General features: G+C 34.1%; 2 protein-coding genes across 2 annotated transcripts in view; both read left to right on the top strand.

The window, feature by feature from the left end:
* Positions 1 to 15,283, top strand: part of LOC129948590 (progestin and adipoQ receptor family member 4) — a gene marked incomplete at its 5' end in the record, with an annotated part of 85,769 nt that extends 70,486 nt beyond the window's left edge. The window contains 3 exons of the mRNA XM_056059747.1: positions 327 to 464; positions 12,596 to 12,736; positions 12,812 to 15,283. Coding sequence (XP_055915722.1) covers positions 327 to 464; positions 12,596 to 12,736; positions 12,812 to 12,925 — 393 coding nt within the window. The remainder of the gene's footprint in view (positions 1 to 326; positions 465 to 12,595; positions 12,737 to 12,811) is intronic.
* Positions 15,284 to 24,816: 9,533 nt separating this feature from the next.
* Positions 24,817 to 119,954, top strand: LOC129940241 (prolyl 4-hydroxylase subunit alpha-1-like). The gene is made up of 9 exons (XM_056048504.1): positions 24,817 to 25,218; positions 83,825 to 84,113; positions 95,320 to 95,471; positions 95,620 to 95,776; positions 95,904 to 96,091; positions 117,864 to 118,042; positions 118,102 to 118,653; positions 118,757 to 118,922; positions 119,068 to 119,954. The coding sequence occupies exons 2-9, from the start codon at positions 83,881 to 83,883 to the stop codon at positions 119,151 to 119,153; spliced, it is 1,713 nt and encodes a 570-aa protein (XP_055904479.1). The 5' UTR covers positions 24,817 to 25,218; positions 83,825 to 83,880; the 3' UTR covers positions 119,154 to 119,954.
* The last annotated feature ends 1,942 nt before the right edge of the window (positions 119,955 to 121,896 follow it).

Here is a 121,896-nt window from a genome sequence, read left to right on the forward strand (position 1 = left end):
AGGATATAAATCGAAAATAAAATTTCGTGTTCTATGTTTGGCAAGAAAATCTAACGTGTCCAGCTTTTTTGCCTCGTATGCACATAATGGCCATGACCAACACGTCTATACACATCCATTTACTGATGGTCCGAATTGATTGTTGTTATTTTGTTATTTCATGTGTCCTAAAACATTTGGGTTCTTATTATTGTTTCTTTTTGTTACTTTTTTTTGGAAAGGAGAATTCAGTCCTTTTAGATTTATTGATTTTTCTACTTCCAGTTTTATTCCAATCTATTTATATATGTATAAAATAATTGTAATCTTGTGTGTCCCCTTTGTAGGCACTAACAGCAAGTTCACCATGGCAGAGACGTCTTTGTTTTGCTTTGCCATTTACAATGAGATCAATTCTAACATTTTTACGAACAATCGGAATAGTGGGCAGCAATCGAATCGCAATGTCTCACGTATATCTACAGGTAGTAATTAATACAATTTTTAAAAATAAAAATTAATTAAAATGTTTATTTATATTTTCTTTTATGAATTTAGATACAATTTGTTTTTTGTCTTTTTAAATATAATAATATTTATATTTATACATTTTTTCGGTGTTGTTTCTAATTAAATAATTTTTTTACTATTTTTTTTAAATTCAAAAACGTTTTTTGTTAAAATATTGGTGATGTCTTAAGTGAGCACAATAGTTTCTTTTTGTGAAAATAAAATTGTAAGATAATTTTAAAACTTTTCCTGCTCAATTTAATTATACCTTTACATACAATTTCTTTTTTGCAAACATTTTATAAAATGAAAATACACTGATTTTTTAAATATCTCTTTAACACAAACAAACTTAAAGTATATTTATTAAATAATTAAAAAAATTATTCGTTATCATTTTATTTGAAAAAAAAGTTCTGAAGGAAAACAGAATAACAAAATAAACTAATGTTGTACATTAAAGTAATTTAAAAATCAAAAATGTCTACGATTTTCAAGACAACTGGCTTGTTTGTTAGAGCTTAGTAAAATGATACACCTGTCTGTGTCCATATTTTAGCTTTCAAGATTTTTATTAAGAGGCAGTTTATCGTTGTTTTCTATTTTCCATACAAATTGTATGGAAGCTTTAGGTTTTTCTTGCATTTTCATAGTTCATGGTACATACACAACCGAAAATATAAAAATTTTCTACCACAACTCGGAGTCGATAACCACAACTTTAAGAGCCTTAACTTCAATTGTCGGTTGTTATTCGAGGCGTAATAGACAGACCGACAAATTAAGTGTAAATATGTAGACTCAACTACATATTCGTAGTGTGTCGAAGTTTCGAAAATATTGCTGCCAAGTCCATCAATTCCACGGAGGCGTTGTCAAGAATTGGTGATCGCTTATACCACATTAGGGCGTGTTTTGTGTAACTATCTTTGTTTACTCCTATACAAGATCAAGCTGACTCAAGAATTGAACCCGTTGGACCAATTGAAGCAAACGTTCGTTCTCCAAATGGGATATAAAGAAGAAACGCCGAGGGGATGAATTTCATTGCAAAATTATTTCCAGCGACGAAGCTCATTTTTGGCTCAATAGAATTCTTTAATATAAGAAAAATATGAAAATTTAACATTTTCTTCTTGAACCCCCATACTAAGTTACTTAAGGTGGCGCCTAAGTCCAGGGGGACCTGGGCCTTAACCAACATGCGTCTCCAGCCAGTCAGTCCCTAGCTAGCTGTCTCCAGTTTCACACGCAAAGTTGGTTGAAGTCTTCACCCCACCTGCGTGCGACATCTGAGTCGCGGTGTTCCTCTACTGCGCCATCCCTCAGGATTGTATTCGAAGACCTTCCGGGCCGGAGCGTTGATGTCCATTCGCTCTACATAACCTAACCATCTAAGCCGTTGGACTTTAATTCTGTTAACTAGGTCAGGGTCACTGTACAGCCCCTACAGTTCGTCGTTATTTATCTTTTCCTTTATTCTCCATCTATGCATTAGGGACCAAAAATTACAAGAAGAATTTTTCTCTCGAAGCATCTTAAGACGCTCTTATCTTTCTTTGACAGGCTCCAGGATTCTGCGCCATAAATGAGAACCGGGACGAGGAGTGTCTTATAGATGGTGATTAAAGATGCTCGAGAGAGGACTTAACTTCTCAATTGCCTTACAAGTCTAAAGAAGCAGCGATTTTCAAGAGTTATTCTTCGTTTGATTTCAGCACTGGTGTCGTTGTCTGTTTTTATAGCTGTGCCTAGGTAGACAAAGTCCATAACTACCTCAAAGTTACATTTGTCCATGGTGACGTTTTGTCCAAGACGTCGTTGTTCAATGTCCTTTTTTGATGACAGCGTAAGCTTTGTCTTGTCCTCATTGACCTTTGATCTTCCAATTATACCAATATCATCTGCGTATCCAAGTTCTAATTGGATGGACCTTTGGTATATTGTGCCTCTAGTGTTGACGGTTGAGTTTTGCACAATTCATTCCAGAACGATGTTTAAGAAGTAGCATGTCAGTGCATCGCCCTTTCTAAAACCTTATTTGCCATCAAATGCATCGGTGAGAACTTTTCTGACCTTGATAGAACAGCGTGCATTCTCCATCGTCATTCTGCACAAACGGATAAGTTTAACAGGGATGGCAAAACTAGACATTGCTCTGTAGAGCTCTTACCTATAGATGCTGTCATACGCGGCTTTAAAATCTATAAAGAGATGGTAGGTATGGATTTGAAGTTCTTGGGTTTTTTCCAAGATCTGCCGTAGTGTGAGTATTTGGTCGATAGTGGACTTTCCTGGTCTGAAGCCACACTGATAAAGACCTATCAGCTTGTTAACGAACGGCTTGAAACGTTCACAAAATAGGGCAGAGAGGATCTTAAACGCAATGTAAGGAGACTGATGCGTCTGTAGTTGGCGCAGTTTAGAGGGTCTCCTTTCTATGTATCGGGCAAACTATGTGGTGTTTCTCTCTCCTCTTCTGCTCGTAGAGCTCGCTAGCAAGCTGGTCTTTCTATGCATCACCGTTTTGTATGTCTGTTTTGTTTAGCTGCGTGCGCTTTCAGGCATTCGTCGTCAAACTAGAAGTTTAGCTGTGGTGGCCGTGTGAAACCTAGTACTTCAGAGGCGGAAGATGACTTCTTTTCCTAGCTTGGCGTTAAAATCTCCTAAGACAGTTTTAATGTCATAGCCAGGGCACTGCTCAAATGTCTTGTCCAAATGTCCAATCTTCATCTTTCACCTTTCTTGGGGCATGCGCGCATATCAGGCTAAGACAGTTTTAATGTCATAGCCAGGGCACTGCTCAAATGTCTTGTCCAAATGTCCAATCTTCATCTTTCACCTTTCTTGGGGCATGCGCGCATATCAGGCTTATGTATCGGCGAATTTAGCCTTGAAGCGGGTTGTCGTGATGCGCTGGCTCACACTGTTGAAACTCAAGACTTTTTGCCTGATTCTAGTTCCAACAAAAAAAAAAAAAACAAAATAGACGATGTATTTGTTCCCGGTAGCTGTCGCCGTAGTATACATCGCAGCCTTTTAGTTTGCGTTGCTTTCCTATCGCACTTCTTGGATGTCGGTAATATCTGCCTTGTAGAAGTTAAGGGCTTGCGCTATTTGTTCGGCTACACGGGGTCTGTTAAGGGACCTAACATTCCGCATATAGATAGAAAGTTCGTTGTCCTTATGAACCATGAACAACAATTCCACAAAAAATAACTGATTGGAGCGGATTGCATCGTTGTTGAGATATATTTTGTCAAGTAAACCGCTTGTCGCGTTACTGTGAAAGACTATCGTTTTTTGAGCTATTACTAATTATTTTCGCCCTAAATTTCAAAATATGGACTTGGGTGAAATTTGATTACAACAAACTGGCACCACAAGTCACAGAGCACCTGTTACAATCGATTTACTAAAAAGTAGGCGTGTTATCTGATATGATGCGAACTAACCCCTTAAGACAGTTTTTTTTTGTGGCTACGTTATGTCATTGGCTTATGCCAAAAAGCTGACTGACGTCATCTTGCCGATCGTGCCAACAGTGGCCATATGCCCGAAGCCAAGTCAAATTCATAAACATTGCAATTGTACTTAAGGCCGATAGTAAAGTTTTTCAAATATCTCAACGGTTTGCGTTTTGATTTAAAAAAAAATGGGTTGTGTTCTTATTAGAGAATCCATCAAATAATATCAGGCTGTGCAATAATCTGCCAACTGCAATTGTGTATTTAATACTATATCCGAATTAACTACTCAAGTTTTTGCACTTTTTACTTCCCATTTTTCGACTTAAAATCTCAGAAATAGAAACAAATTTAAAACCCAAAATTATTAATCATATGCAAAATATAGTTGCTGACTTTTACATAATTTTTAAGAAAAAATCAATTGATCAATTTTATGATCTTCGGTCTTTTCCAGGATTTGTCGTAAAATAAAAATTTGGTCGATGGTAGATTTTCCAGGCCTAAAGCCACACTGGTTAGGGGCCAATTAGTTCGCCAGTAAATGACTTGATGCGTTCACATAATACGCTTGACAAAATCTTGTGCGCGATGTTTAAAAGGCTAATGCTCCTTAAGTTAGAGCAGAGAAGGCGGTCATATTTTTTTATGGAACGGGTAGATGGTGCTTAAGTTCCACTCGTCGGGGATACTTTCTTCCAACCAAATTTTCGTAACTAGCTGGTGCATGCTCCTTACCAAATCTGCTCCAGCATACTTAAAAAACTCCGCCTGCAGACCGTCATCGTCGGCCGCTTTTTTCGATTTCAACCTGGTGAGTTTGATCTCACTCTGGCCGGGTGAAACTCTAGATCGTCAACCAAATAGATTTAACGTGGCGGAATCATTGACTTCATCACCATTAAGCAGCTGGTTGAAATGATCTCTCTAGATTCTTAGCGTTGACTGAGTCTCGGGTACGGTATTTCACTCCTTATCTTTGCAGGCTCCAACGTGGCTAGTAAATCCCAATGTTTTCTTTTTTCTTCTATAAAAGCTGCGCACTTGTTTCCTGTTAAGACATCCCTGGACATCCTAGACTTTACGCTGCTCATGGGCTTTTTTCTTTTTTCCAAGCAAGTATTTCTCATCTCTTCTCTTATTGACGTAGAGCTGGCGGGAAGATCGTGTCCTCCTTTGCTGCCACAATCTGTAAGCCTGAGTTTTAGCTTTGTTTGCCTGAACACATTTGGAGTCAAACCAAGGGATCCTTATTGGCGGCTGTGATAAACTTAGCACCTCTTCTGCAGCATTTCTGATGGATTGTTTGCAAAGCTGTCAGTGTGTCTCTGGGCACTTCTCGTCCGTTGTAGGGTTTCTCGTAAGCTCTAGGTATACTCGTTACCGAAAATACATACACTCAAGCGATTTTCAATTTTCTATAAAATTTTGAGACTACGTACAAGAGTGATAAGAAGAAAAAAGGCGTAAATTCAGTCTATTTTTATCAAAATTGAAATAGGTAGAAACAAAGACCTTAAAAAAGTATATTTCAATATTTTGATGATCGTGCTAAGCAAAGAGTAGATTTCAAATTTATTTGAAAAAAATGAAGTAGATATACTTCGATTGAAGTAAACTGGTAACGCTGCTAGGTACTTTTGTGGATATCTAGGGACGTGAATCTGGTGCTACTCAACACCATGTTTTTCTCGGCTAGGAATTCGATACGCCTGAGTCCGTTTCCAGATATGATGTCGTGTAGGCTATGTCTTCCGATTGAATTGAGAATTAAAAACTCTTTAATTCTTTAACTTCAGAAGCTATTATTGTTTGCCATCTGGGAAAAACTTTTTATGTAATTAAAATGCTTTTGGCTTTATACGAAGATGTTTTATTTTTATTTGATAACTATCAATTTAATATTTTTGGTTTTCTATTTATTTGAAAAACGTTTAAAAATAATATTAAAGAAGCAGATGAGAAACATGGTTTAGTTTTTGAACACTGACCACAAAAATAATAATTTTTGTTTGTTATGGAGAAAGAAAAAAAAGTTTCAGATGATGTTGAGGTTAAATAAATACATAGAAAGGCTCTCCTGTTATTCTTCCCAATATAATGTAATAACTCATATTATATAATATATAAATACATTTTATTTTTCTTTATAATCATTCGAAAAACTCATATTTCATTTATATCCAAAAATAAAAAGAAAATTTGTATTGATCTAAATTGTTACAAAATTTGTTTATTCTAATTTGCTGCTGCATTACTCGTAAACCTTTACCACTCAACCGGATGGAATGCTATTTATATAATAAAAAAACCTTAGCTCGTAGTTGTGAGTATGAGTTTTTATATGTATAAATAATGCATTAAAAAAAAAAAACAAAGCATCCCCTAGAAGTTCATATATAAAGTCAACATTGCATGTATTTATATTGAACCTTGATTGATAAAGCAATGTTGACAAAAAAATCACTGCTATATTGTTAATTTAATACAAAAATTAGTACCTATTAAATTGTTATTTGGCTTGCAAGAAAAATTATATTATTAATTGATTTGAATTTTTTTTTCGTTTTGTTTTTATTTTGTTTTTTTTTTTAATAATTGATACTAACATGTAAACACTACATAAAAACACATCTGTGAATATGGAACATATTTGTATTAAATTGTTATATGTTGATATTAAAGTCTTGGCTAAAAGCTAGATTGGGCAAACTGATATTTGATATGATTATTTTTAAAATTAACTAACTGGACACGTCCTCTATCTATTTTAAACAAATTAAGAGGGGACAATTATGGCTAAACTCAAGTTTTTATAGAGAAGATATATTAAGATCGATTTGAGAGTCATATTGTTTTATTATAGAATATTTTTTAACCCTAAAGGCTTGAACAAGTCTCCTACTGTTACTTTTCCAAATGTAAATATAAACAAATTATAAGCATCCATCATCATTAACACATCTTTGTCTTAATAAATCTCTTTAGTTACATACAATTCACGCATTGTTATCCTTGAAGGTTCGAATAAGTTAAGATTTAATATGAAAACCAACTTCATTATATATCAAAATCAATTCAATTTTCAACACATAAAATTCTTCATGTCATGACATAAAAAACAAAAAGAATTTTCGTGTAAAAAAAAAAAACAAATAAAAATGTATTTATATGAAAATTTTAAGTTAGCAAACCTGACAGGAGAGTTAGGAACCTGTAATGGTAGAAAACAAAAAACTGACCTATTCCATTCGGTGTTAATATTTTATTTTAAGAAACAAACTTACCTAAAAGTAAGAAAACATAAAGTAGTGCTCTTTGGAAAAAAAAACTGTATGATACAAATACTATCAATCTATATTACTTAACCCTTTCAAAACGCGAGTGGTGTAAGAAGCAAACAATATTTTTATGTAAACCTTAACTCACGACTTGTTAGGGTTAAGTTTAAACAATGTATTTATATTTCTTATCTTAAAAATGCAATATTTATTTTGTTTTATTCAATATTATGTGTTTCTATGTTACAAAAGCTTATATTAAGTGTTATTTAAGTATTTCATAAATCACAAATAAACACAAACACTTTTATTGCAAAGTTTGTGCTGTGCACTGAGTTAAATTTTGTTGACAGTATTAATGTTGGATGTTAAAAAATAAAGTTTTAATAAACGATCGATCGTAACTGTATTTGTATTACTTTATTTCTGACAAATTATTAAAAAAAAAAGGGTTCGTACACCAACTCTTTTGTTTTGCTGTTATCACATTCAGTTTGCATTTGTTTATTTCTTTTATTTTTAATTCATAAATTAATGCTCAAGAGAACTATTTTCTAAAAAGTATTGAAAGTGGTTTTGTGTGGTGTCTTGTAACATAAATGGCACTATTTTGGTGATATTAACCTTATTTTCAATTTATTCATGAAAGAGTTGACACAGAGAAATGTTTATTTTTGTCATTCGAACAATATCAACAAATTTTACACCGCTTTTCCATCATTTTTAGAAAAGGTTAACCACTTCAATTGTGCAACGTTTTTAACATCGTTTAAACTCATTTTGAACCATATTAATTCAGTGCTATGAGTCTTTAATTATTTCAATTTATTTGTGATGCTTGTATTTTCATGATGAACGATTCTCAATTCTTTCGTTTTTAGGCTAGAGCAGGGCATGTACAGAGAAGGTGAAGAACTTTTTCTTCCTCTTCATCGTCCATACAGCTTTAGCAAAAGTCATTTGAGAATACGCCTACCCCTGTGGCGTGCTTTCCTATGGATAGTGTCCGGTTATGAAACCTATTATCGAGCTTTTATGCGATCTGCTTAGAGATAGCAAGCACCTTGAACGTTTTAAATTCAGTGTTGGCCAGATGTTTTTTGTGACTTGACACGTGGTGATGTTGTTCCACTTGGTGCCTGCCCTCCTCACAGCGTCTTGTATTAGCAAAAGTTTACAAGTAGCGATTGGAATGCCAGTACTTGCCAAACGTGGTACGAGTATGATGGGCTTTACTGTACCGTTCCTAGCGAGTTCATCTGCCTTACAGTTACCTGGAATGTCTCTATGGCCCGGCACCCAGCAAATATGAATGTCAAACTGTTGTGCCATCTCCATTAGAGTTGATCGACAATTATGGACTGTTATAGATTTTGTAGAGGCAGAGTCAAGAGATTTGATAACGGCATGGCTATCTGAGAAAATACGGATATCAGATGTTGATATCAACTTTTATTTAAGCCAGGACAAGACTTCCTTTATCGCTAAAAGATTCGTCTGGAACACGCTACAATGACTGGAAAGGTGGAATGTTAAACTTTTAATTTTAGTCGTTACAGAGTACACTCGTCCACCAAATCCTTCTTTTTTTTGCACCATCTGTCCTATCCTTCCAGAAAGATCTAGAAGGTATAGAAATCTGGAAATTTCTATCTAATTGCATCGCTTATGATAGGAAGGAAGTGGTCCTGGTAGCTCTCTCAAAATGACCTCAACTACGATGTTAAAGAAATCGCATGATAGCGCATCAACCTGTCTAAAGCCTTTTTTGAAATTAATAGGTTCGGTTCGGTTCCTTACTTTTTGAAATTCTTTATGGTCATACTGCACAAACGGATTACTAGTTTGGCAGGGATGTCAAAACTCCCTCTTTAAAGTCTTTGGTTCGAGCATTATACACTTATGAATTTCATTTCACTTGCTCATAAGACCTAAACATTTCAACATCTTTGAACGCACGCTTCTGATGCTTTCCGTTTTTCGTTCTAAAAAGTGGGTGTTTTGTTTTTCTCTTCTGCTCATAGAGGTCTTGAGCAGCTCTCGTCGTTTAATAAAGCACCGATGTGACGCTTTGCGTGCTTGTTGTTTGTTTGCCGACATTTCTCATCAAACCAGGAGTTCATTGTTAGTGCTTGTTTGAACGCAAAACATCACACGTAGCTTCTGTGATTGCAGCGTTGCAATGTTGCCACTGTTTGTCGATACATAGTGTTAGCGGCAGAGAACTACAAAAAAAGTTTCTAGTGACTTAGTCAGAGAAGGATTTGATGATATTTTGCAATTGCATTGCATCTCATTGTCTTTACTTAGGTCAGGAAACCCGAGCTGCTACCTTGCCTACAATATCGATGTTAGCTTTGATTCAATGTAAGCTCATCGGATGATGATACTTCATAATGCTGGAAACGGTAGAATAATCTGGAGAAATCTAAGTTATATCGTAGATGTATAAAACTCGTATTGGATAGTATGACGTTTTTTCCAGTAGATCAATAGCCTCAATCAATTTTCATTTGTTTTATTTTAACCAAAGATGTCTTAACTTCCTAGCTTAGCCTTAAAATATCCCAAGCAACTTAAAATCGTAGCTCATATAATTTTTCCACTTAATAATTGTATACTTACTTACGTAGGTCCTCAGACCTGTCCGTTGAGAGCCCCTTAAGGGATATAGGGCCTCTACTACGCCTAATTGCCATCGTGTACGGTTTCCGGAGATGTGTTTTAGCTCCCTCGAACTCTTCCCTAGTGACGCTGATTCCACCTTGACTGTCCTGCGCCATGTGCTTCTCGGTCGTCCAGCTCTTCTTCCTTCTTGTGTTAGCGGATTTTACTGCATTGCTTGGCCTGCAATGCAGTCGTTACGTTTTCGAAGCGTATGTCCAATCCAAACGGTTTGGTCACTGCACTCATAAAGAAGCACAGATTCGACATTTGTGCCTTCCATGGAAACAATGCTTCCAAGGTATTGAAAGCTCTCCACTTTTTACACCGGTTGCGAGAAAATATTTATTTGGGAGGATGTTCGGTTTCCGAGGCTGATCATTTTTGTTTTACTGAAATAAATTTTCAGCCCCACAACTTCTGCTTGTCTCTCCACACTTGTTTTCATTTGATGGAGATTGATTATCCTATGAGAGAGCAAGCAAACATCGTCAAAGTCCATTGGATCCCTCCGGTATCTCACAGACCTAAGCGCAGTACATCGCTTATCACCAACAAAAACAATATTGGCGACAGAATACAGCCCTGTCTTACTCCGCTTCGGATTTCAAAATCATCTGACAACCTATCATGGTGAGGAACGTGACACTTGAATCCATCATATTTTGCTTTAATAATAGCATGCCTCTTTAATCTGGGATGCCTCTCCTCCATAAAGCTAACCAGATATATTCCCTGCTAACGCTGTCAAAGGCTTTCTCGAAGTCGATGAACAGCAGGTGTAGTGGTGATCGTTATTCAACGCACTGTTCAATAGGGTGTTGATATGATCAATACAGGAAGATCCGGCGTGGAATCCTGCTTGTTCGGCATCAAGTGTGGCGTTAATGTTTTCTCTGATGTGTTTTAGTATAGTTGCCAAAATAGTAGCAAAAGCTATTTTGGCAACGGAAGGTACAACGCAAATTCCTTTCCAGTTTTCGCACTTTGTAAGATCTCCTTTTTTGGGAGCTTGACGATAATTCCCTTCTTCCACTCATCGGGAAAGCTTTCAGTGGTCCAGGATTTTATTATGAGCAGATGAAGCAGTTTGCTTAATGACTTTGGCGCTGCTTGTAAAAGCTTTGCGGGCATTCCATTAAGTCCTACCGCTTTATTGTTATTATGTGTTTTAATTGCGGCAACGATCTCATCTTTACTAGGAGGTGCGGTGTGGATTCGGGGATTAGTTTCTTCAGGCGATTCAGAAGGAAATACTCTATTTAAAACCGAGAAAAAGTTTTCTTTCCACCTTCTGACTTGCTCATCCACCGAACTTATCACAGTATCGTCTACTTCTTTCGCCAGGTATTGCTTTGAGACGTGTGAGCTCTTTGGTTATTCTGTAAACATGCTGTCGCACCGGTTTGCAGCATCTTCTACTTCTTGCGCCAATGCGTTGATGCAGTTACGTTTGTCGCGGCGCACACCGCCGTGAACCTATCTCTTTTTCATGCGATACGAGGACTCCAACTCGTTTCTTTCTTCCTCTTTTGTAGCAGTTATTGAAGTCCTTAACTGTTTGCGTCCGTTGATCCTTGCCCAAGATTCTTCTGAAAGCCAAGTGTTGTTTGTTTTCTTTTTTCCGACCGACTATTCTGTCAGCAACTGAAATAAAAACATTTTTCACAGCATACCAATGGTGTTCGATGTCGTCATGTACTGTGCTGCTGATTGTTCTCATTTCGTGAGACTGGTGGTCTCTTAATTGTTGACGGTTCGTGGGCAAGTCCCATAACGGCGACTCTTCTGTTACGTATATCCAAGAGACTGCTTCTAAAGTGTCGACTAATCGCTAAGTGGTCAATTTGGTTGGCAGACGATTGCCTGTTCGTCGACAACCAGCTAATTTTATTACAAAGTTTGTGCTTAAAAATAGTGCCAACAATCACAAGGCTATTGGCATCGCAGAAGTCAATGATACTTTCAACATAATCACAGCAATTGCCGACTCCGTGAGGACCCATCACATGCCTTAGCCCGTTGTTGTTACTGCCAACCTTACCATTTAAGTCTCCCACATGAAAGATAAGATCTATGCTAATATTTCACAGTCTTTTGAAAATCCGATGATTTTGGGACAGCAGGGAAATGCAGCTACGAAAGAAATAATTGTCTATGAAACATTTCATGAAAACTATGATTTGCTGCAACCGTATTCATTTGAAAAATATCGTTTTCTAACTTTAAAAGAATACTCTTTTCTTTACAATTAAACATTTTTCCTAAAAGTACACGTTTATTGACCAATTCAAAATGAAACGTTTAATTGGAAAGCCTATATATTGATCAATTTTATAGAGTTGCAATTTTTTAAACTAATTGGGAAGCCTTTAAATCTATTTTTAGTAATAAGAAATAAGTAAAAATCTTAATCAATTTGTAATTTTTGTTGGCTAAAATGTTAATGTAAAGGTTAATTTTCAATTTTCATTTTATCGGTTTATTTCATTATTGTTTTTTTTTTCATAAATAATAATAATATTGCGATACAGTTGGTTGTGCGAATCCAGCTTGAAAGTATAAACCCCTATTGCAAGTAATTTATGTAAATTAATTGTGTTGTTGTTCCCTTTATTAATTTAAAAATATTAACAAAAACGAAAAAGGAAACACAAAATATATTATTAACTTAATTATATTTAATTTTTACAGGATGGAGTATCCATATTAGGTGGTGCAATTGGTGCTATGAGAATTCCTGAAAAATGGTTCCCTGGTCTGGTTGACTATTATTTAAACTCACACAATATAATGCATGTCCTAGTTGTTGTTGCTGTCTATTCTATGCATCAGGTAAACTTGTTGTTTCACTAAAACATTTTTTATTGAAAGTAATAAAATATTTTATTGTTTAATTCAAAAATTTAGGCCACGGTAAGAGAACTTGCATGGATGTCAACAGCACAATGTGGTGGTTCAATAAATGCAACAAACGAAATAATAGATTCAACATCTTCACTAGATGCAAATGCAGAACTTTGACCTTTTAAATTAATAACTCACTCGAATTATTATCAAAAACTTTTGTATTTTATTAGTTTTTAAAATAAACACAAATAAAAATAAAACTTAAAAGAAATTATAAAGCTAAAAAATTAAAAAAATATAAAACACAACTTCCAATTCTAACTTGAATCTTTAATGAATTATTTTAATTTAGGCCAATACACACTGCATACTAAAAAAATCAAGTATTAAATTTATATGAAAATTAAAACAATAGCTAAATTCACCAAAATAAATATTATTTTCTTGAATTATTGCAAGAATCAATTATTTTAACATAAATACAAAAAAAAATATGTCTACTATTTTATGCTATTCAAAAGAAAAATACAGCATTATTAAGAAAAATAAAACAATTCTCTTCGACTGTGGTATTATATATTAAGAAATAATAATTAAAAAAAAAACGTATAATTTACAAAAATAAATAAATTATTGAGAAAAATATGCGTTCAAAAATATATCGGACAAACCAAAAACAAAAAAATGAAGTAACACTCGTTAACCACATAAAACAATAAACAATATTACTTTTCGAAAATAGACGTTTTAAGATTTAAACAAAAAATAGCAAACATAAAAGTTGAAAAGAAAATTTACAGTTCTGCGCAATGAATAATGTAAATAAAATAAAAATTCTGAAAATTTAAAGAAATAAAATAAATATAACAATTCTTTAGACTCTAAGCTTTTGAAATCTTTTTCTCAAAAAGGGGGAACGAACCCAAGATTGATTGTTATTATTTTTTGGTTTAGCTTAAGTTTTAAAATTTGTGCAATATTTAATGAAATTTGTTTTTTTTAATTTATTTCAATTCAATAGAAAACCTTTAGGTTTGAAAATTAAAGTCAATTAAAATGAATACATGATTGATTTGTCTTTAGAAAAGTTACTTACTTTCATACTTAACATTAATAATTAATTTCTGTTTGTATGTTTTTGTTCTCAATTATTGGCGAACTGACTTAAACTCTATTTATGTTTAATTTAAATCTTATTTTCTATAATACCTAATCCATTTTGAAACTTTAAATATACTAAAGCACATTACTTTTATCAATTAATCATTATAAATAAAATATAGATCGCAATAATTTCAATAAACATTTTGCGTACGCAAAACTATACTTAGCATCTCTCTTTGCTATAAGAATGACCACTTCAGTGATATTGTTAAATAAATATTAAAACATAAATAAAAGAATAAGCATTCTAGCTTACTACTTTAATAAACCTATAATTGTAATAATTATTATCTTAGTCTAAGAATATTGTTAAAGGAAACAAAATTCATTTTGAATTTTCATGGTTGGAAGTTTAGTCAATTTTAAAAGTAATGTACAAACAAAATGCTTATCGTTCGTTCTTCCTTATTCTTAAAATAAAACAAAAACATTTACTGAAAATAGTAAGATAAATGCTAAATTAATAAACTTCAACTTAAATAAATAAATACAAAATCTCTAAGCTCTATTACTTACTCTAGGCAAATTTATTTAAAATTATAAATTTATTTCACTATCGAAATTTCTTGTACCTTTTAATGAATAAAAACCAAAAAAAAACATCTCTGTACCTTTTGTGAATTTTTTTAAATTCAAATTTATCACATAATATTTTAACTTAGTAAATCTATTTTTCTTTTTTAATTTAAAATATTATTTATGTTTAGAAAAAAAGAAACAAATACCTATCTGTATTAATTTTTATGATTAAAAAAGCAAATAGAAAATTTTCACTCAGGTAATGATTGCTTTTTATAATATTGTATAACAACAAAAAGAAAATATTGTTTGTAAAATTATAAGTAAACCCTACTTACTTATAATATAAAAATAATAAATAAAGAATATCGCTTTGGATTGTTATATAATTCACATTACCGATAGAAATACATAAAATATAGGTACATAATGTTTACCTTATGTAGAGAGGAAAACCAAAAAAAAATGAATTATTTAAAAATTATAACAATTATTAGATTTAAAAGAAGAAAACAAAAATACAATTAAAATATGTGGCAATTTGGCTGTTTTAAAGAAAATTATGTAGATATTAGCGTTCTTAAGAAATCGTATTAAAAATAAAATTCGAGCGAAAAAATCTAAAAAAAAATCTGTATTTAATTTTTGATTTAGTTTTAAAATTTTATTTTCTGTTTATTTTTTTTTAAGTTTTTGTAACTGCTAAAATTTTAAGTTTCTTTAAATAATATAAAACAGAAAATAAAAGCCTAAATAAAGATGAGATGATTAGTTTGCTTAACTACTACTAATTTTATTTGAAATATTTAAATAAATGAAATAAATAAATCGATAATAAAATAAATAATATGCATTGCGTTTGATTTATATCAAAATAAATGTGACAACTTTTTTTTTTTATAAGTTTATGGTTTATAAAATGGGACTTAAAATATGTATTTATATGTCTATTACTTTAAAATTTGAGGCCAAAAACCATGCCTACAAAAATGGGCTTTGCACGAAGGTTGGTAATTTGTTGAGCTTTCTATATTTGAAAAGCGGTCACAATTTCAAAAGAAGTATCAGCTCAAGCCATTTTGTTTTAGGAATGACCAAATTAATACAAATGTATCATGCTTTGACTTGTTCATTTTTCTAACTTAACGATGGTAGACAGTTATTACAGTTTTGGTTACACATTTTCGAAAATTCATTTTAATTTTTTTCGAAATACACAGTTTTGTTGTGCCATCAGTTTTTTTTTTTACATAAAAGATATTGACCTAGAAAAACTTAATACAAGCTATATTAATATTATTAAGTCTCTAAGAGAACGTAACCTAGCATACAGAAGCTGGAAGACTTTTAGGCTTGATGAATTGTATAATATATACAAAGTTCTGAGAAATAAGGTAATTAGCAAAATACGTGCATCCAAAAAACGATTTTATGCTCCTGAATTAGACCGTTCTCTTGCCAAAGAGAAGCTCTGGAAAAATCTCAAAGAAATTGGTGTTGGTAAGCAAATGACCAAAAAAGCTACATCAATTGATTGTAATGAGCTTAACCACAAATTCACTGCATTAAATGCCTCATACTCTGAGAACCAAACGGATGAGTCACAACTATTTGAAACACCGTTAAACGGACTTTCTTGGTCTGGTTTTAGTTTATCTTCCGTTGATGAAACTGACGTTTTAGAAAGCATCTTAGCCATAAAGTCTACCTCCGTCGGTGTTGATGGCCTGCATCCAGTTTTTTTAAAAACCATACTGCCCTATGTACTGAAATACATAACTCATATATTCAACTCTTTTCTTATGACCAGTACATTTCCCGCGGCTTAGAAACAAGGTTATACCTATTCCTAAAAATCGTGAATGTGATGATTTCCAACCAATATCTATTTAACCGTTCCTTTTCAAGGCTTTGAAAAGAGGAGAAAAAGTATTGATGGCCCACAAAATATTTTTTCTGGTTATAATGGAATTGACTTGCTCCACATGAGCTACGTTTAGCTCTGTGGTTTTAAGCGATTCGGGGTTATCACTCTCGCAACACGGAATGTGCGTCTTCATCAGAAGCTCAAGAGATTCGGCTGTAGAGGCTGTTCAGATTCCATCAGGCTTTTTTAGAAATGAAGGATTTCAAATCGGAGTAAATGACTCTGTCAATTGAAGATTACAGTTTTTGTAAATTTTCATTCCGCTGGTAGAGGATGACAGCCTGTTATAACCCGTAGAGTTGTTCTTTTAGTTATATTAAAATAGTATGTTGGAAATTTAGCTCAATTCCACAGTTTGTTGCCCATTTTCTCCATTCTCCTATGCTCCCCACTTTGTTATCTATGATGTACTTGCTATTGACAATTGAATTCTATTTTGTCTATATGCCAGTACTTTCAAGATGTAGTCAAAGTGGAGTTTTAGAGTATGAATAAATAGAGCAGGAAGGCCGGATTCGAGTAGTAGAACATAGTTTGGAATATTGGATGGTAAGTAGAAAAGCCGTTTTGCAAAGTAATGTTGAAGTTTTTGTACTTCTTCGTGTGACCGATGTCCCCATATTTGACAGCCGTATCATATTTCAGCATCAAATACCTTGTACTTAGCTGAGGTTGGTACATCTTAGCTGTTCATAACATCTTTCCATGACGCGTTAATCATATTTTTTGAGGCTAAGTTTTTGGTATTTGTATTATGTCACAATTTCAATAGCTTTACCATTAATTGTGCATTTCTTACTATCAACACTCTAGATTTTTCTAGATTAACCGTTAATTTCCAGACTCTATAAAAATTAACTAGCTTATTTATTATAAGTTGTTAACTTTGGGGTGGTTGCTAAAAGCACAATGTCATCTGCGTACATGAGTACCTTAACGTTTAGACCTGCAAAACGTATTCCAGCGGGTAGATATATTGATATACCATCAATGAATATAGCAAAGAGAACTGCACTTAAAAGACAACCTTGTTTGATTCCAGATGTAGTCTAAAACCATTCAGACTTATATATCCCATCCCAAACCGCTGAGCGAGTGTTTTTGTACATATTTTTCAGGACCAAAAGAAGTTTCGTCCACAGTCCCTTTTGTGACAGTTTGCAAAACAATGCTTGTCGGTCTATCGAATCGAAAGCAGCTTTAAAGTCCACGAAGAATATGTACAAAATTCTTTTTTGCCGAGAGAAATACTGTGAAATCGAGTTTGAGGTGAAAATGTTATCAATCACGCATGAAAATCACGGGGGATTTCAGACATGGTGTCAAAGAGAAAGATGCTCAGTATGCTTTGACGTTTCATCATGAATAGACTTACTAACGAGCAACGCTTGCAAATCATTGAATTTTATTACCAAAATCAGTGTTCGGTTCGAAATGTGTTTCGCGCTTTACGTCCGATTTATGGTCTACAGCGATGAGGCTCATTTCTGGTTGAATGGCTACGTAAATAAGCAAAATTGCCGCATTTGGAGTGAAGAGCAACCAGAAGCCGTTCAAGAACTGCCCATGCATCCCGAAAAATGCACTGTTTGGTGTGGTTTGTACGCTGGTGGAATCATTGCACCGTATTTTTTCAAAGATGCTGTTGGACGCAACGTTACGGTGAATGGCGATCGCTATCGTTCAATGCTAACAAACTTATTGTGGCCAAAAATGGAAGAACTGAACTTGGTTGACATGTGGTTTCAACAAGATGGCGCTACATGCCATACAGCTCGCGATTCTATGGCCATTTTGAGGGAAAACTTCGGAGAACAATTCATCTCAAGGAATGGACCGGTAAGTTGGCCACCAAGGTCATGCGATTTGACGCCTTTAGACTATTTTTTGTGGGGCTACGTCAAGTCTAAAGTCTACACAAATAAGCCAGCAACTATTCCAGCTTTGGAAGACAACATTTCCGAAGAAATTCGGGCTATTCCGGCCGAAATGCTCGAAAAAGTTACCCAAAATTGGACTTTCCGAATGGACCACCTAAGACGCAGCCGCGGTCAACATTTAAATGAAATTATCATCAAAAAGTAAATGTCATGGACCAATCTAACGTTTCAAATAAAGAATCGATGAGATTTTGCAAATTTTATGCGTTTTTTTTTTTTAAAAAAAGTTCTCAAGCTCTTAAAAAATCATCGTTTATATCAGTAACGTCGTTACATCGAAAATTACTGCAGCTTTATAAGGGAGTAGTAATCACTAAAAGATGGCACAATACATATCAATATTTGGAAAAATGTAAAAAGTTAAAGCAGGGTGCAGTTATCATAAGTTTTGATCATTGAAAACAATCATTGAATTTGTTTGTACAGGTTTTTTAAAGGGGTCTTTAAAAATGTTTATATCATGCATAAATTTGTCATGACAAATCCTCCAAAAGGAATTACTTGCTTACTCAAGGTGGCGCTGCAGTCCTGTGTGAACTAGGGCCTCACCCAGCAAAGCTTCTCCATCTAGCTCGGTTCCTAGGTAGCTGTCTCCAGTTCGCACGCCAAGTTGGTCGAGGTCTTCACCCCACCTGCGTGCGACACAGCCCGAACAGCTCGTCTTTCCATCTTCTTCTCCACTCCCCTTCGATGCATACTGGACCGTAGATCACACGATCTCATCCACATCCACGTTTGTCATAGTCCATGCTTATGCACCGGATAGCAAGACGGGGATAATGTGGGCCGTATATAGCGACACTTTGGTCCTTCGAGAAAGGACTTTTCCACTCAATTGCTTTCTTAGCCCAAAGAAACAGCGGTTAGCAAGAGTTATTCTGCGTTTGATCTCAGCGATGGTGTTGTTTTCTGCGTTTACAGCGGAGCCTAGGTAGACGAAGTCCTTGACTACCTCAAAGTTACGTTTGTCGATGGTGACGCTTTGACCAAGACGTCGGTGCTGGTAAGTCTCTTCTTGACGACATTATGTACTTTGTTTTGCCCTCATTAACCGTTAAACTCATTTTTGCCGCCTCTGACTCAATACTCACATTGACATCACACTGAGTTCTTCTGATTATGTCAATGTCATCAGCATATGCTAGTAATTGGACAGACTTTTGAAAGATAGTGCCTCCAGTGTTGACGTGTAAGCTCTGCGCTATTCTTTCTAGTACGATGTTAAAAAAATCGCATGACAGCGCATCCTTGGCTTGTATGAAACTTTTTTGGACATCGAAAGGTTCTGTTAAGTTGTTTCCAACCTTTATGGAGCAGCTTAAATTCTATATGCCAAAACTAGACGTGGCTCTATACAGCTTTTCCCTGTAGATGCTGTCATATGCGGCCTTTAAATATATGAAAAGGGTTTTTCCAGGATCCGCCGTAATGGAATTGTTGTCATGAAAAGTACCTTCTCAAATAGCTGATTGGAATTCACATAAAACTAGTCCCTAGTTCTTAACGGACTGTTGCTAATTAAAAGAAAGACTTACATAATAGTTGATTTTTGATAGTAAAACTGACAATAATTTAAAGGTAAATTGGAAAACGGGCGCCATCCCAAAAATTCTACAATATCAAAAAACATGAATACTGAAAATCTAACTGAAGTAAAATTTCTTATGTTTGAAAATACTAGGTCCAATATAGGCTTAGTAATTTATTGAAAGACACAAAATGCCATTTTATGATTGATAGTGGTCGAACCAATTACGCAAGACACATTGGATGTCCTTATAGTGTTCAAAGTTCGATAAATTAGGATACTTTTTCAAATTCTGAATATCTCAGTGAGCGGTAAACATGCAGCAGGGTACAAAATTCCTCATTCGTGTAGTAAGAAATAAGAAATAAGCTAAAAGTTAAACTGAATGGTATTTGTAAAAGTAAAAAGAGGCTGGGATGCGACCCACACTGATAACTTCCCATCCCGTCTGTCGATTTGTCTTGCTTAAAAGTTTGTCTATATGTACTCGTATCAATTTTTACCAAATTTAGTACTATTTTTTATAGATTTTATTTTTTATGAAAAAACGGACTGTTGCATTTTTATATAAAAATTACTGAATATCGAAAACAATATTTTCTGTGAAAAAAAATAAGTTTCAAGCCAATATTTTTAAGTTTTGAAAAGCTATTTCAGTCAATTCGATTTTTTAAAAATTTTACCAAATGTTGAAAACAATATTTCTAATGAGATAAAATTACTTTGAAGCCATTATTTAAAATTTTTGAAAAGATATTTGAATCGAAAATCAATTTTTACCAACTTTTATACATTTTTTTAGGTTTTTATTATTTGTAAAAAAACTGTCAATTCGATTTTTTTCCAACTTTAACTGAATGTTGACAACAAGAATTTTTGAAAGATAAAAGTAGATTAAAGCCAATATCTCAAAGTTTTGAAAAGATATTTGAGTCGAAAATCAATTTTTACCAACTTTTATAAATTTTTTTTTAGGTTTTTATTTTTTGTAAAAAAAACTGTCAATTCGATTTTTCTCAACATTTTTTAAGATGTTGAAAACAATATTTCTTATAAGATTAAATAAGCTTGAAGCCTAAATTTCAAGTTCTTGAAAAGATATTTGAATCGATATTCAATTTTTACGAACTTTGAGTAATGTTTTTTTTTAGATTTTTATTTTTTATAAAAAAAACTGTCAATTAGATTTTTCTCAAAATTTTATCAGATGTCAAAAACATTATTCTTTGCTGCACAAAATTGTTTTAGAGATGAAATCATATTTCAGTCGTAAAATTGTGGAGGTGACAAATTTTTTTTTTCAGTTTTATTGATTTTTAAAAAAAACCGTTATATTGATTTTTTTCAAAAAATATACCTGATTGGTATCACGTAACAATATATTATACAAAATTTAATTCAAGTCTCTAGCGTTTTTGGTTCGTAAGATATTTAGGGTTAACCAAAATTTTCACCTTTTTTTCAAACTGCTATGGTTAAAAAACCACCCACGCAATTTTCTTGAGAGCCCTTTCTGCATCTTTCTGCCTTTTTATCTGTATAACAAAATTTATTTTAAGTCGATATCTCTTCTGGTTCTTGAGCTATGGACGACGAAAAAAACGTCGCGAACGTACGGACGTACGGACGTACGGACATACGGACGTACGGACGTACGGACGTACGGACGTACAAACGTACGTACACACGCACGCACAGACATCTTTCTAAAAATCTTTTATTTAGACTCTAGGGACCTTGAAACGTCGAGAAATGTCAAAATTTTCAATTTGACAAATCGGACCCATTACAATAACTTCCTATGGGAAGTTAAAAATAATACGGTTGAATTGCAACTGGCTAGTATCATAGACTAACTAATAATAAAGACGGGACACTTCATAGAAAGAAAAAGAAACCAATTTTAGATTGCCTCCACCGAGATTGCCTCCACAGCATACATGTTTTGTTCGAAGAGCGATAATTTGTTTGTTGTTATGATTAAAAGTTGCAAGTTGCAATGAATGATCGAACCACACACAGGTCAAAATAAAAAGAACACAGCGCAGACGCAGATACGTACATATTCACTTTCACAGTTCGATCCGTCAACTTCACAACAACAAAAACACACGCAACGAGCGTGTAATAAGTATATATAAATATAGCTTGGGAAATGGGAATCTATTGAATTAAATGATGGTGATGATGTTTGAGTTTGAGGATCGTGTTTTTGTGATCGTGTATTCCATCTCATTCTCTTTGAATTTCAGGCTTTAATTTTCATCATATTCTTCATTGTTCATTATCATTTGAATTTTGATTGTTGTTTGTTGAGAAGGTTGGTTGACGACGCGCTTTATGTATTTATGTGAGACATTTGAGTTTATGATTTCAGGAAAAGATATTTGAATTTTTCATATTATCCTTAATTTGATTGAGGGTAGTTCATTTCGTATTTGTGTAAGCTATTTAGGTTTTTTTGTTTGTTTTTATTTATATATATATAGCATTACTTCATTTTAAAATGTCACTAAGAAAAAAAATTTGGGGTGTGCGATGTGTTGTCATTTCTTGCCAAAAATTAAGGCGTGACAATCCCCATCTACAGTTTTTTAGGTTTCCGAATGAGGACTCGGATGTTTTTGAAGTTTGGATGAATGCATGTTCTTTAGAACATAATCCAAGAGCAAAAAATGCTTACATTTGTTCAAACCATTTCACCCCAAATGATATCGGCAAAAAAAAACTTAAAAAAAAGGCTATACCTTCAATATTCAAAGATTCATTAGTCGACAGTGAAGATTTTGACCATATACCTGTTCGCTTTGAAGGTAAATCTTACCAAGACAAAAAGGAAGTTCCAAATGAATTACTACTTGAAGAAATAGATGACATGGAACCTTCTTCATCCTCGAAGTTTCGAGCTGATATAGAAGATCCGAAATGCAAAAATTGTTTAAAAGCAAAAAAAAACTGTTCTTTTTATAGATCGAAATATATTAAAATAATAAAGAAATATAACGATTTAAAGAAAAAACCAAGAACTTTTTCTTATAAAACTAAAAAATCCTACATACAAATTAAGAAGACCAATTGTAGAAACAAGGATTTAAAAAAAAAATTCGTGTTCCGTTAACTTCTTTAATAGAATCCTTACCAAATATAAGTCCTAACGCCAAAACATTCGGGAAAATGATTTTGTGCAAAAAATCTAAGTTTTCCCATTGGAAAAAAAATTAAAAAGATTTAGCTTCTGAATTACATTATAAATCTCCTTCTGTATACAGATATATAAGAAATATGCTTAAAATAAACTTACCTTCAGAACACTCTATTCGTAGATGGCAAATAATAAAAAAAACAAGGCCAGGCTTTAACGATGATATCACTAAAAATATAAAAGACTTAATTTCGAAATGGACACACGATACTAAAGAAACTTCATTAATGTTTGATGAAATATCAATTAAACGAAATTTGTATTTTGATGGCTACTATGATGAAATAGTTGGGTACATTGACGATGGCAATGAAAAGAAAAATCTAATTGGAAAATATGTGTTATTATTTATGATAAGAGGTTTGTTCTCCAATTGGAAATACATCATAAGCTACTTTGTAACGGATAAACCAATAAGTGGTAAGAAATTACAAACAAATCTGATAAACAATCTTAATTATTGTCAAGACATTAGGCTACGGGTCAGAAGTTTAACATGCGATCAAGGTTCGAATAATAGAAGGTGCTTCAATTTTCTAGATATAAGACCAGAAAAGCCGTTCTTTTATCACAACTGTCAAAGAATTTTCGCGTTGTATGACCCTTGTCATCTCATTAAAAGTGCACGCAATACATTATTAAAAAAAATATAACATGTGTCGAGGGCATCGCAACTTGGCAAGTTGTAGAAAATCTTTACGAAGCAGAGCTATACAAAACAACGAAAATGGCACATAAGATATCTTATAAGCATATCAGGCCAAACAGTTGGCAAAAAATGAAAGTAAAGTACGCTACACAGATTTTCAGCCACACTGTAAGTGCTTCCATAAAGACGGCCTTTGAAATGAAAGTATTTAGCTCAGAAGTAGCTCCTTATGCCTTATCTTCATTAACATTCTTTGAGTTTATGAACAATTTGTTTGACTGCCTAAATTCTAAAAGCCCTTTTAACAAAAATATTTATAGGAGTGGTTTAAAAGAAAACAACATCGTTCGAAATTGATGCCTACATCATGTCATGTCTGTATCTGCGTCTGCGCTGTGATAGCACAAGGAAATAGACACAGAAAACAGAGCTCGTTGCGTGTGTTTTTGTTGTTGTGAAGTTGACGGATCGAACTGTGAAAGTGAATATGTACGTATCTGCGTCTGCGCTGTGTTCTTTTTATTTTGACCTGTGTGTGGTTCGATCATTCATTGCAACTTGCAACTTTTAATCATAACAACAAACAAATTATCGCTCTTCGAACAAAACATGTATGCTGTGGAGGCAATCTCGGTGGAGGCAATCTAAAATTGGTTTCTTTTTCTTTCTATGAAGTGTCCCGTCTTTATTATTAGTTAGTCTATGATACTAGCATAGACTAACTAATAATACTAGTATGTAAATGTATACGTCTTAAGTCAGAATATTGCCATTGTGATTTAACCTTGTTTGCTCTACCCCTAGGATTATACTATGCAACTTTTGTATTTTTGTCACCCCATTTTGCGCAAACAGTTATAATTGGTATACTTGGTTAGTCTTGACCACAACCTTTATTGGTGCGTCAACACCCTGTAGTTTTCTAATTTCACAACCACGCCACTGACAGTTAATTTTCCCGTTAGAAATTTCGAAGTCAAACGTCAAACATATTCGAAAATGTCAATCTTCTTCGAAAATGTAAATTATATACAGAAAATAGGAAAAAAAAACAATCTTTTTGTTTTTGTACAATGTTCCGCGTTCCATTCGTATCTTTCTTTATCTACATGTTCTCATTTCAAAACAGCGCCAGTCTTTAAATGGTGTTCTCAGCGCGCGGACGCAGTTTGTATCTTATTACAATTCATTGAAGTTTTTATTATAAATTTTTCGGAATCAGTTTCGGTATCGATAAATTTATGATTTCGGATAACGAAAGAGAAACAAAATAATACCTTCACAACAATAAGAAAGAAACACTAAATCTATGATCAAATAACTTGCTCTGTTAATGAAAATACTAAAGTTTATGACCATCGAATTTGTTTACAGTTTTGTTTTACTTAAAATATAAGTTTATCTTCGAAAGAAATATAGAATTTTCAATAAGAAAGTGCTGTATACTACTTAAGTGTGACAGTGGGTGTGACAGATAAAAGTGCATCAGTTTCTGACGTTTCGCAAAAATAGAACAAATCTTTGTGCTTCTCCAGAAAGTAAGTATCTTAATATAGCTCTGGGTCTGTTTGTGTCCAGTTTCTACTTCGAGTGTGAATGCATTTTGTATCTTATAGTTGTTGTTGTTTTGTTTTATTCATCATCACTATGCGGAGATTCTTAATTGAAACTCATATAAAATTTACAATGAAATGCTTATCATTCATTTGGCGGCGAATATGATCTCGCATTGCAAAGGCTTGCTAGCTTGCTTGCTTATGGTGCTAACTGCTAGTGTCATTAAGCCGGTATTCGAATTATGCAAAATTATGATATTTTCCAATTTATTGCCTTTCTGTGTCGGCAAAGATAAACTGCTCCGAGTGAGTTCTTGAATAAATCAGCACAACGCAACGTCTAGAGAATTGAATGAATAAAAATTACATAGAAAAACTACTCGTACTCGAATATTGTGTGTTTGACTAAAGGAAAAGGAAATGAATAGTGATGGGTGTTGGTGAACTCCCTGACATTTTGTATATTTGAGATAACGATAGCGACAAATGAAATCTACTTCAGTTCTGGACCACTAGTTGAAGCTGATAAATGCGATCATATATAGGCGTTCCGAAATTTGAATTGAATCAAAAAAGGAGATTCAAATTGTTGTCACCAAATTCACGCCGCAAATAAATCTGGAAATTTCTATTCGTTCTGTTTTTTAGTTTCAATTTAAACATTCTGGAAAGAACAGCCAGGTCGAGGCTCAAGGGGAACAATGTAAACATAAACACATGATGATGATGATGATTATAGTGGCAGGCAGAGGCAGCGGCAGGCAGGCAGGCAAATTAATAAAAGATCTGACGGCTGCGTAATGGTGCTAAGGCTGACTGCTCTGCTGATGCTGAGTTGGTGCGATGAAGTAGTTTGATTGTGATTGCATTTAGTTTGGGATGAATGGAACAGTACTGAAAAAATCTCCCAGATTAACAACACGACAGGCGGTCACGTACGCATTTGAAGCTGCAGCAATAGGTTCCTGGCTACGTATGTTGCTAGTTGCAAGGATTTCAAGCAATGGTGTAGAAAAAATGACTGTAGACGAAAAATTGTAAGGAGTTAAAAGTGTTCTTAAACAACCCTGATAAGAAATACATATGTACGTACACATATTGATACGGGTCAAGTATAGAGGGGGAAAAATAAGTGGAGAGATTTTGTGTTAAATGGTTTAAGTGTAAGGTGTTGCTATAAATCAATAACACCTAGGTACCTGCATTCTTTGATATCACTTTAAAAGGTAAACCATAAGAAAAGAGGTGCTAAGTGCTACAATTAAAAAGAAGGCTCGAGAGATAGGTGCTAATATTATTTGATGTGGTTGGTGAGAAAATAGGAAGAACCACAGAAATTTCAGGGAGTTAACGAAGAAAACGCAACTATTAGATTTTTTGCAATAGTGCAAATATAGTGCAAGAGAGAAGGAACTTGTTCCAGAACTATCTTTTTAAAAAAAAATGGAAAAATTCAATACCTCGAAAATTAAAAAAAAAATACAGAATTGATTTTAACTGAAATAACGAACTAGATCATGTATCCCTTAAGCCTGTTTAGATATATAAACTACGTATTTAAAGACTTAATAATAAACCAGGATATTTTAGGCTTCAATGGTGAGAACAGACATAATTTTACCACTTTTTTCTCGACTTCTCTAGCACCGTAAAGTCAAGTTTGATAAAAATCGAGTTAAAAATATTTTACGAATGCAGTATAGTCTCCATCGTCCTTTCTCACATAAGGAACATTGTTTGCTCTTATGTGAGGAATAAGGGTTCCGGAAATGCTACAATTCATTGTATTACATTTTATGCTTGGCGACAACTTGGCAGATTATGCTGGAGAAAATACGTTGAATAAGACGCTAAAAGCCTAACTGCGTGCGTACACCTAATCCGTCATTGGTCGAACTTTGCTCGGGTGTTTAAGGCCGAACTACTTACTTGAGGTGAATGTCTTATAGATGGTGATTTTACATGCTCGAGAGAGGACTTTACTTCTCAATTGCCTTCTAAGTCCAAAGAAGCAGCGATTTGCAAGAGTTATTCTTTGTTTGACTTCAGCACTGGTGTCGTTGTCTGAGTTTATAAGTTGAAGCTGTCCATGGTGACGTTTTTCCAAGACGTCGTTGTTCAATGTCCTTTTTTGATGACAGCATATACTTGGTCTTGCCTCACTGACCACTAAACCCATCTTATACGCTTCCATAGCAATGCTCAAAAACGCTCCACTGACATCACGCTTTGATCTTCCAATTATGTTAATATCATCTTCGTATCCGAGTAAATGCATGGACCTTTGGAAGATTTTACTTCTACAGTTGACGGTTGAGTTTTGCACAATTCTTTCCAGAACGATGTTGAAGAAGTCGCATGACAGTGCATCTCCTTGTCTAAAACCTTTTTTGACATCAAATGCATCGGTAAGATCTTTTCCGACCTTGATAGAGCAGCGTGCATTCTCCATCGTCATTCTGCACAAACGGATAAGTTTGACAGGGATGCAAAAACTAGACATTGCTCGGTAGAGCTCTTCCCTATAGATGCTGTCATACGCGGCTTCAAAATCGATAAAGAGATGGTGGGTATCGATTTGAAGCTCCTGGGTTTTTTCCAAGATCTGCCGTAGTGTGAATATTTGGTCGATAGTGGACTTTCCTGGTCTGAAGCCACACTGATAAGGACCAATCAGGTTGTTGACGAATGGCTTCAGACGTTCACATAATACGGCAGAGAGGTTCTTATACGCAATGTTAAGGAGACTGATGCCTCTGTAGTTGGCGCAGTTTAGAGGGTCTCCTTTCTTATGTATCGGGCACACTATGCTGAGATTCCACTCATCGGGCATGCTTTCTTCCGACCACATTTTGCAGATGAGTTGGTGCATGCTCCCTACCAAGTCATCGCCTGCTGCTTTGAATAGTTCGGCGGTGATGCCGTCAGTTCCAGCAGCTTTGTTTGACTTAAGTTTAGATATAGCTATCTTCACTTCGTCAAGGTCGGGTAGGCGGAATTGTTGATCTGCGTCGCTGAGGTTGAGTGGTTCTATCTCCCTTACAGCGGAATTCGGTTCGTCATCGCCGTTATATAATTTGGAGAAGTGATCTTTCCATATTCTCAGCATCGACTTTGGTTCTACTACGATGTTCCCTTGATCGTCTTTACAGGCTTCGGTTCGTGGCTGGTATCCTTGGGAGGTTTTTTTACCTTTTGGTAAAATTTACGAACCTCATTCCTGTTCTGACTTCCCTCTATCTCCTCCATCGCGCGCTTCTCATGCTCTCTTTTTTTACATCTAAGAAGCCGGTGCTCCTCTCTCCTCTTCTGCTCGTAGAGCTCGCGAGCTGCTCTGGTCCTTTTGTGCAGCGCCGTTTTGTATGCTTCTTATTTCGCTGCGTGCGCTTGCCGGCATTCGTCGTCAAACCAGGGGTTTCGCTGTGGTGGCCGTGTGAAACCTAGCACTTCAGAGGCGGCAACTCTGATGGCTGCAAGGCAATGTTGCCACTGGTTTCCAATGCTTATCGCAGGAGGCATAGGACTCCTTAAGAGGTTATTAGAGACTCGATCTTAAAAGGACATGGCAGTCTCTTGCGATTGTAGCCGTCTAACGTTGTATCTTCTCACAGTACTTCCTTGTTTTGGCTTGGATCGGGATATCCGTAGCATTACCTTGGCTACAACTAGGTAGTCGTCCGAGTCAATGTTGGTCCCTCGAAATGTTCGGATATCCTGTATATTGGGGAAGTGTCGTGTGTAGATAGCAATGTGGTCAATCTGGTTGACGGTTGATTGATCAGGAGATTTCCATGTCCCCTTGTTGATATTAAGATGTGTAAACTGCGTACTAGCTATCAGAACGTCTCGCAAAGCAGCGAATTAGATCAGCTTCAATCCGTTGTTGGAGGTGGTGTCATGCAGGCTGTATCTCCCGATTATGCCACCAAAGATGTCTTCTCTTCCTAGCTTGGCGTTAAAATCTCCTAAGACAATTTTAATGCCATAGCCAGGGCACTGCTCATATGCCTTGTCCAAGAGCTCGAAGAATATGTCTTTGGTGTCTTCAACTTTCAACTCTTTCTCGCCTTGATGCGGATTGTCGTGATGCGCTAGCTCACACTGTTAAAACTCAACTTTTTGGCTGAGTGTAGTTCCAACAACAAATCCACACCCAAAAAGACGCTGTCTTTGTTCTCGGTAACAGTCGCCGTAGTATACATCGCAGTCTTTTAGTTTTCGTTTGCCCAGCCCATCCCATCGCACTTCTTGGGTGGCGGTAATATCTGCTTTGCAGCAGTTTAGGGCTTCCGCTAATTGTTCGGCTGCACGTGGTCTGTCAAGGGACCTAACATTCCACGTACAGATCCGAAGTTGGTTGTCCTTATTTCGTTTGCGTGGGTTGTCTACAGTGAATCCGTCCGTATCCGAGGCTTCGCCACTAAAGGTATTTTTTACGTGGACGGGAAGTCACCCCGACGGCACAACCCCCAACCTGGAGGGCCAGATCCTCAGTATAACTACAAGGAAGGGGAGCCGGATAAAAGCCCTATTAGGTGTTCAATAAGTAGTTCAACCTTACTGGAATTGTAGACGCCACCGACGATTCCATCTTGGGAATTCCTCCACTGCCGTCTGGATAACGAGAGGTGCCTTAGTGGAAACGCCTCTCCCTCCCTGAATCAGTTCAAAATATCAAGTTGTAAATCAATAATTGTCACCTTACAACTATCCTGCAATGTATGCATACATGTAGTCATTAAGTTTTCGAATCGTGTGTCCAATCCTCTGCCACTTTTGCCTGCGTATAATAGTGCAAATTGATTTCTGTCCCGTCCCGTTGTACTCCATAGTTCTTCATTGGATATACGATTGGGCCAGAAAATCCGTAAAATTCTTCCTACACTATATTTATAAAGGTCTGCAATTTCCTGGTAATCGTTGCTGTTATTTCCGAGTTGCTGCAACCGTATAACTGTACAGCCGTAGCTTTGTCTTCGAGCTCAGGGAGTTGTTCCTTCAACAATTTTACAACATTCCAAACGCAACCATGGATTTTCCGAAGCGGCTAGCGATATCTTATTCGTTTCCGACTTTTTTCGACCATTTTGCCAAGGTACTGAAAACGCTCTTCTTTTTCTACTATTTACTGGGCTTTGTTTACCAGAGTTGGAGGTTCCTAGGCTGAAAATCTTAGTGCTTCACGTATACCCGTGTTGATTTTCAGCACCACGATTTCGGCTTTTCACCATTTACTTTTACTCTTGTTGCCATTTCATTACTTACTTACTTAGGTACTCAGACTTAATAAGTCCGTTGGGAACCCCTTAACGGCTTTGGCCAGAAAACCCTTAGGATGTTACGAAGACATCTATTCACGAAGCTTTGCAGCTTTTTGGTAATGGCTGAAGTAACCCACGTGAAGCTTTCTTTTAATGGCTGAAGTAAATTTCCAAGTGCTGCACCCATTAAGAAGCACAGATTTGACATTTGTGCGAAACAGTCGTAGCTTCGTTCTTAAGCTGATAGAGTTATTCCTCCAAATTTTTGACAACATACCGAACGCAGCTTTTGCTTTGCCTATGCAGCAGATGATGTCTTGTTCGGTTCCGCCTTAGATGGAGACGATACTTCCAAGGTATTGAAAGCTCTCCACTATTTCCACAGGTTGCGAGGAAATATTTATTTGAGAAGATAGTCGGGTTGTGACCGGTCGGGATTGCTGGAATTAATTTTCAGCCCCACAACTTCTGCTTCTCTCTCCATACTTGTTGTCATTTGATGGAGATCCATGATCCTATGATAGAATAAGCAAATATCGTCCGAGTAATCCAAGTGCCTTAAACAGGAGTCAAAGTCCATTGGATCGCTCCGCTACTTGACAAACTCACGAGCAGTACATCGCTTATCACCAACAAAAACAATCCGCTACGGATTTGAAAATCATCTGACAACCTACCATCGTACAGAACGTGACAATTGGATCCATCATATGTTGCTTTAATAATAGAAATTATTTTTTCTAGTCTGCTTCTCCTCCGTAAAGCTTACCAGGTATACTCCCTGTTAACGCTATCAAAGGCCTTCGCGAAGTCGATGAACCGCAGGTGAAGTGGTGATCGATATTGAACGCACTGTTCAATAATGATCCGCAGGGTATTGATATGATCAATACAGGAGGATCCAGCACGGAATCCTGCTGACGTTGTCAAAAGCCTTTTTAAAGTTGTCTCCTATCTAAATGAAAAAATATAATAGCTTTAAGTGTCAAATTAAAATCATGCGTTCTGCGAGAGCATGTCAATTGCACAGTTAGGTCATCTAAGTTGGAATAAATGCAAGATGACTAATCGTTAGAATTTTTCTAAGTCGCTAATTCAGCTTGATTTAGACCCTAACCGATTACGTATTAGCTAAACTTCTTGAGTAAATTTTATTTATGAAAAAACGAACTGTTCTAGTCGTTCTCACTACACCTAGGATAATATCCAATCATTTCATCTAGACAATTCCATTCCCCTGTCTTCTTAAGCCACAAGTCATGGCCCATAGTTTTTGAGTTATGTATAAGTACCTTATTGAGAATTTGTTTATTAGACCAACCAACGAACGTTCAGCGTAATAATCGTTAAGAATTTTCTATTGCAAACTATTTTCGCTTTGCATGGTTTGTTTTAAAACAAAACAAAATACAAAATACTATGATATATTTACTTATAGCTATTAATTAATTCGCTTTCAACATTATTGTCATCATAATCATATTTTTGCAAAATTTCAAACGTATTATTAATTTATCAAAAATAATAGACTCTATATAATAATAATTAATTATGTCAACAATGAAGCTAAGCTTCACTGCTCATGATTGTGATACCTTTATACTCGAACTCTTATGTTAACATTTCCGTTTCTGCAGTGAGAAACATAATAATGACGACACCCGATATTATTCACTTCTATATGGATATTGATCGAAAGAAAACTTAAAAACCGTGTCAAAAATACGGCAATCAATTCTTCTAACCCACTATCGTCGTAGTTGCCAACACCGACCGCCACCGCCGCCGCTGTACTATAGTCATTATCCCATCCGTACGTAACTTACTCATGAGAGATACGATAACTTAACTTGAATTGTTCGCGCAGTGATGCTGATCAATTTTTGCATAGATACGAGTACATACTTATGTGTGGATCTCACCGGAACGAGCCAATTAATCAATCCAGCTTGAGATCTAGCTGCAACTCCCTGTGCCTCTACCGCACCATCCTTATACCCACGGCTTAGGCACAACTTCCACTGAAATTATGTTTTCTCAGCTTTATGTTCGTCTATCCGTCACCGTTCACGTCGGTCGTTGTCTTCGACGCTCGATTGGAACATATCTGGCGTAACACTTTCTTATGTTCATAGCTTCTCGAATAGGTAGGTCTAAGTCTGAGCTGAGAGTATAACTTAGCTTGCTTAACAATGCGTCTCATAGTAATATGATAGGGTTTAGAAGAGGCGTGTAATAAGATGCAAAACAGTTTTCCATTCAGTGTGATATGGGAATAAGGTAATAAAAGGCACAAAACGTAGGAAGGTACTCCAATTGCGTTCGTTATACGCGCTGCGCTGAGCTGCGGATGCAATAGACCTTGAATATGGATTCCAATAAGAAAATTGCATTCAATTGAAAGCTTTGATACAAAATGAAAGGAAATTATATCGATTATTATTATTATCATCGTATCGTTGAGTAAGACGAAGCGTGCCTTCGATTTAAACCTGAACTCAACCTTAATATAGATATGCTCTTGTCATGTCATCTCAATTACTTGAATTGGAAATAGAGGGCATGATGATGGATAATCAACAATAATATGGACTTGAAGGCAGTAGCATTGACCTAACAAGAGTATACCTATAGTTAAGTTGGTGAGCAGCTTTTTAATGACGATATGAAAAGATGAGATGCATGTGCGAAGTGCGTCATCATTTAATGAGCTAGGCGGTTTATTTAAAGTGGAAGAACTGTTTAATTATGATGAAGGCATAGAGTGGCCCTCTCTCTTCATTTAATATCTTATATAATCGCAATAAATCACTTTTGTTTACTTCCTGGTAAATGATATCATTCTTAGACGCATGATTAATGCTGTTGAGAATTTATATAGTTCTCCTCCTAACAAAGAACTAATGTTTGTTTTGTTGGGCGCCATTTTAAAGATGTTTCTTTCAGTTTATAAATAAACGTCATTAACTTTGTGGTAGTAAATTCATATTGGTATTTATTGGTTGAACAATTTTAAGCGATTAAATTTAGTAAGTAAAAATAAACGGTATCTAGAAGGTGTTTAATTGCTCACCGTTGACTTGACTGGAATGACTTATCCCACCGTGTTTTGTTCTAAAAGTAGTTTGGACCACGTTCCTTTGAGCCAAAATCCGAAACCCAACGAGTCAAAAATCTTCCCCTCGGACCGATATCGTTTTGCATGTTGTAACCATTGTAATGGGTTCGATTTGTCGAATTGAAAATGTTGACATTTCTCGACGTTTCAAGGTCCCTAGGGTCGAAATAAAAGATTGTTAGAAGGATGTCTGTGCGTGCGTGTGTATGAACGTTCGCAACGTTTTTTTCGTCGTTCATAGGTCAAAAACGAGAAGAGATATTGACTTCAAATAAATTTTGTTATACAGATAAAAACGCAGAAAGATGGAGAAAGGGCTCTCAAGAAAATTGCGTAAGTGGTTTTTATACAATAGTAGTTAAAAGAAAAGGTGAACATTTTGGTAAACTCTAAATATCTCACGAACCAAAAACGCTAGAGACTTGAATTAAATTTTATGTTATATATTGTAACGTGATACCGCGAACAAGTATATTTTTTGAAGAAACTCAAATTAACGTTTTTTTTATAAATCAAAAAAACTGAAAAAAAATTTTTTTCACCTCTAAAATTTTACGACTTAAATATGATTTCATCTCCAAAACAATTTTGAATTTGAGAAAAATCGAATTCACAGTTTTTTTTATAAAAAATAAAAATCTAAAAAAAACATTACTCAAAGTTGGTAAAAATTAAATATCGATTCAAATATCTTTTCAAAAACTTGAAATTAGGCTTCAAACTTATTTTATCTTATGTGAAATATTGTTTTCAACATTCTGAAAAATGTTGAGATAAATCTAATTGACAGTTTTCTTACAAAAAATAAAAACCTAAAAAAAAACAATACTAAAACTTGGTAATAATTTACTTCCGATTCAAATAGCTTTTCAAAAATTTGTCTATATGAACTCGTATCAATTTTTACAAAATTTGCGTACTATTTTTTGTAGATTTTATTTTTTATGAAAATACGGACTGTTGGATTTTTATATAAAAATTACTGAATATCGAAAACAATATTTTCTGTAAAATAAAATAAATTTGAAGCCAATATTTTTAATTTTTGAAAAGCTATTTGAGCCGAAAGTAAATTTTTACGAAGTTTTATACATTTTTTTTGTAGGTTTTTATTTTTTGTAAAAAAACTGTCAATTCGTTTTTTTTCAAACTTTAACTGAATATTGACAACAAAATTTTTTGAAAGATAAAAGTAAATTAAAGCCAATATCTCAAAGTTTTGAAAAGATATTTGAGTCGAAAATCAATTTTTACCAACTTTTATACATTTTTTTGTAGGTTTTTATTTTTTGTAAAAAAACTGTCAATTCGATTTTTTTCAAACTTTAATTGAATGTTGACAACAAGATTTTTTGAAAGATAAAAGTAAATTAAAGCCAATATCTCAAAGTTTTGAAAAGATATTTGAGTCGAAAATCTATTTTTACCAACTTTTATACATTTTTTTTAGGTTTTTATTTTTTGTAAAAAAACTGTCAATTCAATTTTTTTCAAACTTTAACTGAATGTTGACAACAAGATTTTTTGAAAGTTAAAAGTAAATTAAAGCCAATATCTCAAAGTTTTGAAAAGATATTTGAGTCGAAAATCAATTTTTACCAACTTTTATACATTTTTTTTTAGGTTTTTATGTATATACCTATGTATCATTCAATTTTCCATCCGTTTAAATGGTAACTTCTTCTATTATAAATGGAATAAAACATTGCTTTAATTTCGACATTGACTTTTTCGGGATTCATCTCGAATTCGAAAATGATTTTTAATGAAAATTAAGGTCAGTTTCCATCTTTTTTAGAGCCCATTTAGAAGTTAAATTATGAAATCAAATTTGAATTATTTTGCTTATTCATTGGAAGTCCTTATAATTAAAAATTTAGGTAAGGTCATAACATTAATTTCATAATAAAACACGTTGAGCTTTTTCATAAGTGACAAATTGTGAACAATTTGTCAAATATTTCATTTGTAAAAAATTAGAACTCAATATATTAATGAATTTGATATTAAAACGATAATAGAAAAGTTGAAAAAAGTGCGTCTTGCGATTCCGGGTGCGTTTCTAAAGAACGAATGTCTGCACTTGACAGTTCGACTGAAGTAAGACTCGAGAGTATACTTATGACGTGAGCATTCCTATATGCGAGAGTATCACGGTTCAGTTACTCGAGAGAAGAAATGCTTATATCTATTTTTATAGCAAAACCCGTTTAAATAACAATAAGAAAGATGAGAGAAAAAACCTTACGGAAGTGTTCAAGCAATGTAAATGATCTAATCAATTATAACGATGAATGATCAATTTAAATGTTCTGCTTGTAATATTTTCCAAGAAACTTTCGTTACTTGCAGGAGCTTTAGCCAATAGATGGGAATTATACTGAAGCCTTTTTTTATTTTTATAAAACAAAAAAAGCATTTATTTATCCAAAATTATGTTATCCCCTTTAAAACAATCCCTTTCTGATTCAATGCACTTGTGCCAGCGCTTTTTCCAGTCGTCAAAAAACTTCTGAAATGAACTTTCGGCTATTGCCTTGAGCTCTTTCAGCGATGCCTTAATCTCTTCAATCGTGGCATTCTTGTCCTTTCATATGCCTTTTCAATTTCGGGAAGAGGAAAAAGCCGCAGAAGGCTAAGTCTGGTGAATACGATGGCTGAGGCATGATGGAAGTACTGTTTTCGGCCAAAAAACTACTCACTTATACTCCATGAATTTTCTTTCCAAAGTTCCAGCCGTTTTTTCTTATTGATTGACGCAAACGTCGCATAACTTCAAGGTTATACTACTTGTTTGCCGTACACCCTTGAAGTAGGAATTCTTGATGCACAACGCTATGGTAATCATGGTGAGCAAAACCTTCACATTTACCCATGATTCAGTTGTAAACCTTTTGAGCAGATCAGGATAATCATTGATATCGTTGCAACACGTGCAATTTTGGAACAAATTTATTTTCAAAAAGAAAAAAAATTACCGAGTACGAAAACACAAGTCTTACCATTGTAGTCAAAACTTTGAACATATGATTGTAACATGTGTGCCAATACAAAATAAAAAAAAAACTAAAAAGAGGATGGGATGCGACCCATACTGACCCCATCTGATTTCGTGTTGGGTTAAAAAAGTTGTCAGTTGAATTATTCTTAAAAAATTTGAAATTACCAACAATATTTTACATATAAAGAAATAGTTAAGTTTGAAAATCTAGATTTTTAGTCGAAAACAAATGATTGCCAATTTTGGTAGCATTTCTTAAATTTTACAAATTCAATAAATGAAATTACTTTGAGAGATATGAAGAACCGAACATCAATTCTTAAAAAATTTACATACTATTTTTTGTAGATCTTATTTTTTATGAAATATTTATAAAAAACTACTGAATATTGAAAACAATATTTTCTGGGAAATAAAAAAGTTTGAAGACAATATTTTTAATTTTTGAAAAGCTATTTGAGTCGAAAATAAATTTTCACCAGGTCTTAGTATTGTTTTTTTGTTAGGTTTTTATATTTTGTAAAAAAAATGTCAATATGATTTTTCTCAAAATTTTACTGAATGTTGACAACAATATATTTAAAAAGATAAAAGGAGTTTAAAGCAAAATCTTAAAGTTTTGTAAATATATTGGAGTCGAAATCAGTTGGTAACTTTTATTATTTGTTTTTTAGGTTTTCATTTTTTATAAAAAAACCGTCTGTTCGATTTTTCTCAAATTGTTACCAGATGTCAAAAACGTTATTTTTCGTTGCACAAAATTGTTTCGGAGATAAAATCATTTTGTATTCGTAACATTTTCTGGGTAAACTCTTTTTTTCAGTTTTTGTTTATTCATAAAATAAACCGTTCATTGGATTTTTTTACAAAAAATATACTTGTTTGATATCACGTTACAATATATTATATTAAACTTAATTTAAGTCTCTCTCTCATTTTTGGTTCGTAAGAAATTTACGGTAACCTAAAGTGTTCACCTTTTTTTAAACTGCTATGGTAAAAAAAACCACCCACGCAATTTTGTTGAGAGCCCTTTCTGCATCTTTATTTTAGTTCGATATCTCTTCTGGTTCTTGAGGTATGGACGACGAAAAAAACGTTGCGAACGTACGGACATACGGACGTACGGATCTCTTACATCGACTCTAGGGACCTTGAAACATCGAGAAATGTCAACATTTTCTATTTGACAAATCGGACCCATTACAATATTTTTCTTAAGGAAGCTAATAAGAAAAGAAGCGTAATGTCGTGAGCGAAGTAGCTAAGTGGTTTAGTAGTTTCAGACAGGAGACTAATAAAACAAATGAGAAAGAGTGTTGCCGACACATCCGAGCCCTGGGGCACACCAGCTTCATTTTTGTGTTTCTTTGACTTGATACAATACTGCTTGTATCTATTGATTTGTCCGAAAGGTAATTTATAATCTCCAAAACCGATGGAAGGATTTGTTCCACTGTGCGGTGAGATAAACTATCAGATCACCAGTAGAGCTATTGCTATGAAAACTAAACTGCAGGTCATTAAGAAGCTTTTGATCTTCATTAAAGTTGTAGAACATACCTTTATGTTGCTAGTAATTTTTAAAATCAAGCTCGTTTCGTGCATTTCATTTTATTAGTGAATATCTGACAGAAGACACGTCATCTGTTAACCTTTAAATAGAATTCAAAAATGAACGCCATGTTTTTATTTTGTGTTGGCAACCCCACTAGGTTTGACAGTTTGGAATATCCTTTTTAAGCCATATGAAGCTTCAATCAGTACTTTTCAATTATCTTACCGCTTCCCTTAGTTACACAATCGATACCAATTATTTCAATCTTCTAAGCTTAATGTTGACTTTTTATTTGCAATTTGCATAAAGTAATTGCAAAATATAACTCCATATAGATATGTTTTGTATATAATCAAGGTGAAAGAATAAATATTCAGATAGATATAAAAATTCCCTTATAAAACTGTTGCATACCTCTATCTCTAAAAGATATATAGTAATAAAGAAAAGGTCAGTGTTGAGTTTTTCATTCTCAATATGTACACTCTGGGGATGTTCCGTTCATGTTGTTGGGTCTCTGTATCTCGTTTTCTATAACCTTGCAGAATAATCAGAAAAATATAATGTATCTTCTATCTCTTGACAAGTTGTCGCGATAAATCAAAAAAATGACGTCGTATCGCGCTTGAATTCATCTCCTCATATAAGGAAGCTTTATTATGCAAACGACACTTATTTAAAAACATACATGCATCAGATATTTATACGATAAATTGTTTGTCATTTAAATTTGTATCTTCGCAACAATTGTATCTTCGTATCTTCTAAAGGTAAATATCCATTAACATTTGATCTGATCTGAGATTTGTGCCATTTACCAAAAATAAACATTTTTTTTCTTGAGAAATGCCAAATATTTTCCTAAAAGCCATTTCCTTCCATTTGACCGCTTATGCATGTGATTGTGATGGTATCGCATCGCGCGCTACAGTTGAGGTTTTGGCATCGCAAAGTGCTGTGTGCAGCGAGGCCTGATGGAAACGGAAAAGAGTTATTGCATCTTCTAGATGCATTTCGCACAGTTTTTCTTCTTCATCCATTTAATGGAGGTTTATATAAAACAAAAGATAATCATCGGCAGTATGTCAGCTCGGGTCTGTCTTGTCTATATAGTGCCACTAGTGTTATAGTTGCCAGTAGTGTGGCAGTATGGCAGTAGTTGGAATTGGTTGTTGGTTTGGTATTAAACGCTAAGCGGTGCGAGCTGTGCATTTAAATATCTATAAGGTGCACATAGCCATACCTTACCTAACCTATACTACAGTGCTCTGCTCAGTGCCTTGAGCTCTATGCATGCGAAGTACGTTACCTACAAACCTATCTATTCCACTATATATATGTAGGTTCTAGCTTTGAACTCTTCGTGTCATTTGAAACTGCTGCCGACTTTTTCCTGCAAACTAAGGGATTTTTTTTTTAATTTTATCTAAGCTTTTATATTGCTGCGATGGCTGGGTTCTCGTGTAGATACAACTTACATGTTGCATTTTATATAGTGCACTGGGACTGGTGAGCCCCAAGTATACATAGGATGTAGTTAACTGGGTTTATGGGTAGGCAAGGTATCATACCTACTGGAGTTTTATATGGAGAGGATGTGCAACTCCATGTGATATGGAGCTGTTGCATCATTTCCTTCTGCACATGTTTATTAAAGTTCTGAGAAGAAGATCCGGATATGGTGTAGTAAAAGTTTTATAGCGGGTTGGGGATATCTACATAAAAGCTAAATCCTGAAGGTTGTTATTTTTTTTTTCTTTGGCATAAGTTCTTTATACTTTTGCCAATTTAAATAGAGAAGAGTTTCAATATGGCTGGCTTCCAGTCTTGTAACAACAATATTTTTCCTTAAGGTCATAATTGAGTGGAATAAATTCATATAAAATTCTCGTGTTTGCAATGACTCTTTGTGCTACAGGTGAATATAGTGGTACATATATATAAAACTTTGTTGCTCTACACTGCAAAAAGTTGTTTTTATATACGTTGGAAGCTTTTAACCATTGTACCTAGGACTAGACTATACATTTTAAGGTTAACTTAAGTATTAGATTTAAAAAAATCAAAGCTTAAGTTATTCAGCTTAACTATTAAAAAAAGTTATGGATTCGGATGTCTGATGGTTAATTGGTAGTTTGTCATTATAAAGGGTATTTCATCGTGAGGTTAAAGTACTTCGTGCCATTTGCTTTTTTTTAAATTGATATGATAGCAATTGAGATAGTTCGTTCTTACTTACTTGCTTAAGGTGGCTCTACAGTGTGGGCGGACCTGAGCCTCAACCAATATGCGACTCCAGCTGGATCCCTATCTAGCTGTCTCCAGTTCCACACGCTAAGTTAGTTGAGGTCTTTACCTACCTGCGGCATGTGCACCGTAAGACGTGAGTCACAGACTTCCTCTACTGCGCCGTCCCTGAGGATTGGTTTCGAAGACCTTCCGGGCTGGAGCATTTATGTATATTCCCTCTACATGACCTAGCCATCTAAGTCATTGGACTTTAATTCTGTTAACTAGGTCAGTGTCGCTGAACAGCCCGTATAGTTCGTCGTTATATCTTCTCTTCCATTCTCCATCTATGCATACAGGACCAAAAATCACCCGAAGAATTTTTCTCTCGAAACATCCTAAGACGGTCTCATCTTTCTTTGACAGGGTCCAGGCCTCAGCGCCATAAATGAGAACCGGGATGATGAGTGTCTTATAGATTGTGATTTTACATGCTCGAGAGAGGACTTTACTTCTCAATTGCCTTCTAAGTCCAAAGAAGCAGCGATTTGCAAGAGTTATTCTTCGTTTGATTTCAGCGCTGGTGTCGTTGTCTGCATTAATAGCGGTGCCTAGGTATACAAAGTCCTTAACTATCTCAAAGTTATAGCTGTCCATGGTGACGTTTTGTCCAAGACGTCGTCGTTCAGTGTCCTTTTTTGATGACAGCATATACTTGGTCTTGCCCTCATTGACCACTAAACCCATCTTCTTCGCTTCCGTCGGAATGCTCAAAAACGCTCCACTGACATCACGCTTTGATCTTCCAATTATGTCAATATCATCTGCGTATCCGAGTAATTGGATGGATCTTTGGAAGATTGTGCCTCTAGTGTTGACGGTTGAGTTTTGCACAATTCTTTCCAGAACGATGTTAAAGAAGTCGCATGACAGTGCATCGCCTTGTCTAAAACCTTTTTTGTAATTAAATGAATCGGTACGATCTTTTCCGACCTTGATAGAGCAGCGTGTATTCTCCATCGTCATTCTGCACAAACGGATAAGTTTGACAGGGATGCCAAAACTAGACATTTGCTCTGTAGAGCTCTTCCCTATAGATGCTGTCATACTCGGCTTTAAAATCGATAAAGAGATGGTGGGTATCGATTTGAAGCTCCTGGGTTTTTTTTTTAAGATCTGCCGTAGTGTGAACGGATTCTCCTTTTTTATGTATCGGGCACACTATGCTGAGATTGAACTCATCGGACATGCTTTCTTGCGACCATATTTTTCAGATGAGTTGATGCATGATCCTTAAGAAGTCATCGCCTGCTGCTTTGAATAGTTCGGCAGCGATGCCGTCAGCTTCAGCAGCTTTGTTTGGCTTTAGTTTAGATATAATATAGCTATCTTCACTTCGTCAAGGTCGGATAGGCGAAAATTTTGATCTGCGTCGCCTAAGTTGAGTGGTTCTATCTCCCTTACAGCGGAATTCGGTTCGTCATCGCCGTAAAATTAAGAGAAGTGGTCTTTTCATATTCTCAACATAGATTGCGGTTATACTATGATGCTCCCCTGATCGTCCTTAAAGGCTTCTTTGGAGTTTTTGCGTACCTTTTGGTAAAATTAACGAACCTCATTCCTGTTGTGACATCCTTCTAAGAAGTGGTGTTCCTCTCTCCTCTTCTGGTCGTTGAGTTCGCTACCAGCTCTGGTCCTTCTGTGCAGAGCCGTTTTGTATGCCTGTTATTTCGTTGCGTGTGCTTTCCTGCATTCCTCTTCAAACCAGGGGTTTCGCTGTGGTGGCCGTGTGAAACCTAGCAATTCAGAGGCGGCATCTCTAATGGCTGCAAGACAATGTTGCCCCTGGTTTTCAATGCTTAATGCAGGCAGCATAGAAGTTATTAGTGACTCGATTGGAAAAGAACATGGCAATCTTATGCGATTGTAGCAAATGTCATGTCGAAACCTCTCACAGTACTTCCTTGTTTTGAGTTGGATCGTGATATTTGTAGTCGTACCTTGGCTACAACGAGGTAGTGTCCCAAGTCAATGTTGGCCCGTCGGAATGTTCGGACATTTCTTTTACTTGCCTGAGTCTAGTTCCAACAATAAATCCTCTCCCAAATAGAGGCTGTCTTTGTTCTCGGTAGCAGTCGCCGTAGAATACATCGCAGTCTTTAAGTGTGCGTTTGCCCGGTCCGTCCCATCGCACTTTCGTAGGTAGTGTGTTCAGAAAGGCTACTGTATGGCAAATCGTTCCAGCATAACGACTGGTATCTCGTGAAAAACACGAGTAATGTTGGCTTCTAAAGCATCAATCATTGCTGGATTATTCCTTAAGACTTTACAAATGTATCCCTAAAAATTTTCCAAAAAAGTGATGTCGTAAAATTAAGACGATAAATTGACAATAGCAAAACCTGAAAATGAGGGCTGACAAAAAATTGTTTCCAACAAGTAAATAATACTGTATGGCTCATAGCGCCATTTTATTAATCTCAGCAAGCACATATAGATGGTAACGTTCAGGTTTTCTGCATGTATGAAAAAAAATATATGAAACAATAATTCATACTCTTTTAGGCTGAGGTCTTGACGTAAAATACGGAAATTGCTGAAAACGGCGCACTCTCTCAACTAAAAAATTACAGTATCTTCAGTACGTTCTGGATGTAGTCCCACTGGTCGAGTATCATCCACAAATGGAAACTGGGACTCAGACTTGCTATAGTAGTTTTAAATTTCTTACAGAATACTAATTTCAGTATTACATAATATGAATACTTACCAGACTCTGCTGGTGCAGTTGGAATCTTTCCATGGTGACTTAAATTAATTAGAAGTCAAAACTTATATATCAAAAATCAAACTTCCCGATATTAGCTATCAGCTTTAAATGTTATGCAGCTCACATGCCTTTTTTTAAATTAAATTTCAGTCAACTAAAAAATAGAAATAAGGTCCACCTGACAAAAGTTGGTCTTAATCTTACGGCAAAGTTTAAAAGACAAATAATTGCGTTGCTGGGTGAAAAAAATTAACTAGAAAATATAAAAATGATCCAATAAACTAATGGAATTACTAGTTACCAAATAGAAACACAGAGGAATAAACCTACAAAAGGTCGCATGTAAGATTCAATTAAACCTCACTCATCCAATTCAACAAGGTTTAAATGTGAATGTCTTTCAAACTTTGATTTTGTGTTTAATAGCAAACTTTTGATGTGAAAAATTGGTCTGTTCATGCAATTTTATTGTAATAATTTTTGTTGAAACAGTACCTTCAACACGTCATGTAACTTTTCAACAGTGCTTCGGAAGGCGAAGTTTTGTATTGTAATATTTTCTTGAAACTTATTGTTATTCCATTAAACTTAAATCAACTTAAATAAAGAACATTCTATTGAAAATAATATTGTCGTTTGAAAAATTTGAGCCAGATTCTAAATGAGTCCAACAATTTGCTTACAAATTTGTATATAGAGCATCGTCTAATAATAAATCAATATTATGAAAAGTTTGTTCTACAAAAAGCAACCTACAGCGTTTCTTGAGTTTTTAACTTATAAAACATTGTTTCAATAACTTCCCATAGGATTTAAATGTAAGTTCGTTGAGTATGTCATTTTTTTAAAATAGCAATTTAAAAAGGAAGGCTATATGTTGCCCTACGTAAATATCTAACGAATCAATAACCGTAGCGGCTTGAATTAAATGTGTAAAATATAATGTGACGTAATGCTAAACTAGTATACTTTTGGAAAAAAAAATCCATTAAACGGTTTTTTTATAAATCAAAAAACTGAAAAGAAATATTTGTCACTTCGAGTATTTTACGAACAAAAATTCTTTTTCTTCAAAAGAATTTTGTGCAACGAAAAAGAACGTTTTTGACACGTGGTAAAATTGTAAGAAAAGTCAAATTCAGGTTTTTTCTATCATAAAAAATAAAAACCTAAAAACATTACTAAAACTTCGTAAAAACTTTATTTTCGACTCAAATATCTTTACAAAAATTTATAATATTGGCTTTAAACTAATTTTATCGCAAAGAAAATGTTGTTTTCGACATTCAGTATTTTTAACTTAACATAGGAATTGTAATGGGTCCGATTTATCAAATTGAAAATTTTGTCATTTCTCGACGTTTCAAGGTCCCTTAAGTGGAAACAAAAGATTTTAAGAAAGATGTCTGTGCGTGCGTGTGTACATTTACTAGGTTTTTCTCGTCGTCGTCCATTGCTCAAGAACCAGTAGAGATATCGACTTCAAATAAATTCGTTATTCTATTATCTGTATAATGAATTTATTTGAAGACGATATGGGTCGATAGGCAGAAAGATGCAGAAAGGGCTCTCAAGAAAATTGCGTGGGTGGATTTTTTACTATAGTAGTTTAAAAAAAAAAGTTGAACATCTTGGTTAACCCTTAATATCTCACGAACCAATAAAGCTAGAGACTTGAATTAAATTTTATATTATTTGAACGTGATACCAAACCAATATATTTTTGGAAAAAAATCCAATTAACGGTTTTTTTATGAATCAAAAAATCTAAAACAAAAAACAAATGTCACTTCGAAAATTTAACGAATAAAAAATTAAAAACATTGTCTTCAAACTTTTTTTATTTCACAGAAAATACTGTTTTCGACATTCAGTAAATTCTTTTATTAAAATCCAACTGTCAGTTTTTTTAGAAAAAATAAAATCTACAAAAAATAGTAGGCAAAATTGGTAAATATTGATGTTCGGTTCTTGATATCTCTCAAATTTATTTCATACATCCAATTTGTAAACATTTAAGAAATGCTACTAAAATTGGTAAAAATTTGTTTTCGACTCAAAATCTATTTAACAAAACTAGATTTTCAAACTAAACTATTTCTTTATGTGAAAAATGTTGTTAATAATTTAAAAATGTTTGAACATAATTCAACTTACAACTTTTTTAACCCAACACGAAAACCTACAAAATTTTAAGCAAGACAAATCGACAGACGGGATGGAAAGTTATCAGTGTGGGTCGCATCCTAGCCTCTAGATAGATTTCAATATTTTGATGATGGTAGACTTTCAATTTATTTGATAAAAAGAAGTAGATCTACTTTAATTGAAGTAAAGTGGTAACGCTGTATGACAGTCGCTGAATCCTGGTTATGTATGCTTTGAATAGCAAAACGCGTTCGTTGCAGAAAATCAATATTAACGATATGTAAGATATGCTCTTCGACACACAATTCTATTCTAAACGTTTTAAAATATCCACATTTTAAAATATCCACATATTCGAAAAAGTACATATCCATGTATATAAACGTATATGTTTTCTTCCAATCAATAGGTTTTTCTTCAATTCCATTTAAACTCAAATAAAATATAATAATTGTATTTTAATTCCAGTAACGTTAATTAAATCAATTTAAAAACTTTTGAAAAGCTTTTGTGAAGTTAAATATCCATGTATTGAAAATAGATACAGACAAATAAACAGACAGATAGATTTTCGTTGAAATTTAATTTAATATAGAATTCAAATTATTCATGGTTATTTATTTATTTGTTTTTGACAACCAATAAAATATTATAGTTCGTATATTAAAAATTATATGATGCATTTGTATTCATTCCGACCTAATTCCATGAAATTCTCATTGAATCTTGTTTTTAAATGCGAAGTTATTTATGAAATTTAATTATTTACAAGAAAGGTAATTTATTTTTGAAAATGTTCAACAATAATATGCCTCTTAATAATTACGGAAACCAACTTAATCACATTATTCCAATATTTCTATTCCGATTCAATAACTTAATAAAGAATATCCCGGTGATAAGTTTGTTCGAAATTTCAACGTTACTAGGCAAAATTTATCCAAGCGAATGGGAATTGTTGTAAGAAACATAGCCACTATGCATTCCATAAGTATAAAACTTAAACGAATTTATACAAGCCAGAGAGAAGCTATTAAGATGTATCAAAATCCTCATACGTTTTCAAGAACTTGAATATTAAGATGAACATTGTAAAATACACATTATATTAATGAATCAGACTTTAGATATTAGATTTGAGTAAAGTTTAGTTTTAGAAATAAGTTTTTGATTCAATGTTGCACCTAATTAACGCTACGCTTACTTACCTACTTTGTTATAATCAACACTTTGTTCATCAACGCCAAGAAGTTAACCATCAGAAAATTATTGCAAAAAATCCAACTAAGTCACATAGCCAATTAAAAATTAAAACAAAGCAACAAAAATAACTCAGTTTAATTGAAATCACAATCTGCTTGCAGGTCCAATTTATTTCTCATAGAAATTAGATATCAACGAAATAGTTTGGGATAAAATGTTGCAAATTTTAATAAAATTTATAAAATAAAATTAGTTTCAGTATTAGTTAAAAAAATTCTTCTTTTAAAATTATAATATTTTAGCATTAAAATAAATCATGCGTCGTTGTATTACAAAATTATGGGTAAGAAAGTAAAAATCTCCACTACGAGCTTGTATTGGGTGATATTTTTTGTAATGTTAATTTTAGCAGCACCGGTTTTGACATCTCACGAACGTTTCGTTACTTGTGGCACAGTCAAAAATTGTTAGTTTGTTTTCTAATTTAATTATGAATTGTCTTACAAACGATTAAGGATTGAAGATTGTTAAATTTAATTGTCAAAATTCGTTCTCTGTTAAGAAAGGTCGCTCTAAAAGTGTTTTTGTTAAAATCAACAAAAAACGGAATTTTTTATAAAAGAGAACAAATATTTCTTGACTAGAAAAAAAAAACAAATCATGATCGATCCGTTATCAGTGGTTTATGCGTTATCATTGACTCGTTAGCAGCAATTTGGCAAAATAGTGAAATTAAAAACTTTCTTTTCTTTATAAAAATTAATTTTGCAGAATTTATCCAAAAAATAAAATGAATAAAGGTTAGTATTTTGATAATATAAATTCATGGTAGCTTCATTTTGATTTTGATTTTTCAAATAAAAAACAAGTGTTTTAGTGTCTGTATCAAAAATGATACTTCATGCAGTAAGGACTTGTTTTGAACTAGATGTTTTTAGGAAAAATTGTGAATGTTTTCTTTTTTATAGAATGGCACGAAAAATTCTTTCGGATAGTGATAGGGATATCGTAAACAATGAATCAGTTCCAAATAGCTCTAGTCGATCTGTGCTTAAGTCCATTGACATTCAACGGCTTATTTGGAAAAAAAATCGCTTGCGTATGATGAAGAAAAAATCAAATTTCACGGTTGCAACGACTTTCCATCACAAATAATGGAACTCGAAACTCCGTTTCATTTTTTTTCTTATTTTTGTACGTCTGATTTTATCGATGAAATAGAAATGAAATAGTTCAGAAGCACTCTGATCGTCCTGATTGCGTGTCAGCTTGTGAATTGCGCAAGTACATGGGGATTTTGATTTTCATAACAGTCTATCATTATCCAAGTGTTCGTTCATATTGGAGTAATAAACATGGATTTCAGGGCATAAAAGAAACTATGACGGTAAATCGATTTGAAAAAATAAGAAGAATTATGCATTTCAACGACAACGACAAACACAGGCCAGTAAACGACTCCAATCATGACAGGCTCCATAAGCTTCGTCCAGTGATAGACCACCTCAACGAAAGGTATGGTAGTGTACCCACGGATCAGCGACTCTCTATTGAAGAGCAAATGTGTGCAACAAAAATGGGTAATTTCATGAAACAATATTTACCCTTGAAACCGCATAAATGGGGATTCAAACTGTATATGCTGTGTTCATTGACGGTATATGCCTAAAAGTTCATCATCTATTCTGAAAAAGACAATGATCCCATGTTGGAAAATGAGATGGATGTTGGAGCGGTCGGAAATGTTGTGATAAAACTTTCTAGGGCAATAGAAAGAAGAGTCAATCACATTGTTTATTTTGACAATTTCTACAGCTCCCTGCCACTTATGTATTACATGGCCAAGGAAGGAATTTTATGTCTGGGGAAGCTGTAAGCTGCCAACGAACCAAGAAGTTATGGCAAAATCGGTGTCAAGAGTATCGTACGAATATTACGTCACAAGTTACGAAGGTATCGAGATGTCTACCGTGAGCTGGAAGTATAACAAAAAGGTGACTTTTTTGTCAACGTATATTGGTGCAGATCCTGTTTCAACCATAGAAAGGTTCGACAAGACTGAAAAGAGAAGAAAAAATATATCTTGTCCAAAAATCGTCAAAGAATACAACGCCCATATGGGTGGGGTGGATTTGTTGGATTCGTACTTGGGACGGTACCGTATCCGCATGAAAAGTAGAAAATGGTAATTGAGACTTTTTTATCAACTCCTGGACCTTACTGTGATAAACTCATGGGTGTTATACAAGCAAGTTTTGTCTAAGATAGGGAAAGGACCGAAATAAATTTTGAATCTTGTCAATTTTAGAAGCGAACTTGCTGATACACTTTGTAAATAAAGGCACATGAGGTCGGACCAGCAGCAGCAGAAGCTTTTCGGAGGAACCAGCCCCAAAGCGAAGGAATGTGTTGCAAGTTGTGCCGTCAATGGATGTGATAAATGATGGAACTGATCACAAGCAAACACGACAGAGCAACCGCATGCGATGTATGATGCCAGGATGTAAGCTTTTGAGTAGCATTATGTGTGAAAATTGTAAGGTTTACTTATGTTCCAAAAAAAATGTTGATTTTTTTAATAAATTTCATTCATAAAAACTACCAATTTTATTAATAAATGAAATAATCACACATTTTTGAATTTTTTTTGTATTTCTTCTTATATAGGTCTCAATGAAGCCTTATATGCATGTTGTATCAAAAATGATACAGCCACATTTTTTTCAAATAAAACCGTTATTTCAAATACAGGATTTTTGAGACATTTTTTTCATTATATATGAACATATTCACGCCCAAAAAAATTTTTTTTTTGGAAAATAAAAATCATGCAGATCGCTTTACTCATTTTGTGGTAAGTATAATCGACATACTGAAGCAGGTATTTGAGCTATTGTGACTGAATTCGACACTATATTTATATTTTTGCAATAATTGGGACTCTATTACTCGTGGAAGGCTTTGATCAATAATTAAGGTGTGAAGCTTTAAGAAATATGGTGCAAGACGAATTGAAGCCGCACGACCTACTACAACGGCGATGAATTTTGATGAAGAGCTTTTGAAAATCTGTCCGAATATCCACATTTTGTATTCAGCGAAAATGCCCATTTCGGTTGAAAGGATACGTGAACAAGAAAAACTGTTGTATTTGAAGTTTAGAGTTAAGTTAAGTTAAGGGTTATGTTTGTAATGACTTTTTTACGGTGTGCAGAGTTCTTACCAAAACCTATTCCTAACATAGTTAAGGAAATGGTCAGCGGTTCACTAGCCACGATGCTAACATTTTCCAAGGTTCCCTTAGATAGTTCCTAACAAAGGTTAAAGAATGATCAGCGAAGCACTAGCTACGACGCTAGAATTGTCCCAGTTTTCTTTCATAGTGACCGAGGAATAATCGGTTGGGATTGCGTTCCGTTTCCGTAGCAGCAAACTAGAGAATATTCGGTTGGCCCAAGCCTTGTCCGTCGTATGTTTAGAAAAGAAGACGTGGATGCAGGCATAAAATGGGGCTGAAATTCTATTTGTGTTCTTGGTAGCAAATAAGTAGATAATCGGTGTTTTGTCTCACAGGAAAAGCTAGGTACGTGGTGCTTCTCGGATGAAAGAGGAACTCCCTGTTCCTAGCAGCAAATTAGAGGATAAACGGATGGAAGCCTTTTCGTCAATCCTTTAAAAGAAGTAGTTAGCCGAATAAACGGGGAAAGGAAGAATGTATTTCGGAACGCAAACATTGAGGGACGGTCCTGTATTTGATGTACTAATTTCTAACTTGTGCTCGGGAATTCTTTTCTTTAATATATACAGGGTTGGTACTCAAATTGGACTTTACTTTACTTTGTTGTATTTAATAGATGGCGCTATGTCAAACTTTCAAACGTTTTATATAGCTACAATTTGAAAGCATAACCACCACATGTTGCTGAGGCTAAAGTATAGGTTACATTTATTTTGTAGTAAATAAAATACAGTAAATTGACTTTCTCAATTTTTGGTGTTAGCATAGTCGGCCATGTGTTACTTAGACTGAAGTTTTTTATGGTAAATTTATTACAACCAAATACGCAATGCAATAAACGGCCAGGCAATTCTGCACTGTTATTCAGGAAAAAAATGTATTGATTGAGAGTATTTTTAGGGATATACAGAGCAATTACTTGAATCCTAAATGGCTCAGTCATCGAGCTATATTGACTGCCAAAAATGTTGACAAAATTAACAGTTTACAACAGTTTTTACCAGGCGAGCTGATGTCTTTAAAATCAATCGATATTGTCGTTTATATCCAATTGAATTTTAAAACTCACTAGATATACCTAGAATGCCACCACGACCACATAATCTTCGATTAAAGATTGGTTCAGCTATTATTCTCCTACATAATTTAAATCCACCTTATTTATGCAATGGTTCACGTTTGGTCATCAAAAAGATCACCGGAAATATTCTTTAAGCATCCATTTTAATTAAAAAGTTCAAAGGACAAGTTGTCCTATTGCCACGTATTCCAATGATACCGTCTACCATACCCTTTAGAAGGTTACAGTTTTTAATTCGTTAAGCTTTTGCTTCAAGCCCAAACAATGTCTCTTTGTGGTTTAGATTTGAAAAGTTCATATTTTTCCCATGAGCCGTTATGAGTTGCATGTCGACGTGTAGTAAAACCGCCGAACCTATTTGTGTTAGCGAAAGACAGGTTAAACAAAAATATAGTGCACCGATTAGTTCTTGATTAAATTGAAATTAAAAGTATTTATAATTAAAAATAATAAATACTTTTGTTAGAAGATTTTAAACTATACCTTATATATGTCGCCAATCGCCATGTGTTTTTTTAAATGGAATAAATATGTATAAAAGAATGCCTTAAATAATGTAATATCTCGAAAAACGTTAGACACAGAAACGCGTGGCCGGGTTTGCTGGTTGGAATTAGAACCTCTCTATATAACTAATCCAGTCAAAAGTTGCTGTGCATTAAGATTAGCTGAATGGTATAGTTTCGGCGTCTAATTTTGATTTTTGAATCATGATCGGGGTGATATAGAAGAACTGAAACGCTTCTTTACATGTTAAGACTCGTGTAGTGACACTTCGATTGACACTCTGGATGCCAACTTTGAACTTCTAGATACCTGCCGAAGTGTTGAATAGTATGTCAAAATTGAGAAAAACTGATGACCAACATTTACATGAAATAATCTTTATAAATTAAAATATATCGACCGTTTCATTGATTCAAATAAATATTTTTTTTGAATTATAGTGTTTTTAAATTTGAAATAGCTCTTAAAAAATTACTCGTTTTAGTTGAAAATTATTTATGTTAAGTTCAATATATTTAAGAATGTAATGAGAATTGTTTTAAATTATCCAATTCATATATCTCCAACTGTCGTATCTTGAACTATAATGTAGTTTTGAGTGTGATACATTTTCGTTCTTCTATTGTCCGAGTTGCAAACTCATCGGCAACATAACACCATAAGGAAAATAATTATATCTAACACTTTTCTATAATATATGTAAGTCGTCATGGTTATCGCGTTGTAGTTGGCGGGAATAACTATAGAAATATAGAAACATAATCGAACTGAACTCAGCTCAACTGACCAATTACATCATTCTAGAGAAGACGTTCCTGGTGGGTAATCGCGCAATTGTTGTAAATTATATTCACACGAACATAAGATACATAATATTATGCATAACAATACAATATTCCAAAGTACATAACAATATATCGATTGTTGTTACTTCTTTTTAATGTAATCAAAAATAATAATCAATGCAATACTTGGAGTAAAAGTTGGTACCTATCGATACTTAATGTGTCGATGATAATTATTGCAATAGAAGAAATGTGTTTTTTTGTGGTTTGTGATTTTCCTTCCTGGATTGAGTTTGAAAATATGATAAATAACATCAAAGTGTCGAAAGGTACCCCGTAATGCTTTATTTTCCTTTCCAATAATGAATATTACATTTAGAGAAATTCGAAAATACTTCCTTTATTTGCCGGTCAAGATATTTTATAACTTTTTTGTTCGTATTTCTTTATCAAATGAAAAAAAATATTGCATGATGCAAGGTATGCGAAACAATTTAGAAAATTAAAATATAATGAACAAAAATAAAATGCATTAATGTTAGTTATCAAACCTTTCGCAAAGCACGAAGGTTATAAAAGTCTACAATTACTTTTAATCTCTTAACTTTAACTAATCTTTTACACACACAATGCTTTGCTACATACAAAATTTATTTAAGTCCAACTTCCTTTAGAGTCTAATATACGGTTCCTCCTTTGTATTTGTCAAAAGTCCTTGCTTTTGGCAGTTCTCATTTCCACCAACCAGGATAATTGTTTTAGATCATCTTTAACATTTGCAAGTATATATTGTAGGTAGACTTACTTATTCTTCTGGTTCGCAAGGGGTTTGATGGTTGCCAACGTTCTTATGTTGTTATAGCTGAAAATATAGGTTTCCTAGAAACACAAATCCTTAATTATTTTCTATTTTAACAGTCCAAGGTGTTTTAAGCTATTTCAGAGAATTGAAAAGTGGAAAAGTAAATCGTAGCAGAAAATTTACTTTGTTTTCGAACTTTTTTTTTTCTTTCCACTTCACTGTCAGTAGAAATCCATCGGAAGAAATACTGCAAGAGTAATGTTATAGTTATAGTTCAAAACAATAATGAAGGCCATTCCCTGTATTTAGCTGATACAGATCACCTTATTAGAGTTCTTATCTTATGATCTTTTTCGAGCTGTAATGGTTGCTGACCTTCACACCAATGAAGAAAAACTTTCAATCACTACAGACTGAACGATAAGTTAAGAAATTGTGGATTTTGAACTTTTAGAGATACTGCTGATCCAAGCTGGTTAATAGTTTTAAGATGAACCAATGAAGAGTAACATTAAGTTGTACCGAATATTCTTTGGTAAAGGCCATTATAAACAGCAAATCCATCAACATCTGTTCTATTGGCAAGCTAAGTAAGAAAGGCAAAAAAAAAAGAGGCTGGGATGCGACCCACACTTATAACTTCCCATCCCGTCTGTCGATTTGTCTTGCTTAAAAGTTTTTAGGGTTGGGTTAAAAAAGTTGTTAGTTGAATTATTCTTATAAATTTAAAAATTGCTAACTATATTTTTCATATCAAGAAATAGCTTAGTTTGAAAGTCTTTTTTTGTTAAATAGATTTATAGTCGAAAAGAAATTTTTACCAATTTAAGTAGCATTTTATTTTTTTAACAAAAAAACGGACAATTAAATTTTTATTTTAAAAAAGAACAGAATATCAAAAACAATATTATCTGTGAAACAAAGTTTGAAGACAATGTTTTTAATTTTTGAAAAGTTATTTGAGTCGAAAGTTTTGGTATTGTTTTTTTTGGTTTTCATTTATTGTAAAAACACGGTCACTCAGATTTTTTCAAAATTTGACCCAATGTTAACAACAATATTTTATAAAAGAAAAAAGTAGTTTACAGTCAATATTTCAAATTTTTTAAAAGATATTTGAGTTGAAAATCAATTTTTACTAATTATTTGAATTAATTCTTTTTTTTAGGTTTTTAATTTTTTTGCAAAAAAAACTGTCAACTAGATTTTTTTTTAATTTTATCAGATGTTAAAAACGTTATTTTTCGTTGCACAAAATTGTTTTGCAGACATAATCTTTTTTTTTCGTAAAATTTAATTCCAGTCTCTATATAGCGTTATTGGTTCGTAAGATTTTCAGGGTTAATCAATATTTTCACATTTTTTTAAACTGCAATGGTAAAAAAACCACCCACGCAATTTTCTTGAGACCCCTTTTTGCATTATTATCTCTATAACAAAATTTAATTGAAGTTGATATTTCTACTGGTCCTTGAGCAATAAACGACAAAAAAGTCGGAAACGTACGTGCACAGCACACATACGCACAGATCTTTCTAAAAATATTTTATTTCGACTCTAGGGACCTTGAATCGTCGAGAAATGTAAAAATTTTCAATTCGACAAATCAGATAGACGACAATAACTTCCTATGGGAAGTTAAAAATTATATCTGCTTTTTCTTTATACAAACATAGGATTTAATAAAGAAAATTTTTGTACCTATAAGAAAATCACTAATATTAGTAAAATCAATTGATTTCTATTACTTTGAGTATAGCTCACAATTAAAAATAACTGGAATGTTATTAAAAAAATTCAAAATAATTTATTATTCGCGATATTTTCAAACTTCTAGTGCAACTAGAAAATGTAAAGCTGTAATCATAAGTTTGACCACAGGGATGAGCAAACAAAAGCCTTGGAAATTTTTGTTTTTACGCATTACATTTTTTTCTAAGAATTGATGATAAGGAATATTCTGAACAAGGGTACAATTAATTTGGCAGTTGACAATATGAGGATTGATAAAAATGGACTATTAAAAAGTGTTTTTTAGTGCGGAACCAAATTTTTAAAATAATGTTATTTTGACAGTTTTAAATTGACGAAAATTTCACAAATAATATTAAAAAAATTGATTTCACGTTACTAAATAATTCAAACTGTCAAAACATGAACGTTTTTTGCTGAATTATAAAAGAATGGCATTGAAAAAAATTATAAAAATCGAATTTTCTTAAAAAAAAACGAAAAAATACTTATAAAAGTTAGTAAACATTTTTTATCTACTAAAAATGCCAGTAGCAAAAACGGATATTGAAATCAAACTTATTTAATAATATGCAAAATATTACTGTAAACTTTAAGTTAATTGCTGAGAAAAATCCAATTTTTAAGCTGTTTTTGCCTTTGACTTAACGTCAATTCAAGGAATAAAGTTGAATTAAAAAACAGAAGAATTTAAATATTGTCGTTTTCTTTTCTAATTTTTCACCTTTTAATGTTGTTTGTTGAGAGTCCTTGAGTTTTATATTAAAAAAAATATTAAAATTTGTCTTGCAAACTTTCCCATTTATAAAGGGTGGATAAAATTGAACTTCGTTTTTGCTTTCTTTTCATTCCTGTCTGGCACAACTTCTTACATTTCTACATAAAAAGCACTCAAAACCCCTTTTAAATAATAAAACTTATTTAGACAACTGTTTGAATCTTGGAATACTTTCTTATGTGAGTAGTCCAAATTAGTTAGTACCATGCCTTGCTGAACCACAGTGTTCTAAAAAAATCTTATAAATAAAATATTGTCATTTTTGACTTTGAAATTATGTAAATGTAAGGCTAAGATGTTTACACATTATATTATTTTAGTTTTTCCAGCCTCCTCTGCAAAACATTATAAAACATTTTTAAGTGATGCCCAAAAAATCGTATTTATGTTAAGTGTGTGACCATTCGGCTGATTTAAAGGTTGGTTCCGCCCTTTGTTGTGAAAACGTATGAGTCGTGCATTAACTGAAATGATCTTATGATCATTTTCGGTACGAATAGAGAATTCAATTTTGCTGAGGTAAAAATAGTCAATAATTCTTAGATTTTTGATATTTCGAAAATCGAAGAAGATTTTTTGAATTAAAACACCGATTGCATGCAAGGCCCTCATGAAACTCCAACAATTATTTTGAAGAAATGTGCACTTACTATATCTGAGCCCCTTCATTATATTTTCAAAGCTTTTCTTGAGAAAGGTGAATTCCTTTCAGTGCGGAAAAAATGGTTTGTTTCTCCAATTCATAAAAATGGTTCTAAGCAAAAAGTAAATAACTCTCGTCCTATTTGTAAATTATCAAGTATACTGAAACTCTTGTAAAAAATTATATGTAAAAAGTTGACACTTCTTCTTAAAGAACATATTTTATCTTTTCAACATGGCTTTATTGCAGGAAGATTCACAACCATAAATCTTTCTATCTTTTCCAATTGATGTTATTATTGTATTGATTTTGCGAAGGCTTTTGATTGAAAAACAGAAACAACTTGGTTTTTACTTAAATATGTTGAAATGATTGGAGCCTTATCTAAGGAGTCATGCACAATTCGTTTGTATTGATCAAGTGCTATCTAGTCCAATTATTGTTACCTCGGGTGTGCCGCAAGAAAACTATCTTGGTCTCCTTCTCTTTTTAATATTTATCAATGACTTGGCTGATATCTTCTTAAATTCAAGTACACTTTTATTTTCATATGCATACACTCTTTAAATGATTGTTTTCTCATACAAAATGATCTCCAAAAGATTACAGAATGGTGTACAACTAACCAATTATTCTTGAACGTTAATAAATATAATTTTTTGTCATTTTGTTTTCCTTTTGATTAGAAAGTTAATAACTTTGTTCTTAAAAGAGTTTTGGAGAAAAAGGATCTTGGTGTGATTGTTTAATTTAAAACCAAACTTTATCAAGCATGTAGAACATATTGTAGCTAAATCCAATTCAATGCAAGGTTTTATTAAACGTAAATCAAAAGACTTCAAGGACGCTTTTGTCCTTAAATCTCTATTTAACTCCTATGTTAGATCAAACTTAGAATACTGTTGTGCGATTTGGAATCCTTACTACAATATTTATTCAAATAGAATTAAATTGATCGAAACAAATTTACAAGGTTTATATAAATCAGAAATGAGGTTGGAACATCGAAATCCCGTAGTACTTGACTAGATGTAAACTTCTTGGAACTCAGTCACTTAAAAATAAAAAGAAAATGTTTTCAGTTATGTTCATATTAAATGTCCTTTCCTTTGACCGCTGATAGATTCGTATGCTTACTCGCGTCAAATACGAGAACGTAGTTTATTCCGAGAAAATTAACTATGCTCGTAATGAACCTTTAACTCGCTGTGTTAGAGAATCTAATCTCGTTTAAACCATATTGATTTTTATTTTCATATAAACAGATACACTTTCAAATAAAATATTCTTTTGTAAGGTTTTATAGGCTAAACACTTATTTAAAAAAAAATATATATATTTACATGAGTTAATGTTCACTTCGTAGTCGTGCCTTGTTTTCAATACTTCTTCCACCCTCTTTAAATATTTTATTTATATAAATATTATGGAACTGCGTTGTTAAATAGTTTCATACATTTGGTTGTTAGAAACGAAAAATTCTATTTTAGCTTTTATGCTTTTAGAAAAAGTTTAAGCAAGCCAGGAAGGCCTGCAACGCCTATATTCGAAGGACCAAATTTTTACATGACCAAAAATTACGGCGAAAAATACTGCAATGTCCCAAAGGCAGTAAGAATTTTTGGTCATTTGTAAAAAACATTAGGAATTCTTCCTCTTCCTCGGTCCCTACGTTTGTTGTCAATGACACTCCTTTAGTTAGCTCTATTAATAAAGCCAACTTATTTGCAAGGCAGTTCGCCGAAAATTCCACCTTACCAGATAGTGTCATGACTCCTCCAGTTCTTGAACGCGTAAATAATTCTATAGGACCAATCTTTTTTCGTACTCGAACTGTGGCGAGAGTTCTTAAAGATCTCAACATTCATAAATCCGCTGGCCCAGATGGTATCCCCGCTATTATTCTGAAGAGGTGTTCTTCCACGCTAGCAAAACCACTGCGTAAGCTTTTCCATCTATCCTATTCTTTCGGGGCTCGTTCCGAGTAGTTGGAAAACTGCATTTGTTCAGCCAATTCCCACAAATTACCGACCGATAGCACTAACGTCCCTTCTTTCCAAGGTTATGGAAACGCTGATTAATTATCAGCTTAAGAAATATCTTGAGGAACGGAAGCTTCTTAATGACCGGCAATACGGCTTTCGTAGCAATAGGTCCACTGGTGATCTCATGGTTCATCTCACCGAACAGTGGAACAGATCTTTACATCGTTTTGGAGAAAGTAAGATTATTGCACTTGATATTTCAAAGGCATTTGATAAAGTTTGGCATCTTGCTCTCTTATCGAAAATGCGTGCTTTCGGTATCGACGAATCTCTTCTTCGTTGGATTAGAAATTTTCTTTCGAACCGTTCAATACAAGTTGTTTTGGACGGATTCAAGTCTGAAACTCATAAAATAAATGCTGGTTTGCCCCAGGGCTCCGTTTTGTCTCCGACCCTCTTCCTCATTTTTGTAAATAATCTCCTGTCTGCTACTTCTAATCCAATACATTGTTTCGCTGACGATAGCACTCTTAGCTTTTCATATTCGTTTCCAGACTCACAACCCTCCTCTTCGGATGTGGAACTGCAACGGCAAAATATGATAAGCTCATTAAATTCCGACTTACACAGCATTGTACAATGGGGAATAAAAAATCGTGTGGAATTTAATGCTTCGAAAACGCAATGCTGTCTTGCTTCGTTAAAGCGAGATAAACCGTCTTTGCCACTATCTATGAGTGGCACTTGCATCAACGAAACAGAAAAACTTGACATCCTCGGAATGTGCATCAGCAACCACCTTTTGTGGAGCGATCACATACGCGATGTTGCCAAAAATGCCGCAAGATGTCTAGGTTTTTTAAGACTTTGCAAGAAATTTTTTTCTCCGTCTGATCTGGCTACAATCTACAAAACCTATATACGTCCGAAACTTGAATATAACTCTCATCTCTGGGCTGGTGCTCCAGTAACTTATTTAAGCCTCTTGGAGAGTATTCAAAAAAGAGCTTTTAAAATGATTGGTTACATTAACATCATCAACTCGTTTACATCACTCGAACATCGACGCAAGGTTTCTTGCCTCACCCTTTTTTACCGTTATTTAACGGACTATGCTCTAGTGAAATAGCCAGTTGCATTCCTCCCCTTAAACAATTTAACCGTAATACCCGCTCTTCTAATAATTCCCATCAGTTTACCCTTGAGCCCAACTTCGGACGTACTATGAAGTACAGAGATTCTTTTTTTAGCCGTACTACGCGAATGAGGAACGCCTTGCCACGCTCTATCTTTCCCTGTCATTGCAATGTTCAGAAATTTAAAACCAATGTACACCGACACCTCCTATCCAACCCTTCCCTCTTTTCCTAATGCTCACACTGTGTCTTTGGCATATTAAAGGTATAAAAAACCCTTTTAGTGTTTGCTAATTATAAAAAAAAAAAAAAAAAAAATCAATCCAATTTTATGAATGTAAATAGACTTTCTTAAAATTGTTTCCTATTTCGTTCAACAAATTAAGATTGTTAAATTTAAGACTTCTTACAAAAAATTCATACGACACTGTTTGTGAATTTACTCGTAACTCCATTTTAGTTACTATCCTGTACATGAAAAAGGATTTGCCCATATTAAACATAAGTTTGTATATAAGTGAATCTGCACAGTAGGTTTATATGCATGTGTACATAAATCGAGTCCTGTGGTTTCATTTCAAATTTTACATATGTATAGGAAATGAAAATTGTTATTGAAAAGGGCAACCTTATTTAATGTCAACCACATACAATATTTTCCATTTTCTTCAAAGAAAATTATCATCGTTTATATTACAACTAACAACACCGAACCCGTCCCAAACTGAATACCCCTTTTTCCAGAAATGAATTTAAATATTGGTTTGGATAACCCTCATCCATTTTGCATTTATTTTATTTTTCTACAATGAAAGAAAGATTCTATTGAAAATAGGCGTTATCCATGAATTATATAGTCTGGGAGTTAGTGTTGAAGGTACATTTTGAAACCATGTAAGGAAAATTATAGTTTACTCGTTTTAAAGTCTAAATAATTTTGATTTATTTCAATAAATGAAAATCCCTTAAAAACAAGAAACGATTTAAACAATGAAATAGATGAATACTTAAGTGGCTAGTTGTATGAAAAATGCTTATGTTTTTAGGGTCTTATTTAAAAACCGAAATAAAGTTGAGTACTTGAGAAACTCATGATATAAAAAAGGAAACAGGTATCTTCAACAATACCTCCCAGACTATAAGGACTAAAAGACCTTCTTTTCATTCCACATCTTACTTTCCCAATGGCTTAGAGTGTTATCCGTCTAATAAAAATAAGGTCTACACAGATACATACAAAAGTAGAAAAGCATTCACAATTTAAGATGAGATAAACTTTTACAAATTTATATATAAAATCTTAAGGATTAAAGTAAATTTTCTAGCTTATAGGTAGAAGCTTGGTAAAAGGTATAGGTTAGGTACCTATTGTATAGATGGTGAGACATTTTTATTTCTTTTTTTTCATTTTTATTTTCGAATTTCAAACAAAATTTATTCACATCCAATTTTAGGAGAAGGGTGTCATTTAAATTGGTCTTTCTTGTCTTTTATCTATTTTCATTTTTGTGGTAGGAAGGATGGGATGCTGAAACTGTCACGACTATAAATGTTGTCTATTTTGTTGTGTTATGTAGTGTATCTTACGGTTTTATCACTTTGGATACCTATTTTTATTAAAATGAGGATACATCTTATTTTGTACCTGTGTAGTAAATTCGTATACTCTTCATCTTCATCTTCACGACACCAGAAAAACACGTTTGATTTAAGGGAAAATTTAATGTGAAATAATAAAACACAAAATACAACATCTTACGACCTTATATACATCCTTCACATTTCATAGAGAAGATGGAGGGAAAAACAAATTAACAAACTAATGGAATTTGATATTCTTAAAGAATTTAAAGTTTATTTTGGGAAGAAATGGTTTTGTATTAAGATTGAATGTGGTTGATGATTAAGGTGTTTGTAGGAACCTTTAGTAGCTATGATGGGAACGAAAACTTGGCTGACTACTTTGCCGCTTTAATAGGACTGGTTGAAAAGGTTTTGAGCCTGACAACCAAACTAGAGTTTTTCCGATGGGTTATATGGCATTAATTCAAATTCGAATCCAAAATCCTTTTCACCTCAGGTTTTTGAGAAAGTACTTTTTAAACAAAAAAAAAGACCACATAAAAGTGTTTTCGTTTCAATTTTATTTAACGAAGTACTATTTTTTTCAAAAAACCTCGTGATTTTTGTCGAGATTGTTTCGTTAGCTGTGTGGCAAATTTAACCATGCTGTTGGTACCACATATTGTGAAGTTGGGCCATAAAGATTAACAATTACTGCCAGACCAGCCTTATTTTGGAAAACACACAGCCCGATGATGCCTTCAGCCCATAAACCACGCCAAACAAGCAAACTCTTTGGGTACATTGAAGAATTTTTCTCTCGAAGCATCCTAAGACGCTCTAATCTTTCTTTGACAGGATCCAGGTCTCAGCGCCATAAATGGGAACCGGTATGATGAGTGTCTTATAAATCGTGATTTTATATGCTCGAGAGAGGACTTTACTTCTCAATTGCCTTCTAAGTCCGAAGAAGCAGCGATTTGCAAGAGTTATTCTTCGTTTGATTTCAGCGCTGGTGTCCTTATCTGTGTTAAAGCGGTGCCTATTTAGCAAAGTCCTTAACTACCTTAAAGTTATAGCTGTCAATGGTGACGTTTTGTTCAAGACGTCGTTGTTCAGTGTGCTGTTTTGATGACAACATATACTTGGTCTTGCCTCATTGACCACTTAACCAATCTTCTTCGCTTCCGTCGCAATGCTCAAAAACGCTCCACTGACATCACGCTTTGATCTTCCAGTTATGTCAAGATCATTTGCGTATCCGAGTAATTAGATGGACCTTTAAGAGATTGCGCCTTTAATGTTGACGGTTGAGTTTTGCACAATTCTTTTCAGAACGATGTTAAAGAAGTTGCATGACAGTGCATCGGCTTGTCTTAAACCTTTTTTGACATCAAATGCATCGGTGAGATCTTTTCCTACCTTGATAGAGCAGCGGATAAGTTTGACGTGGATGCCCAAATTAGACATTTCTCTGTAGAGCTCTTCCCCTGCTGTCATACGCGGCCTTTAATCGATAAAGAGATAGTAGGTATCAATTTGAAATTCCTAAGTTTTTTCCAAGATCTGCCGTAGTGTAAATATTTGGTTGATAGTGGACTTTCCTGGTCTGAAGCCACACTGATATGGACCTATCAGGTTGTTGACGAACGGCTTCATACGTTCAAATAATACGGCAAAGAGGAACTCATATCAATGTTAAGGAAGCTGATGCCTCTGTAGTTGGCGCAATTAAGAGGGTCTCCTTTCTTATGAATGCTCCCTACGAAGTCACCGCCTCCTGCTGCTTTTAATAGTTCGGCAGCAATACCGTCAGCTCCAGCAGCTTTGTTTCATTTAAATTTAGATAAAGCTATCTTCACTTCGTCAAGGTCGGGTAGGTGAAACTGTTGATCTGCGTCGCCGAGGTTGAGTGGTTCTGTCTCCCTTACAGAGGAATTCGGTTCCTCATCGCCGTTATATAATTTGGAGAAGTGGTTTTCCATATTCTCAAAATAGACTGCGGTTCTACTACGATATTTCCCTGATCGTCCTTACAGGCTTCGGTTGGGGCCCTTGTACCCTTGGGAGGTTTTGTTACCTTTTAGTAGAATTTACGAACCTCATTACTGTTGTGACATCCCTTTATCTCACGCTATTCTCATGCTCTCTTTTTTTCCATCTAAGAATCCGGTGTTGCTCTCTCCTCTTCTGCTCGTAGAGCTCGCGAGCAACTCTGCTCCTTCTGTGCAGCTCCGATGCGCTTGCCGGCATTTGTAGTCAAACCAGGGGTTTCGCTGTTGTAGCCGTGTGAAATCTAACACTCCAGAGGCGGCATCTCTGATGGCTGCAAGGCAATGTTGCCACTGGTTTTCAATTCTTAATGCAGACAGCATTGGGCTCCTTAAGAGGTTATTAGAGACTCGATCGGAAAAGGACATGGCAGTCTCTTGCGATTGTAGCCGTCTAACGTTGAATCTTCTCACAGTACTTCCTTGTTTTGGCTTGGATCGGGATATCCGTAGCCATACCTTGGCTACGGATATACGGTCCGAGTCAATGTTGGCCTCTCGGAATGTTCGGATATCCTGGATACTGGAGAAGTGTCGTGCGTCGATCGCAATGTGGTCAATCTGGTTGACGGTTGATTGATCAGGAGATTTCCATGTCCCCTTGTGGATATTAAGATGCGTGAACTGCGTCTAGCTACCAGAACGTCTCGCCCAGCAGCCAATTTGATCAGCTTCAATCCGTTGTTGGAGGTGGTGTCGTGCAAGCTGTATCTTCCGATTATGCCACCAAAGATGTCGTCTCTTCCTTGCTTTGCGTTAAAATCTCCTAAGACAATTTTAATGTCATAGCCCGGGCACTGCTCATATTTTTTGTCCAAGAGCTCAAAGAATATGTCTTTGGTGTCTTCATCTTTTTCCTCTGTTGGGGCATGAGCGCATATTAGGCTTATGTTGGCGAATTTAGCCTTGATGGGGATTGTCGTTATGCTCTCGCTTACATTGTTGAAACTCAAGACTTTTTGCCTGAGTCTAGTTCCAACAACAAATCCACACCCAAATAGACGATTTCTTTGTTCTCGTTAGCAGTCGCCGTAGTATACATCGCAGTCTTTTAGTTTGCGTTTCCCCGGTCCATCCCATCGCTCTTCTTGGATGGCGGTAATATCTGCCTTGCAGCAGTTTAGGGCTTCCGCTAATTGTTCGGCTGCACGTGGTCTGTTAAGGGACCTAACATTCCACGTACAGATCCGAAGTTCGTTGTCCTTATTTCGTTTGCGTGGGTTGTCAACAGTGAATGCGTCTTTATCCGAGGCTTGTTGGTGCTTCGCAACTAAAGGTATTTTTTGCGTGGCCAGGAAGTCACCCCGACGGCACAACAAAGCTGTACAAGCATTTAACATATATAACAAACCGGTTTGCTCAAATTTTAGCACTATTTTTCCAATTGTACACACTTTTGGACGCTTAAATTGACCATTTTCGTAATAAGCTCAATTTGACCTAATCTGAAATTGAGAAATGTTAATTGAAATGGAGAAACATGACGTTTAGATGTGCTAAGATTTAACTACTCTTTAAAAGCTTTTCATGGCTATTTTAATTCAAGAAGTATTTTATTTAGTAAAAGTTTTGATTATTTTCTAAATCTTGAATTTAACATCTTAATAGTGACCGAAAGTGTTTTGCTTTTTTTAAGTGTTATAAGTTGTTCTTAACTCTGGTTTTCAAAATATGCCTCATTAAAAATGGTATATAAAGCTGAATCAGAACAAAATATACTGCTTTACAGTACCTTTTTGTAATTATTTCCAAAAATTCAAATTTTTGTCTATGAATATTTAAACTGACTATTAAGTCAACCCAGTCTAGTTGAAATCTTCCGCATTTTTCGATGAAGGCCACACTTAAATCAAAAAAGTAATCTCAAAAATTTTGTATTCAAAGTGTTGACATCTCGAGGGTAACATTACAAATAAAAAATGTTCTCTTTCAATTTTTCGATTTCTTTAATATGGGCGATGCAATGCTCTGTGAGTAAGTGTCCCATCTATGGGAATAGGACAAGGTCCGACGGACGATACCTAGAGAGTACGGCGGGTGCTATAATATTTCCCAATTCAATGATTTTAATATATTCTTCACGACTTTGAATGTATAATGTGTGTTTTCTTGTTGTTGAATAACTTGTCTATGTCTTTGGGCCATTCCAACCGATTTTCTACCAACGCACGATTCAAATTTATAATTTGTTGCCGGTAACGGTAAGATCAACATTTCTAATAGCTCTGCAAAAAAAAATTATAGCGAACATACTTGATTCGGAATTGTTATAGTATTGTCTTTGAATCCAAACCAGGTTTTAATAACTAGAAGTTCACCACATTCTTTTACGGCCAAAGCCATTTATTCTTGGAGTTGATGAGTCGGTTACGAAACTACTGGAGAAAATTCCCAACAACCGATGGCCTTCAGCTAAATAACTTACAATTTACAACTCTTAACCACCCTTGTGTGCGAGTAATGGACCTAGAATTTTAAGCGTAATCCGAACATCTGATTTAAGAAAGCACTTTTCATTACGAGAGTTATGGCACAGACAGGGTTTGAAGGTAAGACTTCTGGCATGACAGCCTTTTGATTAGAACAAAACTCGACACATTCAATGAGGTAAACAACTATGACGCTATTACTTTGGCAAAACCTAACTTGTGTATTTTTGAAGACTTATTTTATTGAAAAATATAACATATGTATACAAATCAGTAGAGATGTCTATTGATAAAACCGACAATTTTTAACCAAAACCTCAAGTAAAGCTAAGATGATTCTAAGGAACACTTTCTTTTTAATAAACAATGCTAAATTCGAGCTTGTCAAAATTTGTCGAGTTAGTTTAGGTTCTCATTCTATCTTACACTCAAAAATTGTGGCTAATACTTTTGACTTGCTTGTATTTTATTCAAGTGTAAACGAAAAGTTTATTTAATTTATCCATTATTTGTGTAAAAAAGTGATGCCAATCTTTTTTCTTTTTTCAATGGATTTTCGCTATTTAAAGCTTTAATATTATAAAGTCTATAAGAAACTTACTTAATTCTACTAAATTCTAGACTAACCTTAATTTTGTTGCATCAAGTAGTAAGTTACACACTTATATGAAGACTAATATTATAAAGCCTGGAAAATATAGAGTGGCATTAACTTCACCTTTAATACAACCCACATGCGTTTGGCATCACTATGCACTGTAGTGTAGATATTCTTTCGAGTTGAAATCGAAATGTCAGACAATTGACTTGTAGTTCAACCTTTGTATTACTTTTTCTGGATGTTGTGGCAAGAGAATAAATATACATTCTCAGAAATCACACAGCCACCAACTATTGCTGCACTTCACAATGAATGCCATGGGAATTATTATTATTTGTTAACACAATGGTACGTTGAAATTAAATTCTTTTAAGGTCATTCTTGAGCTTGAGGTTGTAGTTTTGGTGTGAAAAGAATTGTGTGGTAGTATATTAGCTCATATTAAAAAAATATTTGATGCTTACAAATGTATAAACTCGCAATTATCAGCAGGTTAATTGAAAAATAAAAATTCGTATCACTCTGTAGACAAAAAAAAATGAAATTCAACAAAAATTGGATTTATAATTATTTCAAATGTAATTGGTTTTAAATAAAAACAAAAAAGATCTTTTTAGAACATACAATTTGGTATTTAACACCAAAAATGTAAATATTGTTAAAGTTTCTCAGAACCTTAAAGTTCTTTTTTTGAAATTAATTTATTTTGGTCCCTAAAATAATCCCCTTCTAAAAATGGTGCTTTTTTGAAATTGGTTAAATGAGAACCACAAATGGTATTCCATATATTGAAACTTTAAGGATACTTTTGTCTTTGTAATTTGTATTTCATTAAATAAAGCTTCAGAAATTACCTTTAAATCATACATAGATACATTTTAAGGATTGATTTCTTAAGAAGTTTTTAATATTGTTGGATAATCATCAAAAACTGTTTGACATAATACAATACATTGAAAAAACATGTAGTTTCAAGCCGTATTTTAAAATGCACCTGAAAAAAACTTTGTTTTCAAAATCTTAAATTCCATTTGATTTCACAAAAAAACCTTAATTTCTCAAAATCTGTATTTGAAAATAAATAAAGTTTTTATAGATATCTACATTGTTTGGTTTGAGTTTAAAAAATATCTTTTGAATGCAGTTATTAAGACCATATTAGTATACATTTTACGTTTCAATTTCGTAAAAAAAATGATGACCCATATTCCAGGTATCAAATTTCAAAAAAAAAAGGCTGGGATGCGACCAACCCTGATAACTTCACATCCCGTCTGTCGATTTGATTTGCCTAAAAGTTTGTAGGTTTTCGTGTTGGCTTAAGAAAGTTTTCAGTCGAATTATTCGTAAACATTTTAAAACTACCAAAAATATTTTTCATATAAAGACAATTTTTACCAATTTTAGTAGCACTTCTTAATTTTTTACAAACTGGATGAATGAAATTAATTTGAGAGATATCAAGAACCGCACATCAATTTTTATTAAATTTGGGTACTATTTTTTTGTAGATTTCATTTTTTATGAAAAAACGGACTGTTGGATTTTTATAAAAAAAAAAAACTACTGAATATCCTAAGCAATATTTTCTGTGAAATAAAAAAAGTTTAGGGACAATATTTTTTATTTTTGAAAAGCTCTTTGAATCGAGAGTAATTTTTTATCAACTTTTATTAAATTTTTTGTTCATTTATACTATCTATTCGATTTTTCTCAAAATTTAACTAAATGTTGAAAACAATATTTTATAAAAGATAAAATTAACTTAAAGCCAATATCTCAATTTTTCGAAAAGATATTCGAGTCGAAAATTAATTTTTAATTTTTTTGTTTGTTAGGTTTTTATTTTTGAAAACATTAGTTCTTATAAGGTAAAATTAGTTGAAAGCCATAATCTAAAAGTTTTGAAAAGATATTTGTGTCGAAAATCAATTTTTACCAGGTTTTGTAAAATTTTCTTTTAAGTCTTTACTTTTTATTAAAAAAACTGTCAATTCGATTTTTCTCAAAATTTTTTTCCGAATGTTAAAAAGAACATTTCTTATAAGATAAAATAAGATTTAAGCCATAATCTCAAGTTTTTAAAAGGTTTTTGAGTCGAAATTTGATTTTTACCAATTATGAGTAATGTATGTTTAGGTTTTTATTTTTTTATAAAAAAAATGTCAATTTGATTTTACTGAAAATTTTACCAGATTTTAAAAACTTACCTACGCACGCACGCACAGACATCTCTCTAAAAATCTTTTATTTCGACTCTAGGTACTTTGAAACATCGAGAAATTTCAACATTTTCAATTCGACAAATCGGACCCATTAAAATTGCTTACTTTGGGAAGTTTATTACGGGGGGTACCCTTCTGATGCAAAACAAAAATATTTTATTTCTCTTGAAAAAAGCCAAATTAAGAACAAAATATTTTCAGAAAATTAATTTCAAATATATTAATAAAATATTTAATAATTTTGAAGAACATCAAATTTCTTATTGTGTTTCTAAGAAAAAACAACCTTTTATATGAAATAAATTTATAGATTCCTTTGTTTTGCATTTCATACACAAAATTTAGCACTTAAACTTCATTAACTTAACAATACTTCAAACGGTTGTTTTTAGTATTTCAACTGGTGAACTAAAAAAAATCATAACTCTTTAAACAGGACTATAACTTTTTTAAAAGGAAATTTGGTGGCCTTTTCGAAAAGCTGTATTTTAAAACACTATATGGTCAAAATTCCATACGATACTTTAGGTTATTTTTCTGTTTTTCAAAATATTGTAAAAAGGCTGAAAAATAAAAATAGTTCTGATACAGTGAACACTTTATTAAAACGACCTTTATTTTTCAGCCTATTAACATCATTTTGAAATACAGAAGTTTATTAAAAATGATTTTGAAATATAGAATTGTAGTTACTGCATTTTTATCATATATCAGTATTTTAAATACTATAATTTTATGATCCCGAAAATTTCTATCGTATTGATTCTTATTTCAAAAGACCGAAAATTTTGACTTTTCATAAAACAATGTGTCGCATGCATTTATTGTATCAAAACAGTACAGTAATATTAACATCTCCCCTTTCTTCTACCCTTTTAAATGTAGAAAAAGGGTCTGTTTGGGTATTAAGATTTTTGCAAAAGGGTTACTTTTTTCTAAGAAACGGAAACATTCAAAATTTCCTTTACAAAAAATATTAAAAAAACTCAGTTGTTCATTTTTAATTAATATAAGTTCATATATATTATGTTCGTTTTATTTATATTCATTACTAAGAAATCAAAATTAAAAAATCATGCTTCATTACAAAAAAGTGTACGCGTTTTTTTCAAAGTTCAATTAACTTCACACACCACACTTCTGATTATCTTGCTTTAGCATAATTGATTAAAAAAATATACAAATCTTTACCTACCTTCATCTAAATATAATTTAAATGCAGGGTCACTGTACCTGCATACAAGTTTTTCGAAGAATTTCATTTAATAGATTCAAAAATATCTTAAGTTCCACATCCATAAATTAGTTTTTATATTTTTACAATTTAAATAAGAAATCAATAAAAATGTCGATCTATTTTATGCTTCTAACTTAAACCATAAGATCAGATCTTAAGGTCTAGACTTAAAGAAAGAACAAACATAATCATCATAAAAAAAGATCACTGAACTTGCATCTTAAAAGAAATGGACCTACCTTTATTTTTTATATATTGAATAAATAAAATGTCTTTGATTTGAAACTAGATTAACCATCTCCTTTTCAACTTATGAAAAAGTTGGCCATGATAGCTCAAAGAGGTAACCTGTTTTCGTATAGAGTACGGTACGATCATTTAGTTTAAAACAAATCCAAGAAGTTAAGATAGGTTATTGAACTTGAACTTGAATATTTTTGATAATAACCTTTCTTTTATTCAAAACCATTATTTCTAGAACAACATTAAGGTTTTTAATCAGTAATCTAATGGAAATGTGGAAAAGCAATAAACATAACTTTATGTTTGAAAATAGTTTTCTTGTTCTCTTTTCTTATGTATTTTTGGGGGGTTTAAATTCATGGTTATTTGATTACAATAATGAGTCTCATATTAATTTACCTGTAGTACGTTTATTTTAAGTTAGGTATTTCTAGATATTGAAGGTTTTATGAAAATGTATACGTAAGTTTTGAAGTTCCCCGGAAGTAAGTACTTAAGGTGTCTATCAAATTATTTGTATAGAAATACATAAATATTGTTTTTGTTCATCACTAACTGCTGACCTCCAATGACTATAAATTTAACTCTACAAAGATATTGTATAGGTATGTACCTTTCCTCACTTCTTTGGACATTGTTTTTCATCATTTTCTTTTGTTTTCCATATTTCCAAAAATCAATATCCATATCAAAATTGATTGTGGATGATTAGGGAAAGAAAATATTAATAGAATTAGATTTGGATACATTTTAAAAATATAATAAATTAAATCAAATTTCTTTGAACTTATTTGCTTAACCATTAAACTCATTTTGCACACAAATGGCTTTTAACTTATTACAATAGATATAAACAAAAAATGAACAGTAAATTTACGGTTATCTACTGAATAATTTATAAATAAATACCTACATTAATTTCTTCCATCACACGACATCAGCTAAGGCATTAGAATAATTATAAGTCCTGGTGTGAAACAGGGTGAACCGTGGAAGTTTGAATAAATAATTAGATGTAAACCTTTCACACTTAAAAATTGTTTTATATTTTTAAAAAGTAATTTTTCTTTTTTTAGAAAAAGAATATGTTGGTAACATAAGTAATTAAAAAATAAAAATACAAAACCTTTAACAGTTATTGTTTGCTATATATCGTACTCATCAAAATTCTTTCCATAAGAAGTTAATTTAATCGGTCCGATTTGTTTGACCAAAAATGTTGACATTTCCCGACGTTTCAACGTCTCTAGAATCTAAATCAAAGGATTTAAGAAAAATGTCTGTGTACGCACGTGTATGTGTACGTTTATGCAACGAAGAATAACCTTTTTGACAACTGGTAAAATTTTAAGAAAAATCAAAGCAATATTTTTTACAAAAATATAAAACTCTTAAAAAACATAATTAAAAGTTGATGAAAATTCATTTTCAAAACGAATATCTTGACAACAATTAATTGCTTTCAAACTTGTTTTATCCGATACATTTTTTTTTTTTTTTTGAAAATTTATTAAAACATGGTTAGTTTCCTTTTTTTAGTGAAAAATAAGAATCTAAAAAAATACTATGCAAAATCGTTAAAAATTGATGTTCGATTCGGCTATCTCGAGTATAGATGAAGATATTGACTTCAAAATTGTTTTGTTCTCTGCAAAATTTTGTTGTTAAAGTACGACAAAGTTCTTGCAAAAAATAATTGCACAGTGAGTACCATCCTTCACTTTCCCCCTTCTCTCGTACAGTCGCATGGCTTAGCATGTGTATTAAATTGCATTGTGTTTAATAACTAATGCAATTGATACACAGCTACGTCATCGTTGATAGCAGATTGTTGACAACAAAAATTTTACTGTTTTGCATTAACAGGGCCGGAATCGATTCTTGTCACTACTAAGGCATAACACTGGTAGTGGCGTGTATCGAATAGCATTCTGTGGTTCAACGAAGTAATATTTTTCTTATAGTCTTCGTGTGTTTTGGTTTTCGTTATTCTTTTATATGCAATGGCTGGAAATTTCAGGGTAGATTATTGTAATATTCGTGGGCTTAGAGCGAATTTTCTTTCTGTGTACTCCCATACTGCTTTAAACAGGCCAGCTGTATTGGCACTAAGTGAAACCCAAGTGGGTGAAGATTCCGATCCCACTGAATTCTTTATTCAAGGGTATAACTTGGTGCCATTATTCTTTTCCCACCATGGTCTCGCCATATACTTTAGGAATGATGTTGCTTAAAAGTTTTTGCCACAATATGGTCTCTGCACCAATTCTTTTTTCAATTTTATGTGGTTTAAATTTTCCGTGAACAAGCAAATCATTCACTATTGCTTCCTTTATCGAAGCCCAAATCTAGACAGAGTATCAACTTCTCATGAATTTGATGCTTTGTGTGATTCCATCCAAAGAATTGTTTCGTCCTATCCTCGCACTGAAATCGTTGTTACGGGCGATTTCAATGTACACAATTCTTCATGGCTTCAACATTCGGGCCAGTCAACACCAGAAGGAGTGTGTGCTGAGATCTTCGCTGAGTTAAAGCACATAACTCAGCTGGTCAACGAGCCCACTCGAATATCGGACGTCGTAGGTCGAGCAGAAAACACTCTTGACTTGTTTCTTACCTCTGACCCTGGTAAGTACACTATTAGTGTTCTATCTCCTCTAGGCACATCTGACCATTGTGTCATATCAGCAAATTTCTCGTGTAAAAACTCTCCAGTTAAAGAAAGAGCTTCTATGAGAACCGTTTGGCAATACGAGAAAGCCAACTGGGACGGTCTCAACAATTACTTCAGGATCTTTAACTGGTCACTATGCTTCCTCGATAGTGACGTTGACGACAGCGCTGATATGATCACAAGTTTGATTCTCCTGAGAATGAGAACTTTTATCCCGAATAGGGTTAAAAGCATCAGAACTAAGGCAAACGCATGGTTCGATGCGAGCTGTAAAGAGGTTATTAGGGTATTAAGAAGGTAAGTTTCCGTTGTTTTAAAGCCAATCCAACTGAGGAAAACCGGAATAAGTTCAAGCAAACCAGGAAGGCCTGCAACGCCCATATTCGACGGACCAAATTTTTACATGACCAACAATTACGGCAAAAAATACTGCAATTTCCCAAAGGCAGTAAAAATGTTTGGTCATTTGTAAAAAATATGAGGAATTCTTCCTCTTCCTCGGTTCCTACGCTCGTTGTGAATGACACTCCATTTGTTAGCTCTTTAGAGAAAGCAAATCTTTGCGCTGGCAGTTCGCCGCCAATTCAACTCTGCCAGTGAGTGTTATGACTCCGCCTGTACTTGAGCGAGTTAATTATTCTATGAGGCAAATCTTTTTTCGCACTCGTACTGTAGCGAGAGTCCTAAGAGATCTTAACATACATAAATCTGCTGGTCCGGATGGTATCCCCGCTATTGTTCTGAAGAGGTGTTCTTCATCGCTGGCAAAACCACTGCATAAGCTTTTTCATCTGTCCTACTCCTCAGGTCTCGTTCCGAGCGGATGGAAAACTGCATTTGTCCAGCCTATTCCCAAAAAAGGCGAATCTTCCTCACCGTCTAATTATCGACCGATTGCACTTACGTCCCTTCTTTCCAAGGTCATGGAAACGCTGATTAATTATCAGCTCAAGAAATATCTTGAAGAACGGAAGCTTCTTAATGACCGACAGTATGGCTTTCGTAGCAATAGGTCCACTGGTGAGCTCATGGTTCATCTCACCGAACAGTGGAATAAATCTTTACATAGTTTTGGAGAAAGTAAGATTATTGCACTAGATATTTCAAAAGCATTTGATAGGGTTTGGCATCAGGCTCTCTTATCGAAAATGCGTGCTTTTGGTTTTCATGAACCCTTCCTTCATTGGATTAGTAATTACCTTTCGAATCGTTCAATACAAGTTATATTGGCTGGATTCAAGTCTGAAAACCACAAAATAAATGCTGGTGTGCCACAGGGCTCTGTTCTATCTCCAACACTCTTTCTCATTTTTATTAATGATCTCCTGTCTGCAACATCTAATCCAATACATTGTTTCGCTGACGATAGTACTCTTAGCTTTTCATATTCGTTTTCAGATTCACACCCCTCTTCTTCGGATGTGGAAATGCAACGACAAAATATGATAAGATCATTAAATTCCGACCTTAACAGCATTGTACAATGGGGAATAAGAAACCGCGTGGAATTTAATGCTTCGAAAACGCAATGCTGTCTTGTATCGTTAAAGCGAAATATACCCCTCCTGCCATTATCCAAAATTGGCACTTGCATCGAGGAAACTGAACATCTGGATATTCTCGGTATGTGTATCACCAACCACCTTTTGTGGAACGATCACATACGCGATGTCGCCAAAAAATGCCCCAAGTTGTTTGGGTTTTCTAAGGCGATGCAAGAAGTTTTTCTCCCCCTCTGATCTGGCTGTTATTTACAAGTCTTATATACGTCCAAAGCTTGAGTATAACTCCCATATCTGGACTGGTGCTCCTGTAACTTACTTAAGCCTCTTGGATAGAGAGCATTTAGATTGATTGGTGATGTTACCATCATAAGATCATTAACGTCACTTGAACATCGTCGAAATGTTTCTTGTCTCACCCTGTTTTACCGTTATTTTAATGGTTTATGCTCTAGAGAAATAGCCAGCTGCATTCCTTTCCTTAAACAGTTCAACCGTAATACTCGCGCTTCTAGGAATGCTCATCAATATACCCTCGAGCCCATCTTCGGTCGTACTGTCAAGTACAGAGATTCGTTCTTTAGCCGTACTATGCGAATGTGGAATGCCTTGCCACACTCTGCCTTTCCCAGCTATTGCAATATTCAGGAATTCAAAACCAATGTGCACCGACATTTCCTTTCAACCCCTCTCTCCCTTTCCTAGTGCTCACACTGTGTCTACATAATAAGGGTAATATATCCCCTTGAGTGTGCGCTTATTATAAAAAAAAACAACATTTTTACCTCAGTAAATTCGTCAATTCGTAGTACCCGTGGCATAATGGTTAGTGCGTCGCACTGTACAGACCTATAAATGCTGCTCTGACCAGTGGCAGTGGAACCTTCGCTCTGATGAATCGGCTATTTTACAGAAGTCGGCTTGACCCCAGAGCGAAGGTTATTTGCTACATGGCCCTAATATGACCAATGATCATTTATGGTTGTCCTGTGTGGTTCAACGTTGCTCCTTCGCAGATGGAGAAGTTTCGGGCTTATATCGAACAGTCGAATCTTCCAACGAGGTCCTTTGAAACGGGGTTTGAATCAACAGAATTTACAATTTCGTTATAAAACTCTTTTGAGGTCACATTGCAAGAGCTATGGCTTCGACCAACAATTTCATTTTCAGGGCGTTCTATCCAAACGACGAGTATTTTAAGAGTGCACTTTTGAGCGGCATCATTCCACCAAAGACATTCCTCTTTTTAGACAGATGAGGTCTGATACAGGATAGATTGGCAGCTCCGCTAATCTACCACGTCAGACGACGAACCGTGAATAGGCGACTCCTGTACAATCGGATGGTCATGGCACAAGGCGGAGCAGAGCTCCTTCGGTTCAGTAGGGCTGTGTCCGAACGGGACCGAACTGATAGGATGAAGCAGGAGAACCAGTTTTGGTGGCTTCAATCGGCACTTGGCCGGCTTTCATATTTGTTTTATAGTTTTAGGGTTAAGTTTAAAGTAGAATAGGCGTGATTGCACAAAAAAAAAATATTACAAAAAAAATATATGTATATATAAAAAAACTAAAAAAAAAACATAGAATAAGAAAACAAAAAGGAAAAAAAAATATTAGAAAGTTAGTTGCTGCTGTGGTTGTTCTAGTTTTAAGTAGTTTATAGGTAGAATAGCTAGTTTAAGTTAGCTTTAAGTTTTATACTAGGACCTAATTTGAAGTAGTTTTTTAATTAAAAATAAAAAAGGATATTGATATGAGTTTTTTTTTTTAAATTTTAAAATGAATACAAATTAAATAAAAGTTAAACAGATCTTAGTCCCGAAAGGCACTAGTATTAAGTGTTATAGTTTAACTGTGTCCGTATGGGACCAGTAGTAAGTTTTAAGTTATGGATAATTAGGATATAGTTTTATGAATTTTTGTCTTTAAGATAGTTTTAAGAAATAATAAATAAAAATGAATTTAAAAAAAGTGCGTTGGACTGTCATGCCAGAGGTCTTGAGTTCAATCCCTGCCAGTGAGATCTTTAATTCTTTTCGAGGATACTGCTTCTTGCAACTAATTGACAATTCCCCCAAAAGCAATTCTTGTCATAAAAGTGCTTTCACAAAATTAGCCGTTCGGATTCGGCTTAGAAACTGGGACCTACATAACTCGCATAGATTAATAGTTGTAAGTCACTAGGCCCCTAGTTCTTGTCTGTTGGGCAAAAAACAAAAAGCACGTTGGACTGTCATGCCAAAAGGTTTTGGGTTCGATGCCTGCCTATGCCATCTAAAGTTTTTTTTCACGGATACTGAATCTTGCGAGGAATTGACAAATCTCCCAAGAGTAATTCTTGTACTGAGAAATGCTTTCACAAAATTAGTCGTTCGGATTCGGCTTAAAAATTGTAGGTCCCCTCCATTACTCGCACAGATTAAAAGTTGAGAGTTGCAAGTCACTAGGCCCTAGTTCTCAACGTTCGGTTGCGCAACCTATTTTTTTTTTAAATTCCTCAATGAGCTGAATTTTAGCATTTAGCAGAATGTTAATTCAAGAGTGATTGTCGAAAATCCAATGCATATACTAAGAGTAACTAAGAGTGACTGCTTTGTGCGGTTTATGAGCTGGATGCATCATCGGGCCGTATTTTTTTCAATTTGAGTCCGGTCAGGTAGTTACTGTAAATGGTGTTGGGTATCGTGAAATGAAAATTAACTTTGTATGTTCCTAAATGAAAAATATGGATGTGGATGATAAGTGGTAGACTGTGCCACCTACCAAACAGCTAACGAAACAATGGCTCTTTAACACGACAAATTCAATGGCCGTGTTATCTCACGTAGTGTCGATGCCATTTAGCCACCAGGATCATATGATTTAATACCGTTGGCCTTCTTTTCTTAGGGATTAATTGTAAGAAAATGCGGATGTTGATAAACCAGAAACAATTCAAAGGCCTAATGATGAGTTAAATCGGCACATGACTGGCACCATCGCTATCGAATATTTGGACCATCAGATGCCGATATTTTATTCCATACATAATTGAACCATATCATATAAAAAAATAGTCTTTATTTTCTAATTAGCTTGAGATTTATTCTAAACCACCATGTGTGCAACGAAAAACTAATATTTTGACACCTAGTAAATGATTTTGAACATCGAACTTAAATTTAGTTATAAATTGATTTTAGTTTCAATTTTCGTGAAAACTCTAGAAAAGGTTATAACTTTATTTTATGAAAAAAGTTGTGGGTAAGCTTTGATGAAATAAAAACAAAATATCAGATAAAAGTTTTTTTACAAAAATGAAATCTAAAACACTAAATTGTTAAACGTCTTGAATATCTCAACCAAAATTGAATTAATCTTCAGATATTAATTTTATTTTATGCTATACCTGTGGACATTTAAAGTAAAATTTAATTCAAATGACTTCAAATATTTGTTTTATCGAAATCATCCTGTGTCTTTTTAGAAAAGAATACAAAATGTACTTTAAAAACCAAAACACCTCTTCAAAATTGAAGTACAAATAAAAAATTAAAACAAAATGTATCCTTGGTTAAACTCTGAAGTACACCTTCATGCGTCCCTACGTTTTATTCTATTGTTTTGTTTTTGAAATAAAAATGTCCACAGCTTATTTTGAATTAAATTTCAAACGAAATAAAACAACATACATTCCTATAACTATGTTTATAAATATGTTTATTGTACATTTAGATATGTTTTTTATTAAAAAGAGCTGTGTGAAAAATTCATTCTTTACAACACCCAGAGAGCTCTGGTGGTGGTAACTGGAACCTCACAAACTAAATATCATAAACAAACAAGGACATGACAAAGGAAAGGTGTCATGCAGGCAATATGAAGCTTTTCCATTCAACAAAATTATTTTCTGGTGCCCTAGGGATCCAAAAAAAAGAGAAAAAAGACACTGACTTATAGTTATGGTGTTTTTTGAAAATGATGATTTCTATAGGTTAGGTACAAGTACAACAAATTATGAAAGAAGGTTTAGTTCTAAGACTGTTTATCATCCAAAAGAAGTCAAATGTGTGTGTTATGTTGCAGGCGAGGGTCATTTTATAATAGAAATTATTTTGTCCTTATTTTTATTTCTTGAGGAAAAATGTAAATGTACAGGAGTTCAGGGCTTGAGATGGTGTAGATGTAAAGCTGTAAAGTTATGGTTATGTCCTTTTCTTTTGAATGTAAAACTTCGTAGGCAGGACTAATAGCCCTTCGTATATATAGTAAGAGCTTATAAAATATGGCAACTGTTTCAATCTGTTCTCGGAAATAAAAATTTAAATGAGGTCATTGAGAGAATCCTTGCATCCTGAATTTTGAACAAATTCATATTTTTTGATGTAAACTTTGTTAAGAGCGATTAGTTTAGGTGGTTGACATCGGTTAGATAGACAGCAATAGAGAGAAAGTTTATTTTTTTTGTGTGTATGCACAAAGTCCGACATAAATAATTTAAATATTTAAAAACAACTCCCTATAGCCAACTTCCGGTCATAAAAATATTTAAACCTTAATCCTCTTTGGTGGAGTAATGTCCTTCTAAAAAACAGTTAACAGAAGAAAAAAGTTTAAAATGCTTTATAAATGTTACTGCCTTGTGTACCATGAGTTATTATGATAAAATACTTTATTGCATGTGCCAAAGAGTGCGCACTATAGAGCATAAATATTTTATGTCCTTTTTTTCATGTTAAGTTTACTTAGAACAATAAAATATATTATTCTTTACGAATAAACTTTTTTGTTGGGACCTCGGATAATCCTATTATTTATTTCTAATATAATTAGTTTTGTGCACTTAAGGGACACTACATGGCTAGTAATGTTACAACATAGATTCTAAGGACAATTATTATTAAAGGATTTAGTATATAAGAATTAAGAGAGTTTAAAACCAATTAACACTGATTTTGTTCTAGCAACTTCAAAATATTGTGAAGGAAGTATGTGGTAAGGTACACTATGAACACTTGTTTTGTAGGTAAAATGTATCCCCTTTATTTACGTACAATTATATAATTTACTTAAAGTCGAAAATTCCTTTAAAACCAAATTGAAGTTTATAATATTAAACAATAGGAACTAACATTCATGTTATTGTCTTGTTTTTTTAAAAGTACCGTACATTTTTTTTTTTTCAACATCTATGGCAACATTGTTAAAATTTAAATAAAATTCAATTATCTGACTTTTAGAATGCTTCGCAGTACAGCTTTCTGACACTTCAAGATCTTGTTGGCAGATTAAAGCTGTAGCTCTTGGATTGCTCGGATGATATCAGCTTTAAGCTCTTGAATAGTTTCTGGGTTGATTGCATGACATCGGTCTCTTCTCACAAAAAAAGTCCAAAGTGTTCAAATCCAAGCTCTTAGGCGACCAATTAAGATGTCCAAGGCGGCTGATAAAACGATTTGGAACTTTTATTTTATTTAAATGAAAGACCTTGAAAAACTCACTAATCCTGGCCGCAGACACGAAAATGAGCTTTTGTTGTCAAATTCAAGCTACTCTAAAGCCCAGACTGCGAATCGGATTCCAATTGGACTTTGTAGGGTAGGATCCCCACTATTGTTCTGACGAGGTATTCTCCAAAAATGTTAAACCAATTCGAAAGCTATTTGATCTATCCAGTCTAAAGGTCTTCTTTCTATAGGATAGAAGAAATAAACACATGCCCAGTTTATTCTTCAAAAAAATTAATCCTTTTTCCCGTCTAACAATCGTCCAATTGCACTTACGTCAATTCTTTTGAAGGTCACGAAAACCAATTTTCGATTCAAGAAATATCTTGAATAACGAAACCTTCTTAATGACCAGCAGTATTGTTTTCGTAGCAAGCAATAGGTTATATGCTTATCTCATGATTTTTTGACCGAATATTGGACTTGTTATTTTAAAAGCAATTGATAGAATTTGGCATCAAGTTTTTTTTTATAAAAAATCCGTAAATTTCGTATTGATGGATCTTAGCTTTGTTGAATAAGGAATTACTTTACGGACCGTTCAATTCAGGTAGTATTAGAGTTGTTCAAATTTGATATTTACAAAATAAAAGCTGGTATGCCACAGAGCTCAGTTTTGTCTCCAATACTCTTCCCTACTTTTGTAAATAATTTTTGTCTGAAACTTTAACCCACTTAATTGTTTCGCTGTGGACAGTTTTCTCACCTTTTCAAATAAGTACTTCGGGTTTTTTCAAGGAGTACTTCGGGTTTCCAGAGGAAAGGCAAAACAGGGAGGTGCACGGAGATGGTACAACATCGAACAGCTACAATTGCAGGAGATCGCCAAATCTGTTTCCGACCGAGTTCCAAGTAAATTCTCTCGAAGTTCTCTGCCGCCCACGGAATGTATCGAAAACCAGTGGCAACATTGCCAAGATGCTATCAGAGAAGCCGCCTCTTATGTGCTGCGTTTCAAACAGCCACCAACAAGGAACCCATGGGTTAATGAGGAATGTTGGCAGGTAAATGCAGCTAAACAACAGGCACGCAAAGTGGCGCTGCATAAAAGGACGAGAGCTGCTCATGAGCTCTTTGAGCAGAAGAGGTAAGAGGAACACTGACTTCTCAAGAGGAAAACGAGAGGGCATGAGGAGCGTGCGGTCGAAAATGTTGAGAGGTTTAGAGGCAGGAATGAAGTTCGAAAGTCTTATGAACAGGTGAAACGAAATTCACAGGTACATAAACCTAGAACCGAAGCCTGCAAATACGAAAGTGGAAACATCATAGTGGAACCGCAGTCAATGCTGAGGATATGGAAGGACCACTTCTGCAGACTGCATAACGGCGACGAAGAACTGAATTCCGCTGTCAGGCAGGATGATCCATTCAATATAGACGACGAAAGCCAACAATCCCGTCCTCCCGACTTAGACGAAGTAAAGATTGCCATATCTTAGTTGAAGTCTAATAAAGCCGCTGGAGCAGATGGCTTGAATGCCGAGCTCTTTAAAGCAGCTGGAGATAAGTTGGTTAGGAGCATGCACCAACTTATCTGTAAAATATGGTCGGAAGAAAACATGCCCGATGAATGGAACCTCAGCATTGTTTGCCCGATCCTGAAAAAAGGAGACCCTCTAAACTGCACCAACTATAGAGGAATCATTCAACTTAACATCGTCTATAAAATCTTCTCTGCCGTAATATGTGAACGTCTAATGCCCATCGTCAACAAACTGATAGGTCCTTTTAGTGTGGCGATCAAATATTCACAAAACGGCAGATCCTGCAAAAAAAAACCCAAGAACACCAAATCGACAACCACCATCTTTTCATCGATTTCAAGGCCGCATATGACAGTATCTGGAGGGACGAGCTGTATATAGCCATGTCTAGTTTCAGCATCACTGCCAAATTCGTCAGTTTGTGCAGAATGACCATAGAGAATTCGCGCTGCTCCATAAAGTTTAGAAACAACTTAGCAGAACCTTTCGATGTCAAAAAAGGTTTTATACAAGGTGATGCGCTTTCATGCGAGGATAGTGCAGAGCTCCCAACGTCAACACTAGAGGCACTATCTTTCAAAAGTCTGTTCAATTACTATAGCATATGCTGATGAACTTAGCGTGTTGTTAATGGGGATTTTGTAAGTATTGAGGCAGAGGCGGCAAACATATATGTTTAACGGTTAATAAGGGGAAAACAAAATACATGTTGTCTTAAAGAAATTACATACGACGTCTTGGTCAAAACCACCATCGACAGACGTAACTTTGAGGTAGTCAAGGCCTTCGTCCACCAAGGTTCCACTGTAAATGCAGAAAACAACACCAGCGCTCAAATCAAACGCAGAATAACTCTTGCTAACCGCTGTTTCTTTGGACTAAGAAAGCAATTGAGTGGTAAAGTTCTGTCTCGAAGGACCAAAGTGTCGCTATATAAGACCCTCACATCTCCGTCCTGCTATACAGTGCAGAAGCATGGTCTATGACAAAAGCGGATGAAAGCACCTTGGGTCATTTCGAGAGAAAAGTTCTTCGTGTTATCTACGGTCCCGTATGCATCGAAGGGGAGTGGTGAAGAAGATGGAACGACGAGCTGTACGGGCTGTACAGCGACGTAGACTTAGCTAGAAGGGTAAAAGTCCAACGACTAAGATGGCTGCTTCACGTAGAGCACATGGAAACCAATGCTCCGGCCCGGAAAGTCTTCGAATCCACACCCATAGTAGAACTGTAGCGCCTTCTTAAGTAAGTAAGTAAAGTATATTTATTAATGAACGAAAATATGCTGGAAAATGATATCATTCACGATACAATATTACCATTTGGTCGCAAACTTCTTACAGAAATCTTTAAAAAATATGCAGAATAATAAATGAAGGTTTACTTCAGAAGAAGTCTTTTTAGATTTGCTCTACAAATACAAAATTTAAAATCCTCTGTATCCGTACCAACTTTAAGCTTAACCGTTCATCCGATAGACTTGATAAGCACTGCACATATGTGCATAGCAGAAGGACGGTAGTACCCGTGGAATGGTGGATATTGCGTTGGACTGTCATACCAGAGGTCTTGGGTTCGATCCCTGCCTATGCCATAAAAAGTTTATTTTCCACAGGTACTGCCTCTTGCGAGGAACTGACAAATTTTCCAAAAATTCTTGTTGGAAAGTGATTTCTCAAATAAGACGTTCGTATTCCGCTTAAAACTGTAGGTTCTCCTCTTTCCCTGACAACATAACTTTTACAAAGGAATGGTTGAGAGTTGTAAGTTAAAAGACCCTAGTTCTCAACCTACTGTTGTGCAACCCAATTTATATATTTAGAAGAATGGTGAAACAAGAATTTTCTCGAACTTATTCTTCAGCCATCAGTTAAGTAAGATTAAAACCTTGAAATTTTATTTTTCATTAAAACCCAAATTTAAAAATTGGCTTGCTTTTTGGTAACCAAAATATCAGTTATATCTTAAGTTTCTAAGACAATCTAAGCTAGAATTTTCTATCTAACGATATTAAGCTTAAACCTGTTTGCTATTCACGTAAAACAAAGCTTTATCTAGAACTGTAGCTTTATTTACTGGTGATAGCTATTACTAGCTAGCTTTGTCTTGGTCCAAAAATAGTGTTGTTTTTGTTTTTATTCATAAAACTCATTAAAGGAAAATTCTGTGTAGCTATACTATTATTGCTCTTTAATATAATTATTGCACTTTGTTAAATCAAAAAAGTTTTTAATGTTGAAACCCCCTTATTGGGTACAAAACTTTATAAAGTCTCGTTTCTCGCTCGCAATTTATTCAAGTGGATAGCTCTCTTTGAAAAAAAATGTTCGCCACCGTTGACTTTTCATTCCTTAATAAAGGAACTTTTTCTATAATATTAAGAATGCAAAAAGAAAGATTTCGATAAGTTTTCATCTAACTTTGTCTTATATTTTTCACCATATTTCAATGCCCTAGTCAATGGGTAATATCCAAACGAATTTTTCGTAAAAAAAAAACAAAATATTTCTGGAACTTGTACATATCTACACAAAATTCAACAAACTTCAATTTCCCATTGAAATAAATCCAATTACAGCTCCTTTTTACCATCCACTTATCTTACCTTCAATATTTTAGATATTATGAACTTTTTCTTGCACTTGAGACGGTCAAATTGATTCAGGTAGACAGTTGACCCACTTATGTTTTTATTTGTTATGTCATTTGCACGATTTCGTAATACACAGAAGTATATATTTTTCTCTTTACCAAAGATCAATACTTTTCAATTATTTTTCTTAAGCTGGCTATAATAAACCTGTGCCATAAAAATGTCCAAACTTTTCAAGTTCCTGTTCTTAAAGATCCTAAATAAATGTTTAATGCTGGAATTGGTGGTAGGTTCTTAAAAAAAATATACAACCACGCAAACGATACCAACATTAGAAATGACACGCACAGGAGATAAAACAAAAAGGACTTCTTCCTGTTTTGTGTTTCTTTATTAAAGTTCGATAACATGTTTTATTAATAAGAAATAATTTAGTGTATCTTAGCTCAGCCTTATACTGAATATCAATATTAATTAACGTTATTTCTCTCTTTTTTCAGACTCATAAAACATAACGTAGCCATATAAAACTAAAACCACACAAATTAGTACAACGATGAAACAACATATCAACTATCAACGACACACTAGCAGGAGTAGTAATAGTTTACTATGGAATATCCTGCGAGTTGTCTTCATAATTTCTGCCCTCACATTGCAAGTGACAAGAACTGAAGTATTCACTGCTTTGGCGGAAATGGAAGAACTCCTTGAGACTGAATCGGTGCTCCTGAGCAATTTAGTTGGCTACATTGGCGTACAACAACACAAACTCAATTATCTAAAAACGTAAGTATACATATACAAGAGTGTTTCCTTTTATGCAAGGACTTCTTTTATGCAAGGACAATCGGGGCAAAAAGAAATAGATAAATACAAAACATAAATACACCTGTATAGGTGTATAGGGCTATAGAAAGACGATATCACTCAGACTGAGTGATAGAACCAAACGACCAACTTTTAATTGGACCAATTCAGGAGATGGCTCAGGTGGACGGACATGATAATATTAAACTCGAACTTGTAGCAAGCAAAGCAATATGCCGACCGAGTCGGGGAGGCTGAGATATAGGGTAGGGTTCATTTGGTCATGTTGTTTGATAGATTATACCACTTTTGTGTGTCATTGAAAATTATATTGAATTTGTGTTTTGTGGAATAATATTTCAAGTGCATTAAGGTTAAATCAACTAAATATGTACGGTACCTATATTGTGTATGATATCAATGGAACTCAATTTATTCTCAAGATCTCTTAAGGGGGATCAAAACAATTAAAAGCGAATGCAAAATTTCTCTTTAACTTTTAAAGTCATAGAAAAATATGTAGTTTCCCATTTAAATGTATTAAACTTATTTAGTGAATGAAAAAGCACACCTTGAACCTGAACAGTTAAGTCTAGAGTCTTTAAAACTGGACATTTGCTAATGGGCACTTTATCTTTGTTAATAGTGAAAATACTGACAGTTTTTTTTTGAAAGATTTGGAGTAAATATTGAAAAGCCCTTCTAGCTGTCATAGCGTTCGAACAAATTTGGAGGTGAATCCGGTTTTTAAATAAAGTATGTTACTAGGAATGTTATTGGAAGGTATAAAATCTTTCTTATAAAAAAGCAATACAATTTTTCAATCTTTTCAAATCGCTTGAAGGCCCAGATTTGAGCTTCATGAAACATAATAAATTTTTCCATTGTTCCAAAAATCTTAATTTTTTTAAAGTAAAGTTGATTTTCATACCCCAAAGACTTCAGAAGCTAAACTAAAGATCCATCATGATTTGCCAATCGGCAGGGCAATCAAGTAGCAAGACAAGATTACTGCATAAAGGGCATAGAAAAGACTCTTAATTCACACTTCAGCTAACCAAAAAAGACTTCGAAAAATATTCGAGATGACAAAATTTTCAATTCGACAAATCTGATCGATTACAATAACTTGCTATGAAAAGGTAAAAATAAAAAAACAGTATCAGAAGCAAAACGGAACCATGTGGCACACCATCGTATATTTTGTGAATATCATATTTGAACCCATCTAAATCCACTTGAATTAAATGGTCACGAAAGGTAATTTATAATCCAACAGGGAAGAGATTCATCATTTTCTATTACACGTATTTTTAGTAATAGAGTTTGATGCCAAACTCTATCAAATGCATTTGAAATAGCAAGTGTAATAATCTTACTTCTCCAAAACGATGTAAAGATTTGTTTCACTGTTCGGTGAAATAGCCGATAATGCGGGTCATTAAGAAGTTTTCGTTGTTCAAGATATTTCTTAAGCTGAAAATAAATCAGTTCTGATATGACCTTGGCCAGAAGGGACGTCAGTGCAATAAGATGATAGTTTTCCATCAACTCGTAAAGAGACTTATAGAATAGGACAGATAGAAAAGCTTACGCAAACAATAGTGAGGATACTATCCAGGCAAGCGGATTTGTGAATGTCAAGATATTTAGGTACTCTAGCAACTGTACGAGCTCGAAAGAAGATTTATCCCATAGTAACCGAGCTTACAAAAGGAGTGTCATTGGAAACGAGCATCATAACCAACGCACAATGACGTAGAATATAGCTCGAATCAAATCATCAAATATTTTTTGGGTATGATAGATTTAACACTATGCGGGATATAATTTCTCATTCCAAAATGGATTTGTTACAATATCTTCTTAAATACACATCACTTTTGACTATGCATAGTGGCCAGTTTCTAAAGAAGTCCTTGGAATTGATGTTACTTTAACTAAAAAGCTGCAAAAAAGTTTAGAAAGAAAACACACCACATAGAAAGAAAAAAGTCATCCTATTGACTATTTTGGTAGTCGATATGACTATCTATCGCGATAACTGCGATAGTCAATATGACAACAGCGGTAGTCAATAGGACCATTGTGGTAGTCAATATGACAACTGCGGTAGTCAATAGGACAATTGAGGTCGTCAATTTGACAGCTGCGGTAGTCAATACTCAATAGAACAACTGTGGACACTGGACAGTTACGGTAGTCAATACTCAATAGGACAACTGTGGTAGTCAATAGGACAGTTACGGTAGTCAATATTATGATAACTGCGGTAGTCAATAGGACGGTTACGTTAATTAATATGATAACTGCGTTAGTCACTAGGACAACTGCAGTAGTCAATAGGACAATTATGGTAGTCATTTTGACAACTGTGGTAGTCAATAGGACAATTGCGGTAGTCAATATGACAATTTTTGTTGAAAACCGAAATCTAATTTGACTGCTGGGTAGTCAATATAACAATCCTCGATAGTCAATTTTGTTCCATTGACTACTTTCGTTGTCATATTGACTACCCAAAGTTGAAAACCGAAAATTGTTCTATTGACTATCCACAAGTCAATTTTTAAAAATAAGGTTGTCATATTCACTATTTTGGTAGTCATAGCGACAATTTGGCAAAATTTCAGGTTGACTATCGACGATTGTTAATATGACAACTTTTTTTTTTCTCCACCAAGAAAGATGCCAGACTACTACTGCCTCTATTAGTTCTCCAACAGCTGTTTTAGAGATTAGTACTATTTCAACATCGTCATTGTTAGCGTGACTTTCTATCAGATAAAGTAATTTCTCAGCACCATCTTACGTCTGTTGGTTGCGACACACGGCATATTACAGAAAAATATGTCGGTATTATAAGACTACTCGAAACAATTCTTTAAAAGCCACTTTAATGGATAATTTTCATATTTCTCCTGAATGAATAACCTTTTAGACACTTGTTGCAATGGGTGTACTTTAGGACTTTAGTCTTACACTGAACCTTTATTACAAGAATTTCAAACCTGTGAACAATTACCTATCAAAACATTTTATCTTCCAAAGGATCTTTCAAAAAAATCTACAAGCCAGTTTGGAGCATATTAAATGCACGCTCTGTGTCTCAATGTTCAACATCTAGTATATTCGAAGTTCCATATATTAAATTTAAAACTTTGACCTATATCGACTTGACAGGTATCAATTACCGATCATGAGAAACCTATCGGACTAAGAAATTAAGTTTATCATGGAATCCAGTGATGAACGTGAATTTTTTTTACGGCTTCCTTGCTATATTCAAGCTGTTGAGCGATCTGAAAAGATGACGACGGAAGCACCTACAACTCAATACACAAAAAGGACTCTACTCAACGCTTTAGAGGAACAAATATAATTGCTACAAACGCGTTGCCTGAGTTTGACAAAAAAACAGATTTTCAAGCAACTTTATTACAAATTTATTTAGCTTTTTGATAAGAATTTTTCTTTTTTTATATTGAATCACAATTCTTTTAGCCGAAGCCTTAAATTGCTTATATTTTATATCATTTCTTCCATTAAATAATTTAAATAGTTGAGCCATAGTATCAAACAAATTTTAACAAATTTCAATTTTCGAGATCTGTGCGGAGGCAAAAGTAATTTAGTGAAATAATCGAAAAACTACATTACATCTCTGAATCTCAAAAGTTGTTTTTTTTTGCTTTTCAAATATCGTAGGCAGGCTCCAGAACACACATTTTCCATAAGCCCCCGAGTGTTTCCATATTTGACACAAAACTTAACAGCCAATCTCAAGACACAAAAAATCAAAGCAAGCTCTTTAACTTAATTTTGTTACGATTAATTAATTAAAACCGTAAATTCCATAAGTTCTACGTAACATAATGGCTAAGTCACGTAACATAAAAATCTTAACATGATAGTCCTTGAATTAAGCCTTTTAAAGTTTCTTTTATTATATGAAGTGAACCTTTGAATCTTTTGAATCTTTAATTACCTGCCTCAAATTTTAAATTTCCACGAATTAAGTGTAATAATTTCGGTAAACATAAGTGCAACTGATATTCTCTTATACAAAATTCAAAATTCACCTAATTCTGTTATTGTTTTGAGTGGAAAAGTTTTAATTTATCCACTCCAAGTTAAAACTTTCAAGACATGTATACTCTGTCGTCCCGATAATTGTTTCCTAGAAATTCAAAATTCTTTCTCAGAAATTAAAAAGGAAAAACATAAGACCAAAAATTCCGCAGATTTAAATTAAACATTCTTTCTCTTTTCGCTGAGAGAAGATTTCTTGACAAGAAGTTGACATACGTACTTATGTACCTTATGCACATCCATCTTCAATTTATTCAATTTCCTTGAAATGTTACCTTATTATTTTTTTACTCTAATTAAAACTCTTTCCATAGTAAAAAAATAAAATGTTGAATTAAATTTCTTTGAATGATTATTCTTATGGTTTTGACGTGACAATGAATTTAACGCGCAAAAGCATTTAAATTCGCTCGTTATAAGATTGTTTGGATGATGGAATCAGATACAAATGAAAAACAAAAATACAGCAGACAAACTGAAGAAAATCCAATTTAAGCTTTTAATTTCGGTGAGATAAACTCTTATTTAGAAGACTTATCTATACAGTTGTTGATGAAAAAAGCTCTACACTTCAAAAATAGGAATATTCGAAAGATCTTACGATTTATTGATTTGGAAAAACCAACCGAGGAACTCCGAAGTTTGCAGGCTCATTATTGGGTGAAATGGTAGGAGTAAGTCTTATACCCTTAAAAATTTGTGGATAAATAACTTAACTTAAAACTAAGCTTTTTTATATGGAAAAGGGTTTTGAGAATATATTGTCAGAAGAATTTTTATAAAGACAAATTTGGTGAAAATGAAAAACCCAAATTTGAAAACAAAAATTATTTTGGGACACAATTTTTTTTTAAATTAAACGTTTCATACCATAAAGTGGGATACATGGTTATGTTTTAAACGATGATTAAAAAAAATACAAATATAGCTCTTAAGAACATGTTGACAAATATTTTTCAAGCAAAAAGATAAATAATAGTAAGCGTATTTTTGGCGTCTACTGTTTCTGATAGATAACTTTGTTGAAACCCATTCTTTTGTCGGAAGGATGTGTATCTATAGATCTAGATATTTTTAGGTGTACATATTTAGCTATAGGTTAAGTATTTCATGTATCAGTCGTAAATGATGGACATTTTCTGCAGCTCCAACGAACTAAGTAATCCTCTCTAAAAATCATTTGTCCAAAATGATTTAATAAACTCTCCTTTTTTAAGGTCCTCTTGAGTAGATATATACTTATACCTACACACATATATATCTATTTAACATTTTCTTGGAGAAAAATCTAAGACAAAAATTATTAAGCCTCAGGGAAGATAAGATACTTCATTACAAAACACTCTTATAAGAGTCCTTTTTAATCGAGAAAAATGTTTTTCTTTGTTTTTACTTTTTTCCTTTTCGTTTTACTCCACTGAGTTGTTTCATATTTGGTCCTTGAAAACTTATATATGTATAATAGGTATACTTTTAATATACCTACAGATTTTGTTTGATTGTTATATACATAAATACACAAAGGTTTAGGGAGTTGTAAAAAAAGGAACGTTAACGTTGTTAAAGGTTGGGGTATTAGTTAGAGGTTATTTTCGACATGGATTTGTTTTTTTTTTTTATTTTGTTGCCCCCAAACATTTCAGAAAATGTTCGTTTTATATCATAATAATGGGAAATACGTACACATATAGCATCAATACATACATACGTAGGTATACATCCATGTAAAAACTTTAAGAACAAACAAAATTAAATAGAAAACAACGTGTAATAGTCCGACACGATTTTGGTCAGAGAGCATAATTTCTTGTAAGACATACAATAAATGAAACAAAAACCGATGTTAAAGTTGTAATTTTTTTTGGTGACATGAAAAAGGAAGATACTTTATTATGTTCATAACTATAATCGAAAAAAATAATAAAATAGGATAATTATGACTTTTTATGTCTATTCGATAAGTTCTGTATAAAGTGATTTCCACGGATTGTTTTGGGAAGATACCAACGATCATACCAAAAACAAGTTAAAATGTAAAGCTTGCTTCAAAGAGATGTTTAATATTGAATAGTCCGCTATTTCGGCAGCTATCTTTCGATATTTGAAACTTAAAACTACGCCACTATTAAAAATAGAACAATAACTATCTTAGCAACGCTTTTGAATTTTCAAAATTCAGTACAAAAATGGTTAGGAAACCATTTTTTGATAGCCGTAAAACACCTTCTCTATCGACATTAGTAGAACTGGGTTCTGTATCACTTCTGTAACACTTTTCATTTTTACTTTTTAACTTTTCACTTTTATTTTGCGAAATACATTTCAATAAATTCAATTTGTAAAGATAAAATTATCGAATTGAAAAGTTGTTTTACCAAACACAACTTTGCAAAACGCAGTCTTTTTTGAAAAGAACAAACTCTTGTTATTTTTCAAAGTTTTCGAAAACTGATTTCAAAAAAATATATGAACCGTTTTGAAAATGAATAAGTACAAACAAAATAAAAATAAATTAGGTGGCGCAGCAGTCCATAAAGAATAGTTACTTGTTACAGGCACGGATTGAAGCCAAGACCCCTTGCATGACAGTCCAACACCCCAAGGCCAAGGCTTAAAACCCCATCCCGACTACCCACTATCAAGCGCTGATTGAAGCCACCAAAACTGGTTCTCCTGCTTCACCCTATCAGTTCGAACCCGTTCGGACACAGCCCTACTGAACCGAAGGAGCTCTGGTTCGCCTTGTGCCATGACGTCCCGATTGTACAGGAGTCGCCTATCCACGGTTCGTCGTGTGACGTGGTAGATTAACGGAACTGCCAATCTATCCTGTATCAGACCGCATTTGTCTAAAAAGAGGAAAGCCTCTGGTGGAATGAAGCCGCTCAAGCGTGCACTTTCAAAATACTCGTCGTTCGGATAGAACGCCCCGAAAATTAAATTGTTGGTCGAAGACATAGCACTTGCAATGTGACCCCGAACGAGTTTTATCACTAAATTGTCAATTCTGTTTATTCGAGCCCCGTTGTATAGGACCTCGTTGGAATAGTAATGCACATAAGAAGATTCGGCTGTTCGATATAAGCCGGTACAGCGTCGTAAACACTGCCGCTCGAACACCCGAAACTTCTCCATCTGGGAAGGGGCAACGTTGAACCACACAGGACAACCATACACGATCATTGGCCATATGAGGGCCATGTAGCAAATTACCTTCACTCTGGGGTCAAGCCGACAGCCGTTTTGTCAAAGCTAAGGCTCCTCTGGCCCTGGTCAGAGCAGCATTTATATGTCAGTCGAAATATAAATACTGATCTAACCAGATACCGAGGTACTTCACTACACTTTTGCTCTCTAATGGCTGCCAGTGAAGATCAACGATGACCATCTTGCGCCAATTCTTACACGTATCCCTCATGGCCCCAGCCAACGGGGTTCGAAACAGAATTGTCTCCGACTTCTGGACATTTATTTTCAGTTTCCAGTCGTCACAATATCGCTGAATCTTGTCGAAATCACGCTGCAAGAGAATTCTAATAACCTCAATCTTTCGGGCCGTTCTGTACGCAATAAGATCGTCGGCGTACGCAATTGCCTTTGTAAGACTTCCTATCAGATCGCTGGTGTAAATGCTGGAGAGAATCGTCGAATTTACGGCTATTTGTTGAAGACCATTTTTAATTAAGAATGTTGTGGTCGAAGTTACATTGCCACTTTTGACATCAAACTTTGTACCGTTAAGCATACATAAAGTATATACAACAATTTCTTGCTTATGTCAAGCCTGCTCAGTTTTAGGTAAAGATCCTCTAACCATACGGTGTCAAAGGCCTTTTCCAAATCAACCAGAACAGCACCTGTGCATTGTTGTTTTGATTTATTCTATTGGATATCAGAAACGATTTTAGACGCAGCATGAATTGTGTCATGACCCGCCTTGAACCCGAACTGTTTATCCGGAATTATTTTGTTGTCCGCTGCCCACTTAGTCAGAGCCCTATTGATGATCTTTTCGAAAACTTTGCTGATGCTCGGAAGAAGACTTATCGAAAGAAGATTTGACGGGTTGGAGTTGTCCTTTCTCTTTTTTTCGGAAGAGGATGAACCACAGCGGTCTTCCAATAATATGCATTATTCAGAGCACTATTGAAGAGTGTGTTGGAAATGTCAATTGCCTCCATCGTTAAATGTCTTAGTACACCGTTTGTTTTATAATGAAATATGGCTAAATTTCAAGAATTGGCCTAACTTCACTTTTGTAAAGTATAATTTAGCCATTTTCCAACATTTGGTTTTAGTTTATTTTAGTTTAATAGTAGTTAAGAAGTAGTACCAGTAGCATGATGGTAAGTGCGTTGAAGGGGTCTTGGGTTCAATCCCTGCCTGTGCCACCTTAATTTAAAAAAAAATAATTTTCGTGGTTACTGCCTCTTGCGAGGAATTGACAAATCCTTCAAGAGCAATTCTTGTCATGAAAATGTACTTTCTCAAACTAGCCGTTCGGATTCCGCCTTAAATTGTAGGTCCTTTCCATTCCTGACAACAGTACGCGGACATAGGAATGATTGAGAGTCGTAAGTCACTAGGCCCTGGTTCACAATGGACTGTTGCGCCCGCCACCCCATTAGATTTTTTTTTTTTAAATAGTTAAAAAACTTAGCATACAATCAACTTCGCAACGACTTCAAACTCTGAAGTGTGCAAAGGCTCACAGTAAAAATGAGTTGGTCGTATTTTTCAAAATATTTTGGCCTTCTTTCACTTTGTCAAAGTGCAACATTATCAACTGCTTAAGATTGGCCTTATTTCACTATTGTAAAATGCAATAAGACCAATTTTTAAAAGTTGGTCTTATTTCACTTGACCTTATTTCAAGGCACCAGTAAAATATTAGAACCATTTTTAACAATTTTCTTAGCTTTAAAGATGGTTTACCCAATTTTAAACTATTTAAACATTTTATTATCTCTTAAAACTTTGCAAATGTTGAAATCACGAAATGGCTACTTTAACTTTAAGCAATTTGCTAAATACATATGACAACTGTGCAATAATTTTTGTAAGAGTATTAGAATTATCCAGTCAACAGTTGGGAATTTCAATTAATAGGTCCGTTGATTTTCACGAACTGTCTCATTTGTGGATACTGAATGCTTGTTGTTTTAATAAAATGCTATTTGCAATTTCCTAGTTAGCATAGACCTAATAAAATATTGTCATTAATATTTTGTTCAAAATTTAGAAAAATATAGCTTGACGAGCACGGATGAAAAGTTATCAGGACGCATCAAAACTTCTTTTTTTTTTCTTTAGATGTAGATTAAAATGATTAATGATTAAAATTTCTTTAATTAAATGTTTTATAAATCTAAAGTAAACCACTTTTTGAAAGAACAAATAAATTTGCTAAAATCTTAATAAAGTAGTTTCACGAAATGGTCTCGGGTACCCAAGATCATATCAAATAATAAACAGAAGTAACAAAAGAACTTAGTAACAAGAATCCTTATATGTAAGACCTTATAGGCAAAATCTTAAGTCCTATTAATACAACACACAAAATTTAAGTGATTTCAAACTTGAACAGGTCGAATTCATTGATCAATAGGAGCTATTTAAAACATGATTTAGAATTTTAACAATTGTAATTTTATTTAAAAGGTTCTTTCCCTTTCAAGCTTTAATCATAACTTAAAAACTAACTTCATTGTAAACTTATGTGGGGTGTTGGCCAAAAGGAGTTTGAGGTTATAGGTGCTTATGTTGAAATAAAATGACTTTGGATTCAAATTGACCAACCAAAGGTTCGTAAAGGTGTGGTGCCTTGGCAAATAGAATATGTTTAAAGTTTTTCAGGTTATGGGTTTTATTGATAAGAAATCAAGCTATAGAAAAAAGAGCAGTTACTTCAAATAGAGAGAATCCTTTGTTTAAAAATTATGTCAGCAATTTTTTACGTCTCTGTAATGAGTACAGGTGTAACAAATGGAGACGATCAATCGAAGAATTCAGGAACAAAACAGAGAAATCTTCATTCGATGCTTTTAATTCTTGATATCTGTATATCTTGATATGAAAACCAAACCTGAACAAACGTCATGAAAAACGATTGGGTTACGTAATTTTTAGAAAACTCTTTAGACCATCTTTTAACGAAACCCAATGCAGAGTAGTAAGTAAGTAAAAGGATATTTCATAATATTGAATGGAGTTCTCAATTGTCAGTATAAAGAAGTGAGGTCCTAAATGACTACATTTGATGGCACTAGAAGTGGCTAGAATAGGATTAAAACGTACGGTTCTAAATCGGATATTGACGATTCTCGAAGTAGGAAGTACTCCATTTCAGGAAAAGAGGTCCAAAACCTAAGGAAACTTTACCAAATGCTTTGTTGGAGTTAGTGCATACCAACTCAACTTCTTAGAGTTAATGAAACGAACTCTACAAGGTTGCGGTGGTAGATCTATTTTCTCAGAAACTGGGGTGGTTAGAGGTCTGCAACAGAAGCTGAAGACCTAAAAAAATGCTTTCGACATTATTGGGATATGAGAAAGTTTAGTATTTGGTCGTTAGTTTATCACCTTCCCTTCCGGTCTTTTCTAGTTAATTGAAGTTATAAAAGAAGTTTTCCATATTTAAGGAAATGCTCCTTGATTTAAGGATAAATGAAAAACTTTAATTAGAGAAGCTGAGGGAGAAGATTAACAGTTTTTTAGGAAAATGATGAAAGGATCAGTGCCCGGAGTGATCTCATCATTATGTTGAGAAAATTTGTTTTCTGTGGCTGAAAGAAAAATGCAACCAGGTAAAAATGAACCCAACAAAAGATTCGATAAATACTCAACAAACTTCATTAAAATGAAAAATGATGATAGTGCACTTAGGCCGATACGTAATTTGTTTTATTTCATCTACATTTTTAAAGTGATTTTCTACTTTTTGTAAGATCACTTTTTTTAATTTATAGACCATCCAAAATTTTGCAGTTAATGAGCCAACCAACTAAACCACAATGACTACCTTTATTTAATTTAAATCAATTTTCAAAATAATGTGACAAAATGTTCATAAACTGATATTTTATCATTTCAGCAAAGTAGAAGAATATCGAAGAGAACACACCGAAGCATCAGCAGATATCTCAACGTATGTCTCGAATCCCATCAACGCATATTTACTCACCAAAAGACTTACATCAGACTGGAAGCAAGTGGAGACTCTAATGGCTCAGGATGTCGGAAGTGGTATGTCGATAAATGCATTTTATAGATAAGATGATGCAATTTATATTTTCACTTATGTATAAATTTATCAGTCAATTTATTTTCGTGCGTTACACTCTACGTTCCATTTCACATTTTCCTTATTTTTCTTTCTTTCTTTTTTTTGAAGAATTTTTAAAAAATATCACAAACTATCGTAACGTTTTGAAATTCCCATCCGATGAGGATCTTAATGGAGCTGCTGTGGCACTGATGCGACTACAGGACACATACAATCTGGATACGTCAAGTGTTGCCCGAGGACAACTGAATGGTGTACAATACAGGTAAGAAATTATGTATAGCAGTAAAGAAATTTCCAACTTATTTCATCGATTGAATCCTTATATTTCTCTATTACCTTTATATGTTCTTATTCTTCTTGTCTTTCCTTTGTTTTTTTTTGGCTTGCAGCTCAGAAATGTCTTCAGATGATTGTTTTGAAATGGGACGACAATCATATGTAAATTCTGATTATTATCATACGGTGCTTTGGATGCAAGAAGCTATGTCAAGACTTCTCGAAGAGCCAGTTAATAGGACGACAAGCTTCAGCAAAGCGGATGTACTTGAATACCTGGCTTTCTCCACTTACAAACAAGGTATGCTCCAGGAATATTTAAGATATATTATATTATTTTTCTTCTTAAGGACCAACAAAAGAAAAAATAAATTTTGTCTCACAAGAAGCTCCAATAACTTCATACAAAGATCCTTTTCATAGGAAAAATAACTAAAAAAAAGGATATTATTTTTCTATTTTATTGTTGTTTAAAAAAAAATATCATTCATCCACCCATATAAATAATCCTCTCAGACTATGTGCTCCTTGCCCATACCCATCCTTGAGTCAGTTATAAACGTTATTGGTCATATTGAAGTGGTAAGCTCCTGGTGTAGTGGCAAAGGATACTCAATTCCAGGACCTAAGTGAAAACTCGTGTTCGAGGAAAAATGTTTATGAGTATTTTAATGCCATTGGGTCACGTGTGGGTGTCTGTATTTTTTTTTTTTTTTCAAAAAACGAATATTTTTATTTATTTCATAATATTTAGAAAATAACTGAAGCGTTATTGAATTATTAAAAATATACGAATAGGATTACTTTTAACTTGGTTACAGTTGCTGTTGAAGTTTGAATTAGTAATCTTTACTAGAGTCCAGAAGGCACATCACCATGGATGTCCTTACTTGGGGAAAATTGTTTCTAAAAAATATCTCGGTGATTTATATTTATACTTTTATGTCCCTGAGCGGTTCAAGAACTTAACAGTGCATGTTGTTCACAATTTACCACAACTCATAACTCAGAACCTAAAATAGTAGTTATCATTATCTCATGTCAATAATACATACTTTACACGTATATCATAGTTTCAGTTATACATTATCTGCGGATTATACAAAATTTAAAAAAAGAGGCTGGGATGCGACCCCCAGTGATAACTTCCCATCCCGTCTGTCGATTTGTCTTGCTTAAAAGGTTTGTAGGTTTTCGAGTTTTTTGAAGTGTACTGTATATCGTTTAGAATTATAAAAGAGGTGACTCTCATCCTAAAACCTATTTTTAGAGTCGACTTTGAATTTATAATGATTTAGGATAGGATCTAAATGTTTAAAATGTTGGCCTGTGCTTCATATATAAATCAAATTAGTACTGATAATGAAGGGTGTCTGTCGGAATATTTTTAAGTTTAAAATTAAACTATATCCTTTTTATTCAATTAAATGCTGATTAAAAGTGTGCGTCTCATTTGTTAAAAACGATATCATTGATTGATATCGCGTTTTTGCAGTCGGGCCCTTACATTAACGATTATGAGAATTGAATTTCATGGGGAATATTTTTCTGCAGGGTATCAATTTTCGGGAAATTGTTGTTAAAAAATTGTTTAGGTATTCCAAGAATTGCCTGAGGCAGCCATCGAATAACAGCCGTGAAATTTTTTAAGTCTAAGTGCTTCTGCAAACATTCCACCATTTTTTTTGCGAAGGATTCTTTTTTTAGTATACTGAATAATTTGAATATCCTTACCGACTTAGTGGATTTCACATTATTTAATTTCGAGCTTAAGACTCATGTTATAACTCACTTTGAATGTCCAGAAATATGTCTTTTGACCATTGTGTCTATATTTTTGTTCCCATGAGTCGAATATTTAAATAAGTAAATATAATACTAGTCAGGAAGGTTTTCTTCCTAGCAATACAATTGATGTTTTTAAACTAGTTTTGATAGCCTTAGTTCAAATTCAATTTCAAAATAATGTATTACGTCAGGTTTTTGAGATAAAAAATATAACCATTTATGCTAGGCTTTTTGGAGGCTACCTCAGTTTCCATGATAGTTGAAAAACTTATTTTATTTCATACACTATTTAAAAATCTTCGTAAATTGTTTGATTCCAACTGTCTTTAAAAAATCTAAAGGAAACGTTAAAGTATTTGAATGCTAAAACGGTTTCCAACAGAAAAAGGCTAAACTATTTAAAATTGATATTACTCTTGTAACGAATTTTTCGTCTTAACAATTCTTTTATATTGATTTTTCACAAATCAAAAATATTGGCTTGAATCTCATTGTATCTTACAGAAAATATTGTTTTCAAAATTTGGTAAAGTTTTTATAAAAATCCAACAGTTCCTTGAAAATAATTTAAATCTAAAAAATGTAGAACAGTTCCCAATATTTTTAAGAAATGTTTAGGAAATGCTATTCAAAAAAAAAATGGGGTGGCGCAACAGTCCGTTGTGAACCAGGGCCTAGTGACTTACAACTTTCAACCATTCCTGTGTGCGAGTACTGTTGTCAGGAATGGAAGGGACCTACAATTTAAGGCCGAATCCGAACGGCTAGTTTGAGAAAGCACTTTTTCATGACAAGAATTACTCTTGAAGGATTTGTCAATTCCTCGCAAGAGGCAGTACCCGCGAAAATTATTTTTTTTAATTAAGGTGGCACAGGCAGGGATTGAACCCTAGACCCCTTGCATGACAGTCCGACGCACTAACCATCATGCCACGGGTACTACGAAATGCTATTAAAATTGATAAAAAATTGTTTTCAAATAAAAATCTCGTTAACCAAAATAGATTTTGAAATCAAACTCTTTTATAATGTGCAAAATATTGTTGGCAAGTTTTAATTTTTTAGAACAATTCACTTGACCACTTTATCAAAAGCTTTAGGGCAAGATAAATCGACAGACGGGATGGAAAGTTATCAGTGTGGGTCGCATCACAGCCTCTATTTAAAATAAGTTTTGTTTTGCTTGTGTAACGGAAAAAAAAGTAATTTTGTGGACCAGTTTCGTGTTTTCAGTGAAAATCTTCGATTTTTGGCTACATTATATGTCTTCCTCAAATTTTCAGATTGAATTTTTAACAAAAAATATCTCTGAACTGTATAAAACCCATTCCCCTTTAAAAACAAAAATTGTTAAACAAAACAATAATCCATGGTTTTCTCGTGCCATTAGAGACTTGATGCAACAGCGTGCTTTCGGTTTTCATCCCCTCCTTCATTGGATTAGTAATTAGCCTTGGAATCGTTCAATACAAATTGTATTGGATGGATTTAAGTCTGAAAACCACAAAATAAATGCTGGTGTGCCTCAGGGCTCTGTTCTATCAGCAAGACTCTTTCTAATTTTTATTTATGATCTCCTGTCTACAATTTCTTATCCAGTACATTGTTTCGCTGACGATAGTACTCTAAGCTTTCCATATTTGTTTTCAGATTCACATCCCTATTGAATTCCCTCATTAAATTGCGACCTGAATAGCATTGTACAGTTGGGAATAAGAAATCGCGTGGAATTTAATGCTTCCAAAACCCAATGCTGTCTTGTATCGTTTAAGCCCCTTGCCATTATCCATAGATGGCACTTGTATCGAGGAGACTTAACATCTCGATATTCTCGGTATTTGTATCATCAACCACTTTTTTTGTGGTTCGATCACATGCGCGATGTCGCCAAAAACGCCGCAAGATGATTGGGTTTTCTAAGGCGATGCAAAAAGTTTTTCTCCCACTCTCCCACAAAAATTATATACGTCCAAAGCTTAAGAATAACTATCATCTCTGGGCTGGTGCACTTGCAAACCTACTTAAGCCTCTTGGACAGCCTTTAACGTAGAGCATTTAAATTAATTGATGATAACACATCATAGGATCATTAACGTCGCTTGAACATCGTCGTAAAGTTTCTTGTCTCACGTTTTTTACCGTTATTTAAACTATTTATGCTCAAGAAAAATAGCCAGTTGCATTCCTCCCCTTAAACAGTTTGACCGTATTACTCGCTCTTCTAAGAATGCTCATCAGTATACCCTCGAACCCAACTTCGGCCGTACTGTAAAATACAGAGATTCGTTCTTTAGCCGTACTACGCGAATGTGGAATGCCTACCACACACGGTTTTTCCCAGCCATTGCAGTATTCAGGAATTCAAAACCAATGTGCACCGACTCCACCATTCAACCTCCCTCTGCTCTTCCTAGTGCTCACACTGTGTCTTTAAATAATAAGGGTAGTAATATCCCCTTAAGTGTGCGCTTATTATGAAAAAGATATCGACAATCCGAGCTGCGTCGTATGTTTTGCTAATAGAGTAGTAGCTATGATACGCAAAGCTAAATACCAACATTTTTCTCAAAAGCTTAGCACAAGTTCAAATAGTCGCCAGTTCTGAAAAAATCTACGCAGAATCGGAAAGACAAAATTTGGTGCTGTTGAGGACATTGATGTCAATAAACTTAATACAAAATTCGTTTCTTCTCCACTGCAACAGGTCCCACAAATTTGGCCTTCAATTTCTGTTACTGACCAACGCAACAGTATAAAGCCTGGTTTTGAATTTTCTGCAGTAGATAGTGCTGATAAAAATAGAAAGAGTTCTTTTTATTAAGTCAAATGCTGTTGGTCTCCATGATGTACATCCTACCTTTTTGTGTATAACATTGCCAGTTATATTGCCATGCATCACTTTTGCTTTCAATACTATTTTGGCATCCTCGATATTCCCTGATTCATGGAAAGTTGCTAAAATCATTCCACTTCCCAAAAACGCTAAAAGCAAATAAACGTCTTTCTATCTATTAACCCAATTCTCAGCCCCTATCAATCTGGATTTTGGAAAAATCACAGATGTGTTACCGCACTTTTAAACGTTATTGATGGAATTAGAAAAGCATAAGATAAAGACGAGGAAACTTTTCTAGTTTTGTTGGATTTTTCAAAGGCTTTCGATTCCGTTAATAATGTCAATTTTTCATCTAGTGCAAATAAATATTTTTTTCTTATCTAACTAATAGGAAGCAAGCAGTGCAAGTTGGTAACACCCTATCAACTGGTGTACCACAAGGTTCCGTACTGTGTTCTCCCTTGTTTCCTGCATATGCAAATGAACATCCATCTTCATAAGTTAATTACAGCTATTACTTGTATGCAGATGATGTTCAGCTTTACTTCAGCTGTCCACTTGACCTTATCGAACGTGGAGCTTACTGTGTCCACGAGGACCTGAAGAGATTGATAGCTTAACGAACGATTGAGTTGAACATTCCTTATGTTTTTGGATTATAGGATATCTTATTTTGCCTCGCGCTTACTAGACATGCCTTTCGAAAAATATATACAGCTTCGTATTTTGAATTTGCACTACGACAATCTTATCGCACACCAACCACAATATTGTTTTGACAGAGTAAGAAGGGTGACCTCAAGCAAATCTCATCAGCTAATTATCCTTCTTTAATCATATTTAAATTCGGTTAAGCTTTGGAACACTATACTTCGAAGTATAAGAAAGCATGCCCGATGAATGGAACCTCAGTATTATTTAACCGATCCTGCAAAAATGAAGACCCTCTAAACTGCACCAACTATAGAGAAATCAGTCTACTTCACATCGCCTTTAAAATCTTCTCTGCCGAAATATGTAAACGTCTAAAGCCCATCGTCAACAACCTGATAGGTCCTTATCAGTGTGGTTTTTGACCAGGAAAGTCCACAATCGATTAAATATTCACAATACGGCAGATCCTGGAAAAAAACAAACAACGCCAAATCGACAATCACCATCTTTTTATGGATTTCAAGGCCGCATATGACAGCATCTACAGGGACGTGCTGTGTCGAGTTTTGGCATCCCTGCCAAACTTGTTCGTTTGTGAAGGATGACCATTTAGAATTCACGCTGCTCCATAAAGGTTGGAAACAACTTAACAGAACCTTTCGATGTCAAAAAAGGTTTTAGACATAGTAATGCGCTGTCATGTGCTCACACGTCAACACTAGAGGCACTATCTTTCAAAAGTCTGTCCAATTACTAGCATATGCTGATGGTATTGACATAATCGGAAGAACTCAGCGTGATGTCAATGGGGCTTTTGTGAGTATTGAGGCAGAGGCGGCAAAAATGGGTTTAACGATTAATAAAGGCTGTCGTCAAGAAAGGACATACAACACCGACGTCTTGTTCAAAACGTCACCATCGACAGACGTAACTTTGAGGTAGTCAAGGACTTCGTCTACCTAGGCTCCGCTGTAAACGCAGAAAACAACACCAGCGCTGAGATCAAAAGCAGAATAACTCTTGCTAACCGCTTTTTCTTTGGACTAAGAAAGTAATTGAGTGGTAAAGTCTCTCTCGAGGGACCAAAGTGTCGCTATATAAGACCCTTATCATCCCCGTCCTGCTATACAGTGCAGAAGCATGGACTATGACAAAAGCGAATGAAGGCACTTTGGGTCGTTTCGAGAGAAAAGTTCTTCGTGTGATCTACGGTCCCGTATGCATCGAAAGGGAGTGGAGGAGAAGATAAAATGACGAACTGTATGGGCTGTACAGCGACGTAGACTTAGCCAGAAGGGTAAAAGTCCAACGACTAAGATGGCTGGGTCACGTAGAGCGCATGGAAACTAATGCCCGGGCCCGGAAAGTCTTCGAATTCACACCCAGAGGACAGCACAGTAGAGTTGAAAGCGACCTCCAAAAATTGGAGCGTAAAACTAGAGACATATAGCTAGCGACCGAGCTAGATGGAGAAGTTTGTTGGGTGAGGCCCTAGTTCACACAGGACCGTAGTCCCAGCTAATGATAAATTAAGTAATTAAACAAAATCTGAATATCTTAAATCTTACTGTTGCTAAGCAATAACGATATTTAAATCAAATAAAAAAAATGTCCTAAGTTATGTTCACTTTGTTAACTATCTTTAATGGCAAAAATGTAAGTTTAAAATTCAGGAATGACCACATCTATTTTTATTCCTTATTTGATTCTTTAGGAATAACTCAAAGGGATTCAATCATTTGCTGCCATAAAGTTTTAACTACAATATTGGAGTATTTTTTTACTTTTTAAATTTTTCCACTTAACCGAAGCAAACAAAATAATAACCAAAACAAAATTATAATTATTTTCCATGCGAGCCCTAACGATGACGTTAAACGTGATATTAAATTAAAGTATTAAATTAATCGTAATTCCGGTAAACCCCGTTAAAGATACATCTTATAAAAAAAAAACCTCTGTGCAAGAATTATAAAGATGTTCTTTTATTAATGTGCATTCAGTTAAGAGGCCTTTTCAATTGTTTAAATTGAAATTTCTCCTTAATATAAGTAAGATTTATTTTTTATTTTCGCTTTAAAAACCAAAGCATACCTGATTCTGAACTTTATAGTTCATTGTAACAACTACATACAAATTTCTATTCTTCAAAATATAAGAACATGATGTCTGCCTACAACCTACATTTATATTTTGTATTTCCTAAAACAAAAGTTTTTAAAAGAAAAGTTCACCTTTTATGCTAAGTAAGTATAAAGTAGTAATATCAAACCCCCGCATCATAAAAGTCAAAGGACTTTAATTTCTTTTAATTTTTTTTTGTTGAGAAAATACATCAAGAGAGAAAAAAAAACAACGCAATGAATTTGTACCCCTTAAATCTTTGTGCTTTTTAATCCTCAATAAGATGTGATACTATAAAACTTTAAAACCATCAAAACTTTAAGGAAACCTCGAAGGATTAGTGTTTTAGAGGAAACATACCTACATCATCGGTTTGGATCTCTTATCACGACAGCCACAAGTTTTGAGCTTTCGGGAAAGTATGAAATATCTTTAGTTGTTAATATTTGCTGAAATTATATTTTTATTAAAATTGAATTATATAGAATCTCGTTCATATCCTTATCCAGATGAAGTTTCTTAACAAAACATTACTCGTATTTAAGGAAACACAATTTATATCCTTCTACCTGTGAACCTTAATACCGATATCCTTGGTGTCGTCACATCCAGGCATAATATTTAGGATTTATTACATGGAGGCATAAAATAAGACACTCACCTCATCTCTCCTTGACTCCCACTCCCACCCAAACTCCAGAAGGATGAAGACGTGAGTCTTTAATATCCTTATTGGATTTTCTGAATATTTGTGCCCCCATTTTGTTTTGTTTTCTAGCCTTGATTGTGTTTGTGTTCAAGTTCAAAGATCAACGCATAAATTATTGTTTATGAGCTTGAATATTAATTTTCTAACAAAAGCTATTTGTTCATTAGTTTTGACATTAGAGGTATGTAATGTGGGCAACGGACAAAACAAAATTGTTGATTTAAACCAAAAACAAAAAATGGAAACATAATTATTTTATAATACCCTTAGAAACATAAAAGCTTTTCCTATACAACTTATGTACTGTACGTTGTAAAATTTACATCCCTCTGTGCCAGATAAATTTTAAAGGTATTGGGGAAATAATGTTTCATACAGAAAGAGTCTCCTATGGTAGTTTTTTTTTGCATCTTCTATTGTTGTATATCTAAGCTGAATTGTTCTAACGAACTTACAACAAATGTATTAACTTTTTCGCAGGGATCGGGGAAGGATACGCCATAAACAGAGTTCAGGGTTGAAGGTAATTTATATATGTACATATATAGGTCCATAGGAAGTCTTGTAGTTTTTCTGAGTAATTTAATTACTTTTTGCTTTCTCTTTGATGATGTTTTTTGGGGCGAGGGATTTATATATGTAAAAGAACATAAGTAGGTATAGGAACCAGATGTTCGATACCCCTAGTGGGTTAAAAGGTTACATTCAATATAAACACTCCGTACCACTTGCAAAGGAACATGTTCTATTTATTGATTATAGTGAGTAGAAGTAGGTATATAAAACATCCTACGAAAATTACTTCCAGAATTTGACAGTTGATAGCGGCCATGTTTTTAAAGTTGCATCTATCAAACGGCTGCCATTTTCATGTGGCGCATAATCAACTGGATTACTTATCGCATTAATTAGTGAAGATTGTACAGCGATCAAAGCACTGGAGAACAACAAAATGTTAGGACTTCAAGGCATTTCCGCAGAATTTTTACAAGCAACATTATGTACATCGATTGAATTGCTCCAACGGACCATAGGGACAGCATGAGTCTCTGAATGCTTCCCTAATTAGTGGAAAAAAGAGTGACTGTCAAGCTTCCAAAATAAGAGGCTTGTTGCGCAGTTTTTGGAACTTTGACTGCAAAATGTAGCGAATTTTTCAAATGTCAAAAAATGACAATTTCAAAAGCGGCAGCTAATCAAATGCTGTTAATATGGTTGTAAGATAAGAGAGTGATTTTTATTTGGCTGAGATTTTATCACTTTAAAGCTTTTGACTTGACTCTTTAATGATAAATATTTTTCAAATTTAAATTCAATTTTTTACAGAAAGTTGAATTATTTTTTGAAGTTAACTAACTTTAAATGAGTCAGAACTTAGAGACAAAAGTTTTATTGTTTGGGTTTGCATAATTACCCAAAATGTTATTCTCCCATTAAACTATTTAATTGCTTTTTTTATTCCATTTGGAATAGATAATAGTCCAACCCTTTTCTAATCAACATGGCCGACACACAATTATCCCAACAATAACAAAAACCTAATTAATCCATCGAAGCCAACTATTTACACCACAAAACATGTCAATATAGTACAATACAAAAGAAGGATATGCGGCATAGCTTGATAGTAATATCCTGATGGTCCTTCAGCCTGTCGTGAAATGGATGGATGAATGAAAAGGATGCTATGCCGTTGTATATGTACCATTGTAGATATCAACAACTAAAGCATTTATAAATGTGGTGTTTTTTAGAAGAAGGCCTGAGGGTATTTCAGGGCCTACCTTTCAAATAAATTTAATATGTATTTTTACAAGTAGGGGTACATAAATTAAGAGCATTTAAAATGTCATTTGAAACTTAAAAAACCGAAAATTAGAAAACTTATTGTGCTTAAGAACTTTTTCTTTTTTTTGAAATGGAGGAAGAAATTCTATTAGCTTTAAATGTTTAAATGTATGACAGGACAGCACGTGCTATTTGTAGGCGGTATTTTTGGGGGCTTTTAATTTTCCAGCATATCCAATCAACAAAAAATAATTCATTAATATGCAATTCAACAGGGAAATAGCTTTACAAAATGTAACTATAAGATAATGAGCCATCAAAAGAATACAAGAATATACAAGAAAAAAAGGCTGGGATGCAACCCACCTGATAACTTCCTATTGTAGGTTTGCGTGTTTTGTAAAAAACTGTGCAGGTTAAATTATTCTTGAAAATTTGAAAATTAACAACAATGTTTTGCATAAAATGAAATAGTTTTATTTCCAAATCTGTTTTTCTTAATGAGATTTTTATTGGAAAATCAATTTTTAACAATTTTAATAGCATTTCTTAAATCTTTTTATTTCTTATATAAATTTTTTGTAGATTTTAATTTTTTATTAAAAAACTGACTGTAAAAAAAATTATAAAATAAAATTAATTTAAAGTCTAAACCTTAAATATTTGAAAAGATATTTAAGTCGAAAATCAATTCGTACCAACTACGAGCAATGTTTTTTTTAGGTGTTTGTTTTTTATGAACGGTGATGAAAAGGGTCTTAGGTATAGAGCGACACTTATGTCCCCGAGAGAGCACTTTACCACCCAATTGCTTTCTTAGCCCCAAGAAACAGAGGTTAGCAAGAGTTATTCTTCGTTTGATCTAAGCGCTGGTGTTGTTTTCTGCGTTTACAGCGCAGTCTAGGTAGACGAAGTCTTTGCTGTCGATGGTGAAGTTGTGAACATGAAGTCGGTTTTGTATTTCCTTTCTTGGCGACAGCATCTACTTTGTTTTGCCCTCATTAACCGTTAAACCCATTTTTGCCGCCTCTGCCTCAATACTCACAAAAGCCCCATTGACATTACGCTGAGTTCTTCCGATTATGTCAATATCATCAGCATATCCTAGGAGAGACTTTTAAAATATAGTGCCGCTAGTGTTGACGTGTGAGCTCTGTAATATTCTTTCAAATACGATGTTAAAAAAATCACGTGACAGCGCATCACCTTGTCTCAAATCTTTTTTGACATCGAAAGGTTCTGTTAAGTTGTTTCCAAAATTTATGGAGCAGCGTGAATGCTATATGGTCATCTTGCACAAACAGAAGAGTTTGGCAGGGATTCCATAACTAGACATGGCTTTATACAGCTCGTCCCTGTAGATGCTGTCATATGCGGCCTTGAAATCGATGAAAAGATGGTGGGTGTCGAATTGTCGTTCTTTGGTTTTTTCCAGGATCTGCCGTATTGTGAATATTTAATCGACTGTGCACTTTCCTGGTCAAAAACCACACTGATAAGAACCTATCAGGTTGTTAACGATAGGCTTTAGACGTTCACATATTACAGCAGAGAAGATTTTATAGGCGATGTTAAGTAGACCGATTCCTCTCTAGTAGGTGGAGTTTAGAGGGTCTCCTCTGCTCCAACGGCTTTATTAGACTTCAGCATAGATATGCCAATCTTTACTTCTGCTAAGTAGGGAGGATGGGATTGTTGGTTTTCGTCGACTATGTTGAATGGATCATCATCCTGCCTGGCAGTGGAATTTGGTTCGTTGTCGACGTTATATAGTTACCAGAAGGGTCCTTCCATATCCTAGCATTGTCTGCGGTTCCACTATCATGTTTCCACTTTCGTCTCTGCAGCCTTCGGTTCTAGGTTTATGTACCTGTGAATTTCGTTTCACCTGTTTATAAATCTTTCAAACTTTATTCCCTCTTTTAAACCTCTCAACATCATCGACCGCACGCTTCTCATGCCATCTCTTTTTCCTTCTGAGAAGCCGGTGTTGCTCTAGCCTCTTCTGCTCATAGAGCTCATGAGCAGCTCTCGTCCTTTTATGCAGCGCCGCTTTGCGTGCCTGCAATTTTGCCGCTGATTTTCGATACACTGTGTTGGCGGCAGAGAACTTCGAGAGAGGTTACTTGTAACTCGGTCGGAAAAGTATTTGGCGGTCGCTGGCGATTGTAGCCGTTCAAAGTTGTACCTTCTCGCAGCACCTCCCTGTTTTGCCTTGGGTCTGGAAAACCGAAGTGCTACCTTGGCTACAACGAGGTAGTGGTCCTAGTCGATGTTAGCTCTTTGGAAAGTTCGGACATGCATGATGCTGAAAGCGTGTCTGGGGTCGATCGCAATATGGTCAATATGGTTGACGCTATATTCATCTGGAGAACTCCAAGTTTCTTTGTGGATGTTGAGGTGTGGAAAACACGATTGCAATAACTTTCTATGGAAAGTTTAATATTTGACTAATGAATATATTGATAATTTGATAAATGACAGCGTTGGTGTACATATTCTCTGTCTAGTTTCAATTTTGGACAGTTAATAGCGTCAATGTATTTAGCTACGAAGTCAAAAATCGTCTATTTGAATATTATTGTTTTATATTTGCTAAAATTTTATGTCAAAGAGACAATCCGGACATTTGGAATTGAAGACAGGGTTTGAAGAAAACTGTCAATGAATTTAAAAATACTGCAATGGCAAAGAAAGACAGAGTGTGGTAGAGTATAACACATTCGACCTGTACGGCTTTAAAACGAATCTCCTTACTTCACGGTACTTCTGCAGTTTAGCTTGAATGCAAGTATATATTTCCCTAGAGCAAAGTCCATTAAAATACTGGCAAAAATTAATCAACTGTATTTATGACACCAACGATTTTAAATGCTCTCCTTTGAACGCTGTCAAAGAAAGTTAAGAATGTTACAAAAACACCAGGCTAGAGATCGAGGTTATGTTCAAGCTTTTGATTAAACGTTTTATAGATCAAAGCCCATTCAAAGGGTGATAAGAAGTTCTTGATTCAACTTAGATGAATCAAACATTTTTCGGAATTTTTGGCTACATTGCGTATCATGATGAACATTACAAAGAGCTAGAGAGTAAGTGTCACTTGTGAAATAAGGCAAAAAGATCATTAATAAAAATGAAAAAGTGTTTTGGAGACAGGTAAGAGCCCTTCGGCACACCATCTTTTATATGTGTGTTTCAGACTTGATCCTATCTTCTGTTGCTTATTGTTGGTACACTGTTTGCTTAATAAACTAAATATTAGGTTACCAAAATTGACCTCTTGCTGTGGCAGCCGTACTATCGTTTCTTAAACTCTTTCATTCTTCGAGATAATTGTTGACTTAATAATAAACCCATGTTTCCTTAGAACAAGAACGAAGGGCCGTAAGTGCAATCGATTGACAATTAGAGGATTAGATAGATTAGGGTATAGTCATTTCAAGACTTTTGTCTTATACGAACGGTAGCAATTTTGAATCTTGTATACATTTTGAAACAACCTTTATTTACAAGCTAGCGGATCAAAAGAAAAAGTAAATAGCGAAATTTACTTTAATGGGTAATCAAAGCCTTTTGAAGTAAATTGGTAAATCTGAAAGAGTTATTACGATTCGAGGAATAATAACATCGTCCCAATTTCCACAATTTCTTAAATGTTTCGATCTCGAAGGACATCTTAATTCCGGAATAGCATTGTTTTCAATCTTTATTAAAGCCTTATAAAAATTGTTGCTTATTACGTGAGTGCACATTACAGGACAGCTTAAATGAGTTAAGAAACTCTACTGAGTATGAAGTGTTTTGTTCTGAGTCATTGACTTGTCTATTGACAATTAATCCCTCACAATTTCTTCTATTTCATCAAATATACTTGAATTTATTTTCAAAATAACTTTGTTTTTGGTGCTAGAATCGTTATTTGACAGAAAAATAGTATAAATAAGGGTAAACACTTGAAATATTCAGAATAACTATGTACTAAATTACAAAAATCTTCCTTATGTATCACAAAGCTCCCGGTATAAGTTTCTAACCGCTCATGTCGTTATAGGAAACAGCTAATGATAGCCAACGATAATAAGTCTAAAAGCAGCCAGCACCTAACGATATGTAACTAATTAATGTCCAAAAATGGAATATATTGAATACTAAATTACAAGCGTTACCAGCGGATCTGATCAAATGAGCTGTGAATGAGACATTTTACAGCTGTAAAAAGCAGATTTAACCAATCTCTAGACTCGTTACTGCCTAGACGCAAAAATGTATGCCATAATATAACTCCGTTGCGACGTGAAGGACGGACAAACAAGCAAACAAACAAGATGACTTCCTCATTTATTATATTAGAAAAGATTCTAAAACAATATTCTCTATTTTATTATGCCTTCTGCATTTAAAGTAAATCCGTGTTCTTAAAATATCCTTAGACTATATAATTCGATATAAGGGTCCTTAAAAAGTTAATACCATGTGTAAAAGGACTTTTTGAGGTCGTCGTACTAAGTTGATTCTGGGTTATGCAGCTCATTGACTGGACGAACACAACCTCAATCCTTCGTTTTTTTTTATTGCATATTTTACATACATATTCGAAATGATGATAAAATATGTAAGAAAAAACTTGCAAATGGTGTCGGAGTCCTTACCAGTAGATACTTTACTCATTTCCCTTTTTTAAGCATCATATTCATCACCAAGGTGATGACTATATATTGTTATTCCATCCACGTCCTGTATACAATATACCTACATTCAGTACGATGCAATTTAATAGGGACATGTTGAACATTATACATAATGTACAGTATATTTCAATAATGCAGAATGTACTATACATATATAGGCATACGTAAGGGGGAAGGGTATACTATTATCACTTTTATCTCATACGATGCTTACTATATAACATCAGCTCCAGGTAAATTTCTCAACATATATATAACAATTCATTTATGTAAATGTCACCCCATTATGCTTGAACCTACCTGTGCCTATACTCCCATCGTTCTCGTTCTAGTCGTCCTTCGTTCGAAGCTCGTAGTTGACAAGGACGGTATAGGAAATACAAAGTTGAGTATGTGGCAAGTGTTACAACTTTACATGATGGAAGCATGAATTAATGTTTTACAATTGATGGAGCAGCCGTAAGCCTCGTTCTTCCGATTAAAAAAATATTTTGAATTCTTCCTTTTTAAACCCTATGTAGCTTTACCTGCTCATTCTGTAGTCTGTACCAACCTGATGCATTTGAACAAGGACAATAAAGCCCTACCAATAAGGGCGAAAAATAAGCTGTGCCGTTTTGCTTTAACATTTCATTTTTATTGAATAAATTATAAAACATTAAGAAAAAATATAGAAACATAGAATTTGAATTTATGAATCTTATAAAACAAAACCTAGGTTTTTACCTAAGTTGACAATAAGTAAACAAAAAACATAGAAATTTGTAATTTCCGCAACTTATTATTAAAGGCTGATTGAAGGCAAATTATTAAGCATCAAATGGTATAATTTAAAAACTATTGTTAGCTATGCATCGCTTCTTTAGGGATGAAGTAAAGCATAATAAACATAGAACGCCCTTTAACATTAAATCCTTCATTTATTCATCTCTCTTAAGCAGCTTTTATTGTTTGGTTTGGGAATTTCTCAATGTTTTTTGTAAAGATTCTATTAGTTGAAGATATGAGAACAAAAAACACATATAAAAGAGAAAACATAGAACCACAACACAAATTGAATAACATGAAGTGAGAAAAACATAGAACTTAAATAAATGAATAAATAACATCTTTTAATACAAAAACTTTAAATAGGTTTTCTATAAAGTGTTGGCAACAAATAAACAAAAAACATAGAAAACATCGCACAACGAATTTGTAATTTCCGCAAGTTATTATTGTAGGCTGATCCAAGACAAACTGTTAAGCATCAAATCCTATAATTTTAAAAGTATTGTTAAAAAACATAGAACGCTTTTTAACATTAAATCTTTTCACACAAAAAAACATAGACAAACATTAAACGTTAAATAATCGAATTTTTAACTTTGTGAATATTGTTCTCATTGCTTTGAACTTTAGATAAAAATTGATGAAATGACAATAAAACCACGAGACACAAATACAGAAGCCTAATAATTGAAAGTAACAAATAAAAGAGAGAAAATATTTTGAAAGCCAGATCAGGATTCAGGAATGCTTGTGAATTCAAAATTGAACTCAATGCGGTGCTTTGGAATGGGAAAGGTGCACACATAATTGAATATAGCCCATGATATACTATCTATCTACATCTACCTTTATTTACATGCACAAAAACACACAGGAGTAAAAGACCAGCTCAATAATTCAACTAGGATATACTATACTTTGTTTTTTTTTCTATGTTTTGTTATCCTAGATATTGCAATAACGTTATTTTGTTTTGTATTTCCTTTTTTTGTATCTTTTTGTTGTTTAGTGTTGTTGAGTATCTTTTGTGCTGACATAGAGTTATGTTATGTGCATGTTGTTGGCAGGTATTTTCCAGGGATATTTTAATTAGCAGATAGACAACAACTACGAATATCCTGCCTACTGTGATGCGAGCGAACGAACGTAGTCCTCTGTTGGTGATTTCTTTTTTGTTTGTTGGTTTTACGAACAGGATAGATTGAGGAGTTAGTGGGGTTGATAGTTGATATAGTGTATCGGGTTTCATGGAACAATATTGATCAGAGATGATGTTGATTTTTTAATTATCCTTTCTCTCTGAAAGAAAATTGATTTGTGAAAATTTGAAATGTTTTCCTCAAATAGAAATTAAAATAGTATTCAAATGAAGTGAAAGTTTTCCTTTTAATTTTTAGGAATTCAAAAATGCTGTCATTCGAATTTAGATTGAAACTAGTCTATTAAAATACAAATCAGCAGATTTTACTTTTATACAATCCGCTTTAACTGAATACGCACAAACGTTTTTGAAAATACTTTTAACATCTTTTCCAAATATTGTAAGGTACCTATTGTGCCACCTGGTGAAGCTTACTTCTTCCATAAGATGTTAAGAAAAGAACTTGAAAAAGATCATCCAAAATCAAATACTAGTTTTTTTTTCGTTTTTGAAAATTAAATTGAACAATTTATTGAGCCAACTGAATAGGTAAAAAAATACAAAAAAATGGTATTGGATTGGGATAAAACAAGTTTCTTTTAAGTTTGTTACTACAACTTTTACTTTTAACCATTTCGTAAATTAGTTCCGGTATGAATCCTACATCCTTTTGATATAATTCAACGATTACTTACTTGATTGCTGAAATTAAGGATTCTATGTTTTTAAACATAGGATAAGTTTATTTAATAAAGTCAAGATCAGATGAATACGGCAGTTTTTGAAGGAAGTGCAAATTTCGCTCCTCTGTCTTAGCAATGAGCAACGAGTGAATAGGCGCGTTATCATGTTTGTGGGTCGAAAAATAATAGATTATATAGAATAAGAGCTTTCCAAGACCTTAACCCTAACAATTCCATAACAATTGATAGATTTGGTTTTATAAAAGTTTATTAAGATTAAAAAATGTAATGAACAAACTGCATAAAAAAAGTAAAATTTCAGTTGCTTTTCATGATTAATTTTGTCAAATAATCAGGAAATACGAATTTTTAAGGAAGTTTACATATAAACAGTACATTTGGTTTCTGGAATCGAAAATTAAAAGTAATTCAAATTGGGATTCCATTAAACGTTTCGTACAAGGGGGTCTCAATTTAGGATATAGATACAATTTTCGATAATTTTGCCTCATTTTTTCAATCAAACTTATGCTAGCGTCTTTATCCTCAATTGATAATAATTACTCAGTAGCACCTGATAATTTCCCATCAATTCTTTTAAGGGAGTGTAGATACAACCTTGCTGATCCACTTTGCTACATTTTTAACCCATCTTTAAGCCAAGGAATTTTCTTAGACACGTGGAAGTCTTCTATAATCAATCCACTCCATAAAGCAGGATCTAAAAGCTCTTTCGAAAACTATAGACCTATTGCTAAGCCACAGTTAGTAACTAAGTTATTTGAAGCAATAGTGAAAAACAAATTATATTCTTAAGTTAGGAACTATATTTCTGAATTCCAACACGGATTTATGAGTGGCAAATTGACAGCAACTAACTTATCAATTTGCACAAGCTACTGCCTTAACTGTATGGAAAATCGGTTACAAGTTGACACTATCTATATCGATTTTTCAAAGGCATTTGATCGTGTTCAACATAATATTCTAATAAGAAAACTTGAATTGTTTGGATTTCACTCTGTGGTTCTTAAATGGATTCAAAGTTACTTAAAATTGGTAATGTGTTTTCTAAAGACATAATGAACTTTTCCGGCGCTCCACAAGGTAGCCATCTTGGACCGCTCCTTTTTATTATTTTAACTAACGACCTACCGCAATATCTTTTACACACAAAATGTCTTTTATATGTTGATGACCTTAAACTCTTCAGCAGTATAAGATGTCTTGCTGAAATGTCCAGAATGATCTAAATAAAGTACTTTTTAGTTGTAAATTAAATGTGCTTTATTTTAACAACGGTAAATGTAGTGTTGTTACTTATTCAAAAATCTTAAATCCCTTGTGTTTTGAATACAAACTTGGTTTTGATTCTTTGCAGAGACTTTAGTTTTTCACTTCATATACATGATCATGTCATTTCCAAAACTTACTTAATGTTGGGCTTCATAATTCGAAATGCAAAACTTTTTAATGATCCTTGTACACTAAAAACACTATACTCATCTATTGTTAGACCGGGGTTAGAATATTGTGGCGTTATATGGAATCCCCACACAAATCCAGGATTTATCGTATTCAAAAGGTTCAGAAAAAAGAGGCTGGGGTGCGACCCACACTGATAACTTCCCATCACTTCTGTCGATTTGTCTTGCTTAAAAGTTTGTCTATATCTACTCGTATCAATTTTTACCAAATTTGCGTACTATTTTATGTAGATTTTATTTTTTATGAAAAAACGGACTGTTGGATTTTTATATATGTATATATCGAAAACAATATTTTCTGTGAAATAAGACATTTGGGGTTAACCAAAGTGTTCACCTTTTTTTCAAACTGCTATGGTAAAAAAACCACCCACGCAATTTTCTTGAGAGCCCTTTCTGCATCTTTCTCCCTTATTAGCTGTATAACAAAATTTAATTGAAGTCGATATCTCTTCTGGTTACAATAACTTCCTATTGGAAGTTAAATAGGTACAAAGTTTGCTTTGTGTAAAATCTATAAAAATTCAGATGTTCCATGTTATGAGACTAGATGTACTCTTATAGACTTAAAACCTCTAGTTTTAAGAAGAAAATTGTATTCCGTCCTTTTTGCTAATAGTGTCCTCAGTTCTAATATTGATTGTCCAATGTTGTTATCAATGTTCAATATTTACGCTCCAGCTTGTAGCTTGCGCCCAGAGATGGCGATTTTTTAAATATTCCTTACCATAGTACAAGTTACGCTAAACATAATCCAATCACAAATTGCTTGTATAAATTTCAACGAATTTGACTCAGCTATTGACTTTAATGTAAATAGAAATGTAAATAAGAAAAATGTATTGAGTCTATTGTAACAGTTATTTTTTTTTATTATTTAAATATCAAAGATGTATGCATTGCATATATATATTATATTGTTAGTAATGTAGTCTATAAAAAGTTTGTAACTTGATTTACGAATTAAATAAATAAATATAAAAACTACCGACGCAATTTTCTTGAGAGCCCTTTCTGCATTATTATCTGTACAACAAAATTTTTTTGAAGTTGATATCTGTTCTGGTTCTTGAGCTATGGATGACGAAAAAAACGGAAAGTACGGATTTACGGACGTACGAACGTACGTACACACGTTTGCTCAGATATCACTCTCAAAACAAATGAATTTCGACTATAGGGAACTCGAAAAGTCGAGAAATGTCAACATTTTCGTGTTGCACGCACTTTTCAAAACGGTACCTACTGTTGAGCGTTACACACTGCAATAAGATGTCTCTCCCATACAAAAAAAAATCCATTAGGGTTAAGTCGGGGGACCTCGGTGGTCACGGAATGTCCGCAAAACGAGTAATAAGGTTCAACAAAAAGATATCAGTTATCATGTGTCGGTAATTGACATTTGTTACCTGGCCCTAAGCATTCTCGAAAAAAATGGCCCAATTATCCCAAACTGTTACCCTGGGGCAATGCAGTGGCTGTTAGTGTTTTAGTCGAGGGTTATGGGTTCTTGAAGCCCAGATATATCAGTTTTGTTTAGTAACATGTCCGTTTAAATGAAAATAAGCCTCTTCGCTGCGAAAACTTGAATTCAAAGTACGAGTTCTTCAGATATTTGAATTCTATGAATAATCACTCTTGGAAGTTTCAGTAAGGCTCCGGTTTTGTAACGAATATCGTGGATTTTAACGTAAACTCTCTTCAATATTTGCGGAATTCCTTGAAGATCTACTCGATTGAGACTTAGTTGCACGGAACCTCTGTACCCACGAACGAATTGAATTCACACTCGGCCCATCACTTATTCCTCGTAAAACGAAGTGTGAACAAAACTTTCCATGAGAGACTAAGTTCTACGGAACCTCTGCACCGACTAACCAATTGAATTCACACCCGGCCCATCACTTATTCCTCGTAAACCGAAGTGTAAACAAAACTTTCCATGACCAATTGTTAACCTTGAAAAATGTCTCGATGACGAACGCGCGCTTCTTACTTGAATAGTTTGACATCTTGACTGATAATTCCACACGATCACTTTTTTCAATGACACCACTCCCCCGACACCGTTTATTAGTTTTTGATATGATCGTGTTTAAATACATAAACCTTCCACCAAACACTCTGTATTTTCTCCTCCACTCTCACACACAGCACAGCAGACGGGAACAAACCCATCCTAAGACGTTCTTATCTTCCCTTGAAAAGGTCCAAGCCTCAGCGCCATTATAAAAAACCGGAATAGTAAATGTTTTATAGATGGTAAGTTCAGATGCTCAAGAGAAGACTTTGCTGCTTAGTTGCCTTCTAAGTACAAATCATCGACTTGAAAGAGTTATTCTCCGTTGATTTCAGTACTGGTGTTGTTGTCTAAATTTAAAGCGGTGCATCGGTAGACAAAATCCTTAACTACCTTAAAGTTATCGCTGATTTAAATGTTCTTTTTTGTTGAACACTTATACTTGGTCTTGCCCTCATTGACCACTGAAAACATCTTTTCCGCTTGGGTCGCAAAGCTCCCTGTCATCACGCTTTGATCTTCAAATTATGTCAATACTATCGGCGTATTTAAGAAGATTAAACCTCTACTGTTGACGGTTGAGTCTTGCAAAATTCTTTCCAGAACGATGTTGACAGTGCATCGCGTTGTCTAAAACAGGTTTTTGACATCAAAAGCATCGATGACATATCTCCTGACCTTGATAAATACTTTTCCAATAGTTGTTCCGCAAAAACGGACAAGTTTGAAAGATATGCCAAAACTAGACATTTTTCTGTAAAGACCTTTACTATAGATGCTGTCATACGCGGTCGTGATGTCGACAAAGAGCTGTTGGGTATCGATTGTTCCTGAGTTTTTTTTTTCCCAAAATTCGCCGTAATGTGAATATTTGTTCTATGGTGGACTTTCCTGGTCTGAAGCAACATGGGGAACTATCAGGTTGTTGACGACATTTACATGATAAAGCAAAAGAATCTTATTCCTACGTTCAGCAGATTGATGCCTCTGAAGTTCGTGCAGTTCAAAGGGTCACTTTTGTTGAGTATTGGGCAAATAATGCCGAAATTCTGATTACCAAATATTTTGGTCTGTTCACTGTTTCTTATTTTTTATAGTATATAATCAAAATAAATTGTTTTTTTTTCTAATAATTTATTTGTTGCTGGGACAGAAAGTAAGGCTGAGTATATATCAAAACTTAATCGACAAGTCATCGTAAATAGCACACATTCAACTAATATTATAACAATGCCCCAATTTGAAGCCATTAAATGAAATATTCTATACTTAACGAAAGCTTAAACACATCTTGACATTGTTATTTTGGCTCACATATGCTTAAAATGTTGAACTTTCTATTTGGAATTGGTCTAACTTCATATTTTTTTTTTAACTATTTCAGGTAATCTCGAAAGTGCTCTCACAATGACCAATGAACTGCTTGAAATAGTTCCTGACCACGAACGTGCATCTGGCAACAAAGTCTTCTATGAAAAAGAACTCGAAGAGATTGCCCAAAAAACTGTCAAAAAGAAAGTTAAACGCGATGATGGTTCTGATGAAGTTGCCATTTCTGATCTTGTAAGTACATTTTTAAACCAAAAATAAAATGTCTTCGTCTAATTATGAAAATTCAACAGCCAATTGAATTAAAAGAAGAACAAGACTCACTTGACCTCTCCGAACGAAAGGTCTATGAGATGTTATGTCGTGGTGACTTAAAACCTCATCCAAGTCAATTGAGATCGCTGCGTTGTCGTTATGTCAACAATGGCATTCCATTCCTTCGTTTGGCTCCATTCAAGCTGGAAGAAATCAATGAGGATCCTATGATTGTGATATACCATGACGTCATGTATGACTCTGAGATTGAGGTGGTTAAGAAAATGGCTAAACCACGTTTCCGTCGTGCCACCGTTCAAAATGCAAAGACTGGCGAGCTCGAAACAGCTCACTATAGAATAAGCAAATCCTCATGGCTCAAGACTGAAGAACACCCTGTGATTGGCAATATCGTTCAACGTACAGCTGATATGACGAGGTTGGATATGGCCTCTGCTGAAGAACTCCAAGTGGTCAACTATGGTATCGGTGGTCATTATGAACCTCATTTCGATTTCGCTCGAAAAGAAGAGTCTCGGGCATTCCATAATCTGGGAACCGGGAATCGTATTGCAACAGTCCTCTTTTATGTAAGTATATTAATTCATATGCGGATCGAAGTCGTGGCATGATAGTTATGCTGTGAGACCATTTTAATGTTTGCTCTGATGTTAAATCCTTCCATATGTATAGATGAGCGATGTAGAACAAGGTGGGGCCACAGTTTTCACAGCACTTCGCAAGGCACTCCAGCCAAAGAAGGGTACAGCAGCGTTTTGGTGGAATTTGCATAAATCCGGAGAGGGAGATTTCAGGACGAGGCATGCTGCATGTCCAGTGCTAACCGGATCCAAATGGGGTGAGTTAGCGTCGCCGCTGCTGCCCGTGACGATACAGCATTTTCCAAGCAAAACCACATTGATGTGGGTTTTGTTTCATATATTTCCATGTTTTTAACTCGGTGTTTTTTTCTGTGTTTTGCCTTTTTAATTCCATCCATGCAGTTTCAAATAAATGGATACATGAGCGTGAACAGGAGTTCATACGTCCATGTGGTCTGGAGCCTGACCATGGAGAGTTCGCCATTTAGTGCGGTTCCGGTTGCTGTGATGGCAGAAACCCGAAACACAAATGTGGAAATGAATATAAGGATTTTAAAATAAAGTTCTATATAGATTTAGTTATGTAGCTTCATATGTGAAGAATGTATGTGGGCTCACTTAATACTCGAACAAATTTAATACACTCCACACAAAAAGTATTGGTTCACTTTTATTAAAAATATATTTTATTTAATTTACTCTTGTACTTGTACTTAAGTCTTCCCTACGATAACCTTTTTTCTGTCTTTAAAAAAAAAGGATGAACTTCCTTTCCCAGTGCAATATTTTCGTCTTTTCAATTCGATTGATAAAGATTTACACTTGTTGTTAAAATTTAACACTTTTAAAAAAAATATTTAGTGAACATTTATTTTGTTTTATCGTACAGTGTGAAAAAGATATCATTTAACAGGAGGTAAAAGTAGATTTTATAAAAATAAAAGTGAACCAATACTTTTTTGCCAGAGTGTATACAAAAGACTATAGTGAAATTTTTCCATTATTAAATTAGAATAGATTCTGTATGTGGGTTTATATTGTACACGAACGATGTATACCCAACTACAGAACATTTAATGTAAAGAAGAAATGAAAAACATAAAATAGGTGTAATCAAATTAAATCTTAAATCTTGTTATAAGTTTAATATGTACAGACAGACACTTTTTATAGGTATTTTTTAAACTTTTCATTTTAATTTTTAAGTACCTACGTAACTAATCGAATATTATTTTTTATCCTAATGAGATGATAATGACAAGAAGAAATTAAATGAAAAAAAATACGAAGATAAATAAAGTGTTGAAGATGAAAAAAAAATAAAAATTGTTTCTTTGAAAAAGCGTGATTGAACATTAAAGATGGTGTAAGTATGTAAAATTTGCAGATGTTTTAAGTTCCTTAAAAGGTGTACCTTATATAGCGAACGTCAACTTTTAGATGTAAAAATAAGAAAATATTCCAAGAACATGGAACTACTAAAATACAAAATTTGGTTGAAGCTAGATTGATCTGGAGAACTCGAAGTTACTTAATAAATATTAAAGAATGGAAAACACGTATTAGCTGCCATGACATTTCGCCCCGTAGCAAAGTCTATGAACCTGAATTCGTTATTGGAAGTATTGGGTAGGATGTTTTCCCTATTATTCCACCAAAGATTTCGTACCTTCCTAGCTTGGCATTGAAATCGAGCAGGACACTTTCAATATCGAGGCTAGGACACTGGAACAGCATGTTTTCAGTGTTATCGTCCTTCTTATCTATTTGGGCATATGAACATATAAGGCTAAGGCCTGGATGCGGATGGTCATGGGGCGCCAGCTGATGCACCTTTAGATCAAGACTTATTTAGCAGTTTTTCATTTTCTTTTTACCTGGCCCATCCCATTGCATTTGTTAGGTGGCGATGATATTTGCTTTATAGCACTCAAGGTCTTCAACTGATTCTTCCGAAGACCGTATTCGATTCTGGTTTTTGCTTGGCAACTTGTATTTCATTAGGTGGCCAGAAAGTCAACCTAACTCACGACCTTTAAACTGAAGAACCAGCCTCTAAATTACCTCTTTTTACTGGCCTAAGCTCTGAATATGTGGTAGTAGACCTAAGGTGTTCACTACAATGGCGGATCCAGAGGGGATGGTAAGGGTCATGACCCAACCTGGAGATAATTTTGTTTTAATTTCCTAGGAACTCCCTTGAATTCAAAACTATTGCGTTAATGGATATGACTCTCATTATGTTTCGAGTTTTTAATTTCTTATATATAAAAACAAAGTTTATATTCTACTTCCTTGGAACTTTGCTTGCCAAAAGTACAACTTTAACAGAGGAATGGTCCAAGTACATAATATGAATGGAAATATCAGCCCTTTTTTCATTAATTTTTGACCAATAGACGATCTAGGGAGGGGGTAACCTGAGCCATTTTTAAATAAAGATTTTATCTAAATATTTGTCAGTAATTTAACGACATTTTCCAAAAAATGGTTTTCTGTCAAAAACAACTAAATTTTGGTTTCACTCAATTTAGAATTTCCAAAAAATTTAGTAATGCTTTAAATTATTTTCATAACATTTGTTTTGAAGAAAAAGAGCAAATATTCAGGTTCTAAAAGAAACCTTGACTAAGAGATCGTCACATTGATAATAAGTTTCCTTTAAATCCTGAACTTCGCCTTCAATTACGTCTCAAAATAATTTTAAACTCTAGCTTTTAATTAAGCATGACATTACGACGGTAGAAATGTCAAAAACGGTTTTTTTCATTTTTTCGAAACTTTCTAAATGTTTCCCTTAATTTGGCTTCTTTCTACAAGAAAAACATATTTCGGTATTGACCGAGAAGAGTACCCTTCATAAAACCGTTATTTCTCTTAAGTTTTCTTAATAATGTCTTAATATTTATTGTTTAGTAGCACCCGTGGCATGTTGGTCAGTGCGTTGCACTGTCATGCAAGGGTCTTGGGTTCAATCCCTGCCTGTGCCACCTTAATTTAAAAAAAAAAAAATCGCGGGTACTGCCCCTTGCGAGGAATTGACAAATCCTTCAAGAGTAATTCTTGTCATGAAAAAGTGCTTTCTACAATTTTCGGATTCAGATTCGGCCTAAGATTGTAGGTCCCTTCCATTCCTGACAACAGTACTCGCACACAGGAATGGTTGCGAGTTGTCACTAGGCCCTGGTTCACAACGGACTGTTGCGAAACCCAATTTAATTTAATATTTAT

The sequence above is a fragment of the Eupeodes corollae genome, chromosome 1 (genome assembly GCF_945859685.1).
Source record: "Eupeodes corollae chromosome 1, idEupCoro1.1, whole genome shotgun sequence".
NCBI classification, from domain to species: Eukaryota; Metazoa; Arthropoda; class Insecta; order Diptera; family Syrphidae; genus Eupeodes; species Eupeodes corollae.

Bases quoted from the DNA above. Each gene is read 5' to 3' on its own strand.
- LOC129940241 (XM_056048504.1), top strand. From the start codon at position 83,881: ATGAAACAACATATCAACTATCAACGACACACTAGCAGGAGTAGTAAT. The intron at 95,472-95,619 runs GTATGTCGATAA...TTTTTTTTGAAG, and splicing joins GGCTCAGGATGTCGGAAGTG to AATTTTTAAAAAATATCACA. The intron at 96,092-117,863 runs GTATGCTCCAGG...TAACTATTTCAG, and splicing joins TTTCTCCACTTACAAACAAG to GTAATCTCGAAAGTGCTCTC.